The sequence below is a fragment of the Hemibagrus wyckioides genome, linkage group LG16, assembly GCF_019097595.1.
Source record: "Hemibagrus wyckioides isolate EC202008001 linkage group LG16, SWU_Hwy_1.0, whole genome shotgun sequence".
Classification (NCBI taxonomy): Eukaryota; Metazoa; Chordata; class Actinopteri; order Siluriformes; family Bagridae; genus Hemibagrus; species Hemibagrus wyckioides.
This window is the reverse complement of record NC_080725.1, coordinates 1804469-1924173: the sequence shown is the minus strand read 5'-3', so window position 1 is coordinate 1924173 and position 119705 is coordinate 1804469. Positions and strand designations below refer to the sequence as shown.

Below are 119705 nucleotides of genomic sequence, written 5' to 3'. Positions count from 1 at the left end.
TCCAGTGAAAGGAACTCTTAATGCTTCAGCTTCATACCAAGACATTTTGGACAATTTCATGCTCCCAACTTTGTGGGAACAGTTTGGGGATGACCCCTTCCTGTTCCAACATGACTGTACACCAGTGACCAAAGCAAGGTCCATAAAGACATGGATGAGTGAGTTTGGTGTGGAGGAACTTGACTGGCCTGCACAGAGTCCTGACCTCAACCCCATAGAACACCTTTGGGATGAATTAGAGTGGAGACTGTGAGACAGACCTTCTCGTCCAACATCAGTGTCTGACCTCACAAATGCTCTTCTAGAGGAATGGTCAAAAATTCCCATAAACACACTCCTAAACCTTGTGGAAAACCTTCCCAGAAGAGTTGAAGCTGTTATAGCTGCAAAGGGCGGGACAACTCCATATTACATTCATGTGCAGGTAAAGGCAGATGTCCCAAAACTTTTGGCAATACAGTTTATTTTGTTACTAGCTGCCTTACAGCTTGAATCTATATTATTCATCATGTCACATTACTAACATTCAAAGTACAGATTCATGAATATTCACATAAAATGAACTCCAGTATATGTATAAAAAAAAAAAAAAATCTCAATGTTTCTAACGAGCTCCATCACAATTCCTCTGTGGCAAGACGTATTTACCTGTGAGCAAGACATGAAAGGAAATGAGATGTCAGAATAAAATAGATATAGAAAATTCAGGGCTAGTTTTTAGTTTGACCTTCACTGAGCCGAGTGAAAGAGGTTGAAAGTGGCTCGTTCCTTACGAGTCCCAAAGTCTCACCTGGAGCCCGAGCTTCTCTTTCAGTCAGTCGATTCAGACAGCTCACACTTTAGTGATTTCAGTGACAGACGGGTGAATATGAGGCAAACTCCATCTGCCTGCCACAACTCTTTCAATAATGCCCTTGAGGTCTCATTTACTGCAGTATAGAGAAGAGGCGTATTTGAGAAAAGGTGGCTGTGATCTAGCGAGACAAAGCTAGGCTCTGAAATAGACTCATTACAGTTAAAGAAGAATAACTGATCCAATGTATTTTAGCCTTTAGGCAGCATGTTAGTGCATATAACATGTCATTCTAGTGCATTTCTTCTGGTGTCATTTGTAGATGCTGTCCATTTATTACTTATTGTGGAAAGTTTCGGGGACAGGTGGTGTCCTGGGTAGGAGGGATTGACATAGAGAGGACGTTACATTCATTTATTCATTCATCAACACTTAGTGCTTCATCGTGCTCGAGGCCGTGAATACACCTTGGATGGGACACTAGTCTATCATAGAGCACCTCACACATACACTATATTGCCAAAAGTTTTGGGACGTCTGCCTTTACATGCACATGAATGTAATATGGAGTTGTCCCGCCCTTTGCAGCTATAACAGCTTCAATTCTTCTGGGAAGGCTTTCCACAAGGTTTAGGAGTGTGTTTATGGGAATTTTTTGACCATTCCTCTAGAAGCACATTTGTGAGGTCAGGCCCTGATGTTGGATGAGAAGGTCTGGCTCACAGTCTCCACTCTAATTCATCCCAAAGGTGTTCTATGGGGTTGAGGTCAGGACTCTGTGCAGGCCAGTCAAGTTCCTCCACATCAAACTCACTCATCCATGTCTTTATGGACCTTGTTTTGGTCACTGGTGTGCAGTCATGTTGGAACAGGAAGGGGTCATCCCCAAAGTTGGGAGCATGAAATTGTCCAAAATGTCTTGGTATGAAGCTGAAGCATTAAGAGTTCCTTTCACTGGAACTAAGGGGCCGAGTCCAACCCCTGAAAAACAACACCTGAATTCAATGTTTTGGAGGAGTGTCCCAAAACTTGTGGCAATATAGTGTACATGATGTGCTAATGTTAGTAAATAGTTCCTGGTAAACTTTTGGCAATATAGTGTAGGTGAAGTTTAGTGCAGTAAGTATCCATGTAAATAGAAATCAGAAAGCCTGTAAGAAACCCACACAATAAACACAGGGAGAACATGCAAAACTCCACACAGAGAGTGACCTCAACTCACGATCAAACCGGAAGGCAGAACGCTGTGAGGTGGCAATTATACACACTGTGATACCGAGCCAACCGAGGATGTTATATTAATTGATTTTTTTGCCATGCTGCAGTTTGCCCTTGGAATAGACAGTTTTTGTCCTCTCATGTCTGTCAATCCTAACATTCTGTTTAGCATCTCATTTAATAAGTGCTTTACTTACTTTAGATTTTATACCGTTGGAAGCGATGCACATGCAGATTTCGAGCCTCTGGGTGAGTGCTCATTCCATTACTGCAATATTGTTGTTCAGTCATTTGGTGTATCTGTGCTCTATTTCATTATGTTTCAGGAACATCATGTTGAAAAGTCCAAACTTCATTTAACTTATATAAACTCGTTTTTGTGTGGCTTTGAACACTCTGAATTCCAGATGTGGCAGAAGTACAGAGCTTCTTTATAGTCCAAACACTTAAAAAGTACAGCTTTAAATGCTTTACTCAAGTATTTTTTAACTTTTAAAATTAGTTAAAAAAAACAAGCATCAAATGAAAAGTACAAGCAAGAAATATAAACATAAAGAAATGACACTGATTTTGGAGTTTTAAATAGGAATGAGGGCAAACCTGCTAAAACTAGCTAAGAGTCAAGTAGCATTTTTTGTCAGTTCAAACACCTAATTTACTTTTACAGCATTTGGCAGGCATCTTTATCCAGAGTGACTTACATTTTATACAACTGAGGGTTAAGGGCCTTGCGCAGGGGCCCAGCAGTGGTAGCTTGGTGGACTTGGGATTCAAACTCACAACCTTCTGATTAGTAGCCCAAATCCTGAACCACTAGGTTACAACATCTACTAACTTCTTAAATATAAGCAGCAAGACATCTGACAGTACAGTAATGGGCTCATGTTATGTTAATCATACCTACACCAACCTGGCACAAAATTATGACCACCTGTCTAATATTGTGTTGGTCCCCCTTTTGCTGCCAGAACAGCCCTGACCCGTCCTGCACTGTGTATTCTGACACCTTTCTATCAGAACCAGCATTAACTTCTTCAGCAATTTGATCAACAGTAGCTCGTCTGTTGGATCGGATCACACGGGTCAGCCTTCGCTCCCCACGTCCATCAATGAGCCTTGACCACCCATGACCCTGTCACCGGTTCATCACTGTTCCTTCCTTTTTCCACTTTTGATAGATACTGACCACTGCAGACCGGGAACACCCCACAAGAGCTGCAGTTTTGGAGATGCTCTGATCCAGTGGTCTAGCCATCACAATTTGGTCCTTCATCAAACTCGCTCAAATCCTTACACTTGTCCATTTTTCCTGCTTCTAACATCAACTTTGAGGACAAAATGTTGACTTGCTGCCTAATATATCCCACCCACTAACAGGTGCCATGATGAGGAGATCTTCATTCTTACTGACACTGGTCATAATGTTATGCCTGATCATTGTAGCTGATAGATAAATACAGACAGTTATTAGAGCAGTTATCTCAGTGCTTTCCTGTTGTTGTTTTTATTTTTAAATTAATTAATTTTTTTCCCCTGTTTTTTATTTTTAGATTTTAGCAATTTGAGAATTCTTGTTCATGACGAAATGATGATTTTGTTTACTTAAAATAGATGTATAAACACAGTGCATACATTCAGGGATCACCTTGTCAGATGTATTACAGTTTAGATTTGTTATGAATTTTAAACAGCTGCTTGAAGCACTGCTTGCGTCCACCTTATGATTTCCAAAAATATTACAGATGGACTGGAGGAATTTATTTTGAAATGTAATGACGAAAGAGTCGAGATTTCTCTCAGGGAAAGAAAGTGATTCAAAGGCTAAATTCCCCATACTATTTCCAAAAAAAACTACCACCATACATTCTTAACTTCATCTATTTCTTTCTGTTACTTCTGCCTCTTTGTAGCACACTAGTTTATCTCTGTTCTGTGTCTGACCTCCCAGAATGCCCAGTTTCTTCCTTAATGTCCAGAGCTTTTTCCCACAAGTTAAGGTCATCTGTGAAGTTTTTCTGACATTAGTTTTAAAAGGTAATGGTGCTGTAGCTACTACTTTATAATCATATTACCCTACCTCTGTATATTATTCTCATCTACCATATCCTGACTGAATTTAGGCCACTTTGTGAGTTGCCTGAAGGTGTGCACATATTCATGCTTTAATGCTCCGTCCTTCAGCATAACCTTCCGTTTTCTTTGACATTCCTTAAATAAAAAGGTCACAGAGAATGTAAGAAGTGAATAAAGGACAGGACCTCCATTTGCTTTTATGCACTTGGTAGGCTGCTCGGTAGAATATTGGCAGATATTAATAAAATGATATATGGGAGTAAATTGAACTTGTAAAAGACCCTGGCTTAATAAAGACCAGACCAGACCTGCAGAATAGCCCCAAATAAAACTGTTTCATGTTTTAAAAAAATTCAATATTTAAAGGGAAATCAATTAAACGTAAAAGCTGAGTTAGCTAAAGTGAAGACCATTCAGTTCCTCTGGGCAGCTAACTTTCCAAAGTCCTCTGAGACAGATTTACGGAAAGGCGTAAATAATTGGATGGATTTTTACAAAGGTTTTAAGGCATTGGCTATTTCAAATCCCTCATTAAAAAAAGTGTGAGGGATATGCAGCCATCCTCATCCTGGATTAATCATTTGTTCCTCAGTGGATCAAGGTGAATACTGACCAGAAACACTATTATAAAGCCATGAGTAAGTTTAAAGGAAGTGCGGAGCTGACTATAGATTAAATTGCCTGTACAAAGACAGCACTAAAAGTACACTCGTAAAATTCCATGCAGTAAATAAAAACCTATAGGCATTTCTGTTATTTGCCCTTATCCAGAGAGCCTTGCAATTTATACAACTGGGGGTTAAAGACCTTGCTCAAGGGCAGCTTGGTGGACTCAGGATTCAAACACGCAACCTTCTGATCCGTAGGCTAACACCTTCACCACTAAGCTACCACATCCCACACAGAACTTGGCTGATGTGACCTGTGACTTATGAACTTATGTAAAAACAAAAAGAGTGAGATCAGTCATGTGGCTTAGAGTTTATGGCTTTGCGCTACTACATATTCCTGGCCATCTGTGACTGTTATAGAGGTGGAACGCAGTGACGCTATCTCAAACAGTATCTTTGAAATTGAAAAGCAAAATGATCCTAGCCTAAACTGGAAAGATCTTTCTTTCCTTTTTATTGGAATTAAATCTTAACCCATTATGCCCCTGAAAATCCAGTGGGGAAAAATGGCCTTAGAAAGTCCAAACAACCTCAGCTACATCACTCGCGCCTTGGATTGAATGGGTTAAATTCAAACCTCAGTAACTTTAGCCATTAGACAATCAGTCAACATGGACATCATGTAAAGTGCAGGAATAAAAAGCTGGACAATTGTAACAAACAGACAAAAACTACATTATATGTGTTGGCCTACTGAGCACGAGGTTGTGAGTTTGAATCCCAGGTCCACCAAACTGCCACTGCTGGGCCCCTGAGCAAGGCCCTTAACTTAAAAATTGTATGTTGCTCTGGATAAGGATGTCTGCCAAATGCTGTAATATATGCATTTATATAATATGTATATGCAGTAATACATGTCATAATTGAATAAATTGAGATATCCAGAGGACTTTTTTTATTTCCATCTCATGCAGTTATTTCTGCTTGCATTCTTTTCTATTTTACAAAATATAACGCATCTATTAGCTAATTGAAAATTGTGAATGAATGAACACAGGTCTGTTTGTCCTGTGAGCTTCATATCTGATTGCCTGCTCATACTCGCATGAAATTAAAAACCTCCTGCTTGGGAGAGTCCAGAGGGATTCGACTCCCAGAGCACCCTTCTACTTTGAAAAACACCCTGGCAAGCTTTCTGAAAAATCTAACAGTGTGTCTACTAACTGTAGCAGTGTTTGTATACTTGTTCATTCGGAATATTGAAATTGTATTTAGTTTTATTTCCTTACTATTTGTTGTCACTATAAGTCATTTTGAATAGAAACATCGGTCAAATGAACAAGTGTTTCTACTGGCAGGAACCGATGGCGGATTTACAGTAAAGAATTACAGAGCTAAACAAAAAACCTGTAGCTCATCTGCAAGAAAGATGAAGTGACCTTTGCATTTCAGGGTTGGAATAACACCAAACCACATAAAAGCAGCAGAGAATAGGGAACAAAAACCTCTCCTGGAGTGTCCCAGTTAGAACACTGACCTAAATCAAGTGAACGGTTTGAGGAACTAAACATCATTTATTATCTACATTACCCTCGAGGCTTTAAGAGTAGCAAGAACTATGATTAGAAATGTCACTCACGTAATGACTCCGAGTGATTTGGTTTTTCTAAAGCATATCATCAGAGCAATTCTTGGTTTATATAGTGAGACTATTAGATCTCTGCAGTTTATAAAAATGGCTCGCCAATTTAGATTTTTTATTGCACTGCAGACCATTTCACTCAGCCTGTAGCACATCTGAAGGATTCCTTGTGAAGCAAAGCATAACAACATTAAAGTCTCAGAGAGGAAGGCATCAGATAGGAGAAAAACTGTCAGAAATAAGGGTAATGGTGCAGTAGCTGGGCTCTTATAGTCTATCATAATATTATTATTATTATTATTATTATTAATAATAATAATAATAATACTATTATTATTATTAACATGAAGTGCAGAAAGGTCTCTTAGTTCCTGCCAGAAGCAGGCATAACCCTAGGCTCATTGATGCATGTGGGGAGCGAAGGCTGGCCCGTGTGATCCGATCCAACAGACGAGCTACTGTTGCTCAAAAAAGCTGGTTCTGATAGAAAGGTTTCAGAATACACTGATTAATCACATTTTATTTTAAATCCATGTGGATGTTACTTTGACACGTACCACCTACCTAAGCATTGTTGCAGACCATGTACACCCTTTCATGGAAACGGTATTCCCTGATGGCTGTGGTCTCTTTCAGCAGGATAATGTGCCATGCCACAAAGCAGAAATGGTTCAGGAATGGTTTGATGACCACAAGTTCATGACCAGTTCGAGGTGTTGGCTAGGCCTCCAAATTCCACCAGATCACAATCCAGCATCTCTGGGATGTGCTGGACAAACAAGTCTGATCCATGGAGACTCCACCTCACAACTTACAGGACTTCATATCTTGGTGCCAGATACCACAGCACACCTTCAGGGATCTAGTGGAGTCCATGCCTCGGAGGAGTCAGGGTTGTTTTGGCAGCAAAAGATGGACCAACACAATATTAGACCGGTAATAATGTTATGCCTGAACACAAAATTTGACACAATATTGTCCATCACCATGAAAACACCAGAGCCACAGTGAAGCGTGGTGGTGATAGCATCATTGTGGGATGCTGGGAAACTCATCAGATGGAGCCAAATACAGGGCAATCCTAGCTTCAAGTCTGCAAAAGACTTGAGACTGGGGTGAAGGTTCAGCTTCTAACAAGACAATAACCTCTAGGTGTATGCCCAAGCTATAGCGGAGTGGTTTAAAACCATGTGTTAGAATGGCTCAGAAAAAAAATCTGCCATGCATCACAGCTTCCTTCTGGAGTACTTAGCCTAAATCTGTCTCAGAAAAACATATTTGTTCAGACAGCACCAACATTTCCCCTAACACCCAGTGAAAAGTGACTTTAATCCACAGATAAACGCTGCATGTGATACTCACTGAATTGACACAGGTAACCCTTACAGCTAGAACACCCAATAAAGTAAAAAATAACCACATAAAGCATGTTTACTGAAAAAGTTTTTACTCTTCTGCAGACAGAAGGCACCTTTAGGAAGTACAATTAATGGAGGTCCAAAGATATGCATCCATAGGTGTTTTTAAATTATAGAAAAACAAAACGAAACAAAAGCCCCATGACATTATGTTGATCTGTTCTTCCACTTCATGACATGCTCAGATCTCTTCATTTTCTCACATCGCACATACACGACACCTTACAGTGATTTTGGGCTTGACAGTGAACAGTACACAACTACTCATCTTCATCAAAACAACAACAACAAAAAAATAAAGATGAGGACAAAATTCTCAGAGGTCATACACAGAGACTTTTCGATTTCCCCAGGCTTCTGTATCACTCCGAGTGCTTTAAGACAAAAATCTGAATAACGAACAAATGACAATTTTCTTTACAAGCTTCATGTTAAGATCATTTAAAACCTAATTTGGTTCTTTTACTTCAAATAATAGGGACTTATAATGTCGAATATGCCAGAGGTGTAATAACGACCCAGAGCTAAACGATCATCCATTTTCATTTTAGTTTATACGTTTAGATTCACTATAAGATCTACTTTAAAAGGTAAGTATTTAAAGCACACAATTTGCACAGAGTTAGATAATCCAGCCATCAGGCTAGAATAAAGTGTTCTTATTTAGGCTTTGACAAAAGAAAAATGTAATGAACAAATCTTTAAGCAGCAAATCAGGCAAATGTTCTTTGAGAAATGTGAAATGAAAAAGCACTTGTGCTGAAGCATGTCCTTTGGTAGCAGAAAAACAACCACTTACTCTATATAGACTGCACAATCTGTGCTTTAAATACAATCCTGAGTTGAATCGATTCGTTCAAGGTGGACGGACTGTATACAAAAAAAAGACTCGGTACAAACTTCTACAAACGCTAAAGATCATTCATACAGCTTTTTTTTTTTTTAATAAGAGTAGCCAGTACTCTACTCACGGTGTAACAGTTGTTTAAACGATTGGCAAAATGCAACGAATGCATGCATGTAGGACTGAATCTTTAGGAATAAAAGCAAAAGTATTAAAAATATCATCATGCTATGTGACTGAAAAAATTAAAAATATATTAGAAAAAAGACCCAGGGTTTACCATAGTTCAAGCCTGTGTTTATTCTTTATTTATTTATTTGGCTGGGAAATGATATTTTGTTTTCATGATGATTCATGAAGTTTTTATCATTGTTATTTTAAAATGAATAGATGGATAATCTGTACGAACAGTTCACTGATCAGGTCGGGATCGTTCCTTGTTGGATTAGAAATCGATCTTTTCCCGAATATTTCAAAAGCAACATTTAACAATACTGTTGTTAAATTTGTCATGGCAGACGGCGTACTAGCTCAGGGGCCGAGAAACTGGTACCAGTATCTGGTATTTGCTATCTAATTTCATATCAGGGTCTCAATGTTATTTTTACCACACTGTTGATCTCAGCGTAGTTTCCACCACGCTTCATTTCCACAATAATCTCAGTGATAACCTATTCTGCATCTGACACACGTCAATAAATTCTAGCACATATAGAAGTCTTATTTCGCCACTGTAACATAGGTAACCTGCTGGACCAACCCCCAAAAAACGGACCAACCCTGCTCAGAATTCTTGGGCAACTTTGAGTAATTTTTTAAAATCAGAGACGTCCAATGCAGCATTGACTTATTTTTTTACAAAGACGTTTTTTTAAAAAAAGAAAAATCGCCATTTTGACAGGCGGTGTCCGTGTTCTGAGAGCAGAGTGGGTGTTTTTAAAAGATCTTATATCGTCCTGGGGGGCAGCCGCATTTTGTATGTACCAGCCAGAGCTTTGGCAGCGCTATAGATCATCTGCCTGCGGGACATGCCGGTGAAGGCCAGGTGCCAGTCTGTACGGCTAACGTTGGGCACGTTCCTCTCTAGCACCTCGCCTACGGTCACGAGCAGCCCAGACCAGCGCAGACTGTAATCCGGAGGGGTGAGAGACTGAGCCTGTGGGAGAACAGTGAACAGAGTGATAAGAGCACTTTAACACCATAGTCCTACTCACTAGAAATTGAGCACAAAAGGGCTGAACAAGGACAACAAAAGATCAGATATTTAACATCTTTTATACATTTATTTATTCATAGAATGATAGAGAATCTGACTAAACAACCCATAGGTAATAATAACAAGACAGGAGAAAACTCTAACCAAGCACTAAACCCTATTTCTGCGAGTTAAAAGATACACCGATCAGGTATAACATTGTGAGCAGTGAGAGGTGAAGTGAATAAGACTGATGATCTCCTCATCATGGCACCTGTTAGTGGGTGGGATATATTAGGCAGCAAGTCAACATTTTGTCCTCAAAGTTGATGTTAGAAGCAGGAAAAATGGACAAGCGTAAGGATTTGAGGGAGTTTGACCAAAAGGACCAAATTGTGATGGCTAGACCACTGGATCAGAGCATCTCCAAAACTGCAGCTCTTGTGGGGTGTTCCCGGTCTGCAGTGGTCAGTATCTATCAAAAGTGTTCCAAGGAAGGAACAGTGGTGAACCAGTGACAGGGTCATGGGCGGTCAAGGCTCATTGATGCACGTGGGGAGCGAAGGCTGGCCCGTGTGATCCGATCCAACAGACGAGCTACTGTTGCTCAAATTGCTAAAGAAGTTAATGCTGGTTCTGATAGAAAGGTTTCAGAATACACAGTGCAGGACGGGTCAGGGCTGTTTTGGCAGCAAAAATGGGGACCAACACAATATTAGGCAGGTGGTCATAATGTTATGCCTGATTGGTGTACATGTTATTAGGTCATTTCCTATACTTTGTACAGGGTGGAGCGCAAAAACTTCCCTTTTTTGAAGGCGAATGGAAGAAAAATTGTGGATGAGAAACAAAATTTATTTTTTGATAATGAAAGAACAATTTCAAATGATGTTGTTTTAAACAAAATATCTTGAAGGTGGTGGTCACCGTTCTCTATGCACTGATGCAACCGATTTCTGACGTTTCCCCCTACATGTTCCAACATGTCCACCGGAATTCGGGCTATTTCCTGCCGAATAACATTCTTCAGCTGAAGCAGGTTTGTGGGGCGATGTTTAAAAATCTCTGTCTTGAGGTATCCCCATAAAAAAAAAAAAAAAAAAAAAATCACAGGGCGTTAGATCGGGCGAGCGCGCCGCCCTCGGGATGTCCCCTCTAATCGAGACATTGCCCTCAAACATGTTGGAAGGTGCAGAGGGAAACATCAGAAATCGGTTGCATCAGTGCATAGAGAACGGTGACCACCACCTTCAAGATATTTTGTTTAAAACAACATCATTTGAAATTATGTTCTTTCATTATCAAAAAATAAATTTTGTTTATCAGCCACAATTTTTCTTTCGTTCGCCTTCAAAAAAGGGAAGTTTTTGTGCTCCACCCTGTATTTGAATTCTTTTGATCCAGTTAATGTTGAATATTCCTGAAGCTTCAGTCTTTCTGTCAGGCCAGGAGTATTTCTGTAAGAACATCCTTAGGAATAAGACAGCAATGTACAACATAGAGACCTTGTAATGTCACTTCTAAGTAAAATCTCATTTGTATGTATCTCAAGTGCAAGTCTGATTACTCCTAAATGTGAAAAGATGAAATACCGTGAGCACCACGGACATTCTGACGGGCAGTATCTAACAAACTGAATTGATTAGGATTACATCCAGTTTGCTAGGGCCCAACATGATCAAAGCCAAATCGTTGACTGTGTGAGGAAATCACACTTAGCAAGAAAATTTTACACATCTTTAAGTGCCTGAATGTTTTTAATCATCATATTGTTAAAGTGGTAACTTATATATATATATATATATATATATATATATATATATATATATATATATATATATATATATATATATATATATATATATATAAATGTTGTGCACTGTTAGTCTAGTATTAAGATTCACTGGCACTCCTCTGAAAGAGATCTGAAAGCTTGACATGACGGAGCATTTCTTTTATATCGCTGCACCAGTTGACAGTGTGACAGGTGGATTTTCTATCAGGATGCATAACAAAGTTACACAGCACTTCAAATGACTGATACAGTTCCAATTACTAAGGCTTGGCTGAGGCTGTCAAGAACACAGCTGTGGGAACATCACACGCCTGCTATATTTACATCTACATGTTTATAGTGCATCAGAGAGCCGTGAGGCAGAGTGTGTTGTAGTCAAAGAACGCTGGCTGCATAAATAATGCTGTGTACCTGTTGTACATGTTCCAGAGCTACAGGAGTTGTCTGCGTGAAAGTTTCGATGTGGATGCCATTGCCAGGATCATCCAGAATCAGACAGCCAATGTCAAACCACCTAGAGAAGACAAGAACAATTAGATCAAAATGGGCAAAGGCGAGTGTGCGGTAATGCCAAAAGCAGAAAAGCAATGAATCATCTGAGAGAGAAACTATAATCATAACACAAAGGACAAATGTGATCATTTGTTGTTTTCTTTTAATTAACACAACATGGTCTTCACCATGGCACTGCAGCGACACCAGGACCCTGAGAAACGTTAACGGTCTCCCGGGCGTTCTCAGTTTTCAGCAGTCTTGTCGTAATGGGTACATGCTCATTCTGTGTAGCCAGCTTCTGCTGTACGATGATAAAAAAAGAGGCCAGATCAGAGTGGCTCATCCTGGCCTTGCATACTGCGTCTCTCGCTCTCTTTTTTTTTTAATGCCACCCACAGACTTGATCTGGACATTAGTATTCTCCATACACTTCAGAATGACAGCAGCTACTCTGGATACTGGAACTTTCCGCCGCGCTCACCAGCTGAACATGCCATCACATTCTTGGACTCTATACAAAAGGTGTCATTTAAACCGCGGCTTTGAGACAGGCTATTTTTTAAATAATTACAGAACTGACGCCTTTGAATTTATAAATGTCTTTGTAAGCAGCCTCAGTGATAAATACACTTTCGGCAAGGATGACAGCTAATTTGGCTTATAAATTGTCACCTTGAGACCGTTTCACACAGGGTAACTGGACGAAATTACGGTGCATGCTGCAATGGCAGCGGGAGGTCCAAAGTCAATCGAAAGGACAGATGTAGAGAACAAAGACAAAGTCGTCGTCATGCACTGGTGTGAAAAGGATGGGTTCTTTTCTGCTCACTTGTCTGGGAAGAGCTCTGCTATGAAGTTCTCCACAGAGACCACAGGCTGTTTCTCGTGGATTACTGCCGTACGCCGTAGACTGTCAATGCGCTCCTGAGCCCCCTGTAAAGATGGAGTAACACACACAGTTATGAGGCTACAGTAATATTTTATCCTTTTTATCGTTTTTACCAGTTGCAAAGACACATCTATGTAGAACTGGGGTGAACTGGTCCAGTATATTTTAAGCTAGTCCCAAAGGCAAGGAAGCTCCAGTGTGTTTGCCCAGTCCCCTGTTTTAGTGTATTAATTCAGATTAAGACCTCTTCTAGCAAAGTTTCTAATGTAGCCTTTTGACAAAATGTCTCAAATCTGGCTAACATATTTATTCTCTTTTGATATGTTTATTTTTCTCTCAACATGAGTTGACTGTGTTGTTGATCTCTTGTACTTGTTTGTTCTCTTGTACTGGTTTGAGCTCTTGTACATTCCCAACACAGAAAAGATCACCTGTTGTGTGTGCATAGATACTGATCTACCTACTGAAGACCAGGTAGATTGGTCAAGCAGGCTCCAGGTTTCAGAAGTCCAGCGAAGAGATTCATCACATCACTGTCATTTAACTTTAAACTAAACCAATCACACAAAAACTGTTGCTCACAAACGTTAATAAGGAGTACGGCTTTCTCTCCTGATTTCAGGGTCTTGAACCTACTTCTTTTTTTGGCCAATACAATATAAATACCACTACAGGATATAAAAAAAAAAAAAAAAAAAAAAAAAAAAAAAGATCAAAACCTGCATTGTGTTAAAGGTCCCTGACCAAAACGTTGGGAAATATTCCCACATCTAATTCAGGAGAAAGCCAAGCCTGACCTGAAAGGAGGTAAAGCCTCTTAAAACCAGAGTATCTACAAATATGAGAGAGTCTCACCTTGACTCCAGCTGCGTAGCCCACTGGCTGAGGAGCAATGTTGGACTGGCTTGCTTCCCCAGTCACCATGGCCATGCCGAACACTTCTTGGAAGGCATCACGCACTGCTCCTACCTTCACCTCTTTATCAGAGGTCACCACAATGTCCAGATCACCTCCTGATTCTGTAGAACGCAGTAAAGTTCAATGAAGTTTGCTTTACTAAGCATAAAAACGTGGATTCTCTCACCATAAGCTGTGTGTTATTCTACAGGAGTGTGAGAGAAATTTGAGAGCGATTTTAGGAATGAGTTGTACTTACTAATGTATGGAGCCATTCCAGGGTCTAATGTGGTGATCATGGACTCCACAGAGTGCTTGGTTTTGTCCAGGACCGTCTTCACCATAGGGTTACCTGCCACACCCTGACAACAATCAAACAGGTGAGATGGCGAAGGAAAAATTTCCAACTAGAAGCTAAAATGCTAACGGCATCTTAAACATTTTCAAGTGTGGTTCCTTGGTGGTCCAGACGACAGGATCCCGTCACGGCCTGGGATCTAATCCCTGTCAGGGAACCCACCCAGCCACTGCGGGGTTAACTCTCAGTGCCAGTCCCATGGCTGGATAAAATGGGATAAAAGCCACGCTTCTCTTCAAAGGTGGACTGTTTAGCAAAGCTTGTAGTTTTAATAAAAAAGAAAAAAAAACTATCAAGCAGGTAAAGGTCTCTCAAATGCAGATGACTTAAAAAATATTAAAAAATAATATTTAAGAAAATAAAGGATTATAGTGTTGATAGAATTAAAAGAAATGAATTCTCCAATTAATTTTTATACTGTTGCTTGTTGGTGATACAGTACCTTATAAAATATCTTGGCATATACAACTGTTTTGAGTTTTCTTGAGCAGGTTGAGTAAAACAGCAAGGATTGTTTTTTTTATTGTGGCTTTTTACCTTAATGAAGCCCCATATTCCACCTCCAGAGGGGTTGTTCTCCATAGCTCTGGGATCGTCATGACCCTCTGGGAATGTAATGGGAGAAACAACCCCTAAACCGCCAGACATCACTGGCTGTTGCATCATTGGGTTTGTAACCACACCTAGAGACAGATCACAGCATTGGTATATAAAGAAAAGCAAAAGGCTCTTAAATCACTTTTGACCTTGGTAAAAGAAACGTTTCATAAAAATTCTGACAGCTCATCTTACGCCGTCTCCCAATGACTATTTTTATATTTATATTTATCAGGCAGGTCCAAGCTGCCCTTACAAAACATATAAATAAAGAGTGAACGTCAGAAAGCAGTGGCACATTAATGCACGTGATGGCTACACTTAGCTGAAATATGTAGGCTTCATTACACTTAGCCCTTCATATCCCACCAAATCTAATACAGCTCCAGAGCCTCAGCTGTCAACAGCACACACCTCCCCCTGATTTAAATACAAATGACAAATCTCTGTTTTCAGTTCCCTGCACATAGACAGAAATTTCCTACCATATTCTGTTACAGTAGTTTCAAGTTTATAGCATATTCTATTACAGTGTGCAAGGTCACTGGTTTACTCAGCAGTCCACTATTGAAACACACGAACCTGGCATAGGGGGCGCACTGGAGAAACTGGGCATCAGCGGAGTTTGTGGTGTACGGCCGGCATGTCCACGCGTGATGTCGTACGCTGCATGAGGGCTGAAACCGGTGGTGGGAGGCCCCATTGGTGGAGCGGACATCACTTGACATGGAGGAGGAGGAACAGTATGGACATGTGGACTGCTGAAAGCCACACCCCCAGCAACGGGAGAAGCAAAACCTTGAGAGGCTGGGGACAGCGGCTTCATGGGGCTGAGGGAATATGGTGGAGCAGGGGAGGACTGAACAGGTGGCAAGATAGAGGTCACTGCTGTAGGGGGTGCTGGTGTGGAGATGCCCTCTGGGGCAAAGGTAGAGATGCCTGTGGTGCCAGGAAGGCTCATTGGACTTGAAAGTCCTAAAAAAAAAAAAAGAAAAGAAAAAGAAAAATGTTAAATTGCAGTAATACAGAAATCTGCATTAGTGGGAGTACACAACATGTATTTCTCTTACAGTAGATACTAGGGTGATGTAGGACATTCGATAGCAAATACACAGGAATGTGAACGTTATTTAAACCAATGTTTGCTTGGACTTGCGCATATATGCGCATGGGGTTTATCAGCCCCACCCACTCCTAAAACCAATACTAATAAACATTTGCTAAAGTTGTAAGCCATGTTGAGTAGAAAAACAAGGCCATGTTGGGTGAAAATACTGGCATAAGAGCTGCTTCTGGCCAGAGGAACATTTCAGAAGGAAATTGAAATAAAAGCAAGAATTTCCTAATCAGCACTGAGTACGACTGTGCGAGCGCCATCAAACATCATCATTGCTCATCTATACAATTTCTCCTATACAGATGAACTATAGAATAATGTTTCTGTGTGTATAATCTTTATCGCATTTAATCAGTACAGCCTAATAAAACAATCCAGGCCTCCAAATCATTTTTGGAGTTCAGGTGTTGTTTTTCAGGGGTTGGTCTCAGCCCCTTAATTCCAGTGAAAGGAACTCTTAATGCTTCAGCTTCATACCAAGACATTTTGGACAATTTCATGCTCCCAACTTTGTGGGAACAGTTTGGATGTGATTTCATATGTGGTTCATATTCATTTTCCCAGAATTGCCACATGGTTAAATGTAGTCATCATTTTGTCCTTTCAGTCATTAATTTCGTCCTGCTATTATATTGGCCTGAATTCCTATCACCACATCTTAGGTGTATTTGTATTGAACAGGATACACTATATTGCCAAAAGTTTTGGGACACCCCTCCAAATCAGTTCAGGTGTTGTTTTTCAGGGGTTGGGCTCGACCCCTTAGTTCCAGTGAAAGGAACTCTTAATGCTTCAGCTTCATACCAAGACATTTTGGACAATTTCATGCTCCCAACTTTGTGGGAACAGTTTGGGGATGACCCCTTCCTGTTCCAACATGACTGCACACCAGTGACCAAAGCAAGGTCCATAAAGACATGGATGAGTGAGTTTGGTGTGGAGGAACTTGACTGGCCTGCACAGAGTCCTGACCTCAACCCCATAGAACACCTTTGGGATGAATTAGAGTGGAGACTGTGAGCCAGACTTTCTCGTCCAACATCAGTGCCTGACCTCACAAATGTGCTTCTAGAGGAACGGTCAAAAATTCCCATAAACACACTCCTAAACCTTGTGGAAAGCCTTCCCAGAAGAGTTGAATCTGTAATAGCTTTAAAGGGCGGGACAACTCCATATTACATTCATGTGCAGGTAAAGGCAGACGTCCCAAAACTTTTGGCAATATAGTGTACTATATATGGTCAATTTTGGGAGTGTCTATGAATATAAATCAGCAGCAAAAAAAACAACTAGTACTTTTATTTACTTTAAGACTTCCTGTGTGCATAAATCAGAGAGCTGGGGAGCAGGTGGACATTAGACTGAATATGCTGATATGAAAAGATCATAAAAACATAAAACACTCTTCTAGATGAAAGCATTATTATTATTAATAATAATAATAATAATAATAATAATAATAATAATAATAATAATAATAATAATAATAATAATAATATCAACAACAACAATAATAGTGCACCACTGTAAAAAGACATTAGGTGGCCATTTTGTCATAGTTAGACTCTGCTGAAATGATTGGCCTCACTGATGGGCATTACGGACACTGAGACGACTCTGAGGGAGTGCATCACAAAGCTGTGACACCAGCAGAGAATATTTTGCCCAAAGCTACAATTACTTGCGAGAGGTTGTGCAGCTATAAAAGGTCTCCTCAAAGTTAGTTAACTGATTAATTTCCTGGAGGAGCTTCCAGACAAACACTGCAGCTCTTCTGCCTACATTAGTGTGATACGCTGCTCTCCAGGACTCCAGCAGGCAGCTGGACATCCATTAATCACTCACAGATAACAGCACTCCTCAGGAATTCATTACCATTTACTTTTAAAGTAGCTAATGATTATATCCAAAGCCAAGCGAAGTAGTCCAGGCATTTAATATAGTTTAATCAAAAACCTTTTTAATCTATCTAATCTTATGATTCATTATTATGGTATGTTTTGATAGGTTTTATAAATAAATATTGAGAATATGAGAGTGAAGAAGCTCCTGAAATCCTGAAACATGCTTATGTCACGAAGAATATTATTAACAGCTTATTAGTGGTTTGTTAGCTGGTCAGTTGCTAAAGATGGCAAGAGAACATGGAGAAATTGCATGTTAATGTGTGTTCAGAGATCCTGACATTTCTATATCTAGCTGGACACTCCCAAGACGTTTTTAGTCCTGATGCACACGTCTAAATTGTTCTCCAGGAAGCTTTAAATCAAACCCTTGTAAAGAAACTGAGCTACTCTATATGGTCAAAAGTTTGTGGACACTTTAACTTCAGACCTACATGTGATTCTTCCACGTGTATGCTGTAGCACTACAGTTTCCTTTCACAGGAACTAAGGTGCCCCAAACCTGTTCCAGCAGGACAGTGCACCAGTGCACAGTCCACATGGAAGAACTCAGGTGGATTACACAGAGGTCTGACTCCTCGTCCGCATCCTCATCCAGGTCAGCAACACCTTTGGGATGAACTGGAACGTTACTGCATCCTAACTTATGCTCTTTCGGTCAAATAAGCACAAATATTCCCCACAACCAAGTAGAAAGCCTTCCCTTAAAATTAGACATTATTTTAGCAGCAAAGGGGATTAAATCTAGAATTAGGTTTTGGGTGGGTCATGGGCGGCTAAGGCTCATTGGTGCACGTGGGGAGAGAAGGCTGGCCCGTGTGATCCGATCCAACAGACGAGCTACTGTTACTCAAATTGCTTAAGAAGTTAATGCTGGTTCTGATAGAAAGGGGTCAGAATACACAGTGCAGGACGGGTCAGGGCTGTTTTGGCAGCAAAAGGGAGACCAATACAATATTTGGCAGGTGGTCATAATGTTACGCCTGATCAGTGTATATAAAGGAAAGTAGATATATAGAGTTTTGAACGTTCATTTTCCTTCATTGTCTGTATTTTTATAGTATTAGTCCAGTATTAGTCATAATGGACAAATTCTCAGTGAGAAACACTACAAAGCTGAAAACAAGCTCTCAGCTACTTATTTAGCCTCCAAAGCTAGCGTCTGCTGCGGAAATCACTCCATCCCTTCCAGACTGGCTGTATAATTAGGAAATACATCAACAACTCTTAATCCGTTCCACAGGCACTTTAAGTTTCCTGAGGAAACACAAGAAAGTGCGAGAGAAATGATGGAAAGCTCGGGTCTAAAGAGGAAATGCAGGATCAGTAAAGGAGATAAAATGTTAATAAATTAATCTAATTAAATATAGAGTATCGTGTCAAACGCAGTAAACAGTAATCTAGATAATCTGCTGTTTCATTACTAATAGGCTTTAATGAAAAGACTTCTGAATACAGAATATGCTTATTAAGGCAAAATAAAAATAATAATTATTATATTATTATTATTACATATATATATATATAAATAAAGTGCAAATTTAACTCTATTCCGGTTTCCAGCTGGCATTTTGTAAAGACAGGTGCTGAGTCCTGTTTACTCTCTGGATTTATTTATTTATTTATGATTTAGGGGTGTAACGATACACTCTGGTCACGATTTGAATCAATTCAATTCATGATACAGTTCAAATTGAATCTCGGAAAATTTTGAACAAAATGTTCATGAAGAAAAAATAAGTCATTTTTTTAAATTTCATCAACAAGGCAAAACAGTGTGTATTTTTGTTTCTATAAAACTAAATACTTTAAAAAATGCTGCAAACATAAGTTTAATATTATAAACAAAATGTTTCACCATATCTTTAAAATAAATAAATACATTTTAAAAATTCTCCCAAAAATGAGAACGGTCCGCGGAAAATGATCGAGTGAACAGGAAGCATCATTTCAACTGACTTGGGAAACAAACCTCTAAAGTCGGCTAAAACGCCCAGGGTTCGGTGGCCTCCTCCTCTGGATGTTTAAATTGCAGTGTAAGAGGGTGGGTCATTTGAAAGAGCACTGAAGAGCACTTTTAATGTTTAGTTGTGGAACCGTGTAGCCAGTAATACATATCATTCACTGTGGTCACTTCGCAATAACTACACAGACTCTCTACAAAAGGACATGATCATGTAACCAGCGTGTTCTCTATATATTTGGGTTGTGCAGATAGTGACCCCTGGTGTCCAAACAACTGCATTAGATGCATAATTAATAGAACGCTGATTTCCATGATGCAGTCACATTTTTGCATCCTTATACCTCAATGTACCTTATATTACAGTCATATATGAGGAAATGATGCTGTGAGCAGGGTTGCCAGATCTGCACAACTAAAGCAGAACAATTGACAAGCAGTACTACAAACATGCGATTTCTCCTGAATCTTTCAGGTCTTGTGGTGTTATACGTTTTGTGGTAATGTGTTATTAGACATTACAAACTATCTAGATCTAGGAGAATGTCTAAAAGAAAGTACTGGGAAGTTAAAAGTAGCATAAAGAAACACTGCACCTTACACACAACGCCGCTGCAACACGCATAATCATGGGAATTTATTACATTGCACATTACACTATATCGTCAGTAGCTCTGTTCAGTTCTAGACTCTTTGCTGGTGTCTCATCTCCTTAAAGAGAAGTGCACTTTGCATGAAGATTTAAGCTTGTAAGCCACTTTCGCACAGAACATGCTGTGCTAGCTTTCCCTCACATAGAACGTGTGTCGTAATTGTGCTTGAAAAGGAGTGCAAACAGCTTATTAAATCCACCCTAATGGACATCCCCGGCTACGGCAATAACTTCCTGAAGGTCATCTGTCCTCAGCAATCAAGTTACTGCCTCGATATGTGATTAGTATACAACCAGCAGACGTTCCTGCTGCGGCATAAACCACGAAACATCCCTGATTAAATATGAATGCTCCATCTTTATGACTTAAATATAAAAAAGGAATAAAAAAAAAGAACAGAGGCTATTAAAAAGGACAGCTTAAAGTCTGATTTTATTTCATGTGATAAACACTCTGCTCAGGTCTTACCCATCGTGAGAGGAGGTGGACTGATGGCAACAGCAGTGCTAAGGGGAGGAGGAGGAGTGCTGGGCGGAGTGGTCTCTATTCCGCTCTCTTCCATCATCTTTCCTTAATCTTGCCTGAAGGGCGAAAAAAGGAAAATTTGTTCAAAGGCTTCAGTACACTGTCACAATGGATCACACAAGCAGACTAGAGCTCAAGTATTTTGCTTCCATCAACAAGAAGGGATCAGTTCTTCTATACAGTTCTAACAGGCCGTTAGGTAATCCGGGGAAATTTTCAACTTTAGACCCAATGCAGTACATACTAAATGGTCACTTTTTGTTATTTTTTTTTTATTTATTTTGGATCATCGCCGCTATAAAGTTTATTTGATTGTAATGTAATGCCATGCCAGCTACCATGACTTTTTTTTTAGGTCAAAAATCAAAACAAAAAAAGTTTTCTAGGCTTACCATAAAAAATCTAAAACAAAAATGTCATCACTCCATTAAAAAACTTCAACTAGGGGAGAAAAAAAAATTACATGCCTCAAAGCTTTTGGATTTTGGCAAAGGGGGCATAAAAGAATGATGTACACCCGTTAACAAACATTAACGTGAGTGCGTGAAGTATCCAAGTATAAACAACAAGATTGATTTAGTTTATTTGTACTCACTGATCCCAGTCAAGCTTGACATTTTCAGAAGATAAGAAACTCTTGCTGCATTTTTCATTCATTTTTCTGCTGAACTCTCATCAACACTTTTTTTTGGATGTTTTTTTGCTTTTTTGTTCCATTTCATCTCTGAATATTAAAATCCCAGATCAGCCGTTTCTGAAATACTCACAAACCATCATGCCACAGGAACAGTCCCTGAGATCACCTGTTTCCCACTGTTCTGGGTCTGAAATGAAGCTTGGTGACCACGAGTTTGTCCACTGCACTGATGCCATATGATTGCATGAATGTACAGATGAGTGTATGTATTTTTCGTTGCCTAAAAAGGACTTAAAAGTTAAATATATGGAGAAACTAGTTTTGTCCCAGAATGGTGAAGAACAACCCTACAACTGTTTTGCAGATCCTCATCTCCACAAGCCATCTGATGTACACAGATCTACACTGATGACTGTAGTTACTGACCTGAATATTTCGAGATGAGATAAGAGAAGCCCATCCTTTATTAACTACACTATGTCTGTGTAAGAAGCTAACTTGGCTGTAAGCATTTGGGTACTGAAAGTCAATCATTACATTATTTTATATACACACACACACACAATTTATGAATGCCAGATTTTGCTTTTGCAGGCACCTCTCCACAGAGGGGAGAAAGGTGGCGTAAATACAGACCGAGAGGCTGTCCGTCCTGTAAGTGCGCAAAAGACGTACAGCCGAGCAACCTGTTACTCCTACCGCTTTTACTATGAAGCTGTAAAGGAATCTGATCGCCTGTGCTTCATTAGAAGTTTGCTTGTGTACATTCACAACACATCTCCAGCCAGGAAGCAGCTTTAGTGCATGAATAATGAAGAATAAAGCTTGAAAACATTACCATAGATCTTATCTCCAGAAATGATGTGTTAAATAATATTTGCCAACTGTTCTCCATCGCTAATCTGTATTTATTGAGTACCTGTAATATAATGTATCCATTCAACCACTAGGAATAAAACACAGCATGGTGTTCCATGAACAACTTCACCCTCAAAGCCACGAAGACCAAAACGGCTCATTGTGGACTTGTGGAAATTTAACAGCAGCAGACACTCCCCTATCTACATCAACGGGTCTGAATTAGAGCGTGTCTCCCACTAAGTTCCTGGGCGTCCACATCTCTGAGGATCTGTCTTGGCATCTGAACACCTCAACTCTGGTTATGAAGGCGCAACAGCGTGAGAAGATTAAAAAAAAAAGTTCACATGTTGAGCTCACTTGTTGAGTGTAATAAGCAAATAAAATCAAAATAATGCTTCCATGAGCACTTTCATGACAGTTGAAGACAACAGACACTTATATTTAGACTTTTACCTGTATGATTTCGCTCTCAGTGGATAATGTGCTGGATTAACCTCACTAAATCCCAATGAGAGAGACACTTATTTCAGACAAATTTTTGGAGTAAATTAGATTAATCACATGTTTAGGAAACATGTAGGTTTTATGAATTTAATGAACACTACAGTTTAATACAAAAATATAACTGTTTAAAAAAAAAAAGTACTATTAGAATGTAAGTATTTATGTGAAGTTGACGTGGTACACAGAATAATAAACGTTGAAGGGTAGGATGACTGTTCATTTTCTAAATACACCGATTAGGCATAACATTGTGAGCAGTGAGAGGTGAAGTGAATAAGACTGATGATCTCATCATGGCACCTGTTAGTGGGTGGGATATATTAGGCAGCAAGTCAACATTTTGTCCTCAAAGTTGATGTTAGAAGCAGGAAAAATGGACAAGTGTAAGGATTTGAGCGAGTTTGATGAAGGGCCAAATTGTGATGGCTAGACCACTGGTTCAGAGCATCTCCAAAACTGCAGCTCTTGTGGGGTGTTCCCGGTCTGCAGTGGTCAGTATCTATCAAAAGTGGTCCAAGGAAGGAACAGTGGTGAACCGGTGACAGGGTCATGGGTGGCCAAGGCTCAATGATGCATGTGGGGAGTGAAGGCTGGACCGTGTGATCCGATCCAACAGACGAGCTACTGTTGCTCAAATTGCTGAAGAAGTTAATGCTGGTTCTGATAGAAAGGGGTCAGAATACACAGCGCAGGACGGGTCAGGGCTGTTCTGGCAGCAACAGGGAGACTACCACAATAATGTTATGCCTGATTGGTGTAGACGACCCCCCCAGAATAACTGAGCTGATGTACAGCAGGTGAAAAGACGCAAAGTATGAAAGTAAATAAAATTGTGTTCATTTTTGGTATCTATAACACCTCCTGAAATACATCATCGACAAGCACAGTCTCCACTCTCTGTTCTTCTAAATATTACCTACGAGTATTTCGAATCTAAGGACAACACTGTAGGAAGTTTCTTTAAGACCCTAGTTTCAAAAATCTTCCTCATGTGGACTTTAGTGAGTAAACATTTCAGGATCATGACATTCTTCATGTCAAACAATACAGGATGTAATTCCCTAGAAAGGCGCGCGCGCACACACACACACACACACACACCCACACCCACACCCCCTGCTGCCATATGGCCTACACACTCAAGAAAGTGTTTTATCCCTAGTGTTGCCCTCCCATTGACCTGACAGATGAAGCAGCTTCGCATTTTAACCTTGTTTTTTATTTGAGGGGCAGAGTCAGAGGTCAGTGGGTCAGTTTGTTTAAGATGCCATAAGCCTTCGTGTTGCCACGTATTCAAAGATTCACACGGGATAAAAAGCCAAATACGACATAAAGCACAAATAAAGGCAATCGTATCGAGTTTTTTAAACACTTAAAAGATTCTCTGCACTCAAATAGTGCACTATTGATAATTACTGCATAAATATTCTAGATAAACTCTAAAGAAAGTATAACACTCGGGCTGAATGTCAAATACCTCCCTGATCACTATATAGGGAGCTGACGTACAGAGTCAGATAACGCCTTACATATCCTACAAAGTGAACTACATATCTGCTGGACAGCCGTTTGAAACACGGCCGCACAGCTAACCGCTAACTAAGGAGTCTAGCGTGCATATTTCATCTGGAAAGTAGGAAACATGGCAGTGTTTGGTTAGAGATAAATAATACGGTTAAGCACGGTTAATTCTGTTTAATCTAGCTAACGAACTGAAAAGATGACTAGAGCTGCTACTTAGCCTGATGGCTGAGTTTACCTTACTTGTTACTTTGAACAGGCTAGCTAGCTAACAAGAGTACAATCTGGTCAAAGAAAACATGCTGTGGCGATTTTTAAACCTGGACAGTACCTGACACTTGAGTCTTCTTAGGCAATACGTGTGGGAAAATGCGAAATTGCATCCGATCAACTCCAGAACGCGAGCCAAACTCGATTAACCCTGTCGAAAATGGCCGCGTTTGAATGACGTCAGGAATTGCCACGTCTGAAGCAGAAGTGGGCGGGGCCTCTAAGGCAGGCGTGTGATCTGATTGGATGTTGGAATTATCATTTAAAGGGAAAAATAAAAACAATCACTCACTACAGTTCATTCACAAACCGTGAGAACAGGCGAATCGCCTGCTGATTAGTGTAATGAACAATCAGAATGTTTTCTCAAAGGGGTGGCTCTCTATAGTTTCACAGCTGTTTAAAAAGAAAAGAAAAAGCATGATATAAAAAAATATAATCTGGGATGGACCTCGCTGTTTTGGGATATTTATCCAACTAATTATGGAAATTCCAAAGTTTTACAGTGAGTCAGATATTGAGTAAAAATAATCGTGATGATGATCGTTTACTGGCTCAGCTTATCGGTAATTTTACATATTTTTTTTAAAGATAAATATAAATATTTTTTAAGACTATAACTCAACCATTTCAAACAGGCTTTCAGCCAGGCATCGATGTCTTAACAGCTATTATCTGTGCTTCATTATGAAGATTTATTTCTATTTACTCCGAAAACTAATCACTGCCAAGTTGCGTCAAAAGTTGCCTCAAACACACACACACACACACACACAAACACACACACACACACACACAAACACACACACACACACACACACACACACCACAGAAATGAAAGGCTTAAATGTTGAAAAGAGTTTTCTATGCACGCATTCAAGCGGTTGACAATAGATGAATAAAATAACAATAACCATTACCTACATCAAAGAGAGAAAGAAAGAAAGAAAGAAAGAAAGAAAGAAAGAAAGAATGAACCTAAAAAGGAAAGACAAAGTCTCAAAAAATTAGTTTTTATTACAAGATGGTGGTTTATCTATGTAAGTTTAAATTATTTCTATCATAGATGCCACTGAAAAGTAAGAAAAAAGGCTTTCAAATGGCTTACAACTGTGAAAAAACGCATAAAAGAGACACCACACCACTGCTGCAGTCTGTGCCTGAACAATAAGCAGCAGTGCTTTGTGTCTTAACACCATCAGAAAAGGCTGCCCCAGTGGTACCAGGCCAATCACAAGTTTCTAAATGTCAGCAAGACAAAGGAACTGCTTGTGGACTTTTGAAGGGAACAGAGGAGGACATACACAGCTCTAATTATCAGCAGGATCGCACTGGTGAGCATGAGCAGCTTCAGGTACCTCAGTGAAGACCTCTCATGGACTCCTAACATTTCATCATTTATATGGCCTGCTTCATAACAATTACAGCAGCTAAGGAAGTTTCATATTTCTTCAGAAGACCTTTTATACTGCCACATTACAGAGCCTCTCTGCTGGGAAATATCTAGTGCTGGGACTGCAAAGCCCCGTAAAGGGTGGTAAGGTCTGCTTAATAAACCACCAGGTCAGCACTGTAGATGGTGGTGTAGGTCCAGCAGTGCAGGAAAGATCCCACACACACCTACAGCTCACTGGTCCGGTGGCTGTGATCTGGAAAGAGCTTAAACAATTACATGGCCAGCATTAAAAAAGCTACGGAGAAGCTTGTTCCTCCAAGCCATCAGAACCCTGAGCTCCTGATCACTACTGCAACTCCTAACACACACACACACACGGCACCAGTGCATGCATTTCTGTAAGTAATGGTTAATACTATAATCATTTGACCCTGGCATAACATTATGACCACCTACCTAATATGGTGTTGGACCCCTTTTTGCTGCCAAAACAGCCCTGACCCGTCGAGGCATGGAATCCACTAGATCCCTGAAGGTGTGCTGTGGTATCTGGCACCAAGATGTTAGCAGCAGATCTTTTAAGTCCTGTAAGTTGGCCTCCATGGGTCCCACCTGGCAACTTCTAGGACTTAAAGGATACTTTTGATAGATACTGACCACTGCAGACCGGGAACACCCCACAAGAGCTGCAGTTTTGGAGATGCTCTGATCCAGTGGTCTAGCCATCACAATTTGGTCCTTCATCAAACTCGCTCAAATCCTTACGCTTGTCCATTTTTCCTGCTTCTAACATCAACTTTGAGGACAAAATGTTGACTTGCTGCCTAACATATCCCACCCACTAACAGGTGCCATGATTATGGCATTAAGCAAACACCTTCATCCAGAGCGGCTTACATTTTTTCCTATTTTTATACAACTGAGTAATTAAGGGTTAAGGGCCTTGCTCAGGGGCCCAGCATTGACAGCTTGTTGGACTCAAACTCACAAGCTTCCGATCAATAGTCCAGCATCTTAGCCATTAAGCTACCACATCCCCCAATCTCTACAGTGAACTAAGTTTATTAATAAGTTAACTAATATGTTCATAAAAGTAATTTTCTTTTATTTAATGAGTTTAAAATAAACCTCACGATATTCATCTATTTACTTTAAAAAATTCGACCTTTAATCTAAATCTCACTGATCTCTGGTGTGTAACATATCACACGTACATCATGTGTAAATGATGTGACACATTTTGTCATTTTATTGTAAAGCCAAATTTCACAAACAGTACACATACACTACAGAAAAATAAAAATACAAAACAAAGCATGTAAGAAAAGTGGGAATCTGGAGGCAAATACCATTGTCATGGGTGTTCTTTGGGGAAAAGGATGACGGCTGTGCAATTTCATTCCATTCTTATAAAACACACAATATTAAGGAAAAAATATATATATAACCTCCCAGTTCTGTTAAAACAATTCTGCACCGGCTTTTCCAACCATAATCTATCAACATCTAAATTACTGTGAAGAAAACAGTATAAAAAAATAAAAAAGATCAATATAGAAATGCCATTTTGAATAATATTGAATGGGAATAATCTTTTAAACAACATTCGTCCTGTTAGGGAGGTGTTTCACTGAAATGCACCTGTACTGGTCACTAATATGACCAACAGAGACTGAAATATTCTGCATGTTTAAGCAGCAATCGACATGCTGTAATTTGTAAATGGGGCTTAATTTTTTATTTAAAAAAGAAAAAAGAAAGAAAAACTGTAACTTAACCTAAATAAAGACACAGAGCAGAGTTTTCCATGAAATACTAATTAACATTACAAACAGGAGACACGGTATTGAGTGTATTTTTCACACACTTCCCAAACATAATGTCCTATGTCCTATGGCTTTTTTCTATAAGTAAGAGCTATATACAATTATACAAATGCATATTATTATTATTATTATTATTATTATTATTATTATTATTATTATTATTATAATACAAATGTAACATCTGGCTCAGAGGAAATTAAGACTGTCGTCTGTCTGTGTTCGTTCGATTCGATGCAAAATTTTACATGACATATAAAGACTTTAAAAAAAGTTTGGTGTCCAAATAAAACAAACCCCTTGACCCAGAATTGATCTTAATGTCAGTCAACTTCACTTCACTGCAAAAGTCCAGCTTAAGCATTTTGTGTTAAGGTCGTGTTTTGCTCTCAGGTGATAATCAATTGTTTCCATTTAAATTTCCATTTAAAATGTCTAAATATTTCCCCTGGAGGCGGATAAAGTCATTACAGGCAGAGGTGTGTTACTGTATTTGGGATCAAAGTGTTAACTGTAGCTCTGATCACAGTATTAGTGATTTGGTGAGTATACACCCTTGGGCTACACAGAACAGAACTGATGAGCAGTCATCTAATAAATACCAGAAGAGTCAATACACATGAAGAAACAAAGCATTAATTATGGCACTTTGTCCTTTGGTTAAATTTAGTATGGATGATAACAAAGCCTGCTAACAAAGGATGCACCGAATGCCACGTTTTGCATTTTCAGTTTTAATTAATGCCAATATCAGAGTCTGAGAATATACTGATACTTGTTACTGATCTGATACTGATGTCGAGTCATGATCTCAGCCAGCTGTGACACAATCATGGTGTCAGTGGATCAGAAAAAACACCAATTTTCCTAGGAAGACATAAACCTATTCATGCAATCTATCTAATTATAGCTAATTAGAGCAATGCTCTAATTTTTCATTTTTTTCACATACAGGCCAAGAGCTGTAGACAAATGGATAAAACCATTTGACCGTGGTCGGGTCATTGGTGCCAGAAGGAACAGTTTGTGTATTGTGTAAACTAAAGCCATAGTTGATGAGAGAGGTCAGAGGACAGTGGCCAGACTGCTTCGAGCTGACAGGAAAACCACATGAGGTTCCAGTCCTGCCAGCCCAGTACAGGAATATGAGGTGCACAGACTCACCAAACTGGGAATTTACAAACTGGAAAAAACCCTTGCTATTTTCTAATCTTTTCTTAGACAGGTTGTATGTGAAAAGCTTGAAATCAGCCTGTCTAGCACCAACAGCCATCTAACAGTGAAAGTTTCTATGATCACTTTTGTGTCATTCTGATGTTTTATGTGAACATTAACTGAGCTCTTGACTTGTATCTGCATTACACTAGCTGAAAAATCCTATTCCACTCCAGCAATTCAGACCAAAGTCAGCCCTGATAATATACTTGGTATCGGATCGGTGCACCCTGAGCTCCTAAAACGGCCGTGAATAACGCAGAGTTGCTGAGAAAACACAAATTCTCAACACAGATGGTGGTAATATTAACTCTAAATAAAAAAAACACACACAATCCAAACGCCTTTCCGGCATCAAATACTGAACAAGTCTCAAAACAGTTATATATATATTTTTTTTTTACAAAAATAAATTCAAGGTTCACTCTGTATTTCCAAGAGATATGTTTTCATCAATGGAATGATTCGTTTGAGAAAAGTTACTGTGTAAATCTGCTATATAACATCACCTCCTTCATAGAAATCCCTCCATCTTATTTCCAATATGGGTTTTTGCTACTGAAAGAAACAGAAATTCGAAATATGTTTCTTAACGTAAGAAAAGAATTAAGAAGAGATTAAGAATGATTATCATGAGACTACAGAAAACAAAAGAAAGAAACTTAAACAGCTGTAAACAAACAAACAAAAAACTTTCAAAAGTAGTATACTGGTGTGGAGATATGCAGAAAGTGTATAATAAGCCACTATGTGAGGCTGAAGGAACCACAGAAGGTGTGTTGGTCGCAGTGGGAATGGTGTGTTTTGGTCAGGTCTCTGAGAGCTCATTCCTTTTCCAGCTCTTTCTGGGGGGACGGCGTGCTGTCTCGCGTGGGCAGCAGGTCATAATGACAGGGGATGTGGCTGTTCTTTGGTAAGTCGTAAGGGTCCTGGCCAAATGGTCCGTTGCAGTTGTTGTTGGCAGATGTGTAGACTGAACTAACTGTTGGCTCTGAAAAGACAGAGAAGGAGATTCACACATGTGCTAGAACAAGCAGCGCAATGTCTTTTCTCTACACAGGACAAGCATTAACTGAACCAGCTTCCCAACAGCGAGTGGTGTGATGATTCCAAATTGTTTTATTCTTCTTATACTGCAGCAATCTAATGAAAATTAATATATTTTAATTTAGTTCATTTTTTATATGCTGGACCCCGGACACTATAAATCACGTAAGTTAAATAAATGTCTCTTTCTATCACATCAACAGTTACATGTATTTGCTAAATAACAATAATCTGTTAGGCTAAGATTATTTGATCATCTGACATACCAATCACTGTGAATGAGTTGTTGCCATGGAAACAATAATGTGTTGGAAGAAGCACTGTTGCATGAATTATGCTTGGGCAGTTATCTAGCTTTTTGCCAGCGTTTCTGTGTTTGTAGTTCGGTTATTTTAATAAATCCCCATGGTTTGCTATGCTACTCCTGCAACTGGGTCTGGATATTGAACCCCTGTGGGCACCTTTTTGCTGACAGTATCACTAAGATAATAACGTCTCTGTGAGAGACAGCCGCAAGTGCAGTTCAGCTCTTTAATAAAAGCAAAGCAATATTATCCATAACGTAAGGCAAGATCGAGGTCAAAAATGGGTTTAGGTCAGGTGATGAACGAACAGAACAATGCAATCTTGGGAATCAGGTAAACAGGCAAAATGTCAAAATACTGAAACAATGGGGCTTGATAAGGTCAGATGCTGAGCACAAACTGAGCATGACTTCATAAGGATACTGTGAATGAGAATGTGTATGTGTGTGTGTGTGTGTGTGTGTGTGTGTGATTAGAAGTCTGGGGGTTCTGGGGTCATGTTTGTAGGCCATGGTGTGTTCTGGGAATTAGAGCTTAACAAAACCCAAAAACACAATAACAAATCAGAAAACACAATGACAAAACCAAAAACACAAGGACCAATCAGACAAGGGGGAGAGGTAGGTATAGTTTGCGAATGGAATTCTTCCCTCTGATTGGACGAGACATCTGTCACTCAGGATAAACAGGAAGTAGGAAATTGTGTATCTAACTTTATTTCTTGTACATGTGTGGAGTTCTGTCTTCACTTTAAACCATTTTTTTCAACTTTAAATCTTTTAAAGAAAATAACAAACATATATATTTATATTTATAAGAAAATGGACTTCATTCAGCGCTACTCTAAGGAAGGACGTTATCATATGGCCTGATTTTGGATATACTGATAGTGTATCATGGAATAAAGATTAGTTTGCGATCTCTAAAAACACACCTGAAGAACGCAGGAATGTTTGGAAGATCAAACTCCAGATTAAAGGATGTAAGGAGCGCTATAAGAGCAGAGCTGTGTTCATACACACACCAATCCACTTTCTACTGCTGCAGCTACTGCTGGACTTCCTGTAGATCCTGAGTGACCCATGTCTCGTCCAATCAGAGGGAAGAATTCCGTTGCCATACTATACCTACCTTTTCCGCTTCGTCTGAATCGTCCTTGTGTGTCCGGATTTATTATTTTGTTAATTAAATTTCTCTTTCCATTACAATACAGATGACATTTTACTTACCAACTTCATATACGTTTTTGTTTGTAGGACTGGAGTTGTGTATCTCCGCATAGGGAGAGTCTCTCTGTGTAGGTGACTTCATCTCCACGTAGCCGCACTCTGTGTTCTTGGGCAGTAGGAGAGGTGGGTCTTTAATCGTGGCATAGGGGTTCTCTGAGTTTAGGGAGCAGGAGCTGGCGTGGTAGGGCACGGCTTTTACCAGATCTAACAATAAGTATTAGAATTAGACAGTGGCACAGAAGTACGTCTCAGTTACTAAGAAGGTTTGATTAATCAGCCAAAGACTGATTATTGATATATTCTCTACACTGTACACTAAATCCTACCTCGAAGAGATTTTCCAAGGTAACGTCTGTCAACTCCATATGCTCCTAAACAAAGAAGAGTGGAGAGAGGGAGAGAGAGAGAGAGAGAGAGAGAGAGTCAAACACCAAATGGAGGCCATAATGTGAGAACTACTTTATATAATGAAGGAGAAGGACATGATAATGGTATGGAAAACAGTTCCAGTGGCCTAGGAAGAGTTGGATTTTTATATGGAAGTTGCAAAACAAAAGACGACTGTTTACAGCTGCTATAACATAAACAATTACAGGACCTAACTTCTTTGGGAATGTTGAGTATCATTAAATGTAACAAAGAACTATGATGTATTGATCTTGAATAAATTGTTAGCTCTGGCAAATTGCTGTGGTCTAAGAGGACCAGGGAATGATGATGATGATAATAATAATAATAATGATAAACACTTCGGGTCACGATGTTCTTGGAAAAAATCGACTGCTCTTTGTGTTACGCAGCGCAACACTAATGATTTTTCTATTACAGCACACTCTGTGGTGTAATAATATGACATTCATGTCACCGTCAAAGCAACTCATAACACCATACAACAAAATCTTATTGTCTTGAGTTTTATTCAGTCGTACCATGAACCATGACCACAGTAATTCCCTACTGCTAGTGTTTTTTCCTTTTCGGCCTGTTTCTACAGATATGTACACTATAATCTTGGGTCTGGTTCTGTTCTGGCTGCCTCCAGCTCCCGAGGGTTACAGTGATAGTCATTATCTGAGAGCAAGTATCAGAAAAGCATTCAGAATTATGTTCCCTTTCAAAATCTCTTGGCTCACCGAGCTCGTTGAAGCAGCTGCCCTGTTTCCAGTCAGCAGGCAACGTTCCAGTGTGCTCCATCAGAGAAGGTCTTTTTCTCTGCTCCACATTCTTCAGGTTCACAAACAACTGGTTGTTCTTCGCCTGACATATCGGGAAAATCGGGATAAATGGCATCTAATTGAACAATGAGGCCATCATATGTATGTTACTTGTTCTTAAATTTTCATTAGCTAATTCATGAACACATTTTGACCACGCAGAGGGTTGTGCTCCTTTTTCAGAGCAGGAAAACTCACTTTTCCATAAGGCAGGTTGTTGACATGAGGTGGGCTGGTGCACTGAGCCAGAGTGTGATAGCTGGGGTTAGAGAAGTAGTTACTGTTGGGATGAACCTCATTTGTTTGTGGTACTGCATCTAAAAAAAAAAAAAAAAAGATTTCAAACATTCATTATGTCTAATAAATCCTATGATAAATAACATGAAATGGTACAAATCAGAAAATGAAAAAGAACTTACTAGGACAAAATTCAAGCAACTTCATTTATTTCTGTAATGAATTAAAATTCCCTGGATGTTTCTGCGTTTAAAGACTTAATGGAGGAACTAGTTCCTGTCCATGCAAAGAAATGCTGATGGCAAGCTAATTCTCATGCTGAATTTTTATGGACAGTTTCTCATCAGTCTGAAGGATCCCTATGGATACGTAGGTTTAATAGACAGAAAGAAAAAAAACCTCTTCCTTGACTTTAGCAAATCAAAAATTTTGTCCTTTGACATGTAGTGGTGTAAATCCCACCCCCTGCTGTACTAAACACATTGGCCAAAGCACAAGCTAATGACCATAACGATGACCATATGTCCTGTCTAGCTAACTAGCTCACCATACATCATTACAGTACATTAGCTACCACTTTATAGCCTAGTCAGTTTTCCAGCAACCAAAAAAAGGGACCCTGGAGCTTTTGTTTACCCGATGCTCTTCCTAAAGAATTTACTTCAGTCACCAGACACAAAAATGCTGTGATGTCAAGCCTCAGTACTGACCTGCAATGGTGTAGTCTGTGTTAACCCGCATGGCAGGGGTGTAAGTGACAGACGGCATTGCAGGCTCTTTTCCCTTCTGCTTTTTGCGGTAGATGATAAAGAGGAGGAGGAGGAAGAGCACCATGAGCACCAGGACAATAATTCCAGCAATGGCACCAATCTGATAGGAATCAACTGGAACTGCTGCACTGGTCAGACTGTTAGTGTTGCCTACGATGATTACACCAACTAAAACAGGACAAAGAATCACAATGGTTTTTAACACAGTAAATAAGAGACACTGATGTTTAAATACTTTTGCACACTGTTCAGCTTTTTACAGAATTTAAGTTGTTGTTCTTTCAGCTGCTCCGTGTTTGGGGTCGCCACAGTGGATCATTTGGTCAGCAGGTTTCGATTGGTCGCAGGTTTTACGCTTGGGACCGGAAACCAGTGGCTGGGTCAGCTCCCTGCCCAGGAATCGAACCCAAGCTGCGGCAATGAGAACGCGGGATCCTGCTGCCGGTCCTTGGGCTTATCTTTTGCTTGGCTTTTCCTCGGCTCCTGTTCTACTTTTGCCTGAGCCACATCCCAATCAATGACCCACCTTTACAACACACACTGTGTGTGTATCTATCTCATATACACTGACCAGGCATATCATTATGACTGCCTGTCTAATATTGTGTCGGTCCCTCTTTTGCTGCCCTGACCTGTCGAGACATGGACTCCACTAGATCCCTGTGAAGGTGTGCTGGCACTTTCCGGCAGCGTGTGTTTTGTTTTGCGTCATGTGTTTTTGTTTGTTTTGTGTTTCATGTGTGTTTGCCCCGCCCGATTCTTAGTCCCCTCCCATCACAAACATGCACCCTGCCTCTCTCCACTTAGGTAGCAGCATCTCAAATCAAACATGAACAGAACTGACACATCACTGTGCTCTACCCCTGTTGTTGTGGCACTTTTCATTTTAAAACCCAAAAATGTCTTTTTGCTCCTAATTTTCAACTGTGGTACAATTTAGCTATGTATAGAACACTTACCTTGGTCACATCGGGATCCCTTCCAGCCTGGGTTGCAGTAACACGTCCCAGTCATGTGATCACAAGTGGAATTATTTAAGCATTCACAGACCTGCCGACAGCCAAAACCGTATGTACCAGGCGGACATCCTGACAGCACAAACAGACACAGTCTATTAGGTTACCTCATCATCATCTCCTTACTTCACAGTGTGCTACATTATATTGCCAGACATTTTGGGACACTCCTCCAAATCATTGAGTTCAGGTGTTGTTTTTCAGGGGTTGGGTTCGGCCCCTTAGTTCCAGTGAAAGGAACTCTTAATGCTTAATGCTGCACTGGAACTAAGGGGCCGAGTCCAACCCCTGAAAAACAACACCTGAACTCAATGATCTGGAGGGGTGTCCCAAAACTTTTGGCAATATAGTGTATATCTCCCATACTTTAAAAGGCATTAAAAATCATTAAAACCAGGGGCGTCCAAACGATTTTTATGGAGGGCCTGATGGAGAAATAAATATGGAAGGACAGGGCAGAAGCTGATTATTATAGATCTGTAATAATACACAACCAATAACTTAATAATATTATTATTTAATACTTAATAATTAACTAACCAATAAACTACCTTTCAGTTGGACTAGCTTTAAGGAATTCTAAAATCTCAGTGTGAGATCACAACAGATATGACTTTTAATATTTCCTCATAATGAGCAGAGAAAAGAATACTAAAAACTTGTTTATAATAAAAATCTAAGGACAGTTATTATTGATGCAGTTATTAAAGAATTATGTTATACAATTTTGTAAAATATTTTCACTAATTCTTCACTTAAAGGTATTTGTAAATTAAACCTTAAACTTGCGTTATATCTTTTCAGAGACTCAGAGGACTTATTTTCTTCATAGTGAAGAAGAACTGCTGTGTGTGTCTGTGTGTGTGTGTGAGTGTGTGTTAGACAAAAATGGAAATGAAATGGTCAGCAATTATTAGATTTCAATTGTGAATATTTATTTGATGGAATTCAACGACTGCCCTTAGACTTACATAATAAGTATGTTTTCAGATAAATAGATTTTCTGTTCTTGTTCTCAGTCAGTTGCTTACTACATGGTAATAACACATGTATACACTAGATAGATTTTTTTAGTTCTTAGATTTGATTTTATGTAACAGTGACATCCAGTGTTCAAACTAGGGACCTCATTTTCGAAACTTCCTTCCTGTTACCTGCAGGTTGCAGTTTGGACACCCCGATTTTAGGCCATTGGCTGTAGTCACTCTACTAAGCGTGTAATTCCAGGCCCTGCTCACTCACTTTGTTCACAGTGTCGTCCCATGAAGCCTCTGCGGCAGGTACACTGCCCAGAGATGTGGTCACAGTCTGCACCATTCTGACACTGACAGCTCTGGGAACAGTCTTTACCATAGAAACCTAACGGACAGCCTGTAATGCGTACACATCCACTTCAATCATATGCACTGAGATGCAATACAGTTACTGCTGGCATTGCATACATGACTACTATCATTGGCTATATGACATAAAACAACCAAGCAGAAGAAGTGCAGCAATGTTGTGTAATAAGTGCTTATAAGATAGTAAATGTGGCTATATTAATGTGTGCATTAAATGCTAAAAAATACAAATGCTGACATATAAATGTCCATGTAGAATGTTATGTTCGGTATATTATATTAAAATTGTAAATGATAAAATCACAAGGTTTCAGTATGACGTGAGGAAATATATATATATATATATATATATATATATATATATATATATATATACACTGACCAGGCATAACATTATAACCACCTGCCTAATATTGTGTTGGTCCCCCTTTTGCTGCCAAAACAGCCCTGACCCGTCCTGCACTGTGTATTCTGACACCTTTCTATCAGAACCAGCATTAACTTCTTCAGCAATTTGAGCAACAGTAGCTCGTCTGTTGGATCAGTTCATACGGGTCAGCCTTCACTCCCCATGTGCATCAATGAGCCTTGACCGCCCATGACCCTATCGCCGGTTCACCACTGTTCCTTCCTTGGACCACTTTTGATAGATACTGACCACTGCAGACCAGGAACACCCCACAAGAGCTGCAGTTTTGGAGATGCTCTGATCCAGTGGTCAAGCCATCACTATTTGGCCCTTCATCAAACTCGCTCAAATCCTTACACTTGTCCATTTTTCCTGCTTCTAACATCAACTTTGAGGACAAAATGTTGACTTGCTGCCTAATATATCCCACCCACTAACAGGTGCCATGATGAGGAGATACTCAGTCTTATTCACTTCACCTCTCACCGCAGTGTTATGCCTGATCGGTGTACACACATTATATATAAATGGCATCTAAAATTCACAACATAATATTAGTGATGTTATTTAAATAAATGCAGAGGTGTGTTAGTAGAATTAGTGTGAAATTCTTATCATCAGAATATACAGACTGTAACAGATGACACTTTAATAAACCCTTTTTCCCTTAAGACAGGTTCGACCGCTGTGTGCACTTTGCTCGGGATCGGAATTGAAATTTGAGATGGAAATCTTGACCTGAAAATGCCTATCATACACGTTTATACAGGATCGGAAATGCTCGAGGCTCTTTTTAGTTGAGATATGGTTTAATCTGCCGGTTTAATGTGCGGACGAGAGTAAAAGAGCAAGTGAAGGACAGATCAAGACTTTTTTACTTATGCAAGAACAAAGATTAGAACACTGACTCACTCTCGGATATTAGGTCTTCATTATCTTAGAACCTTTGTCACATCAAACAAATGCATTCCTGGTTAATAAATCATAAAAATTCATATCCTCTGCTTGATTATAAAAACAGTCCTAAACAGTAAGTTTTGATAGAGTATAGAGTTACCGGTTACAGGAATAATAATAAAACCTTTCCCTAAGAGAATATACAACAAATGGTTGATGCCTCATTCCCATTTTTCTGGTAGGTTCCATGTTGTAAAGCATTACAAGTGTGATTATCACAAGCAGTGTCACTGCTGTTAACACAACGTACTTAAACAGCATAACAAACAAAATTTGATTTACAATTTATCTCCTTTTATACAATTGAGGGCCATCTTCAGGAGCTCAGCAGTGGCGGCTCGGTCGACCTGGGATTCAAATCTTCTGACCAGTAGCCCAACACTTTAACCACTAAGCTACCACATCCTCACAGTACTGACCCATGAAATTTTAGAAAATGTTCAAGGTGTCCAGAAACGTTTGCCAGCATTATAATGAATGAACAGAGTTGTAGGAAATCTATGATGAGTGACAGCAAGAATAATTACTGATGCATGTGTTAGTTCCAGGAGTTATGCATAAGCGACGGTGTTGTTGTGTGTTCTGCGTTATAGATTGCATGACATTGTTCTTAGCATTGTCAGATTAGACATGAGGCAGTTAATACATTCTGCTAGCATTTGCTATGCTGAGAGAGAGAGAGAGAGAGAGAGAGAGAGAGAGAGACTCACGTTGTGTGCAGTAAAGACCGGTCCATCCTGGTGTACACTTGCATTCTCCGTCATATGCGCTGCAGTACGCTCCATTATGGCAGTTACATGTGTGGATGCAGTTAGGGCCCCAGTAACCAGGAGGACAAGCTACACCACCAAACACACCATATGTACTTACATCACTGACAGTTTATACACTTATAATGAGTTTAGACCATTTTCACCAGTACACTAGCTTTCCATTTTTTGCTCAGATATCTCAGAGATGCCCCCAAGTACTTTGAAGATATAAGCATTTGTGTGGGGAAAACAGTTTTTGGGTTTTTTTGGGGGGGAAATATCTACAAATATATAAGCTACATAAAAAGAGATATAGTATTATAAACACGGCCGTGACATGACAAAGACACTCATGCTGAACATAGGCGCAATAAAACTGGGAGAAAATCCATTTTTCGGCTCATGGTCAGTAAGTTATGTAACAGAAAGTATATAGTATGTCTATAACTTGCTTTAAGGTTAAGGAAGATGCATCACTGAGGCACAATGAGCACCACAAAAGCCCGCTGTTTCTTAAGTAATAACTCTTTGAATGGATTTTCAGTGTACAATCAGCAGGGGGCACTACACACACGCAGCGTGATGATTCTACTCTCAATACAAGGAATAGCATGTGGAAATGATTCAGTTCACATATCAGGATAATTCTTGCTCACTTTATGAATACATCTGTGTCAGTAAATCAAATAACTAATGTTGTGCCCTAGAACCTGCCTAAGAACTCATTGCTCTAGGAGAAGACAGGGTTTGGGCATATTTAGGGACTGGCAGAATCCAGATCCGTCTTCTTGTTCATGAGGAGATCCAGTTTGTAAACCTTCACAATTTCCAGGTCATGTTACATGTACTACATTCTCTCAGCCTATTTTAGGAAATAGGATTTCCCTTTTCAAAAGAAAGTTTCTGAGTAGTACTCACGCTGTGAGCAGTCACTGCCAATCCAGCCCGGGTAACACTGGCACGAGCCGTCGATGGGGTTACACGTGCCGTTGTTGGTGCAGGTGCATGTCCCGGCACAATTCTTCCCAAACTTGCCACTGGGACACACTGCGTAGACACAAAGAGACAAAAAAGGGACCAACAACGGCTCTGGTTATACAATATATTTATATTTGTTATCAATTTGGTGGTTAGATATTCTATTCGAATATGGTTATGCAATATGGTAATAACATGTTAATTACAGTCTACTGAACAATCCTGTTGGTGTTACTTGTCCCAAATCATCTTGCTGGTTTTTATTTGGAAAAACTGGAATTTAATACACATATACAAACATGCTTTTGATACCTTAGAGTTTCCTGGGTGTAATGTTCAGAAATGTTAATAAGCTATTTTAATAAATTGGCTTTTCTCACAGAATTAATGCCATGCAAATCAAGAGCAGAGTATTTTTCTTTACTCTGACATGTCATATGCTGTTTTTGTTTTCAAATATGGACCGTAAATATGGAAACTTGTTTTGAAGTCGTCCTTCTCACCTTCATTGCAAAGAGCTCCTTTAAATCCAGGGAGACAGTCACACTGGCCTGTCACATGATGACACGGGCCGTTACTGTGCACACACTGGGGACACGCCTGACTGCAGCGGTGCCCGAAGTAACCTGGAGAACAGACTGTGGGGATATCTGGATTAACATCAGGAAACATCAGCACAATCTGGTGTGTTAAACTGCAGAACAGAAAGCACGCATGATGTAGCACACACACACACACACACAGAAAACTTACTGCGCTGGCAGGTGGTGCCTCTGAATCCAGGAGCACATTCACACGTGCCTTCATCAGGTGAGCAAGATGCACCATTCTTACAGTTACAGGGCAGAGAGCAGTTTGGCCCCCAGCGACCCTCAGCACACACACTGTCACAGTGGATCCCTGTGAAGAACAGAAACATACACACACACACACACACACACATTGATGTGTTAGAAGCAGGAAAAATGGACAAGCGTAAGGATTTGAGCGAGTTTGATGAAGGGCCAAATTGTGATGGCTAGACCACTGGATCAGAGCATCTCCAAAACTGCAGCTCTTGTGGGGTGTTCCCGGTCTGCAGTGGTCAGTATCTATCAAAAGTGGTTCAAGGAAGGAACAGTGGTGAACTGGTGACAGGGTCATGGGCGGTCAAGGCTCATTGATGCACGTGGGGAGTGAAGGCCGGCCCGTGTGATCCGATCTAACAGATGAGCTACTGTTGCTCAAATTGCTGAAGAAGTTAATGCTGGTTCTGATAGAAAGGGGTCAGAATACACAGTGCATCGCAGTTTGTTGCGTATGGGGCCGCATAGCCACAGAGCAGTCAGGGTGCCTGTGCTGACCCCTGAACTGGAAACATCCCTGATGGCTGTGGTCTCTTTCAGCAGGATAATGCACCATGCCACAAAGCAAAAATGGTTCAGGAATGGTTTGATGAGCACAACAACCAGTTTGAGGTGTTGACTTGGCCTTCAAATTCCCCAGATCTCAATCCAATGTGCTGGACAAAGTCTGATCCAAGGAGGTCCCACCTCACAACTTACAGGACTTAAAGGATCTTGGTGCCAGATACCACAGCACACCTTCAGGGATCTAGTGGAGTCCGTGCCTTGACGGGTCAGGACTGTTTTGGCAGCAAAAGGGGGGCCAACACAATATTAGGTAGGTGGTCATAATGTTATACCTGATTGGTGTATAGTTTTGTTGATAATAAGAAATATTTACTTCCTCAAATATACCTAGCATTTCTGAGCTTGGTTTACAGAACAACTAGAAAAGCACTGATCCAGTACACAGTAACAGTCTGGTACTGGTACAAATACTGGAAAGGTGCACTTTGTAGATAAAGTGACTGAATATAGACGCAGTATTTCTGCTTTTCCACAAGAGCACTGAGTACGGTAAGATTTATGACTATGAGAGTAGTACGGTTTTTGTTGTAATGAAATGGTTATAATGAAATGGAACGGTTTATGCTATAATGAAAGCGATAAGAGGAACTAACATGTTTTGCTGTAGTTTTTACAAGATTAAAATCTAACAATAAATGGATAAAAAATGATATCATTTCATTAATATAATGTTCCATAAAAAGTACCATTTATGACTTGCTGTGGTATAAGAGGAATAAAAACTTCCTTTATGTGATGTTTTTGGAACGTAATCCCATCATGATCATTTTCCTATAACAGCATGTTCTGGTGTTTTATTGCTTACTTAAACACCTCACTGTCACTGATGGATAAGAAGAGCTCAACAACCCAGTGGACATAACCTACAGCATCCTGCTGCCATAAGCTGAGCACAAAGGAAGCACTAACACATAGTGCGCATAGAAAAGTCTCCTACTCGACACTCTAGGTATAAGTGTGTCTAACCCAGGCATCATGTCAAGTTAAAGATCAGCATAATAAAATTGCTGACTGAAGCAACAGGAGAGATGCAGCAGAGAGAGAGAGAGAGAGAGATCACTCTGTAGTTTAATAAAAGATGTTAATAAATCATTTTCTTGACGCTGTGTATCCCTCAAATGTACTTGATTACAGCTTATAGAAGTCGAAGAAAGTGCTCACATCTGTTTAGCTCATGGTTTCCCAGAATCGGCAGCCATGAAAAATGTAACACGTCAGGATATAAGGAATAAAATAAATGATCACATCCTCTGTCTGTTGGTGTGTGTTCCAGGCCCTCAGACTGGGTGTTGATAAGCAGCATTGTAAAGGAGCGCTGGGCCAAGACACAGGACAAAGGCCTCTTTGAGGACCCGAGAGTGTTGCTAGGTGACGAGGAAAAGCTGGCGACAAACTCTGGAGAAGTAGCACTGAAGAAATGCCCGTGTATTTAAAGGGCCAGGACAACACACAATATCATCAGTATGCGGCTCAAATCTTAGAAGAGAAAACGAGAGAGGTGAGGCAAGAACAGTGGAGGAGAAAGCAGAAGAGAGGAAAACATAAGGGGGGAGAACAGAACAAAGCAGGAAAGAACAGGATATGGGAAGAGAGATGAGAGGAGATGGGATGAGAAAAAAAACAGACAACATAAAGAACAGAGATGAGATTAAAAGAGAAGACAGCAAAAGAGAAAAAGAATATTAACAATAATAACATTTTATATGCATGCATAATAAAAAAAACAGCAAGAGTAAGCAAGTCTAGTTTTAAAAATTATGTTTTATATTAAAGAAGAACTAGTGATGTCGTGATTTAGGAAAAATACTGGCTCTTTCTTAAGAATCTGTCATTTAAATTTGAAAAATTGGTGAGACGGTCGGCAAAAATGCCTGGCAAAATACAGAAAAAACCTCTTGGATCAATTTATTATGGCCTAGTTATGGTCAGACTCTGAGTGATGCCACACACAACGTGAGAAGATCCAGAACAGTACAGTTGTGGAAAAGGTGGCAACAAAATAAAGCGATGAGAAACACAGCAAAGCAAACAAGAGCAATGGAGCACACCAGGCCAAAACATGGGAAAAATGGGAAAGCAATAAAGAAAGAAAACAGCCAAAGACAAGAGAGAGAAAAGAGATGGATTGTCATGCCATCATTAGACCATACCAGGATGTACTCTGCTTATTTACCCTGAGACAAGAAGAACACCGCTCACCTGTCCAGCCTGCGAGACAGCGGCAGTGTCCAGTTGCAGGGTGACAGCCATCAGCATGACTGCAGTCACAACGCTCTCGACAATCCATGCCATACGTCCCATCCTAAAGAGATTACATCGTCAACACAAAACTGCTTACAACTGAAGGTTCGGATTCTACTGAGTAAAAATTTAATCTTAAGTTGCACTTATTTTATTATACCCGATTAATCCACTTAAGCTGTGCAATACACTGCTCCTTTAAACAAACTGAACAGATTTTACAACAGCGATGTCCTAATAGTCGTCGAGAATAAAGTGAGTTTGCGCTGAGATTAAGACAGGCTTTCGTTCAAAGCTATGCTGCTTCATTCTGAGCGTATGAGCCGTTGATTTCTAACAAGGGCATTACACTGATCAGGCAAAACATTATGATGATCTCCTCATCATGGCACCTGTTAGTGGGTGGGATATATTAGGCAGCAAGTCAACATTTTGTCCTCAAAGTTGATGTTAGAAGCAGGAAAAATGGACAAGCGTAAGGATTTGAGCGAGTTTGATGAAGGGACTAATTGTGATGGCTAGACCACTGGATCAGAGCATCTCCAAAACTGCAGCTCTTGTGGGGTGTTCCCAGTCTGCACTGGTCAGTATCTATCAAGAGTATTCTTTAAGTCCTGTAAGTCCTTTACGTCCTTTAGGTATCCTTTAGTGGACCCCACCTCACAACTTAGAGGACTTAAAGGACATGCTACTAACATCTTGGTGCCAGATCCCACAGCACACCTTCAGGGATCTAGTGGAGTCCATGCCTCGACGGGTCAGGGCTGTTTTGGCAGCAAAAGAGGGAACAGTACAGTATTAGACAAGTGGTCATAATGAAATGCCTGATCAGTGTATGCCTGAAAAGTATTCAGCTGGTATTTAAAACTACCCAAGGGTTGATTAGATGTTCTGCAAAAAAAAAGAAAAAGTAAACAAGAAAAGTCATTGTGATCACTCCAATACAGAAGTGTGAATTTCTTCAGAAAGAAGCTCACCTGGCAGTGCACATCACATCGTTCACCTCTCCAGCCTGGAGCACAGGTACACTGGCCATCTAGAGCATTACACGCTCCACCATTCCCACACATGCAGGTGAGGTTACAGCCGAGTCCCCACGTGCCGCTGGGGCAGTTTATAGAGCAGTGCACTCCATGCCAGCCTGGGTTAGAGAGTAGAGCATGAGAAAAGTTCTCCTGGATGTGTGGAGAAGCAAATTAACTACGTATGCTTATGTTAAACACTTCAGAGCAGACCTAATTCCCTAATAGACTGTTTGGTCAATGCAGAATTTTACAGCGTAATGAACATCTGGCCAAATAATTTAATATGTAATAGTAATAGATTCCTATAAAGAAAAGGATAAATCTGCTGATTTGTTTATTTTATACAAAACTAGTTTTAATTAGGGTTGGGTTAAAAAACAAACAAATCCCAAACACAGAACATCCCAGAGGGATCTATTAAATTCATTAAAATATGGAAAGAGTGTGGCACAACCACAGCTTTGCTTAAAGGAGGCCATCCATCAGAATAAGGAGAGCTTTGGTCAGAGAAATGTTCGAGATTTTTTATTGTAAATAATTCTGTTATATTGACCCCCCCCCCCCACACACACACAAATAATATTATGGGCTATTTTGTGTAGATTTATCATTTACAAGCCAAATTAAGTCCATTTTAGTTCCATGTTGCAACATGGAAAAATATTACACTGGAAAAAAACACACATTTAAGCTGACTGGAACGTAACAGAAACCACACTGCTGCTTCAGTGACATCATAATTCTGGTAAATTATTATGCTAATAATTTTTAACATCCGGATAAATACATATATTGTAAAGAATGGCACATAGACATGAGGGGATTTAGTAGCTTAGTGGTTAAGGTGTTGGATTTTTGATGAGAAGGTTGTGAATTTGAGTTCCAGGTCCACCAAGCTGCCACTGCCGGGCCCCTGAGCAAGGCCCTTAACCCTCAATTGCTCAGGTGTATGTAGTGAGATAAATTAGAAGTCGCTCTAGATAAGGCCGTCTGCAAAATGCCAGAAATGTAAATGGACAATTCTCTGATAAGAAAACACTCAGTTGTATGTTTGTTTTTTTTACACAAACCAACAGATTCATCCAAACAGACAACCAAAGAAACTCTTAGTATTCAAGATTTGAAACCATTAACTCGCTCGCCCCACAACAGCTACCAACTTGGGAGGATGGAGCAGTGCTACCTCAGAGAAACAAGTCTACGTCTTCTCAAACTGCTGCTCAAGTTGCATCAGAGCGCAGGGTAACATTTACATTTCTGTCATTCAGCAGACATCTTTATCCACAGCGACTTACATTTTATACAACTGAGCAATTGAGGGTTAAGGGCCTTGCTCAGGCACCCAGCAGTGGCAACTTGGTGGACCTGGGATTTAAACTCACAACCTTCCAACACCTTCACCACTAAGCTACCACATTCCCCACTCAGGGGAAAGCATTATCGAACCCCTTCCACATACATGAACTCACAGATGCCCACAATTAACTAGTGTCACGCTGAACAACTGCATTTCTCTGGTTCAGAAATCTTGGCCAGTTTTGCTGTCTTGACTCCAAGCGATGAACCGCAGTGGCCTTGTCAGGAATCAAATTCACAACCTCCTGATTCACTTCTGTTGTGCCACTTTGTGAGCCACTGAACCAATTTTTATAGTGCATCAACATAGTTCTTTCTACAGAAGTCTTTTTGCAATCAGGTCGAATTACCTGCTTTGCATGTGCAGGATCCATCCACAGGTGAGCACTTAGCTCCATTCTTACAGGTGCAAGCGGAGGAGCAATTCACCCCATACATCCCTTCTGGACAGCGTATAGAGCAATCTGCGCCCTGAAAAAGAATTTTTAAACACACAACAAACCAAAACGATTCAGGAATTCAAGAATAAGTGGGAGGGAAATATTAAAGAGAATGACAGAGATATGTGATGTGTGTTCACCTGAAAGCCTGGAGCACAGATACACTCTCCGTTCACGCTGTGGCAGTCTGCACCATTCTGACACTGACACACCTGCTGACACTCCTCGCCGTAGAAGCCTGGTGCACACGTCTCATTGCAGTAGATACCTGACCAACCAGGCTGGCACAAGCACTCACCTGATACAGGGTGGCAGCTGGAGAGAGGCGCAATGTACTTTTCATTTTTTTTGTATTTCTTCACTACAAATCTTACATTATTATGATACTTAGATAAAACAAATCACTTAAAAAAAGTGAATCAGAAGGAAATACTGCACTTAAAATGATCAAATCTGAACTTGTGAAAGTGAACAAACTTCCATCTTTACACAAATTCCAGTTTTATCATGTTTTTTCCATTTAAAGTGCATACACCCGATCAGGCATAACATTGTGAGCAGTGCCAGGTGAAGTGAATAAGACTGATTATCCTCATCATGGCACCTGTTAGTGGGTGGGATATACTGTATTAGGCAGCAAGTGAACTCTTGTGGGGTGTTCCCGGTCTGCAGTGGTCAGTATATATCTAAAGTGGTCCAAGGAAGGAACAGTGGTGAACCGGTGACAGGGTCAAGGGCGGTCAAGGCTCATTGATGCACGTGGGGAGAGAAGGCTGGCCCGTGTGATCCGATCCAACAGACGAGCTACTGTTGCACAAATTGCTGAAGAAGTTAAGGCTGGTTCTGATAGAAAGGGGTCAGAATACACAGTGCATGACGGGTCAGGGCTGTTTTGGGCAGCAAAAGAGGGAACAACACAGTACTAGGCAGGTGGTCATAATGTTATGCCTGGTCAGTGTATGCTGCAGTCAGTGGTGTCAGGAAAGGGCTAAGTTTCTTGCACAAGGACACAACAGCAGTGTGTAGTGTAATGGCAGAAATCACACAATTTCTCTGATAGGCAATAGGAGACATCTACCGGTTGCTCCGGTCATCTACATCAGAGGTTCTCTTTTAACTTTTTTGAGCAAGAGAGCTTTTATTCCTAACATTTCCCTTGATTAAACATCTGGTCCAAGTTGACTATTTGTTTCAAGCATATGTTTTGTTGGTGGTCATTTAATTCACATCTAAACTTCAGGGAGCACTATACATTTCTGTTACTCTACTGAAAACATGAGGATGTCCTAACAACAGTTTTCTAGAGGGTGGAGCAAACCATTTTAAACTTATAGGCGGGAAGGATTCGCTAGACATTTGTCACACTGGTGTCAGAGGTTGTTGTTGTGGTCAGTGGTCAAGGCCTGTACCTGTTGGTTGGGGCAGCTGGTGGCACCTGAAACAGCCGCTCTATTGAGTGAAAGTGAGGCAGCTGTCCACTCACACGACACATGGAGCCACTCAGCTGTGCTAGCCTGTCTCATCCATAGGCCATAAACACAATGGGAAACTGTGTATGTCTCTAAACACATAAACAGACAGACTTTCTCCTGTCTTCACTGTCATTAAAACACTAAACTGACCCCCACATGTCTACATGTGCTGCCAGCTTTCTCTTTCTGTCACTTTCACACAAAAACACTTAGATAGACTCACTCCACGTCCTTACCTTTGGGTGTTTGGGGCATGGCACGGGCACTTCTTGTCACACTTGAGGCCGTAGATGCCCTTTGGGCAGATTCGGGTTTCACACATCTCTCCCGTGAAACCTGGCTCGCACAGACAAGCACCGCTAATGTGGTAACACTTGGCTCCGTTTTCACAACGACAAGTCTGGCGGCAGTTCACACCGTACTTGCCAATCGGACATTCATCCTGGCACCTGCCAAGACACACGCACAAGACACACACCTCTAGGCATCAATCACACAATCACTGAGCACTGATTGATTGTGTGTTAAAATTCCCCAGTTGCTGCTAATGCTCATGCTACATATGCTTGTGAGGGAAAACCACAGCCAAGTCCTTCTAGGTGACCTTTGAGGAGCAGGTTTGTGTTACCCTCACGTGCAAAACTTTGTGTCACCCAGGGTTTTTAAATGAAAAAGGAACTTTATTGAATTAATAAAATAGATGTAACATGTCCTACAAAAAGACAACGATCTAAAATATAACTACATTTTATAATGGCTCTATCAATCTCAAGGCCTGAAGAAGGCAAACAAAGCCATCTGGCAGAATTACACTATACTGACAAAAGTTTTGGGACACCCCTCCAAATCATTGAATTCAGGTGTTGTTTTTCAGGGGTTGGGCTCGAACCCTTAGTTCCCTTAAGGAACTCTTAATGCTTCAGCTTCATACCAAAACACTTTGGACAATTTCATGCTCTTTGTGGGAACAGTTTGGAGATGACCCCTTCCTGATCCAACATGACTGCACACCAGTGACCAAAGCAAGGTCCATAAAGACATGGATGAGAGAGTTTGGTGTGGAGGAACTTGACTGTCCTGCACAGAGTCCTGACCTCAACCCCATAGAACACCTTTGGGAAGAATTAGAGTGGAGACTGTGAGCCAGACCTTCTCGTCCAACATCAGTGTCTGACCTCACAAATGCGCTTCTAGAGGAATGGTCAAAAATTCCCATAAACACACTCCTGAACCTTGTGGAAAGCCTTCCCAGAAGAGTTGAAGCTGTTGAAACTCCATATTACATTCATGTGCATGTAAAGGCATGTCCAAAAACTTTTGCCAATAGTGTATATTAATCAAGACTAATATTATAAGACTTATAATTATAAGACTAGTATAAGACTTGATGTGCCAAGACTAATGTGATTTTTGAAACTAAGAGGATTTAAAACCTATTCTGGGTATCCTTCAAAAGATGGTCTAGAGTTCAAATCCCAGCATCACTAAACTGCTACTCTGAACATTTCCCTGGGAATCCTTTCTAAATTTGTAAGTAGATTTAAATTAAATCTGTCAGCCAAATGACTTTAATGGAAATATAAAGGATATAGAAAAGGTGTAATATTTCTATTATAAATATCTTAACATACACTGTTTGGCTATTTATGCTACTTGCAATATCAAGTGGGCTGTGGTAGCTCTGGCGGTTAAGATTTTTGGGTTATTGATCGAAAGGTAGGGGTTCAAGCACCAGCACCACCAAGCTGCCACTGTTGGGCCCTTGAGCAAGGTCCTTAACCCTCTATGCTCCAAGGGCACTGCATCATGGCTGACCCTGTGCTCTGACCCCAACTTCAAAAACTGGTATAAAATATTTCACTGTGCTGTAATGTATATGTGATAAAAATAAAGGCTCTTCACATAAAAACATTACTTACTTTGGTTTGTGTTTGATATCAGAATTTCTTTCTAATCCCTGGTTTCAGTTTTAACTAGATAATAAACTTATTTGAAATAGAGAGAGAGAGTTGCTCTCTATCCATGGTCATTTGTCATTGCGTCATGGTAAAAGAGTTTTATTTTCTCTTTCTTTACAAATATATTTGGGTTACAACAGCCTTAAGCTTATAGACTAAAGAAACTGTTAGGTTTCTGAATTCTCTACTACTTGGAAAACACAACCTGAAAGCAAAGGAGCCCTAACTTTGATGAAAGAAAGGTTAAAAACAAAGAATTTTGATAAAAACTGTCTCCCAACAGTCGTCTGTGTGAGAACTGTAGCTCATCAGAACCCACTTGTTGATAACTCCCTCCTCCGGATGAACATTCCCTCTGAGCAATAAAGATTCAGATGCACAGGGAGAACCCATCCACCGGCCCACTGATAGAGGACTGGTTTTGATAAATGATTGTGTCAAGCTGGAAAAATTCAGACCATGTCATTTGGATATGGTTATCTTCTCCTTTAGTTGTGCAGATGGGCTCCGGCTAAGCTGTTCTCAAAGCTGGCACTCTGCAGAACGGATGGACTTGTGTGGGAACACATGGAAGCTGTCCAGCCACACAGTGATTCCCACTGATTTGAGTTCCATTTGCAGAATATTGCATATCACACTGCAAGGCGTCTCCTGTGGAACAACATCCATCACGATGCAGACGGAAGGGGAAGTTATATCAACACTCTTTCTGTGTTTTGAGAGGACGCAGGTGCAGATCAAAGCAACATTCTATCTAAAAGTGAATCTCTGCCTTCTTTTGCTTTTTTTTCTCACACACACACACACACACACACACAAACGTGTCCCTCCTAGAAGCTGATTATTTTCCAGCCCATAGGGTGTGGTGGGATGGGGCCTGCTCGAGTCGGTCGGAAGCTTCTCGTGACGTCTGTGCTAGCCAAAGCACTTATTAACTCATAAAAATGCACTTGTAGTGCTATTCCTGTAAGCCATGGTCTGCTAAAGTATATGGTTCATGTGCTGTGATGCTGGTAATTATGGGCACACGGCACTGCTCCCCAGCCCCGGCTTCATTCTTACACCAAGCCCCAATTTCTGTTTCTAGTTGACTGACTGGCCCCAATAATTCAATTCAATTCAATTTTATCTGTATAGCACTTTTAACAATGGACAATGTCTCAAAGCGGCTTTACTTAACATACGAAATATAAAACAAAAAGTTCAAGATTAATATTAGACTTATATTTACATTTATTTGTATTCATCTCTAGTGAGCTAGCCTGATGCGACTGTGGTGAGGAAAAACTCCCAGAGAGGAAGAAACCTTGAGAGGGACCAGACTCAAAAGAGAACCTCATCCTCATTTGGGTGACACCAGAGAGTGTGAATTGCCATAAACACCAGAGAGTATGATTATAAATAATGCCCTTTCTACAGTCATATACAGTCAGATGGAGTTGTGTAACCAGCAGCTCCTGAGCAACTCATTAATTAGCTCAACATCTGAGTTCATTATAGCTTCAACACAAACTCCTCCATGCTGAAGCCTTCAAATGCTCTATGATGGAAATACAGCATATGACGAATGTAATTTTGGGTATTGATTAAGAGGTTGTTGTTCTCAAAGTCCACGTGGGGTTGGCATCTTCTCTTCAAATGTCCGAAATCTTCATGAAGCAGAATCCAACTGGGGATCCTCCACTGAGACCTGAATGATGTTGCCTACATCGTGCTAATATTCAAATCAACTATATACAAATATATATTAATTGCTGTTGGCATATAGAACCTACATAATCAGTACTTTTTTTTTTAATTTTACTTTTGTTCGGGTTTAATCATCAAATCTAACTGCACATAATTGCTTCTAATTAAGTGTCCTGAAAGTCATGTTGCACTGCAAGTACTTACTGCATAAGCTACTTAGGTATAAGATATAAGGTTGCTGAATCTTAAAAATCCTTTCTAATAGACATTAAGTCCACTATGTAAAAGAGATGGGAATTTAAAGGAAAACCTGGTGGCCCTGTTATGCTTTGAGAGCCATGGTTTGGTCCACTTATTTCACTAAAGGGAAGTCAAAGATGATGTTTTCCCCTTGCAGAGCTGAAGCATATTTATTTTGGATGAGTTTTAGGGTTTTACATAATCTGAAAACAATTAGAAAGTAACAATTTTAGAGTAATAAAAGTTATAACTGAAAGTTGTTTGGTTTATGTACTCCAGATTCTGATAGCCAGCTTTGATTTAAAGTCATTCAGATCTATAATCTGAGCCACCACGATCACGCAGTTCATTAAAATGAGCAGTTAAGTCCTCCTGCTTCAGTATAGACACTGCTTTCTCAATGCAGCCTTCAGACCTGTGAACCTAATATACTCTATAGACACACAGGTCACAAAATAAAGAAAGAACCGTTGGATCTGTTGTGGTTTGGCTCCACTTGGAAGGAAGAGCCACTACACTGGACAGTCACAAGTTTTGACTTATCGTTCCTACCGTAATGAAGTATCTCTATCCAGATGGAATATAAAAAATGATCTGAATCATTCGCAGTCATCATTTACTCACTGATCATCCTGAGCTAGCACACAGTGCGAATTAAGAACAGTTGACTTCACAGCTTAATTATCTTGTGACCTTGCTGCAAGTGGTAATAATTGATCCTGCATTCATATGAAACTAATATCACACAGTATCTGACCCAGTAATTCAGTCACCAAGATACAAATTACTATATCGAGCAACCTCGCTGATCAATCAACACCGCCAGCTTACTCACACGACCACATTTAACACTGTTGTACAGAATCCAAATTAAGCTTGAAGGGAGAACTCTTAAGAAAATTAGAAATGAGAAAACTGTACTAATTAAATATTATAATGTTCTAGCTATACACATAAACTAACAAGTTCATTAAGTCATCAAAAATAGATTTTAGATGGTAAGAGGAAGAAACCTTGAGAGGAACCAGACTCAAAAGGGAACCTCGTCCTCACACAGATCAGGCATAACTTTGTGAGCAGTGACAGGTGAAGTGAATAAGACTGATGATCTCCTCATCATGGCACCTGTTAGTGGGTGGGATATATTAGGCAGCAGGTGAACATTTTGTCCTCAAAGTTGATGTGTTAGAAGCAGGAAAAATGGGCAAGCGTAAGGATTTGAGCGAGTTTGATGAAGGTGCTCATAATGTTATGCCTGATCAGTTTATATATAAAGTCTAAAAAATCTTCTAGTTAGATGAACACTATTCTTGGTGTTCATATTTCCTAGTTGTTTATGGTGAGTATTCACCTTCCCAGGTCAAAAGCACATTTGTGTGTGCTTTTTAGCGGACAAAATATCATGATCTTGCCCTTGCCCTATGCTTCAACTCATAACTATCACTAGAACAGTGCAATGTACGTGTCGTAGCTCCAGTTTTGCTGTTAGTCTATGACCCCTGCTCTGTTTTGTTCATCTTTCACTTTTCACCTTTGTCTAGTTCCCTTTCATTTGCTTGATTGTAAATACTCTTCCGTATGATGCCTTAATCTCTGCCCTTTTTCTAGTTCTGTCCATCTTCTTGTTTTGTCTCTTTGTCTAATTTGGTCTCTTAGCTATTGTCCTGTTAATAGAATACAGGTTCCACTGTCTGGCTGTGATCTGATTCATACTATGGACCTTCTTTGTGCTGATAAAAGTTAAGCAGAGTAAACACTGTAAGTTTCAAGAAACAGCTAAGCTTGTGTCTCACCTCTCCCCAGTGTAGCCTGGACTGCAATAACACTCTCCTGTAGAGGAAGAGCAGGTTCCTCCATTGTGACACTGACATTCTTGTGAGCAATTCCTACCAAAGCGCCCTTTGGGACAGGGCTGTCCACACACCATTCCCTGGACAGAGACACCAAAGACACAGTGAAAGCAACTGGAAGGATTAATGGCCTGAACTTTACTGTATATATATCTAATACATCATATCAGACAGAATGTCTTTCAGCTTAACAGCACACCAAAATGCTGCGTGCACCTATATAAAAAAAATAACGATATTACTGTAAACAGAATAACTGATTCTGATTGGTCCAAAAATTGTTGATTAATTTTCTATAACAGAACAGCTTTGTAAATCATTCTGACCGTAATATAAAATCAAAGCTTTATATGAATTTGCTCGCTGTAACGTTGTCATTTCTACATAAAGAAATGTATAATTGTTGATATGGTGATGTTTTCGGTAAGGAGACATTTATGGGAAAAGTACCAGCTGTTTGTAACAGTCAGTACAGTATCCCACAGAGGACAGTCTTCCGAACAAGATTTTTCTCTTTTATTCACTTCAAGAGAGAGAAAAAAAGGCTACAGCTTCTGTAAGATAAGTGATGCAACTATGCAACTAAGATAAGTGATGCAACTACAACATGCAACTATTAATGATCAAAAAGTTTGATGCGTTGTTTCCTTGGCAAATTCCTGGTGTATAAGAGGAATAAAAGCCGCTGGGTATGCTGTTATAGGTAAATAATCAACTATAGGCTGGTAGCAATAACTCTGCTTCGAGTCAGATCGCATCACAACACCCAGTTGTTGACTGTTTTCCTTTAACAGCACAACTCCAGATGTTTATTTATTTATTTGTATGAAAAACATTGTTAGTAAAATATCTGATTAAATGTGCATAATACGTGTCATTACCATCCAGCCGGAAGGACAGGAACATTCTCCAGTTACGTGGTGACACACTCCACCGTTCTGGCAGGGACAGCGCTCCTCACATTGCTGCCCGTGTTTACCTGGAGGACACAGATCTTCACAACTGCACAGAAACAACAAAAGGAGGATAATGAGACTTAACACAGTGTGTGCACCGTCTGTTCATGCAAGTGTGTATCACAATGATTTCTCTGAGCCTATTGGCACGTATATGTGACTTACAATGCTCCAGTATACCCAGGGCTGCATGTGCACTCCCCTGTGACGTGGTGGCAGGTGGCATTGTTTTGGCACTGGCATTTCTGCTGGCAGTTGTTACCATAGGTGCCTGGCTCGCAGCGCTCCTCACACCGCCAACCACGGTAGCCAGTTGTGCAGATACACGCTCCTGTGATGGGGTTACACAGTGCTCCATTTTTACACTGACACCGGTTACTGCAGTGAGGACCCCAGTGACTACTGTCACATGCTGGAGAGGAAACACATCCAGAGATCAGGTTTTCAGTGTCTTCGTGATAAAAGTTAACACTTTAAACACTTTAAATTTGAAAGCCAGTGGTAATAATCTGGCTAAATATCTGTGTATGGAATGAATTGTTCAATATATGTTATTGATGCATAACATTCTGACCAGTGACAGGTGAAGTGAAGGGCCAAATTGTGGCTAGACCACTGGATCAGAGCATCTCCAAAACTGTTGTGGGGTGTTCCTGGTCTGCAGTGGTCAGTATCTATCAAAAGTGGTCCAAGGAAGGAACAGTGGTGAACCGGTGACAGGGTCATGGACGGTCAAGGCACATTGATGGACGTGGGGAGAGAAGGCTGGACCGTGTGATCCGATCCAACACACAAGCTACTATTGCTCAAATTGCTGAAGAAGTTAATGCTGGTTCTGATAGAAAGGGATCAGAATAGACAGTGCACGACGGGTCTTTTTTTTTTTTATTACTGCCATTAGCTATGTTAGCATCTTTTTAGGAGATATCTTAAGAGGCGCATCTGCGATTTTTCCATGAATTATTTAAATGTTGCTGTTCTGTGAAAGAGAATGTGCAAATAGAAATCTCTCAAAAGTCCTGTGTATGATTAATATGTAAGAAAAAAACCGGCATCATTTTTAATCCACTTATATTGACTAGGCTATAGCATGCATACAGAAGTCGTCAAAAAATCTTTGCTTTTTTTACGTACCATAACATTTCCAAAGTGGGCCTATAAACATCTATGATTAACGGTTTAGTTTATATTTTATGATGTTGTGATATGTGTCTGCCAGACTAATAAAGCTCATAATAACAGATTGTCCTGTCCATAATAACCACATCAGATTCAGCACGGAGTCTTAATTAAATCTGCACTTACATCAGTGGACACAAGTGTATACCACAATCTGGGCCTGGAGAGAGAAACCCAGGGATTAACGCTCTCACATGTAGTCAAGGATATACACCAAGCAATGATGTCACTAGCCATCATGAGATTAAATAACCCAGAAACACGGTCTTTTTCTGTCCAGTTCTGACAGTTGCTGCCTTTGCAGCCATGCCCTGATCCTCAGGCTCATTTTGAGTAAAAGTGTTGCTGAGGTAAACTAGGAGCTGTCTGTTCTTGGGATCTTTACAGGGCAGTAAACAAAGGCTTTCTAAATAATTCAATGGAAAATACATAAAAGAAAACATTAGATGAGATGATTATCAAAAATATCTAAAGAACACTATTTGCTTTAGCATTGCATCCAAGAGCAAGATTACTTTTCAAAATAATTTCTGGAAATCTGATTTGTACCAGTACAGTTACTGAGTTAAAAATCTTGGCAATCGGACAAATATAAACTATTTGTAGGATTCCTTTAACAATAGCCATTGCCACAAATCCCAAAAGAAATCTGATTTAGGTGTTGGGCAAGCCAGAGGCGAGTAAAAACTCCCTGAGATGATATGAAGTGCGTTCATCAGAAGATTTGCCTCTTTCGAAGAGGGTTTGCCTCTTCAGGCCCATCTTGTGGTATACACTTGTGTCCACTGATTTAAGGGTCAGATTTAATTAAGACTCCGTGCTGAATCTGATGTGGTTATTATGGACAGAACAATCTGTTATTATGAGCTTTATTAGTCTGGCAGACACATATCACAACATCATAAAATATAAACTAAACCGTTTATAGGCCCAATGTTATGGTAAGTAAAAAAAGCAAAGATGTTTTGTGAAGAATAGCTCTGGACAGTCATTATGATTACAGCAGCAGTCGTTAGGTACGAGTCTACATAATCCAGGTGAGATTATCCACTGAATAAAAGAGCTTTGAGAAATGCAGACCATCCATAGCAGAAGTAAGGGAGTAAGTGTGAGAACATTCAAGTAGAGAATCAACAGCATCATTTAATAATCCCAATGCAAAGCCCAAGCTAATCACCAAACTGGAATCAGGCATAAGACATGTATTTTATTCCTCCATATTTTTGTCTCACCTTTCAAGGCCCATCTGTTGAGCTTGAAACGCCACCCAAGACCACAGCTGATGTGATCAGTCCAGCCTCCACTATACAGAAGAGGCCCGTACAGCCCAGACCACACATTTACTCTAGAACCGATTTATCTGTCTAAAGAGAAGCCAGGAAACTGGTACAAATGGATTATGAGAGTTTAGTGAGATTCCAACTGTCATTAAAATCTTCAGGTTAAAAGCTTCATGTTTTAGCTATTGAGTTCACTGTGAAGTCAATAAACACTTCTGATGAGAGAGCAGAAAGCAAGCTGCCTTTAGAGACAACTTCATTTGATGTCTCTTGACTCGACATAGCAAAAGAAAGCTTCAGAAAGCTATTTTCACTGATCACTTATTAGGTTTCCAACACAGAAAAAAAAAAAGATTTTTAGTGGGTAACGTGTGATACGATGGTGTAATGTACAGTATGTGATGCATGTCTCCTAAATTAATAAAGAAAGAAACTGCCTTATTATTCCAGAAAAGAGACATTTTGTGAGTCAGCTATCTATCACCTAATCCTGTAATTAACTGATCTCTAATCAAATTGATTTATTTACGTCTTAGAGACATGAAATTAGCCATGGCTCAGTGTTCTCACGCATGAGTGAACAGCTACAAAGGGGCACAAGCAGACCAAAACCACATTCATTGTATCGTTTGTCAGACAGTCCAGTTATCCATCCATCCATTTCCTGTACCACTTATCCTACACAGGGTCATGGGGAACCTGGAGGACTTGTGGCACAATGACACCCTGGATGAGATACCAACCCATTGCAGGGCACAATCATAAGATGGACACACACAATCACGTCTACGGACAATTTAGAGATGCCAATCAGCCTACAGCAAACCTACGTACCCAGAGGAAACCCAGAAGCACAGAACAGTGGAGGTATAACTCCCAACCCCAGAGACAAAAATAATAACCATTAAGCCACTGTGCCTAATATAGACAGTTATATCTGCCACTAAAATATTAATAGAAAATCTATAAGCTGCTCTAAGACAGATTAGCTGCACACCCAATGCTTCAATAACACAAAATCTTAGACTTTATTCATTCTTTTTGCATCTAGGCCACAAAAACAGGGCTGTTGTCATGAGTTTTCCAGGCATAGTGTCACAAACTGATCAGTTTAAATGATTTCAAAACACCTCCTGTCCTTCTCACAGTTGTTGCTTTTGCTGCCATGATCCTTGTTTATGGGCACGTTAAATCTGAGAAAAGCTAGCAGCTGTCCAATCCTCAGCTTTTTACAGCACTAAGCTAAACTGAGCAATAAACCTAGTAGATTTTAACAGTTCAATGGAAAATACTTTTGCAGTTAAACCATTTAAATGCTCAAAAATGTTAAATCTAAGTAAAAATGAACAAGATGTTGAGAGGGTCAGTTGTTTCAAAGCTTGAGACAGAACAAAAACATCAACTGCACTTCTTTATACAGCACTTTAAAAGCTTTCAGTTATACAAGTGCCTTCGCTTCGTATGAAATTGTCCTTAAGGCCACTCAAAAATGTTACGACAGTAAACTCTTCTTTCAAAGCTCAGTGCATTATATCCATTTTACTGCTAGGTTTAGGCGAGGGTTTATGCCTTTACCAAGAGGGTTCAATGAGATTCAAACTAAATAAACACCAGGTTTTCCTACATCACATGGTCTCAATTTGCATAAGCCAAGACTTATTAATGGTTTAACAAACTCTATGATATAGAGTCATCTTACACATTCACTTTTATGATATCTGAAGCCATTTTCTTCTAATATGCTGCCCAGAGTTTCATTACATCCCATCTTTGAAAGCTACATTTGACCATTGGACTTAATAAAAAGTCTTTTCCTGTCTTCTAGAAATTCTTTGCAGTGTTCCATGTCCCATTAGGCTGCACTGTGCCTAGCGTGCATCAGTGCTTTCTGGCCCTGGTTAAAAGTCCACCGAACTTCCGCAGGGTAAAAAAAACATTGAAGTCTGTCTGCACAAAACCCTTCTTTTCAGACAGTAATGTGTGTAAGACCTGACCTAGTTTAAACACAGTGGACCTGGAGGCTTTGCCGTGCTTTAGCCCGCACACTAACGGCCTCCTATTGTCCAACTCAATAAGAGACTGGGTGCCCTAGAGAGGAAATGAGCGTGAGGACGACAGATACGAATGAATCGGTGCCCAATGTTGAGTAGTGTGCCTGTATTTGCACTGTTAATTTACACAAATGATTCACTGATACAAATTAATGCAAACAGAACACACAGAACTGGGAATAAAACTATCAGAAGAATTAAAATAGTTTGTTTTCACTGGGTTGTGTAGTTTAAAAAAATCACTACTAGGAAAAGCTGCCACATTTTTCTTGTGTTTTATTATTTTAATACATAAGAAATAAAGTAACTGTGGTGTTCATGAATTTATCATATGCAACATAAGAAATATTCCTGTCTCTTTGTTTGCCCTATCCTCACCTTAGAGTTTGTTTTTGCTATTAAAAGAATTTAGTGGCCACAGACTTTTTAAATGAGCACAAAAAAAATCTATTTTAAATTGGTTTAGACTTGCTTTTTCCACCTGCAAGTTTCTTCCAAATTTATCCTAATATGGTGCCAAAGCCACAGTTCTGGCAACCCTGTGTTCAACTGAATTTCATCATGGTACACTATATTACCAAAAGTTTTGGGACATCTGCCTTTACATGCACATGAATGTAATATGGAGTTGTCCCGCCCTTTGCAGCTATAACAGCTTCAACTCTTCTGGGAAGGCTTTCCACAAGGTTTAGGAGTGTGTTTATGGGAATTTTCGACCATTAGAGTTCCTTTCACTGGAACTAAGGGGCAGAGCCCAACCCCTGAAAAAACAACACCTGAAGTGAATGATTTGGAGGGGTGTCCCAAAACTTTGGCAATATAGTGTACATTATGCAAGTGCACTACATACAGTAGGAGATGAGATATTAGCATCAGTAGTTAATAGTCAAAATATTTTTCTATTAGACATGGAACTAGACACTATTAGTTGCAGAATTTTACTTTCTTGTATGTTTCTCTCGGTCTCCAGAGTTCAAACACTGATTCAAAATCCAGTCTCAGCTGTTTTTATTTGGAAACAGAGGCATCTTTTCAGACCTGTCAACAGGATTACAAATGACCTTGGTGATATACCGCAAATCACACATGGTATTTTGAGATTTGTTTGGGTTGTGTTGCCACAGTTAAAATACACTACATAAGAGGTCAGCAGGGTGCTTCCGACTGGGCCAGTTCTTCTAATTTGCCCTGCAGTGTGTGTGTACGGGGTGCCTAGTCATCTGTTTCTCATAAAGCCCCACACAGGTGCCTTCTGCACTTATGAAGACGTTTCCTTCAGTCAGAACTGAAGACAATTAGACAGTAAATACAAAAAAGACACAGCAGCTGACCGATGACTTATTAGACTTCAGGAGCTGACGCGTATGTAACGGAAAAACAAGCATATGTTTTTAATGTAGTTCTTCAAAAAACATTTGGCTGGTTCAGAGAGGACAATGTCTCAGCTAGAATCTGGCTTCACTTGATTAATGTACTATGTAGCATGAAGCAGAATGACGCTTAAGGAAAAGGGTCAGTTACTGTAGAAAAAAAAACGGGGGATGTAATTGATGCGGCCAGTTGTCGAGGGAGCAGTTGGGCTTTGTCTGTGTTGAAATCTCACACCCCAGCTAAAATCCCCCACAACCCCACCACCCCGCACACACACACAGGCCTTTCTGAACTCTGAAGAACCTAAAAGACCCCCAAATTTAATAAAGACGCAGAAACAGCAACCGAAAAATGGACAGGCAGCAAATGGCTAACCCAGTATGAAGAGATTGGGATTTATACTTAGCCTCTGTTTGACCTACAGCAGTCACTTGTAGAGAGAGCACTCGATGTCTAATTACTGAGAAACTGAAAACGTAACACATTTTCCGCTGTTCTAAGTTAGAAAACTAAAAGATACAGCTTACAGTCTGGGGAGTCCTTTGCTAAATATCAACAATTACAACCATTAATTAATTCATCTGTCTAAGTTGTTACTATAGAAATAATAATATAATAAAACAATTATACATTACATTAATTACATTAATATAAACCTGTGACCAGCTCAGTGACTGTCAGAACTGATGTTATATAAAATTAATAAACACATTCAGGCTAATTAGAATGAAGAATTCAGTAGTGCTCTGGTTTAATGGACTCGGTGTTGTAATGCTTTTAAGCGGTCAGTTCAGTTATTACATTTACAACAATATACATAAACATATCTACAGCATTAGACAAATAAAATGTTTGAAAAGCCACACAGAATAATCACACAAATCCTGCATGATGCACATACACTATTTTGCCAAAAGTTTTGGGACACCTCTCCAAAACATTGAATTCAGGTGTTGTTTTTCAGGGGTTGGGCTCGGCCCCTTAGTTCCAGTGAAAGGAACTCTTAATGCTTCAGCTTCATACCAAGACATTTTGGACAATTTCATGCTCTTTGTGGGAACAGTTTGGGGATGACCCCTTCCTGTTCCAACATGACTGCACACCAGTGACCAAAGCAAGGTCCATAAAGACAGGGATGAGTGAGTTTGGTGTGGAGGAACTTGACTGACCTGCACAGAGTCCTGACCTCAACCCCATAGAACACCTTTGGGATGAATTAGAGTGGAGACTGTGAACCAGGCCTTCTCGTCCAACATCAGTGTCTGACCTCACAAATGCGCTTCTAGAGGAATGGTCAAAAATTCCCATAAACACACTCCTGAACCTTGTGGAAAGCCTTCCCAGAAGAGTTGAAGCTGTTATAGCTGCAAAGGGATTTTTTTTACAGTGTTTTCAGTGACATAGTGGTAGGATTCATATTTCTCAATGGCTCCATCCATGTCAGGTTTAAATATGTATAGAGATACTCGTTCTTATCAGATGTTCTAATGCAGCATAAAGTCATATTTTGACCAGCCTTCACAGAAATGTTCCATATAAAGACTGGACATTTATGGGTAGCTTCATCAGACCCTTCAAGAACTTAGTGGTGCATTTTATTGCTAGTGGTGTGATTTAAGAAGTGTTGTAAGCTGTAACACAAAACCTCCACAACAGCTGCCCTGAGCATTAATGTAAATCCACTTCTTTAACATGAACACTGTGTTTTCAGCCTGAAACTGTAGAAGTGTGTCACGTCTGAGGCACCAATACATCGTTAGAGCAGAAAACAATATGAGAAGGATTTGCTAAACCTGAGAACGGCGCATTAATCAAAAGCATCACTTGGCTTAAAGGTGAAAAACATTAGTGACCATATGGCGTTGTGCCTTGCACTGTTGTCATGAGACGCCACGGTTTGGTTTATCAAAAGCACTGAGCCCTGAGGTGATTTCCTGCATTTCCTTTTACTTCTTCCTTAGCCTTTTGTGCATGTAAAGAAGGAGATTTCTGCCTTGCTTCTTGAACCCTGTAAAATGCAGCGACACATTGTTATGGCCCTGTGACCTGTAAAGTGAGAGGCCCTCACACTGTGAGCATCTGAGCACCTTTGAGGAAATGAATAGCATATTAGTGTCTGCTTTATGAGACCTCCTTCGGAGAAGGGATCAGTTGAGGTTTTGGTGGAGTCTTGCCTTGAGCTACTGCTGAGATCCAAAAAATACAACGGACAATAGTAAGTCACTGGCATGTTGTATTGAAAAGGCTCACCAATTACAAGACAGCAGAAACCGTCCCTACCAATTAGCTTCACAGAGCTCGCTCAATTAGTGTCACTATCATCATGCTATGTTGTCAAGGGCAGAAAGAAGGCAAACAACATAGCAACATGTTCCTCTAATTAGCCATATACTGTTATCTAGTGTGTAAACACCACTGCATTGCCAACCATATCAGACGAGTAGCGTTAGTACTTTACCCAGTAGACTTTCCCAGGACTGAGTGGATTTATGATCAACTGAGTGACAGAGTTAGATCAAATAATCGCACTAATCATTCTTAACTCTGTGACTAACTTTAGATTAAAAGACAAATACTACCTTAATTCTCTAAACATACTGTGTATACACCAAAGTTCAAACTACAGCCGTCTTTGGGGTCCTGGTTTCCATAATCAGATCATTTACTATATCCAGAAATGTATACTGTGTTTGAATTAGTACCTACACAGCTAGAAATTTGCAAATCCAAATATTATCTCTCAGAAATTAGCAGAGGCAGTGTCAGTCTCGGGCTGGAGCATAAAATGGGATGAAGCTATCAGGGCACTTGGTCGATGTTTAGCTGAAGAAAAGGATCTGGGTCATCAAGTCCCTTGGAATTATAAGGTTCTGCCAGACAATTCTGTGATTTTAAGGTACTGAGCCATATTTTAACAACTTTAGATGATTTCCCATAGAGAGAGTAGTGTATCTAAGTAGCCTACTAATTTCATAAAAGCTTCATAAAAGTATTCTGAGGTGTCTTAGTGTAGCCCAAAAAAGCTGTGACCACAACTGAAAAAAAATGAAAACATTCAAAATAGACAAATCGCTCTCAAATCTTCAAATGAAACACTCATTAGAACGTAAAACTAGCATGTGGAATGAGACTAATCGTCTTAAACGAGATCTGAAGAGACGACACTCTGCAATTAAAGGTCAAGCTTATATTCAAGTTAGATCATAACATGTAACAAGGTTCCTGAGAGATCTGGAATTATTCAAACACAGGTATATGTCATGCCATAGAGAGCCCTGCTAATGCTGCCAGCTGCTAGTCTGGTGCTGGATTAGCATGGCCATAATAAATAAGTAGCAGGATTTATGCTACTTTAAGCTTTTTTTCCTGGCAGGGTATGTACAATCTTTTAAAACCTTCTAAAATGAATATTATGTACCACTCCTTTGATTCATAACACCATCATGAGCTACATTATATTGCAATATATCAAACTAACAGATCCTTTCATGCGTACCTGGATCCTCTTACCTCAACCTTTCCCAACATTGAGTCCCAACCCACTGCTAACCAGAAAAGCTTGTTTAATTCCTGAGGGATGCAGAGAGACTGCAGACATAACAATGACCTTTTTATTGAGACCCTGAAACACAAGACAAGCTCAGACTGCAGCTACTGAGGAGCTCATCTAATTCATCTGTGCCGCCATCAACCCACTACGGTCAACACACCTGGCCATAAGGGCAGAGGGATTGACGGGGAGTATATAAACTAATAAAAATCAAGAAAGGAAAGAGGTGGAGATCAAATGGACACTGGCTAATACCTCTAGGCTAGAAATTATTTTAAAGATCCACCATGCTCAGTATGATTATTTTTTCCCTAATCTCCCTTTTTTTCCTGTAGGGTAAAGTGCTAGAAATATCACATTTGCCTTGACTTTAATAGTGCAGATCATGCATCTACAGTACTGGTGCCAAGTGTATGCATCAGATGTAATAAAAGCTTATAGATTTTATATATTTGTGGTAGAAAATGTAGTGAATTAAGCAGTTAATATATTATTAAATTTTATATTTTTGCTGTAACACAAGAATTTCCCTCATAGGAGTAATAAAGTCAAAACAGCACTGTGTATTCTGACCCCTTTCTATCAGAACCAGCATTATCTTCTTCAGCAGTTTGAGCAACAGTAGCTCGTCTGTTGGATCGGATCACACGGGCCAGCCTTCTCTCCCCACGTGCATCAATGAGCCTTGACCACCCATGACCCTGTTGCCGGTTCACCACTGTTCCTTCCTTGGACCACTTTTGATAGATACTGACCACTGCAGACCGGGAACACCCCACAAGAGCTGCAGTTTTGGAGATACTCCGATCCAGTGGTCTAGCCATCACAGTTAGCCTAAAGCCTTAACCACTTGAACCACCACTGCCCTAGGGATTGGGCTGTACATATTTCCTCATAGAAAGCTATATTCTGGCACCAGGATTATCAGGATTTTTATATTGAAGTTGACAACCAGAGACTATTTGAGCTGTAGAGTAATAAAGCATGACCTCAGAGATAGTTTCAGCCATGAATTCACCAACAAACAAAATTAAATCCAAGTAGTTAATAATGAAATGTGGGAAAGATTCATGAAGACAACAATCCAAAACATCAACATGAGAAATAATGTGCCACAATCCTGACTGTCTGAGATCTGAAGATGGCGGTGTAAAGTTAAGAACTAACAGATGCCCCTAGAAAGGATTACTTGGTATAAATTAAATATCATTGTTCATTTTGTCCTAAGGGTATGTAAACTTTTGCACTAAGTTGTATGTTGTGCCAATTTATAAAATACTAACCAAGGATTAATGTGTTTGAGGTTTCTCTTTACCCTGGCACAACAGTCAAACCCTTTGGCGTCGCTCTGGGTGCCTTCCTTTGTGTGCTGATGTTTTGGAACGGTTGACACAGCAGCCCAGTGTGTGTGTGTGTGTGTGTGTGTGTGTGTGTGTGTGTGTGTGTGGGCGTGTTATGAGACAGACAGCTCCAGCTGGAGGACTTACCGCTGGAGCAATCGGCTCCTCCCCAGCCGGGTTCACACTGACAGGTGTTGGGGGCCACGCAGCGGCCGTGCACGCATTTCTCAGCACAGTGTGCTTGGGGAAGAAGGGATCAGCGTGGGAGGAAGAGGGAGAAAGAGAAAACAAGGGAAACTCGGGTCAGATTTCATTCCTTCAAATGGACGTAGCCAAAGTGAAGATGAGCCAATGGGAAAAACAAACACTGGGGGAAAAAAAAGACGCATGCTGACCTGCTACACAGCGTGGCTACTGCTCAGACAAAGCGCACACAGGATAAAGACTCAAAACCACAACGATTCAGCCTTTAGAAAACATTAAAGGGTCGAGTCTGTGTTCCTGGCACTGGGGAAGCTTTTGATGTGTTGTTAGATCTAATAGCGTTGACGGTAACACAGTGATAACAACTGAAACGAGTACTACAGTGTCGTAGAGAGGATAGAGCTACACTGAGAACAAAACTAAATCCATTACGCCATGCAGCTTTACAGCATAATATGACGGCGGAATTTCCATGATCTCGCATGAGCTCTGCGTTTAAAGCTGACACATCCAGGCTGAGTTATGAATCCTGGACTACAGAAAGAATAAAATGTGAAAATAATGAGTTACAGTAATCAGGGCCTAGTGCGAGCGGTGAGTCAGTGTGTGACGTGTTCGGGCCACACCAAATGAAATGTCATTCATATTAAACGTGAAAGGTAACACACACGATACAGCCAGAAGTATGTGGACACCTGAGCTACACACCTATACGTGAGCCTCTCCCCAAACTGCTGCAACAAAAACGCAAGCAGATTTTAGAATTGTACAGAATCTCTTTGTTTGCTGTGGCATAAACATTTCCTTTCACAGTAACTAAAAGGCCTGAACATGTTCCAGCATGACAATGGCTTTTAGAGTAGCAAAGCGGTGACTAAATCCTGAATGGGATCTTCAACAGGCACATGTGGTTGTATTCTTTAGGGGTCTACAGGTTTTGTTTTGTTTTGTTTTTTTTTGCAATATAGTATAAATAAGATATAACAAATACATTTTGAAAAAGAGATATATATGAAAATCATTTAAATAAATGATTTCATAATTGTAACATCATTTGTATTGACTTACTCATGGATCAAATACATTTCTTGGACCGTACTTTATGTCTAAAAAACATTCTAAACACAATCCTCAAGATTTGTTTTCTACTGAAAATCTCCAGTTTATTCCATTGATTGGCCTCTTCATTATTCAATATAATTCATTATGTTGTTAAAAATAGAACTGTTTCCTACTAGACATAAAAGAGCATTTCTGAAATTTGTCAAGGTCATGACAAACCACCACATAATTATGGCCAAGTTTTAAATATAACAGCTTTCTGTTAAAGTCCTTCTGAGCAACAAGATGACTATTTCACATCCACTGTAATCTGTAAGCTGATTCATCACATGAGTTATTGTCCTACCAACACGTGCTCTTTAACAGCCGAAGTTACCCTCGCCTGCCCTGACTGTACTCTCCACATCAAGTCATCTGAGGTAGCGTGAATGTGTTCGTCTGTCAGGCTAAACCAGTAAAATTTTATGGCAATAAAAAGGACAACTTAGACAGGAGCTGGTTAATTAATCAACATTGTGCATGAAATGATTTATTTATAGAAATAAGTTTAAATTAAATGGAGGTTCCTATAACATCCCCTCTCCTAATATAATATCTTTTCCAATTTTGTTCTAAATTATTAAACTTGTTTTGATTTAGCGTTATATTCAAAGGGGAACTTTTACTTTAAAAATGAATGACCACTGATGGCGCTCTAATATGTAGCTTGTAATTATAATCAAATTATAATTTAATTGTAATTTAATTAAATTGTAATTATAATTACATATTAATTATATTAATATTATAATTAATTAAATATTGATTATTAATTGTAATTATAATCTATAGTGTTTGAATTAATCAACAACACAATGGGCCAAAAGTGTTCTGTCTATATTCTTAAAAGATTTACTTACATTTTTTTAAGCAAGGAGTTTCATGGGATTTATTTTAGGGATAATTCCACAGATTGTTTCAAAGCATACGCTCTTTTTAGAAGTGCATGCGGTTAAATACATTTAAAAAATTATTTTATAAACAAATATAAACACGTTCCTCAGTTCCTGTTTTGTGCTATTTTTAATTTTTTTGCTTTTACTCTATTTCTTACATGCCTGTGAGATATGAATCAGAGTTAAGAAAATGGGAAAGGATATGAAATTCCTCTTCCTTTTGTTTAAAGAATTCATTGGGGTGGAGGCTGATGAGGAGTGCTGCATGGAATATGTTCTGAAAAATCTTTCACAGAACATTCCGGCATTTTACTCTATGAGTTATCTGTAAGATGAATTCAAAACAGACACATGGGACTTGAGACTGAGTATTACTTACGAACACACATCTCCTTGCTCTCATAGAAACCTGGGCAGCACTGAGACTTGCGGCGATACATGGTCTTGTTTCCCCTTCGGTATGCCGTCTTGTAGCTCACCCTGAATCCACAGATTTAGATTGTTAGATTAGATCATGATAATAAAAGAACATTGAAAAATCTTTTTCATAAAAAAATATTTTTGAATATATATTTTTTAAGAAGTACCTGGTGCTAAACATTGTAGTTAAGTTGAAGTGCTATTTTTAACATTGCTGCATTCAGTGAAATGGAATAATGTGCCCTAACCCTGATACAAAGACTATATTATACTAATATACACCAACCAGGCATAACATTATGACCACCTGCCAAATATTGTGTTGGTCCCCCTTTTGCTGCCAGAACAGCCCTGACCCGTCCTGCACTGTGTATTCTGACCCCTTTCTATCAGAACCAGCATTAACTTCTTCAGCAATTTGAGCAACAGTAGCTCGTCTGTTGGATCGGATCACACGGTCCAGCCTTCGTTCCCCACGTGCATCAATGAGCCTTGACCACCCATGACCCTGTCGCCGGTTCACCACTGTTCCTTCCTTGGACCACTTTTGATAGATACTGACCACTGCAGACCGGGAACACCCCACAAGAGCTGCAGTTTTGGAGATGCTCTGATCCAGTGGTCTAGCCATCACAATTTGGTCCTTCATCAAACTCGCTCAAATCCTTACACTTGTCCATTTTTCCTGCTTCTAACATCAACTTTGAGGACAAAATGTTGACTTGCTGCCTAATATATCCCACCCACTAACAGGTGCCATGATGAGGAGATCATCAGTCTTATTCACTTCACCTCTCACTGCTCATAATGTTATGCCTGATCGGTGTATTTGTGTTAAACTAGAGTGCTAATAAATTCTACAATCTGATTGTTCTTTAGCACCTCATTGCTGATTAATTTCTTATAACAGGTTCAGTTTTATTCTTTACATATTCTCCATTTCTTATTCCTAACATAAACAAGACTCATTTTTAAACTGTGTCTGGTTCACCTAGTTATAAAATGAACAATACATTTTTGATGAAATGTTTAATGGAGATACAAAATGCTTAACACTGCGCTTTCTTACCTGTGGCGTGTGCACTTGAACCATGTGAGGATGTCAGTGCAGCTGGTGTAATACACCTGGTCATACGGATGTGCGTAGGACTCCTGCACGGTGACCGAGTAACTGTAAAGAGCAACACAATACACAAAGCGCACGTTACTACGAACACTTCTGTGAACGGTTTATGAAGGTTGTGTGTGGTCCTCTCCTGCACAAGTGGTGAGGATGTTAATGAAGGTATCAGTGTAACGTCTCAGCTTTCACACACTGTACATGGGTGGTCCCCCAATTAAAATCAGTGCAGCTATTAATACGATTCGATAGCGACAAAACTCTCACAAGGTTAAAGCAAAATACTGAGAAGTAATGTAAAAAAAAAACAAAAATGTAATTTACTGTATAGTGTGAATTAGTGAATCGTTCCTAATTGTTCACATCATCAGAATTCCAAAATAATGCAATATGTAAACAGTTACATATACCTAAAGCCTTACAGACAAATTCAATCATTATTTTTTTTATCATTTTTAGTGAAGGATTTGGTTTAAAAACGAGTGCATTTAAACTAATTACTTATGATTTTCCTCTGATTTACATTCATCCTTCCTCGTCATTCTCATCACCCGTCCTTATTTTCTTTACTAGTCTTTGAAATGTCTTGCACATTCTCAAGTCTGATCCTGTCTGCTTAACATATAACCACCAGACTCCTTCTCCTGTCTCCTGCTTTTTGATTCTGACTCATTTTTGCCTCCTGACACTGTTTATGTTATTTGGATGTTTGTTTCTCAATAGAACACATTGCAGATGTAGTCCATGGCTCGTTATTTTGCACAAGAACCAACCCTCGCATTTTGTTTCCCTAGCGTCTGTACTGTGCACATGTAGACTTATGCATTTTCTCATTAGATACGGACCAAATGATGGCCAATGTGCGAACAAATAAAGAATCCTTGGGTGAAACTTGAGTTGTTTGTTTCCCATATCTGTGTGTAGAGTTTCTGGGGGTTTCTTCTGGGTATTCTGGTTTCCTCCCCCAGTCCAAAGACATGTGTTGTAGATTAAGGGGCATAAAATTGTCTGTAGTGTGTGAACGGGTGTGTGATATTCTGGCATCCTTGTCCTTTCTACCAGGCCTTGTGGCTCCTAGGAGAGGCTTTAAATTCCCTGGGACCCAGTAGGATCAGCAGCTCCTGGCATTTTTTACAGTGTGCAGGGATTTCTTCTGAACAGATATGACGAATGTAAGCCTGTAATGGAATGGATGGTTTGTTCGGGCATATTTAGAGGACTATCATTGAGTCAGACAATTTTATCGACACTTCAGTGAAATGTAAGGCAGACTGCTTTAAACACTACAAAGTTATGCCTAATATAATAATAATAAGTTGCTTACTTTTCACGATTGCATAGTGCATTACTGTTTTAATAATTTGTGCCATTTGAAACATCATCAGCAGGCATGAACTGTGGTGACTAATTAGCGGTAAGTACCATCCATTATTAAATGAAGCCGGGCCACACTCACGCTCACACTTCGACAGCCTCCCTCTTCCCGGCCGCTCAGAGCACTGCAGCTGTTACCACGCATTACTCAGTGAAAGTAAATCTATCTGGGAAAGCAGCCTCCACCTTTGTTCTTTTTCAATCTGCTTTAATGGATTCTTGAGTCATTCCTTAATCTGGCTGCGGGAATCTTCTGCCTATTAAAACCTTGTGCGTGTGTGTCCATAGGAGTGGATGCTTGTGAGCTCCTGTGTGTTTTCCTCTGCAGTAGATGTGGAGATAAAGCGAAAGCTAATTCCTTATATCTTAAGCCTAAATATTTATTTGGTATAAACATTTAATTAGGGTTTGTACTTGTGAAATGTGAGCACTTAGTTAGATCATGTTAGCTTATTTCTCTCTTATATTCCCAGTTGTATGCAAACAATCATTTCTTTCTCTTCACTTGTTTTAAATACTGTACCTTGCTCATATGAGAACATTTTCCAAACGTTCTCCGTCAGATGGTTCCATTTAAGAGCAGCATAGTAGCTAAAAACTGCTGCTCCTTTCTTAGTCTTATGCAGGACTAACCGAATAATCTGTGAGATCCACTTGGCGTGAATCACTGCACATCATCATAAATACACTGGTCCTGTATCATTAAGCGATGTAGAGTAATAAAATCTTGCAGTCAGTTCCATAACACTGGCAGCCAGAGTACTGATCTCAGTACTCTCACTCCTAGCGAGATCTCTAGCAGCTGTATTCTGGATCAAGTGATTTTTTTATTGTCATTCCAGAGAGTCCAGTTAGAAGATCATTACAGTAATCAATCCTGATGGAAATAAAAGCATGGGTGAGTTTCTCCAGGTCTGGTGTTTATCACCTTAAGAACATTGTGTTGATGTTCTTTAGGTGATAAAATGCTGATTCTGTAACTGCTTTAATACGACTGATAATACTGATACCAGAGTCCATTAGAACACAGATTTATGAGCCGATTATTTAGGTTTGAAGGCTCTCGAGTCCAGATAGACAGTCTCAGCCTGTCACTGTTAGAGAGAATGTATTCAGCAATGCAGCCTCATTAGGTGCTAAACACACATATATATCTGTGAAATGCTTTAGTGTAGTTTCTTAATGAATAATATAAAGCTTTTATATAATAAAATGTTTTATTTACATTTTCTTTCTATCTTTAAAATAGTTTTTAGCACAACACCTGTAAATAAACTGCAGCTATTACCTGTTAATTTCAGCAAATCATTCAGAAATGCCTATTCTGAGCTTTCACATTAATAAGAAAACATGTCTCTAACCATGAGATTTCACTCACGGAAGTGATCCCGAGAAACGAGGCTTCCTTGTGACTAGTGGGAACACCACTGGGTGAAAGTCACATACTGTTTTTTCCGGGAATGTTATGCCTTGTTTCGGTCTAAGATCACACTTTAGTTACAGTTCACACCGCTAAGGTTAAATTTTACCTGGTAAGGAAATTTATTTGTCATATTACATTTAATAATAAGACAACACAGCAGGTAGGTTGTGCAGGAATTTAACTGTGTGTTATACTAAAGTTTAGGTTTTTGCTTGTGTGTGTGTGTGTGTGTGTGTGTGGGCAGTGGAATTGTGGATGCTGTACCTTTCCCAGTGGCTGCAGACATTAGGGTCCTCCAGGTTCAGAGATGATGTCACTCCCATAAGGCAGCAAGACAAGCCCAGGAGGACAAAGACACAGTGCCACAGGAGGGAGAGCATCATTGTGGGAAATACCTTCAGGCAATAAGAAACATGAAAACACATTAGACAAGTCAAAAGTGTTCTTTCCACCCAGAAACTTCAAAATACCAACCAACATGTATGCCTGTATCTGAATTCAGACATTAGTTTAAATGTCAACAGCCAGATTTCTAGATGATTACGTCGTCACAGCCTCTCATATGCCACACTGTGAAATCTTTTCACTCTTTTCTGGTAACAAGCTTCAGGATCACTAGTTGCAGTCCGAGTGGCTTGCCGCACCTTTATGTTTACAGAAGGAAAACGAAGTGATCTTCCAGAAACACATAGTCAGAGGGTTGAAAATGTTAATGAATTTCTGTCTTTAGTATAGTAAAGTGGTGTTGATGGTGAGGAAATTTGAGCATGTTTACTAATAGGCTCTGGGGTAAGGTCTGTGGATACTTACAAGAGAAAGAAAATCTCATATATTTGAGTAATCCATATTATTTTAGTCACTTTACTGAGACCACTTCAGTCTATACATGAACCAATACTGAAGACAGTGCCAAAAACTGCACCACTGCTCCTTGTATTGTGAAGCATGGAGCTATTTAACATTGCTATGAAATACTGGTAAAGGAGATAAAATAAAATAAAAACATTTCCTAATGAACAAAAATTTTTCATCCTGATACACTGATCAGCCATAACATTATGACCACCTGCCTAATATGGTGTTGGTCCCCCCTTTTGCTGCCAAAACAGCCCTGACCCGTCCTGCACTGTGTGTTCTGACCTCTTTCTATCAGAACCAGCATCCCGATGTTGGATCGGATCACACGGTCCAGCCTTCGCCCCCCATGTGCATCAATGAGCCTTGACCGCCCATGACCCTGTCTCCGGTTCACCACTGTTCCTTCCTTGGACCACTTTTGATAGATACTGACCACTGCAGACCGGGAACACCCCACAAGAGCTGCAGTTTTGGAGATGCTCTGATCCAGTGGTCTAGCCATCACAATTTGGCCCTTCATCAAACTCGAGCTTCATCAAACGGGCCAGCTTTTGCTCCCCAAAGGTGTTTTAGTGGAGTTGAGGTCAGGACTGGGACCGCTCGTGTTCTTCCACATCACCATGTTTATGGATCTCCCTTTGTGCACTGGAGCATTGTCATGCTGTAACATGTTTGGGCCTCTTAGCTCCATACAGTATGGGTGTAAAGCTAATAATTTTTTTCCATATAGTGATAAAAATAAAAATCTATTACACTCTGAAAAAGGGTCCTGGAAAAACAGACATAAAAGAAAGTCTAACCAAATCTGATTTGTATTATTATGCACAAAGTAATATTTATACAGACCTTTACTATATCCAAAAAGTGCCTTTAGGTTTCCTTTTTACAGTTTAAAAGCAACTGGATTTCTTTACTCTGTACTGGGAAGTGATTTTTCTATCATTTTAAACCTTCTAATCATTCCAAACATATGTTTTTTTGTGTTTTGGGGGATTTTTTTAGCTAATGCTCTATTGAAGAGTATTCGTCTCTTCTGTGCATTAGTCATACTTTCTCAACCTCCGTGTTTTGACTCTTTACCAGCTCCTTGTTTCTCCTTCAGCAGCGTCACTCAGTCCGATCATCATTTAAGAATCTAAATCCCACTACGAAATATGGATTTCAATTCTGTACGAAAGGGCATTAAACATCTGCCTTTCATTAACTCAAACTGAGCCAGATTGTCATATTATGTTTCTGTGAATAATCTGTCTAGGACCAGAAAGACAACACTGGAGGAACTTGTGTATGAAGATTTAAGGTACAATCCCTATAGAATCATGGTGAGGGAAAGAAACGAGTGACGTTTTGATCGTCAAAATACGGACACTCTATAGGTTAAAATATTGAACAAAATTTTTCTTGAGTAGTTTTCTCGTGTAGTATTTCTTCTGCAAAATACTGGTTTTAAAATGATCAGCATCCCATGGTTATTATTTGCAAGTACTTCCCCAGTGGAGAATAAGACCTCTGAGCCAATATTTACGTTCAAGTGTTAAGAAGGCACAACGTTTCAAGGTCATTTATACACTTAAACTGGTCAATGTGAATTACTCTCTATAATTCAGATCTCAGGTTCAAATCCATCGTGTTGAAAGCATGTTTGCTGTCATTCACTTGTTAAAATATCCAGTCTTCGTCCTAATTTACTCTTGGCCAGTTCCCACTTACTGGCCAGCTCTGTACTATCACATGACACCTACCAAAAAGGGAAGGTTTAAGGCCAACACGTTTCCTCTAAGAAAGGTCAATCGCATCTTTTTAAAATGATGTACATGCTGCATAACATACACAAACACACACACACACACACACACAGAGAGAGAGAGAGAGAGAGAGAGAGAGAGGAAAGTGTTATTTACCTTCTAAACACAAATAAGGCCATAACAAGAAGTCAGGAACAGTTAGAAAGGAATTGAAGCTTGAGTGTAGTTTCTAGAAAGCACATTGGAGTAATTCTTATGATTCTTTTTCTTATGACGTTCACTCAAAGCTTTTTTGCTGTGAACAAAACCCAAAGCCACTGTATCAAGATCTTTCAGCCCAAACCCTGGTGCCTCTGCCAGAAGGCGAAGATTTCACCCTTGAAAGGCAGGAAGCCTTGTGTTCAGTAAACCGACAAGAGACAGACCTAGTTGCTTCCAACTTCCCATAGCTTTCCCAAATTTCCTCGCTGTGGGATCCCCCAAAAATGTCTCAACATACACCATCTTATTATGGGTTTCCTAAATTGTGATAGGCAAAACATTGCTACATTTACAGTATGCTGAAGTCAATAGCAAGCCCAGGAAGAATAACCAAGCTACTATTTATATGTGTGCTTGTATTCAGTCATCTTTAAATAAAAAGAGCAACCATTCACAAATATAGTGAAGGCACATTTAGGATTTTGCAATCAAATTGTTTTCTGTAACAGATGTGTTCAAAGTATATAGTTGCATGCAATCGATCCCCTTCATCCTGCGCTTTTTACTCGTGTGATTGACAGGACAGTGTGGCGGTCGAGGCTGTGCTGACAATGGCTGCTTTGCTGCCAGCCGAGCCACATGTCATTAACACACTGGCACTGCTTTGTCTCAGATCTCTCTCTTTCTCTCTCTCCCTCTTTCTCTCTTTCTCTCTCTCTCTCTCTCTCTCTCTCTCTCTCTCAGCTAACAGCAATCCTGAAACCAGGCCGCTTTCTCTCACCGAACAAATTCCTCCTGTTGGACTGATAGAGCTGAAACAAAGCTCTTCTGCCATCAACAGTCGCGTCACACTCAGCCGGCTATGCTAGGTTCAGAAAAACAGCTTGAATGAGATAAACTAGGGGAAAAAAGGGAAAAAAAACAAAACACAAAAACAAATTATAGCTGAAAAAGTTTACCATTCGTTTTGTTTTTTTGTTTGTTTTTTTCCAGAATCTGCAGTTATCTAGATTTTATTATACAAGGTATTCGGTAAGCACAAAGTTCCTGTTGACTCCAGGCCCAGGTTAAGTTAGAACATGTATTACCAGCAGTTAGAATTAGCTAGATGCTAAATCGTCTGCAACACACACCCGTTGATACGTTTTGCACGTTTGTAGGCAACACGATTAGCCATTTCAACAGTAAGTCCTGGTCATTCTGTGGTAGAGATCATGTATCATTTAATAAAAACTTTTATGGTCAACACTGACAGGAACACAACGCTAGCATCCCAAGCTAACATAAACAAGTGTTTGAGTGAAAATGTATATTCAAACAGATGTAATCCACATGCAAAAATCACCCAGGAGTCTTCCGGTGTACTTAGAACAACAAGGAACAAGATCTCTTTTTTTTAAATCATTCCCAGTGTTCTAGACACATTTCCAACACTTTCACTGCATCTCATTTACTCAGCAACTGTTCTCCAGGCACTTTATCTGCTTAGCATGCAAAACTTTACCAGACCAGTTTCCTCTGATCTTTGGTTTCATGTTACTACAATAGCAGCAACCCAGTGACACCACAAGCAGTAAGGTTTTTACAGCGCGAGTCTCTGAGTGGGTCTAACAGACAAGAAAGAGTGAAGAGTATGCGACCGGTCTCCTCTCCACATTTTGAATGGAAGCAGCAGCGCTTGCCCTGCTCTGGTTTCACCTAACTGGCTGGACACAGCTGCAGACGCAAAGCCCTCCAACAACTGGGAGGTCACACAAACAAGGGTGCTGCTGTGGTGTCTGAAAAGGCCCATACACACCACACTAGGGCGCCTGAAGGAGGGGATTTTGGGACTACACAGAACTGAAGCCCTAAATCTAACCAAGGTCCATTTATGAGCAGAGATTGTGCGCTCTGAAGTGTTTCCAAGCTCAGCCAAAGGGGGCGAATGGAACATCCCCAAATATTTGCTCTCTAACACGACCGCTGCACTCTGATGAGTATCAGTGTTGGCCTATTCAAACACATGTAGATGATATCTCATTCAATGTGAAGGAAATAGCCCCATTAATAGACTTAATCACCTTATTAAAGTTGCAAACAAACAATGTTCTGTTTTATTTAAGTTTTATCTCAAGCATGAGAAGAATGTTTGTTTGTAAAAACAAAACACTTTATAAGACATGTTATAAAAACCTAGACTTCCTCTCATATTCATTTATCTTTCTGTACTTTCTCTACACTTTAGTACTCATATCTGTTATATAAACATGTATTTTTTTTTAATTATTCTTTCTTACACTATATTGCCAAAAGTTTTGGGACACCCCTCCAAATCATTGAGTTCAGGTGTTGTTTTTCAGGGGTTGGGCTCGGCCCCTTAGTTCCAGTGAAAGGAACTCTTAATGCTTCAGCTTCATACCAAGACATTTTGGACAATTTCATGCTCTTCGTGTGAACAGTTTGGGGATGACCCCTTCCTGTTCCAACATGACTGTACACCAGTGACCAAAGCAAGGTCCATAAAGACATGGATGAGTGAGTTTGGTGTGGAGGAACTTGACTGGCCTGCACAGAGTCCTGACCTCAACCCCATAGAACACCTTTGGGATGAATTAGAGCGGAGACTGTGAGCCAGACCTTCTCGTCCAACATCACTGTCTGACCTCACAAATGCGCTTTTACAGGAATGGTCAAAAATTCCCATAAACACACTCCTGAACCTTGTGGAAAGCCTTCCCAGAAGAGTTGAAGCTGTTATAACTGCAAAGGGTGGGACAACTCCATATTACATTCATGTGCAGGTAAAGGCAGATGTCCCAAAACTTTTGCCAACATAGTGTATCTGTACACTGTTCTTGAGTATAAAATCTCTTAAATATACACTATAATGAACAATGTTATTTCTTGAAAAAAGTTCACAAACTCTAAGAGGTTCTTCAGCTTGGTCTTCTTGAAGAACCCATGTTAGATGTAGAACACTACACAAAAGGGTGTTTCAAGTAGAACCCCTTTCCAAACTTGAAGCATTAGTAACCTTTAGAAGAACCTAAAGATCCCTTGAGAAACCCTTTAACTGATTCTTTCCCTTTAACAGGTTCCTTGGCTGTTAACAGTTCCATTTTGGAAAGTGTTTCTACTTTGCAACAAGAAAACCTTCTCTGAATCTATTAAATATGCTCTGTAGCTGTTAATGCACCAACACTACAATGCCCTCTCACATCTGTTGGAAAGATCTACACACATTACAAGATTCATCCAGGAATGCTAATTTGAAGCCCAGTGGGAAGTTTAGTCCAGTCAAAACATTTTCATATTCAGACTTTCTATATTAGCACAGAACTCTAAAATGAGCAAAAACAGAAACCAGATCTATATTTCTATTCAAAAAATATAAACCGTAGCATTAGAAGCTCAGGGTTAGATGAGATGTTGATATATGGGATCTGATCAGTAAGAATGTGTTGATTTTAACAATCATGTGGTTATATTTCAAATTTGTTTTTTTTTTATTCTAAAACATTATCATTTCTATAGAAACTGCTCTGCTCATTCGCAAAGATTACTACAATCTAACGCTAATAATAAACAGATTTTTAGAGTTGTTTAACCAAAGACAAAGCTATAATTGTTGATAGGACACTTTGTAACAGGCAGCTTTGTAACTGAAGGAGTTTCTTTCTGATACTTTGTGCCTCTCAATAAAAAGATAAGCTGCTTTTCTTCTCGTATGAACTTCAGGAGAGACAAAAAAAAGAGATGCTTGTGAGGAAATGAGTGTTTATATATGTTAGAACATGAGGGATAACAGGAAACATAGCTATTGAAAATTATCATATATTCAAATCTATATGTGACATATTTATTTGCCAAGTGGATGTGGTATAAGAGCACTAACAGACTTGATGTGGAAAATATCATGGTAACCATAACACTGCATTGCACTGCGTCACCCCATAACTGATTATTTTGCTATAAGAGCAACACAGCTCTCAGACAGAGCAGGTTCACCTTTCACCTGCTGTATTTAGCGGATCGTCAGCACACCTTTTATAAAACACTACCATATGTTGAGTCGAGATTCTATCACATACATACTTGTGTATCCTTGGTGCAATGGGTGTGTGATCGAAGGCAAGTGAGACAGTTGATTAGAAAGTTTACTCGTCATGCCAGTGGGAATCTGTCCAATCTGCTATGGATAAAACTACAGTGTAAAAGGTCCTGCTAAACATTTGTTCGACATGTTGGTAACAGAAGCAGGTGTAACCCCGAGCCACATTTCTGCTCCAAAAAATTCACCCAGTATAATTAGTTTTCAAGTCACAGGCTGCGCTCTGCCTGAGCTTTTCAGAGCATGCAAGCAGGGAAGGAGGGGTTGTCCATGGGTAAAGCCACTCAGGGGGCTAATTAAAAACTCAACAGAATGCTGCATTAAACTGCACTCTCTCCAAACTGTCCTCAGCTCTCTCTTTTTATGGGGACAGGTGGTGCCTTGGGCATGTGTCATGATGAAATGAGATTCTTTCCCTCCAAAGCCATCAAATGTCCCTTTTTTTGGAACTGCTTGAATCATTTGAAACGTTCGGGTGCTGATGTCGGGTTTACAACCGTCCAGCGATGGGCCCACCTCAACAGTGCCCCAAAAGATTATTTCAAATAAAGTCTGAGCTATGCTCTATGCTTCCGCTCTGAAGTGAAATCTCAAATTTCATGAGCATGTGCTTTATCGATGCCAGCGTGAGGATATGGTTTTACCAAATGTTATGTCTCAATCCGGGGCCTCCAGACAAGTGTAAGCTGGAGACTGTGAGTGGATCTGGAATTGAGTGTTGTGTCTACCAGACCCATAAACATCATGTCTTCGACCCTTAAGAACCCTAGAAGAGCCTGGGGAGGAAATACAGGATTACCCACTCTACATGTAAGTGGCTTCTGACAGAATCTTGAGAACAGAAGCAAGAGCTTGTTTCTTCTCAGCACTAGTAATACAGGTCTATTATTTACCAGGGTGACGTCTGTAATACAATATTTGCAAGGCTTCTCCAAAATGATTACGTTCAGACGGCAATTGATTCATTTAAGACAAGCAAGTTTCTAAACAGTTTATATCACAATGAACTAAGATGTACAATGTTGGATTATTAATCAATTTACAGAACACTAAACTGCATGGTATTGTGTTAATGTCATCATTTTTGCTATTTTATCCATTTTCGTTGCTTAACTTTATCTATAAGGCAAAGATGAATTCAATAATAATTTAATATTGAATAACATACAATGACATACTCTGGGAGCATTAACCATTTTCACCACTAAATCAATAACCAGTGAAATGGTTCTTAGTGGTTCTGTCTAGAAACCCTTTTCAAGGGCTTGACTGAGAGACAAAATGGAAAGGAAAAGATTTCTAGATTAAAACTATGGTATACAAAATATTTTACAATAGATAAGTCATCTTTCTGGACAAGAAAATGATCAGATCCCAATATTTTGGTGGTTGTGTTTTTTTTTGGGCCGGAGTGTCGCAATGGTACTTTTTTTATATTGTTCTTCACAAATTTCCTATAATATACATCCATCCATTTTCTGTACCACTTTTGACCTACACAGGGTCACACAGAGCCTGGAGCCAATCCCAGGGGACTCGGGGCATAAGGCGGGGGACACGGGGTGCTGATCCATTATAAGGCTCAATCGCGCACACACACAACTGTTCCCACACTATGGACAATATTCTGATTCCAATCAGCCTACAACTCAAGTCTTTGGAATAAAACCGGAGTACCTGGAGGAAACCCCTGAAAAACATGAAAGTACATGCAAACTCCACATACACAGGGTGGAGGCAGTAATCAAACCCCCAGTGGTGCAAAGCAAACATGCCACCGTGACCCTGATTTTCTAGTGAGGCCAATAAAGTAAAAATATATCTGCCATTTTAAAACTTGGAATGTTATTTAAAGCAGGCTCTTGTTTGTTAAGGACATGTGCACTGTTAAATCTTGCATTTTCGCATCATAAATATCTTGCATCAGATAGTAGATACACTATATTGACAAAAGTTTTGGGACACCCCTCCATATCATTGAGTTCAGGTGTTGTTTTTCAGGGGTTGGGCTCGGCCCCTTAGTTCCAGTGAAAGGAACTCTTAATGCTTCAGCTTCATACCAAGACATTTTGGGCAATTTCATGCTCTCAACTTTGTGAGTTTGGGGATGACCCCTTCCTGTTCCAACATGACTGTACACCAGTGACCAAAGCAAGGTCCATAAAGACATGGATGAGTGAGTTTGGTGTGGAGGAACTTGACTGGCCTGCACAGAGTCCTGACCTCAACCCCATAGAACACCTTTGGGATGAATTAGAGCGGAGACTGCTTCCTCTAGAAGCGCATTTGTGAGGTCAGGCACTGATGTTGGACAAGAAGGTCTGGCTCACAGTCTCCACTCTAATTCATCCCAAAGGTGTTCTATGGGGTTGAGGTCAGGACTCTGTGCAGGCCAGTCAAGGGGTCATCCCCAAACTGTTCACACGAAGAGCATGAAATTGTCCAAAATGTCTTGGTATGAAGCTGAAGCATTAAGAGTTCCTTTCACTGGAACTAAGGAGCCGAGCCCAACCCCTGAAAAACAACACCTGAATTCAGTGACTTGGAGGGGTGTCCCAAAACTTTTGGCAATATAGTGTATCTGTATCTGCAGTATGAACTAGTTATAAACTTGAAGACTGAGATTTGAAGAAGACATTATCATTCACCTCTGAATGGTTTTAGGGTTTGGTCTGAAGAATGGTTCGAGTAGATTCGGTTTATTTTTAAGCCGTTGTGTCCGTACAGTCAAGGACAACACCAAGGAAATACTTCAGACTTTCCTTCAGACTGTGTGAGTACTGGAGCATGGTTTAACAACTTAAATACACACTAAAATTCTTCTCCATAACATCAGTGAAGCATCAAACCACCAAAGCCCATACATGGTAACCAGCGTTTTGGGGTTTTTGTTTTTATCTAGTGAGAGAATCAGGGCAGAGCTCTGCATTACTATGGCACTGGAGGTTGCTGGTTTCCCACACCGTTGACTAAAGCAGCCAGTAAACACAGCAATGTGTGCCTGTCAGTCAGACATCTCACTGAGCACTCCCAAAACACATCTGTCTTTGTGAAGTTAAAGAGACAACAAAATTCTGCTGATTTTTCAGATCCAGAACTCTGTGTGTGTGAATAAAGTGAAACCACTGGAGTTGGCATGCACTACATTCCACGCTATTCGGAGTTCACAGCTGTCCATAGTCACTCAATATAACTGCACACATCTCCCACTCTGACAATTCGGTATTCTTTTTATTTATTTAGCCTTAAAGCTTGCTCTAAACATATTTCTGCTAGCCATAACTCCAGATTTTCACTCATTTTTCGATGTGTAAGCAGTAAGAGTGCTTCAGAATGTGTGTGTGTGTGTGTGTGTGTAGAATTCCACAGATTTAAAACAAGAAGCAAAATAAAGTGAAACAGTCTGGCATATTTTTATCTACCAGAAGATGGTAAACTGACGCTCCGTGATGGCAAGCCCTTTAATTATACCATGGCATAATCCTGTTTTTATTGCAACCATCTGGAGCAAAGTACCACTCCCAAAAACAAACATCATGCTACAATAATAAAACTCTATTGGTCAAGATATTATAACAAAAACACAGCATCCTTTCACAACAAACACTCTTAATGAAGCTGAAAAATAGAAAGTTTGTAGAAATTGGAGCTACATTCAACATACACTGATCAGCCATAACATTATGACCGCCTGTCTAATATTGTGTTGGTCCCCCTTTTGCTGCCCAAACAGCCCTGACCCGTCCTGCACTGTGTATTCTGACACCTTTCTATCAGAACCAGCATTAACTTCTTCAGCAATTTGAGCAACAGTAGCTCGTCTGTTGGATCGGATCACACGGGCCAGCCTTCTCTCCCCATGTGCAGCAATGAGCCTTGACCGCCCATGACCCTGTCACCGGTTCACCACTGTTCCTTCCTTGGACCACTTTTGATAGATACTGACCACTGCAGACCGGGAACACCCCACAAGAGCTGCAGTTCTGGAGATGCTCTGATCCAGTGGTCTAGCCATCACAATTTGGTCCTTCATCAAACTCGCTCAAATCCTTACACTTGTCCATTTTTCCTGCTTCTAACATCAACTTTGAGGACAAAATGTTGACTTGCTGCCTAATATATCCCACCCACTAACAGGTGCCATGATGAGGAGATACTCAGTCTTATTCACTTCACCTCTCACTGATCATAATGTTATGCCCGATCAGTGTATATTTGCAGTTGCACACATCATTCTATCCACCCACTTAACAATATGTCTACCTTTGGCAGATCCAGAACAATTTACAATCTATTGCATGTAATATATCTAAGCAATTAAGAGTTAAGGGTCTTGCACAAGAGCCCAAGACCTGGGATTTGACCTCACAATGTACCGATCAGTAGTCCAACACATTAAACACTAAGCTACCACATCCTATGTCTAGAGAAGTGTATAAAAATGCACTCTACACAAACCAGCGGAGCATTTTCAAAGCAGATATAAAACCTTCTGATCCAAGCCGAGAGTAAGCAGAGCGAGCCGATTAAAGAACGCAGTGACTGTTGATGAAAGATCATGCAGCCACACTTGTTTAAATGTGCTTGGTTAGAAAATTGCACCACTTTTGTTTCCAAAAATGTGCACGCTTAAAATGACAGTCTGATGACTTACTTATGTACAGATGTATGAATGCACTGCTCACTTCACATCATTTTAAAACGCAGTTTGAGCATTTATTTCAGGTTTTCTAAATTCCATCTCACACTCAAGAGCGCATGATGTATAATCGAACAGCATGAGCTTTAGCCCGTGGACAGACAGTCGGCTTCTCCATTCAAACCAGTCACATGACCGTGGATCCCACAGAGGGACAAAGCGCACCACAGCAGGAACTCTTCACTTCTAGTGCCAAGCTCTAAGGACACTGGCAACACTTCCTGCATGTAAACAGTTCTGCCCTACAGGACTGACTGGCATTGCTTAACTCACTGATGTCTAACACATCTTAGCTGTTAATTCTACAGTCTACATCCAAACTGTGACGAGGTGCAGAGCCGGACATTTCCGAATGTAAACTAGGAGAAAGCTTCACTAGAACAAACAAGTAGTGTGGAAATTTATTTAGTGCAGAAGTGAAAATCTCTCATGTCCATTATGTTTTTCTACACAAATCTCTATACACAGAAATGAAAATTTTCAGTTACAGCATCTTATGGACTAATAATATTTGTAAAAACAAATGTCTTGTGCCTTCAAGAACCTTTCTAAAACTTTCTAAAATAATAATAATAATAATAATAATAATAATAACAATAATTATTATTATTAATAATAATAATAATATTTCTTTTTTTATATATAGAAAACTTTGTGTTTTACCTCAATTGCTTCAAGTATGTTAGATTAGGCCTACTTCATGTTCAAAAAATACATAATAATTTGATTATAATAATTATTATTTCTAACCTTTAATTGTATGCACAAAAGGGTCATAACGTGATTTTAAATGCAATTTAAATAATTCCCCAAAGTGACTGAAGAAATGAAGAGCTTTTTTCAAACGTCTAACAAACAGAAATTCCCCTTTAGTGCAAAAATAAACAAACAAACAAACAAATAAATAAAATGGCATATTTAAACACATGCAAATTTACCGCCTCTTCAAATCACGTAACCCAATAAACATACACCATATTGAAACATTAATAAACATAATCAGCAAAAAAAAAATAAAACACATGAAGATTACAAGCCAGTGAGAAAAAACTCACCAGTTCTATGCGAAAGTACCAACTCGGTCCAAACTCATGGATCCGCTTTGAGGCGCGCGCGCACTGCGGTCAAAGTTTCTAAGATGAGAGTTTCCTCAAAATATGCGTTCACACTTCCACTTCCAGGGATTGTTAACTAAAGTTAAAGGCTATGGGTCTGGTAAAGCGATGAGACATGGAGGTGTTTTCAGAAGAAGAAACACAGAAATCCTGTAAGCATCTCCTGACCTGCAGCAGGACAGAGCGCGTGAGGTGCAGTGTGGAGCTCGAGACTCAGAGCAGCACGGTTAATTAGCATAGCAATGGAGAGGAGGAGGAGAACCACTTAAACTTGGAGTCCTGAGTGGAGAAAAGCCATTTTAAGGGCTCATGTTCTCCAACTTTTCATACAGAACAAGCTATATGTTCCATTTATCACTATTAACCACTTTATCACTGTGTTAGATTATCTCATCTACATTGTCTAACCGCACGGCACGCGCCAAGGAAATATGTTTAATCACATGTATCGAATATTTTTTAACACATGTATCGATCGAATAATATATGTATATATATATATATATATATATATATATATATATATATATATATATAACAACTGTTTGACGTGATTTTGCAAATGCTTTGTATTTTACAGGCTTAAAAAAAATCTGAAACTGTCTTTTCAAGTAGTTTGTTTGAAAATGAGGAGATAGCCACCTAGTGTCCAAATAGTGTAAATTACTAAAATAATAATAATAATAATAATAATAATAATAATAATAATAATGGCTACAAAACAGTGTGAGACCGGCCATGCTGTATGGTTTAGAGGCAGTGTCACTGAGGAAGAGACAGGAGTCAGAGCTGGAGGTAGCAGAGCTGAAGATGTTGAGGTTCTCTTTGGGAGTGACACGGTTGGACAGGATTAGGAACGAATCCATCAGAGGGACAGCTCATGTTGGACGTTTGGGGGACAAAGTTAGGGAGGACAGATTAAGATGGTTTGGACATGTTCAGAGGAGGGAGAGTGAGTATATCGGTAGGAGAATGTTGGACATGGAGCTGCCAGGCAGGAGGCAAAGAGGAAGGCCAAAGAGGAGGAATATGGATGGAATAAATGGATATGAAGCTAGTGGGTGTAAGTGTTGAGGATGCAGAAGATAGAGATAGGTGGAGAGAGATGATTCGCTGTGGAGACCCCTGAACGGAAAAACCCACAGAAGAAGATGAAGAATAAAATAATAATGGCGCCACCTAGTGTCCAAATAGTGTAAAGTACTAAAATAATAATGGCAATTATTTTGTTGGAAATCATTAGAATAATTAGAATTAAGATACAATAAACACTATATCAACTGTAGCTTAGCAATTATCAAGCCATTAAAAAAACAATATTTAATTTCCAGACTATGTGACGTATTTTGGTATAACAAAAGGATTAGGCTTTAAGTCTAGGTATGGAAGTGGAGGAAATCTGACATTGTGAGTAAAATTAAATATTAGAGACAGTAGCTTTTGTGTCAGTTGAATGAATACAACACATATTTTATACTATCATAGCCGGAAGTCCGTTTTGTTGATCTTTTTTTAAAACACAAAATAAAATATTCAGAATTTCCACACGTATGTCTCTTGTGTATAACAAAATAAATCATGCACAGGATAGTTTTTGCGTTAACGTTCTTAATAAAAACAGATTGAAGATGATTGCCAGCTCTGTTGACCAATAAGCTTCCAGACTTTAACAGGAAGTGAAGTAAGCCACGCCCCTTATTTCCTACACTGCTTCATGTGCTCTTAAGGTGAGAGAAAGGGCTGTCAGTAAAGTCACTGACATGTTTTGTTCTTGCTGTTGAATTTTTTTTAAATGCAGGAATAATGTACATCATATTGTCTTTAAAAAAACTGTTAAATGTTGGTTTGTTTTTATGTTGTTCATGCTAAAATTATTTCTCTTAAACGCAGTATTGCAAGCTGGATGTCATTCGTAAATGTGATCCGATTTCTGCTGGGAAAGATAGAAGTACTGTGTCATTTAAAGTTTAATCTTAATTTCCATATTACACACTACTCCTACTGAATTCACTAACGACCCGGAAGTGATCGTGAATCCACGTGGGGGAGCAGCGCGTGATGATTATTTTGAATACATTCCCAGCCAACAGTTGTTGGTTCCAGAATGTTTTGTGAATGTTCTGGTTCTAATCCTCGAAACAAATCTTATTTAGCTCCCATTCGGTTTTGAGGAGAGTTTTCTTATAGATATTTAGTGAATTTTGTTGCGCTTTGCAGTTCAGAGAACGTTCCTCTAACGTTCACATAACCTTTAACTATCATTGCAGTAGCCAGTGCAGGTTAGGAGAACGTTCCTCTAATGTTCTGGTAGCTTTTGAATAATTTGAATCTCTCGTGCATGAATTCCTTGATGGACATAAACAAGCAATAATTCTATTCAGTTCTATTATCTGATGAAGTAACACTGAACATTAAAATGGAGCCCGATTATTCTTCGTGGGCCTTGTAGAATATCACTATGAAAAAACATATTTTATGAGCCACATTCCTAGTATTGAAAATACAAAAAATAAAAAAATAAAAAATAAAGCCAAAAGCAATTACCAGAACATTAGTTTGTAATTCCAGATAAGAGTAGCGAGAAGCAAACTTTAGCAAATGTTTCTTGTCAGTTGCTGAATAATCATAACCGTGTTGTTTTAACATTCACAAAAACCGTGCTGAATTTGTTAACCAAAATAAATCTTTAGCAAAATATTATGAATGTTTCCCTAAGAAGAAATGACACAAGGAGAACCGCAGTATAGGGACATGTTCTGTGCTGATTAGATTCGCCTGGGTAATACAAAGCAGGGTTCATGTAAAGAATCTGATTTATTTTCCAGACATGTTCACACTACTACCAAAACTTCTCCACCAGATAAAGACCCCCTCTCGATTCCTCAGGACCACCTGTTCACAGAGGTCTTTACCTATTTTAACTCTCTTCACAAAGGTAAATGTGCCTACTTTTAAATGAATTATGATTCTTCTAGTGCTACAAAAATCAATTGCAATATTATTACCAATTTCTTTGACAGGATCCATGTCCCTTGTGTGAAGAAGCAAAAGAAATGCTTGAACTATATAAACATAGGGTAAGATATTAACACTGTCCCATTAAGCCAGTATGATATTTGATCACCTGACCAGTTTCACACCGCTTGTTGCTCTGGTTAAGTTTGTATTGCAGGAGGTTGACATTACTCTTCCTGAGAACAGCGTGTGGTACGACAGATACAAGTATGACATCCCAGTTTTTCATCTGAATGGACAGTTTTTGATGATGCATCGTGTGAACATTGCGGTACTGGAAAAGCGGCTGGCCAAAGCAGAAAAAGAACCAGTTTAATTATTCTCAAATTTGTAATATTCTGTGTAATAAATGTGTAGGGAAAATAAAACAAGTTACACAAGTTTCTCCAGAGTCCTCAGAGTGCACTCGAGCTGGCATGAACTCCACATGTTCAACCTAATACACCTATCAGGTGTAACATTATGACCACCTACTACTAATCTAGTAGTGTGTTGTACTGTGTTGGTCCCCCTGTGTATTCTGACCCCTTTCCACCAGAACCAGCATTAACTTCTTCAGCAATTTGAGCAACAGTAGCTCGTCTGTTGGATCGGATCACGTGGGCCAGCCTTCTCTCCCCACGTGCATCAGTGAGACTTCCCATGACCCTGTCGCCGGTTCACCACTGTTCCTTCCTTGGACCACTTTTGATAGATACTGACCACTCATCACACTCGCTCGATTTTAACATTTGAGATTTTGCATTTATTTGTTCCATTCTCTGAAGCTCATATAGTTTTCTGAGGAACCCAATACCTTATACAATGTTTGAGGAATCTCTTAACTGTGAAGATTTGTATGAACTGGTCATGCTTTGTCTTCTTGCTGAAGAAATGCTGGTTTAAAAAAAGCCAGTAGGAGGCGCACTGTGGTAACTGTGGTCAAAAGGGCATTGTGGTTATAATACGGCAAAACACACTATAACATTAACCTCCTAATCTGTGTATAACATATACTTCAATTCATAACATAATGTATAATGTGCTTTTACACATCAATTCTCACATTAATCACCCAAATTTGTAGTTTATCCTAACAGTTTGGCATGTTTTTCTGTGTGTAGTTACTGAATAATAAGCGTTTATGTTTGGAAATGAAGAACGAGAGGTTCAGAGAATTCTGATTACCTGGTAAACACTGACCTGTTTACATGTCAAAGTTGTCTCACATTTAAAAGATCTAAACAAAGCTTCTGTTTATTTTGCTTCTGCAGCAAAGTTTTGGGTCTCATGCAGGTAGGCATCTTGTTGCAACCACTTAATCATAAAGTACGGGCTTACAAGATTTCAAGAAACAATGGACATTAAAACTGTGTCCTGAGGAATATTTGACTCTTCTGTTTGAATTTATTTTCTAACTTCTATGCTTGAGAGGTTGAGGTTGTTCAAAATCATGGTAAAATTGTGGACAAGTGGGAAGAGTTTATTCTGAATAAAATACTACTAGTGTTTGAAACTTGTCTATAACATGAATAAAGACGAAGAGGACGACACCAAATACCAAATCATTCAAAAGCTTTAAACTTTCAGAAAGTAAAAAAAAAGGTTACTGTATTCCCAATTTTTGGTTTGTGGTGTCATCACTGCAGCCCACCACACAACACTTTCATGTGGTTTGTCAGTGTATGTTTGAGTATTTGACACACTTTCATTCTGAGATTAAATGAAGTCATCCTGATGGTTTATACTAAATAGTCAGACCCACCGCTAAAGGTAGGAGTTTAATAGCAGAGAGGGGGCGTGGAGCTTGTGGGTGCAGAAACTTGTCACAAGCAGAGAAAGAGATGAGAATTTATTAAGAATTGACATCAAAGATAGTGGCAGACAATCAGATTTGGTGGCCTGTGACCTGGATAGTGAAGGTGAAATTCTATTTAAATAGAGATGCCAACGTCATCAATAGCCCATCCATGTAGCCCACGTAATAACCTTTACTGTGGAGTTTGGCTGTGGGGATTTGTGCTTCTTCAGCCATGTCAGGTGCTGCTGTTGGGTAAGGAGGCCTGCAGTCGGCGTTCAAGTTCATCCCTTTGGGGTTGAGGTCAGTGCTCTTTACAGGATGGTTAATTTCTTCCACTCCAACCTGAGCAAAGCATAATTTTTGCTTTGTGAAAAGGGGCATTGTATTGCTGGAGCATCCTCTTAGCTTCAGTGAAGGGAAATTGTAATGTTTCAGCATACAAAGACATTCTATATGATTGTGTGCTTCCAAATTTGTGGCAACAAAGAATTGGGATGGATGTGATGGTCAGGTTTCCAAACACCTTGGCTACATATCATATTTTCAGAAAGCATTCATATAGCATACACAGGAACATGCAGACTTTAAACACACCACAACAACTTCAGAATCAGAATTAAGGGCCAAGTACTCTGACATAAATGAGAAATTTGTCTTACACAGTAGCTAACAGTACACATACACCGTTCAGGCATAACATTATGACTACCTGCCTAATATTGTGTTGGTCCCTCTTTTTGCTGTCAAAACAGCCCTGACCCGTCCTGCACTGTGTATTCTGACCCCTTTCTATCAGAACCAGCATTAACTTCTTCAGCAATGTGAGCAACAGTAGCTCGTCTGTTGGATCGGATCACACGGTCCAGCCTTCACTCCCCACGTGCATCAATGAGCCTTGACCGCCCATGACCCTGTCACTGGTTCACCACTGTTCCTTCCTTGAACCACTTTTGATAGATACTGACCACTGCAGACCGGGAACACCCCACAAGAGCTGCAGTTTTGGAGATGCTCTGATCCAGTGGTCTAGCCATCACAATTTGGCCCTTTTGGTCAAACTCACTCAAATCCTTACACTTGTCCATTTTTCCTGCTTCTAACATCAACTTTGAGGACAAAATGCTGACTTGCTGCCTAATATATCCCACCCACTAACAGGGGCCATGATGAGGAGATCATCAGTCTTATTCACTTCACCTCTCACTGCTCACACTGTTATACCTGATCGGTGTAAGTGACAATAAGTATTACACACTAGTACACATTCCTACATTACTGACTGCACACACACACACACACACACACACATACCTGTGAATAGTTTAAGGTGCTGAATGCAGCAGGTGGGTTAGAAGAAGTTGGGAAATAGCAATAAACATGAGAGGGAGATGATAGAGAAGATGATACAGATGATCAGAAAAGAAACAAACATCCTGATTACCCAAAAACAGATCTACAACAACAAGCCAGCAAGGAAACCCAAATGTATTAATTGTGAAACCTGAAAGCTGCCTTGCCTTAACTCGAACACAATAGAAAGATCCCGCAGGCTTTCCACACGCTCGCGCTGTCTCTTTCCGAAGCGCTCTCATTGGTCGCTGCGTTTGCTCCAGGAGGAATCTGATTGGCTCCGAAGCTGTCACATGAAATGCCGTAGAGTCAGCACAGGCGTGTAGTGAACAGCTGAGCGCGAGCCGGAGCGGAGTCCCGAGCGACTTGCACGTTGGACGCACTGAAGTCCGCTTAATCTGACCGTTTCAGGACAAAAACAACACTGTCATCACGTGGGACTTAAACGTGCATTGGACAGTTATTGCGGTAAGCCATGACACTCATTTGTTGTTGTAATGTTTTACTTGCCAGGACGATAAATATTCACGGGAGTGCGTCGATTATCACTTGTGTTGTGAAACCGGAATTGCGGAACTTACTACCGCGGAAAATAAGTTTTATTTATTAAACGTGGATTATAAAAGCAACTAACTTAGCAAACGTTATGCCATCTTTACCATAGAGTTTTAATAGGCTAATGATCATATTCTATTAAAAAAATGTTTTCCATGCTGAATCTCAAATAATAATAATAATAATAATAATAATAATAATAATAAGCTGTATGCTCTATAATTACAACGTTTGCTCAATATTGCGTTTTAAATGCCGTTGGTATGCCCCATTTGTTCAGGAAGCTGCTCCTGTCAGCTGCTGGGCATTTCCTCATTTCCTCACCGACCACCAAGGAGCTCGTGCCCTAAATGCCCAGCCTCAGTCACTAGCCTCAAACCCATAGTTGGTAAACCACAGGTGAAACTGACAGACTAATGAAAAAAAGAAAAGAAAAAACCCCTCATGTTAAGGCATGCCTACTATGCGTGAGCTCTCCTGCATCATGGTAATGTATGGTAATGTTTGGTAGTGTTCATTTTCACATGTTTCTCCTCTTGACTCATGCCATGCAATTTTTTAATTTTTTTTGAAACACTTGTGAAAGAAGTTGCTGCAACATCATTTCCAGGAAACTGTTAGAGATGATGGTAAAATTCTGCTACTCTGCTGCTTTGTTGCCTAACTTAAAGGAAACATGTACAGTGTTGCACCTAGATTACCACACTACACATTATAGTGTATTATTAAACTGCTGGGAAAATAACGTTTTAGGATTCAGTGCTTTATTCATGACACTTTGGTCACATTAACCAAAGATTCTTTGCATAGGTTGCATCTTGTAAGCTTTATCGATAAAACTGTTTAGAAGTGCTCAGACACAAGGCGCTGGTGGATTGTCCCTCTTTTCTCACTTTCAGATTGTCTTGATTTTCTCCCATAGACAGCTCTATGGTCTTCATGTTGGTTTATCCTGTTTAACAACAAATGCAGTCTTCACATGCAGAACTCAGGGTACAATGCAAGAACAGACAATCAGAGCTATTAATTGTTTAAGTAGTCAGTCTAACGGGGCACACATAGGCAACAAAAAACAGTATATCAATATTTTTTGGATCATTTGAAAAATGGGTGGGTTCAAACACAAGTAGTTTACATGAAAATTTCAGATAATGGAACCTGAAATCCTGATGTGTAATCTCAAATGTCTTTATTGCACAGCAAAAACAACAAAAATGGCTTTACTGTTACAATACTTTTAAAGGCTTTTTTATTTATGTATATGTGACTTATACAATAAATTGCCAAAAGTTTTGGGACGTCTGCCTTTACATTCACATGGATGTAATATGGAGTTGTCCCGCCCTTTACAGCTATAACAGCTTCAACTCTTCTGGGAAGGCTTTCCACAAGGTTTAGGAGTGTGTTTATGGGAATTTTTGACCATTCCTCTAGATGAGCATTTGTGAAGTCAGGTACAGATGTTGGACGAGAAGGTCTGGCTCACAGTCTCCACTCTAATTCATCCCAAAGGTGTTCTATGGGGTTGAGGCAGGCCAGTCAAGTTCCTCCACACCAAACTCACTCATCCATGTCTTTATGGACCTTGCTTTGGTCACTGGTGTGCAGTCATGTTGGAACAGGAAGGGGTCATCCCCAAACTGTTCCCACAAAGAGCATGAAATTGTCCAAAATGTCTTGGTATGAAGCTGAAGCATTAAGAGTTCCTTTCACTGGAACTAAGGGGCCGAACCCAACCCCTGAAAAACAACACCTGAATTCAATGATTTGGAGGGGTGTCCCAAAACTATTGGCAATATAGTGTATATTATTATCTCCCTCACACACACACACACACACACACACACACGTCATTATGAACCTTGCTACTAACTAGAGTGGGACCATGCAGCAGTAAAAAAAAAAAAAATTTCTATATTCAGAAACAAAAATCTATTTCCAGATATAGTGCATTCATGACTATTTTTCACTCTTATTCCTAAGTAGAAGGATTTCCCAGGGAAATTTTCCCAAAATGTAAAAAAAATTCAATATCATTTTGCTTTCCTGTGCTGAGAAACATAATAAAAGTCAGTGTAAATGGAAACCTTCTGAACGCACGTCTGAGCGACTGAGAACCATCTAATAGCACTGGTATCAGTTTCATTGTTATTGTTTCCGTAAGACGGCCTTGCTGTTATAAAGTAAATATGCGTAATACCAATACTGTAGAGTTATGTTTCCTGAATTTTATGATTGTGTGTAATGGAATATTACAATATTATCATAGCAATAACACTGACAGGAATGATGAACTAGACCTCTGTACAATAAGTTCAATGGAAAATCTTAGCTTGACAGTTACTGGAGCTTTCGTGTTGTTGTTCTCACAGATTTTGATTTAAAATGAAAATCATGTTCTGTCTAGATGTATAGTATAGTGAAATGCTGAATACTTATTCATTAGAATCACAGATTCTTATCTTTTAGAAACATGTCCTTTGAACAGCACATTTTGCTGTGGGCTGCACGTTTGATGTATAATGTGACCTTTGCAAATTCCACATTTAGTCTCTGTGAAGAACTAAACATTTGATCACTTTTCCATTTACATCTGCAATCCTGGCTATAGCTGCATTTTGGGTTAGCTCCACCCCTTCACCTATTTAGAGCCACCCACCACCAACTTGCTAAAAGTAATGAAGTGTTTGTAGTAAAATAGTAGTAATCTGTAATCTGAGAATTTTACTCAAGAAACTTAGTTTTGATCTGGAAATTAATTTCTAAAATTTGGACCTCGTTAGTGCATTTACATCTGGATATATTTAACAGTAGAATAGCTCCACAGATTTCAGTGTAACTTACAAATCACTAAAGCTAGACCAAAGCTTTTCTACTTATCTGCTATATACTATTACTACACTAACAGACAATTTTGAGACAAATGCCCACTTGAAACGATCTAATTCTCCTTTGCACATAGTCAGAGCATCCAGCTTTATACACAGCCATGCCTCATGACTGGCAAGTTTCACCATTCTTTAAAAAATGTTTCTTGTATTATAACACAAAAAATAGCAAAGTAGAACATTATACAGACACAGTAGTCGGCAGGTTACTACCTTGAACCTGTGAACTGAATCATATTTCACAATTTTCCTGGGTTATATTGTGTAATCTGTGTGCAACTATGTGTAAGTCTTGCTTTCTAAAAAATATTCCTTTCAGTAGTTAATAGTTATTCTGGACGTATAAAGTGATGGAGAGAGACTTGAACTATTTGCTGTTGAACAATACTGTTTTTCAAGTGTGTACTCATCCTGTAGGGTGTATCTTCCGTTTTTTCTTTTTGATTGAACACATTTCCTTTGAAAAGAGAGAGAGAGAGAGAGAGAGAGAGAAATAAAATAAAGAAGCACATCCCACAGCCATACTCTGACTGCTTGAATAGGAAAGTCTGCATTTTCTTTCCAGGCTGTTTTTCTTTCTATGGGTTAGACCACAGCCTCTTTGCAAACAGCTAGTCATACATAATCATAGACTTGCTGTGAAAATGATGTGTTGGTACGCACTGATGTGTCACGGACTGATTGATCACAGTGGCTGAAAAGAGCCGTGCACAAAAGCAATAGGAGCGGCATGTACCACAGTACCATTCAGAGGCTGAGGCAAGAAGAATGGTCTTGTTCTGTCAGAGACATGGCTCAGTGGTGCAAACAAAACTCACAAAGTGTAAATATTCCTTTTTGGGGTTTTTTTTAAGACCATGCGGTGCTAGAAATTACTGAGACGAAGCAGGGTACTTAATGAGCAGCAGGGTCAAACGTTTATGGGCAATTTCTGAAATTGGTGTTAGTGATTATCATAATGGTTCATTTACAAAAAGGAAACAGATTAATATTGCAACAGCTTCAAACATGAGGGTGCAAAGAGTTGAACGGGTTTAGCAATAAATTATCCCAGATTTGATGTATATAGGGACTAGACAAGGATATTGCAAGATTGTTAGATATTCTAGTCTTCCTAGTGTTATATTACCATATGTATATCTCATTGTAAGGGATATCAAGGTAAGAGCTCCTGCTCTCAGCAGACTACAGAAAGATCACTTATGCCACTGGCCTTGCCATAAATATATAAAAAAATATATATTCAATTAGCTGTGAAAGGATGGAAGGGCGTTATACAAATCTTTGTGAATTTGTTTCGGCTTTATAGGTGTTTGAATTGAGTCTGACCTTGTCCTTCAAGATGTACCTTTCGTTCCGGAAATTGAATCCGTAATGAAGTGTGTTTGTGTGTGTGTGAGTTCCTACTGCTGGCAGAGCAGTTAGACTGATCAGATTCAACTAAACTGATATGATGTGTACGCTTCAATCATTTAAATATTGTCACACTTATTTTTAACCCCTTATAATCCCATGATCCTTGGAATCCTTCCTTGGACCACTTATGATAGATACTGACCACTGCAGACCGGGAACACCCCACAAGAGCTGCAGTTTTGGAGATCCAGTGGTCTAGCCATCACAATTTGTCCCTTCGTCACAATCACTCAAATCCTTACACTTGTCCATTTTTCCTGCTTCTAACATCAACTTTGAGGACAAAATGTTCACTTGCTGCCTAATATATCCCACCCACTAACAGGTGCCATGATGATGAGATCATCAGTCTGATTCACTTCATCTGTCTGTGGTCATAATGTTATGCCTGGTCAGTGTATGGCCAAAAGTTTAAAAAAAGTCTATATTTATAATGCCCTTTTGCTCTTTTAATAACCTCCACCCTTGTGGGAAGGCTCTTCTTTTTTAGCTAGATCATAGATGTGGGGATTTTTGTTCATTTAACCACAAGAGCATTAGTGAGGTCAAGGGGCTGTAGGGTTGAGTTCAATGCTCTGTGTAGGCTACTCAAGATCTTCAAAGCTATCTGTAGCACACCGTACCTTCCTGGGCCTTTTTTTTTGTTATGTGACATTGTCATGTGTACATGTTAGGGCTAGCCCCTCTTAGTTCCAGTGAAATTGTAAAGCTGCAGTATGCAAAGCTATTCTCGTACAACTCTTTATCAGTTTGGTGAAGAACCACAAGGTGTGATGGTCAGTTGTCCACAAGGTGTTTAGCCATAAAGTGCACTTATGAAAATATTAGCTTTCTGCTCTGAAATATTCCTGAAAATATGGACTAGTTCTCATTATTATATTATTATATTACTTTGGTATTTTTATGTCTCACCCAAAATGTTTTTTGTTTTTTTTATCATGCTCTAAATGACTCATCATAGACAACTAGTTAGGTGGGTGTTAGGCAGCCTACAAATATGCAGACTTTTCCTATGATTACTGTCCAAAATAACACGATATACATCCAATTGCTCTGTTTTTAAAACTGAGTGCACAGACATGTAAAAAAAAATTCTGTGGTTTGGTGTTTGTTTGTATTCACATAGCCACATACCCAAGAACTCTACATGTCATCGTGCCTCTGAGAAAGATTCTGATTCACATTTGCAAAAATTCGATGACGTTTAAGGTTGACGCAAAACCTTAAATCTACAATTGTCCTACATGTAAGACTATGATTATTAAGAGTATTATTACTTATTGTTAAACTAGTTTACTTAATATACACTAATCAGGGGTAACTTTATGACCACAGACAGGTGAAGTGAATAAGACTGATGATCTCCTCATCATGGCACCTGTTATTGGGTGGGATATATTAGTGAACATTTTGTCCTCAAAGTTGATGTGTTAAAAGTAGGAAAAATGGACATGTGTAAGGATTTGAGCGAGTTTGATGAAGGGCCAAATTGTGATGGCTAGACCACTGGATCAGAGCATCTCCAAAACTGCAGCTCTTGTGGGGTGTTCCCGGTCTGCAGTGGTCAGTATCTATCAAAAGTGGTCCAAGGAAGGAACAGTGGTGAACCGGCGACAGGGTCATGGGCGGTCAAGGCTCATTGATGCACGTGGGGAGAGAAGGCTGGACCGTGTGATCCGATCCAACAGACGAGCTACTGTTGCTCAAATTGCTGAAGTTAATGCTGGTTCTGATAGAAAGAGGTCAGAATACACAGTGCAGGACGGGTCAGGGCTGTTTTGGCAGCAAAAGGGGGACCAACACCATATTAGACAGGTGGTTAAAATGTTATGCCTGACTGGTGTATATTTGCTATAATTATTGAGGTAGGCATCATAGATGTTGTATACATTTACATTTCTGGCATTTGGCCTTGCTCAGGGGACCAGCAGTGGTAGCTTGGTGGACCTGGGGTTCAAACTCACAACCTTCTGATCAGTAGTCCATCACCTTAACCACATCCCCCAGTATATGCACTGACAAGCCATTGGACTGACATTCACAGCTTCTGTGAGGTTAAGAGCAGCTCTTTGCTCACTGCCTCTATATTTATAAAGTGTCTGCGTAATCGGTAGAGGAGAACCGTACCAGAACAGCTGGCACACCTCAGCTCATACCAACAAATCCTAGCTGCAAGTTTGTGACCATAAACGGACAATGTTTACCTGATTACAGGTATTATTATGAGAATTGTTATATTGTCACTGCGATATCCGGGCTCGGGCTTGAAACGCTGTAATTGCAAGTGGGCATAAATATTGGAACCCATTTTCAAATATGCAAAGTTTGCAATAAGGTTTGGCTTCCAACTCATACATGAGTATCAGTGGATCAGAAAGTGCACTGCATATCTACAGTATATATCCATAGATAATCACTCCGCAAAATGACTGTGCAATTAGACGTGTTATACTTGAGATGGGAACGTGAGATCAACATAAAGTATTTTCAAGTACTTGAAAATACTCTGCTAGGTTTGGACACACTAGGCTGAGAGTGTGTGTGTGTGTGTGTGTGTGTGTGTGGGGGTGGGTTTGGGTGGGTGCATGGGTGTGAGAGAGAGAGAGAGAGAGAGAAAGCAAAGTGCTTCATATATTTGACATTTTGATAAAGGCTTGTGGTTAAAATAGTGAAAGGTCTAACGCACTATTTTCTGAGTAAAACCCTCATCATGAAGCAGACTGAGAAGATGTAGACCGATTAGTCTTTATAATCTTAAGCTTTTTAACACTTTTCTGGTCGTCTATTTTATTGTGTTAATGTTTTCATCCTTATGAACATGTATTATAGAAATTTACTACCAGACATTGGACTGGCAGTGTAGAAAGATGCTCCTGGTGTTCACCAGTGTGCTGACTTTGAAACAAGCGCTGCATTGGGTAGCCATTATGGCTAATTTGCTGAAGAGGTGGGTCCTGAGAGCAGCACTGAGAGCTGGGCTGAAGTTATTAGATGTGGTCAGAGGGGTTGTGGTAAAGGGTTGTCTCAGGGAGGGGGTGCTGCTATTTTTAAGCCTGTCTGCTCGCTTTCCCACACTGGTGAGGAGCCAGGAATGTAATATGGAGATCTTGTGCTAAATCAAACAGGATTTGGTGTAATAGATTAATATTTATCAATACATATATTGATTCTCCAAACATTATTCATTTTTACTGTTTATTCTCATGAACGTTGATAAGGTTGAATGCGTGTCTACCCTTAGATTTTAATCTAGAGACAAATATGATCAGATAATCATCTAGCTCAAGTCATTGCTTTTTTATGAAAGTCGCCTCCAGTGCACTGCTGCTTTATATTGAGCGGCTTGCGTATAAAGGAAATTAAGGAGTGATTTCAGCCTCGAATGCTCAGTTCGACTAATTGGCCACTTAGGAATAACCACAAAGAGGAACATTTTCCTATCTAGCTGAACATCAAAATAATGACACGAAAATTATACGCTTTGTGCATTGCTAGCCGTCTTATACTTGCTGTTTGGTCACAGGAAGTGATTTGAGATGACCGTGAAAGGAATGTACTTCCTCTTGCTAGCAAGTTCCTTAATACCAGTTGTGACCTTGAAATAATATAGGTCTAACTATTAAACAATGAGTTAAATTATATTTATGTTGTTTATATGGTGGTTGTCTGAGACAGTCGACGATCCCTTTATTGTTATTTGGGATAGAGCAGAAATTTGGATGGTTTCAGGGTCATCTCATATCTGTCCTTAGATACTTTTAAACGTTGACTGTTGTAGGTCTGAATTCTGGACATCAAATCTTTGATACTTAATATTTTCAAGCCATACAGTAGTCTGCTAGATTCAAATGTCTGATGTTGATCCTTGGGCCTTGTCTGATGTCTTTTTGAGCAACTCACCCACATATGTGTTTTCTGTGGATATAAAATAGCACATTCCTTTGCGTGTCAGCCTTTTACAAGAGCTGCCAGGCTGCTAGAGGCTGACACACAGCATATAGATGAAAGAGAGAAGCTCGGTGTCAGTGTGGATCAGCTCTGTGTGACCAGCTGGCCTTCAGGAGTTTCACAGCTGTGACAGGCATGCAGCTCTGGCATTGCAACAACACTTCAGGCCATGACAGTGGATGCAATTCACACTGACAGCACTTCTAACACCCACTCACACACACTCTCACGCGATCATACACACACTGTTGTAGTCCTAGTTGTTGTTCACTATTATGTGACAAATCTGTTTTGTGCGTAAACATGTATATCTTTCAGTTCAAACTGATTTGCAGTTTCTTATTGCTGTGTACATTTCTATTGATCATCCTAATTAGTAAGTGTAAGTATAGTCTAGGGCACATTGATATTTTAAGAGACGTTTGGCTCCTTGCTGGAACAGGAATAGCTACTAATTCTGGTCAGTTTATAACTGAATATGTATACCGATCAGCCATAACACTGTGAGCAGTGAGAGGTGAAGTGAATAAGACTGATGATCTCCTCATCATGGCACCTGTTAGTGGGTGGGATATATCAGGCAGCAAGTCAACATTTTGTCCTCAAAGTTGATGTTAGAAGCAGGAAAAATGGACAAGTGTAAGGATTTGAGCGAGTTTGATGAAGGACCAAATTGTGATGGCTAGACCACTGGATCAGAGCATCTCCAAAACTGCAGCTCTTGTGGGGTGTTCCCGGTCTGCAGTGGTCAGTATCTATCAAAATTGCTCCAAGGAAGGTAACAGTGCTGAACTGGTGACAGGGTCAGGGGCGGTCAAGGCTCATTGATGCACGTGGGGAGAGAAGGCTGACCCGTGTGATCCGATCCAACAGACGAGCTACTGTTGCTCAATACACAGTGCAGGACGGGTCAGGGCTGTTTTGGCATCAAAAAGGGGACCAACGCAATATTAGTTATTATGTTTTGCCTGATCGTTGTTTGTGTATATATATATATATATATATATATATATATATATATATATATATATATATATATATATATATATATATATATATTCTATTACTATGTTAATAACAATAATTCAAATCATAATTGAGATGATTTTTTTGAAAAGTTACTCGAATTTCACACATAATTTATCAGTTCCTAACCCTCTAGCTATTTCTCTCTTATCAGACAGCAGCTACCACCCAGGGAGGATGAAGTCTAACATGCGCTTCCTCCCAGATATGTGAAGCCACTACATATTTTCAAACTGCTGCACCTGTTACGTCACAGTCCAGCGAAGGAAAATGATAACTCCCCTTCCTTATGGGTATCCCAGATACCCATAATTGGTTAGTATCACTCTGATTGACAGGACAGAGAGAGAGAAACATCATCCCTCCATGAGACAGCCATTTTTGCTTTCTTGGACTCCCAGCTCCAGACAGCTATGGCACTGTTAGGATTCGCATTAGCATTCTCCTGACTAAAGGCATATTTTATCTGCATCATTAGTCTCCTTTCTCTTTTTTGCTTCTTGATTTTATGAGCCTTACCATGCTGAATTAACAACGCGTCAAAAAGTACGTAAAGGAAATTAATTAGTGGTTTGTAAAAATAAATAAATAAAATCTATGGCCGCCTAAGTACACCAGCGTCATCAATGAACAATTATACCATAAATAGATTAGAGGAGAGAAGGTCAAAATGCTCTGCAGTGCTAAAGTGGCCTGTTTCGCACTGTCAGCTCTTACGTGCGTGGGTGTGAAAGTACTTAGTGGGTGTGTGAGTGTGTGTATATATGCATGACAGAATAGTTGAAGGCCATGGAGCTTCTCCCTGTTTATCATAGCTGGCTAAGTATCTTATCTTAAACACACAGTCTTCTCACATCGGCTCTCCCTTCAGTTCAAAAACTAAATTTTCCATGTGATTGTGCACTGTGTAGACAAAAACGTAGACTTGGTGCTATGGAATTGACATTAAATCTCTTGCAAAGGAGCTTCTTTTCTGGTTATGTTTCAGTTTTTAATGTGATACACTAAATTACTCCTCAACTCTTTATTTTATTTACTGAAAGCATGTTAGTGACAAGAACGTGATGACACAAATTGCAAATATACTAATAAATTGTGTATTTTTTCTCCAGTCATATATTATAGTATTAAAGTCTGGTTCATGAAGCATGTTCAATCTACAACACTATTTGTGAGTGTATTTCCGCGTGTTTTAATTTTTTTAAATCTACAACATAAGCTTGCATACAAACTCTACAATTAGAATTCATTTAACAACCTCCTCAGTTTTACCTTGTAGTGATCTGAAGCTTCATGCACTGCTCTTGTGGTTTCTGTAAGTTTCTGTCTGTTTGCCTTGTTAGAGGGTAAAGAGCAGCTGCAGCTAGAGTATTTCATGTGCACTCTTCTCACTTCTTTGTTCTTGACTTTTGACATATATCTCTCTTCTTGTTTTCTTTTCTTGATCTGTTTAGACTGAAATGCAATTAAAATATGAAAAAGACGCTTTAACTCGGTATGTTGAAAATACATGTTGCATGTGTGCTAAAAATAACTTATCATTATACGTTGTGTGATCTGTATCTCAGTGTATAGGTTTAGCAACAAACTGCCAGCAAAACAGTGGAAAAATCGCCTTTTACATCTGTTGAACATTTTAAGACTTTTTGAGCAGTGTTAATGTCATCTGATCAGTTTGAAACGCACAATAGTTTAAAAAAAGATACCACCCAATACATAATACCTGCAAAATCACAGAAATATTTATTAATATTTCAGACAACAGTTTCAGATTGGACAGTTCTATTTGGATTCAGCCTATTTTGATTGTGGCTTCCTTAGAAACTTCCATTGATCAAAGAAAAACAAATGTACACTCACCAGGCACTTTATTAGGAACACTATACTAATACTGTTTAGAGCCTGCCTTTGCTTTCAAAAAACTCTTGATTCTATGTGGCATGGATTCCACAAGAAACATTCCTTTGAGATTCTGGTTCATGTTGACATAATTGCATCATGCATTTCCTGCAGATATTTTTTTCAGTAAACTTTCATGCTGCAAATCTTCCATATCCCAAAGGTGTTCTATTGAATTCAGATCCTGTGCCTGGGCAGGCCATTGAAAAAAAAAACAATGAACACTGGTGCATTATCATGCTGCCAGTAGCCATTAGAAGAAGGGAAATTTGTGGTCATGAAAGAATGCACATGGTCAACAATAATACTGAAATAGTCTGAGGCATGCAAGGAATGAATGATTGTGCCAACAGAACCTGCCCCACACCATTACACAACCTCCACCAGCCTGGACTTTTGACACGAGGCAGGTTGTGTCCATGGAGTTCATGTTCTTGGTGCCAAATTCTGATCTTGCCATCTGTGTCTCAGCAGATATTATGATTCATCAGAACAGACTATGTTTTTCCAGTCTTCAGCTGTCCAGTTTTTATTGACTGTATGCTCATTGCAGCCTCAGTTTTCTGACAGAAGTGGAACCCAATTGCTGTTGTAGCCCAACCACCTCAAGGGTCAATGGGTTGTGCATTCTGAGATACTTGTGTGGTCACCACAATTGTAATTGTAGAGTGTTTATCTGAGTTACTGTAGCCTCTCTGTCAGCTCGAAACAGCCTGGTCATTCTCCGTTGGCCTCTCTCATCAGCAAGGCGATTCCAAGTACTGACCAGTGGATTTTTTCTTTATTGTACCATTCTTAGTAAACTTTAGAGACTGCTGTGCTTGAAAATTCCAGGAGATCAGCAATTATAGAAATACTCAAGCCTGCCCATCTGGCGCCAACAGTCATGTCACGGTCAAAACCACTGAGATCACTTTTTTCTCTCCTCATGGTGGTTGATGGGATGTGAACATTGCCCGAGGCTGATGGCTTGTATCTGCATGATTTGATGCATTATATTGCTGCCACCTGATTGGCTGATTGGATAACTGCATGAATGAATAATTAGTGAGTGTATTTTATCTGAAATGGCAGATACTCAGCAGTCTTTTTTTTTTTTTATTAATAGTCATATAAAAGCAATTTTGCATTCGCAGTCAAGCTGTCCTGCACAGCTGTGAACATCTGCAGCTAAATTTCTGACCCAGAAAAATTTGAACAGTCTGAAATGAAGAAACCAACCAGGTCCATTGCACATTAAAGTTTTTCTAAGGTATCTTTAACATATATATATATATATATATATATATATATATATATATATATATATATATATATATATATATATATATATAGGTGTTTTTCTTAAACAGTGTACATTTATTGTCAGTTCATGATACTGGGGATTGAATTTTTAACACACTACCTAATATCAGCCTATTTTGATTGTGAACTAAATGAACCCTATCATGCAGAGGAAGCACATTTGCCTATATATGCCACCTGCAGCACACTAAAATACACTGTGTTTGTATTGCACTGAGATCTACATTTGAAACTAGATCTTTGGCATGTACACCTACACTGTGTACAAGCTGCTGGAAAACACCTTTCCTTGTCCAGGGATTTGTCGGGAAGGCCCCACCTAGTATTTGTACTCTCATGCACTAGTCAAAAAACAGCTCTTTCCTGTCCTTGCAATGCTTTCACTTCCAGTTGCTCCAGCGCTGTTATTTTTACCAACGCCCAGCCCGTCTGGAGCCTTGCGAAAGCCTTTAGTTACTGTAAATTATTGAAAGGCACCTTGTCTTGGCACGCTGTCGTGTCATCATTAGAAATGAACTGGGACTTCTTCACTGGCTTGAAAGATAGCACTGTGTGGTGCACTTCACATCTGTTTGCATGGTGTGGGGAGAATCGGAGCAAAGCACAGGGTTTGTGTTGACCCTCTGTAGTGTGATGTGAGCTTGCAACAATGCAGCACACTGACTAGCTGGTGAGTTCATTCGGTCTCACTGCCTTGGGAAATTAAAAGAGATGTCTTTTGCCCTCTGTGAATGAATAGTGGCACAATCTATCCACTGTTAATGCACTGGCTAGAACTGGAAAGCTGTGTTTCCAGATTCACTCATGTATTGTTCGGAGACATGTTGTTGAGCTGAATGATGGGTTTATCAGTCTTTTATTCTTATTTGTGAATGAGTGTATTTGTGTATCAGTATTCTCACAGTAAATTGAAGATTACCTACTGGACTGGTGATTTTAATTCTTTGGTCTAGCCTAGTTTTAAGACGTCTTTTACTCTTCTGTTGTGTGCAAGGGTAACAGTAGTAAACAGTGTTGCAGCCTCATAGCTCTGCAGTCATGGGTTCATGCTTGAGGTCCCGTTACTGCCAGGGTCTTGTATGTTCTCTTCATGTCCATGTAGGTTTCCTCCAGGTTCTCCAGTTTCTTCTTACTGTCCAAAAATGTCAGGTGGTGGATTAACAACTCTAAATTGCTCCTGAGTGTGAATGAGTGTACAAGTGTACAAGTGTGTGTGTGTGTGTGTGTGTACACGTGTGTGGTGCCCTGCGATGAACTGGTGTCCCACCCAGGGTGTATTCCTGCCTTGTGCACTGTGTTTCCAGGATAAATTCTAGATCTAGATTTTAGATAAAGTGGTAATAATGGATGAATGAATTAATCTAAATTTGTTTTCTTTTTTTATCATCTGACCTAACATCCAACATCCTGAGCTGCTTAGTTATGTGTTTGGATTTTAATCAAACCTTAGTATTTCATAAGAGTATTTTGTTGTTCCTGCTGTTATCTAGCAGAGGAAATAAACTGTAGATAGATAAACTGTAGTGTGTGTTTCGAAACCTCTCATGATCTACAAGTTATTAAACATATGTAAGCCTCAGTTTCAGTTTACAAAGCACTTGTTCTCAAGGTTTCCTCTTAATATTGCCTCTGGGAGTTTTTCATTCCCACTGTTGCCTCTGATTTGCTCATTAGAGCTTTTACTCATACTGAATTTGCTGTCTTTTCATCTTGGTGGAATCCTGTGTTCATTTATTGTTAGAGACAAGCCTCAAAAATGATGAATGATGGATTAATTTTCCTTTTACCAAATGTATGAAATCTCTGTTTAAACCTTAAATGTATTCATGCAAATAAAAGACATTAACTAAATATGATTTGATGGCCTTTGTCTCCTCTTTCAGCCAGATGGGAAATGCGCTATAGGCACACCGGCATCATCTGTCTGCTGCCATGACGACGGGCTGCTGCAGCCACTTTCCTGAGGTGTTAATGGACCATTCAGATACTATGCCTCTCAGAAGCTCTACCGGACACGAGTCTGCGCCAATGGAGAGCTCAGACTGCTGTGAACCCGCCCTTCCAGGAAAAGCTATGGACTCTGACACTAATTCAGCGCATGAGGAGGCACAGTATTGGAGGCAGATGGCAGTAAAGGATGGACAACTTATGAACAGTGCAGTGGTAGCCAAACAGAGGTATGGAGGCAGTGTAAAATGCAGTGGAACTAAGTATTTATTGTTTTTAGGAATAAAGGTACTAATCTGTCTGTTTCCTTAGCACTGGATTGATCCCATCAAGAGTGAATGTTTCATCCCTTTATTATGTATCTTAATTGGGAAGATATACACTATATTGCCAAAAGTTTTGGGACACTCCTCCAAATCATTGAATTCAGGTGTTGTTTTTCAGGGGTTGGGTTCGGCCCCTTAGTTCCAGTGAAAGGAACTCTTAATGCTTCAGCTTCATACCAAGACATTTTGGAAAATTTCATGCTCCCAACTTTGTGGGAACAGTTTGGGGATGACCCCTTCCTGTTCCAACATGACTGCACACCATTGACCAAATCAAGCTCCATAAAGACATGGATGAGTGAGTTTGCTGTGGAGGAACTTGACTGGCCTGCACAGAGTCCTGACCTCAACCCCATAGAACACCTTTGGGATGAATTAGAGCGGAGACTGTGAGCCAGACCTTCTCGTCCAACATCAGTGCCTGACCTCAGAAATGCTCTTCTAGAGGAATGGTCAAAAATTCCCATAAACAAGCCTTCCCAGAAGAGTTGAAGCTGTTATAGCTGCAAAGGGCGGGACAACTCCATATTGCATTCATGTGCATGTAAGAGCAGATGTCCCAAAACTTTTGGCAATATAGTGTATTTGATGTACATCTTTGCCTAGTTGCACTTATTACAGTCTTGATTTTTGAGCTCTTGCACTCTCAGAAATAACGGTACCAACCTGTAATAAAGCTTTAAGTACAGTTTAAGTGGACAGAAGTGCCTCAGTGCTTAAGACATGAGTAACTGATTGAAAGGTCATGAGTTCAGCTCTTTCCTGTCTCAACTGTAAGTCACTTTGGGTAAAACGACAGTCAAATGAACTTGTATAATGCATCCAGTTATGCGCCTGTGTGCTGTAACATGATGAATCGGTTTAGTGCTCAAAATATATCTATATTCAGATTTAAATCAGTTTAATTTAAGCCACCCTGACCCTGGACCAGGCAGTAAATGAGGAAGTATGCATCCTGAATACAAAGTGGTTGCTTTGTGAGCTTCATATCTGACTGCTTGTAAAAATGTAAATGTACTTACAGGTTGTTTTATTGCGTCCCTTGAAGCTTTCTGGTGTCCTTAAAAACCTTTAAGCTTAAAAAAAGAGGTAACCTCCTGTAGTGTATAATACATAATCAGACAGCAGCTACCAACCAGGGAGGAGGAGGTCTAACATGTGCTTCCTCCCAGATATGTGAAGCCACTGCAGTCCCTATTGTACCTTAAAATATTTTACAAAGTCATATAATATATTCATGCTTCCAGGGGAAATATACTTACTTTTACAAAACCTGTTTCCTGGGTGGTGCCAGTGATAAGAAAACTTTATTTCTGAGGATGCAAGGGATCCGTAATCAATTAATGCATATGATGACAAAAGATAAACTTGATAAAAGAGACATAAAACACATATTTGTTCTCTTTAATGTGAAATCCAAGCAAAGTGTTACCATTACAGTGTGTAAACTCCAAACTCACAGAAAACAATTCTCTAGAAAGATTCCAGTTAAAATAAAAACAGTCATATTCTGTGAAGAATGAGATGTTTGAACAGCGTATTGTGTGAAAAGAAAAAAAAAAACATCTTTCTTCACTTCAGATTTTGAATAGAGCGAACATTTTGGGAGCTCATGCTGTCAGAGTCCAGAGTTGTCTTACCACAGGAGCTCAATAATTGAGCCCTGGTCCTCTAAATTTAGATCTTTGATTAACACGTCTGACAGTCGCTTTGTGATGCACGAGCGTAGCACATGCTTCAAAGTCCAGGCCTAGATATCCCTCCATTGCTCCTCCCCAAACACACCAGTGCCTTCAGCCAGCCTCAGCTGCCACAGCTGAGAAGGGCCATAATGCCCCAAGACTTGGCTTGCACACTGCTGTCTGGTCGCAGTCACATCCGTGTGTCTGTCTGCAGCTGAGTGAGGAGCTGAAATGTTTGCCATTCTGTATGTTCATAATAAAAGTCTACACAGCAGTAGCAGAAATATATGTAGAAGATTTTTTATGTATATTTTATTGGTCAAAATGATCAAGGATCAAACAGTAAACACAGAGAAGTGAGACAAAGAAAATGTATCGCATATCCGAGCAATCCTGGCTTTCAAAGACAGGATGTAGAGAGCAAAGGGAATTTTCTATTTTATTCAAATATCAAAGTTTTAATACATTTTTGAAATACACATGACATTTCAGCTGCTGATATTTACATAAAGTCAGGGAAAAAATCCATGGGTCTTTCATGGGTTCCTAAATCACATTGTTGTTTATCTTAAGGGCATATATTCTGTGCATTCTGAGGCTTTCAAATGACATTACATTTTAATTACATTTTAATTACATTTAATCAGGCTGACTGCCTTTTTTAATTGAAGCAATGTCTAATCACATTATTGCTCTAAATATACACTATATTGCCAAAAGTTTTAGGACGCCTGCTTCAACTCTTCTGGGAAGGCTTTCCACAAGGTTTAGGAGTGTGGTTATGGGAATTTTTGACCATTCCTCTTTAGAAGCGCATTTGTGAGGTCAGGCACTGATGTTGGACGAGAAGGTCTGTCTCACAGTCTCCACTCTAATTCACCCCAAAGGTGTTCTATCAGGTTGAGGTCAGGACTCTGTGCAGGCCAGTCAAGTTCCTCCACACCAAACTCACTCATCCATGTCTTTATGGACCTTGCTTTGGTCACTGGTGTACAGTCATGTTGGAACAGGAAGGGGTCATCCCCAAACTGTTCCCACAAAGTTTGGAGCATGAAATTGTCCAAAATGTCTTGGTATGAAGCTGAAGCATTAAGAGTTCCTTTCACTGGAACTAAGGGGTGGAGTCCAACCCCTGACTTCAATGATTTAGAGGGGTGTCCCAAAACCTTTGGCAATATAGTGTACATGTGACCAAAGACAATTCAGCCAGCTTCATCTAAATTCTGCAGTTCACAGTTCATTATGTTAAAATAAAAGAAGAATCCTAAAATTTGTGAATTTGAAAGAATTAAAAATGCTATTCAATGTAGAAATTTTAACAGTTACCAGAATGCTAGAGCAATAAAGTATAAGGCAACATTTCTTGTTAGGGTAAATGTTTTTTCATAGGTGAAAACAGGAAGGTTGATGGTGGCTTCAGTGGTTAGCACATTTGCCATAATTAGGGGCTGGATTCTCACCTCTGTTCAAGGTGCACAGGGTTCTCCACATGCTTCAAGGGTTTCCTTTGTTCACTTTGGTTTCCTCACCCAGTCCAAAGACATGTGTGGTAGCCTGATTAGCATCTCTAAATCGTCTCTGGTATATGAACGGGTGTATGTCTGACATACTCTGCTGTAGAAATAATAATAATAATACAATGTAGTGTATTAGAACCAGCTCATTAATGTAAACCTGTGATTGAATTACAGCCAGCAGTACTGTCAAAGCTGCTAGTTTAGAAGATTAATCAATCAGACTCAACAGTATCGTGGAATAAAGCAACTTACACAGTGCAACACTTATCTATTGCATTAATGTTATCACACCTTCGTATTTGTATTAATATTCTGAAGAGAAAGCCGATGTTTTAATCTCTTTCTCCCTTCAGTGTTCTAGTGGAGAGACCCATGTGTAGGATCTGCCATGATGGAGGGGGACAGGAGGAGTTGTTGTCCCCGTGTGAGTGTGCAGGGACGTTGGGAACTATCCATCGCAGCTGCTTGGAGCACTGGCTCTCCGCCTCCAGCACCAGCTTCTGCGAGCTCTGCCATTTCCAGTTCAGCGTACAGCGCAAGGCACGACCTCTCCTCGAGGTACGCTCACTTCTACAGAGGCTGTGTGGCCTTGTGGTTACACATCCTCTCATCTGAAAAAAAAAACTGTAGCTGGGGGTGTGAATGGAGAGAAATACTAGCTATATTTTTTTACAAGAATTTGTTTGTGTTTGTATCTTCATGTGTTTGTGTGAGAATTAGGCATGAAAGAAGAGAAAGAATGTATGTCTTTGTTGCGTCTGTGTGTGTGTGTGTGTGTGAGAGACTAGAGGCTCTGTAATGCACAGATGGAATGTGATGGCTGTGTGCGCACATACACACACACACAGAGAGAGAGAGAGAGAGAGAGAGAGAGAGAGAATAGATGCTGAAGTTAAAAACACCAAAACTATTTCCTCATAGCAGATTCATGGATAATCCGTATCATATTAAACATTTATTTCATTAAATAGTTTATTCAAATGGGATAGCACTTCTTAAGCAGCCAAGCTAAGCAGCTCACACGTCCAGAAATCTGTAAACGATGAAGCCTCCCACAAACAAATTTCCAGAATAATGAGAAGCCTAATATGCTGATTAACATCCTGGTGTTAAAGATCCCAAAGCCAAGATAAAAGCTTTTCCGATTTTAACGCATAATGTGCTCATTAAGTCTCCATTTCCATTTATGCGGGATAAGAAGAATTGTCTAGTGGGCAGAGCTTAAACGAGAGGCTCAGGGCTAATAGCCTGAGCTCACTAGCGTCTCCCTGCTGCGTGTCTGTGTCAGGTTACCAGAATGCATAATTGCAATGCAGCAGGGCTCAGCTCGGCCTATTTGTTAAGCATCTGCTTCCTAGTCCCTGCATATTCGCATGGCACTAATTACACTCACAGTGACAGAAGGCGGCCCACAGCAGCATTTTGCATAAACGTCTAATTTTACATTTTTATGAAAGCACAGGAATCGTTTTCCAGCCAGAAAAAAATTGTCGCCTTGTATCTCTGAGTTATGAAATATTAAAAGGCTGTCTTTCTCGGTGCGGTGTGGCGCTCGCTTCAGCTTCAGCAAAGAAGTATTTTCCTAATTTGAGATAATAATGTGACCACATCAAGCAGCACAAACATCTCTTTTAAATGGGTGTGTAGCCCATTTATAATGCTTCACAACACTTCCTTTTTTTTAAAGAGGAAGCTGACCATGCTAATAATATTCCTCTTATTTCATTTTCTTGTGGATAAAAATTTCTAGTTACAGAACTGATTAATGGGAAATTTGACAGCTCGCAGTTGCAGAAATTGTTGCTGTTGTATATTTCTTAAAAAGCTGTCTTAATGAAAACATTTCTGCCTCTGTGCAGTGGCTCCGTAACCCTGGGCTGCGTCAGGAGAAGCGCACGCTGTTCGGGGACATGGTGTGTTTCCTGCTGATCACACCATTAGCCACCATCTCGGGCTGGCTGTGTCTTCGGGGAGCTGTGGACCACCTTCACTTCTCCAGCAGACTGGAGGCTGTGGGTCTGATCGCTCTCACTGTAGCTCTCTTCACTATTTACCTCTTCTGGACCCTGGTTAGTATTACAAACACTGGCACATCTTGTGAAATAAAATGTTTCCTGTTAATTAATAGTGAGTGGTCAGTTTACTACGTAAGAGTTTCCTGTTCCAGGAAATTCAGGATGTTTTTTTCACAGTGACCAAAGAAAATACTTAAATACATACTTAGCCCTACATGATCCAAAGTTTTCTTAATAGGAGTAGCGCATAGTTGTGTAACACAATTTCCTAAGCCTCATACGTGTCTAGATTAAAGAAAAAGACATGGGAAAGATCATATTAACAAGTTGAACCTGAAGTTACGAGTAGGAAACTCGTAATTTTCTTCGAGCTCAGAGTTTCCAGGTTGGGGGCGTGTCAAGTCAGAAAGCATGGTGGAATCTTTTGTTTCAGTGTCTGTAATTGACGGTAAATTTGTTAAAAATTAACATTTACTCATCTCAGAAGGTGATTTCAGTTATTTTCAGTTACTATTTGTTTGGTGTATGAGGCAAGTTATCGAAATCCAAGTAGAGAGAAGTGGTTTAATTACGATATAAAAAGATTTCAGTGCTTCATAAGTTGATTCAGTAACATCTTTGTTCTGTATTTTATAAAAGTAGAGTTAAACCTTGCTTGATTTTTTTTGTGTAGTAAATTAACAGATGGTTCACCTCCATCTTCCTCTAACCAAAGTGACTTGAACGCACCTGACATCTCAGTGGACTTATATCCAGTCCAGGGTGTATTCCTGTCTCACATCCAGTGTTCCAAGGACAGGCATCAGATCCCCCACGGCCCTGACTAGAATAAATGTGTACCAATTACTGAAGATGAATCAATGAATTTAAGGAAGAAAAACATTATTTCTAATGGAAATTGTTGCTATGTGTCCTTGAGCTAACAATGAAATGTATGCTGAGAAAAGATTTTATCTAGTCTATGGTATAAGTATATGGACCTCTCCAGGTTGAAGGGATCTTGGGAACCAACAAAGGCAGCACTGTTGAGCATGTGCGGTGGATGAGAGAGAATCTGTAACGGATATGGGCTGGCCGCTGTTTGTTTGCATGACTGTCAGCACCGACAAAAATATGGCATAGCAATAAGGCCCAGAAGCATTCTTTTGATCTAGGACAGTAAGACAGAAAGTTGTGGTTCTGACTGAAGAGAATATGCTCTTGGCTAAGGGCCATTCGAAACCGCTAAGCAGCTAGGGTCTACCACTCATTAAATAGCCATCTCAGGCCAAGCACACTTTTACAGGGTACTGCACATTAGTGTCTGGAAGAAATGATTTCCATACAGGAAGCCTGCAGCAAATGTCTACACATCAGGGTAGTTAAGGACAAGGAGAAAGTGGAAAAGCCAGACACACCTGTCCCCCAGAGCCCACCTGCTCTTAACCTTGGCTGTCTGCCACCTGAGCTGCAAAAACAGATCCAAGATCTTTTTAGTTCTTTGGGATTTTAAGCTGCAACCGCTGACAATTGGGGTGGTACCTTCAGGGTATGTCTGTGTACCTGTATTTATTTTTAGAGGAAGGGTCAAGATCTTATTTTCCACATAGACAATTATATAGCGTGTACAACATGAAGACGAATGAAAACAAAGCCTACTGATGCTTAGACTGCGCATTTAAATAAAGAAAATATAGGACACTAATATTTATCAGGATGTAGAGAGAATAATGTGATAATATATACAGTAGAATAAGACAGAATGGAAAGTGATGTGTTAAATGTGCAGGTATGATACATGTACTAACAGTAAAATTGTAGTGTGCAGAATGTACACATCCTAAGGGATCTGTATGAGGGTGGATGGAGTCCTTAATGATTTCAGCAGCTCTGGACCTGCATGGTTTGGTGTGGATGATGTGCAGAGAGAGGGAGCAGACCCGGAGACACGCTCAGCTAGACGCAACACTCTCTGCAGGGCTTCGGTCCTGGGTTGAGCAGTAATTTGATGAGCATAAATAGATGACTGTTCTGGTCACACTGGGACTACTGACTATTTTAGTTTTCAGTTTTTAAGTGAAGTGACCTCTCCCAGTTGAAGACATTTTTGGATGAGTATTCAGTCAAACCCAAACAAAGGCACGATATACTGATGAACAAAAAAAAACCCATGCCTGTACAGGACCTGTTTTCTGATGTTCCTGTTGCCAGAAGCCAGCAGCCAGGTTGCACTTGTACAACATGAGATTGTGCTGATAGAAAATACTCAGTCATAATTGGGGAAAGTGAAACTGATGAGAAAAATTCCAAATCACTAGAACACGAATAGTGCAGTCATAAATATACACCGATCAGCCATAAGTGAATAAGACTCATGATCTGCTCATCATGGCACCTGTTAGTGGGTGGGATATATTAGGCAGCAAGTGAACATTTTTTGTCCTCAAATTTGAGCGAGTTTGATGAAGGAATTGTGATGGCTAGACCACTGGATCAGAGCATCTCCAAAACTGCAGCTCTTGTGGGGTGTTCCCGGTCTGCAGTGGTCAGTATCTATCAAAAGTGGTCCAAGGAAGAATTTAGTGGAATGAGCAATTCAGCTTTTCAGGATCATTTTCATGGAGCCTTGAGCACTATGTGCATTTTCCATAGCTCTGCTTTTACTTCCTACAGATGCCTCTGAACTTGTGATTGGGAGCAGCTCCAATATAAGAACATAAGGGCAAACTGCATCTACCCCTGTGAGACCCATTATTCTGCTCATAAAATGAGTGTTTAGTACTCAAGAGAGCGCTTAACTTTCTTAAATTTGATCTTTTTAATTCCCACCTGACTTGTCAGTACTTGCCCTCACAGCCCTGCCAATTTGTAGTCAGGCTTCAGCAAGGAAAAGGCAACATTCCAGCTGACTTGCTTTCTTCCCTTCCCTTCAAGAGTTCAGGGGAACAGGAAATTGAGGTTTCCTAAAGCCCATGGAGTGAATGCTCTGGCTAGAACATGTAAGTGGTGGAGACATGGACCAATTTCATGGCGTGTCATTATTATTGGGTCGCATTTGCTGTTGCTTTATGTTTTGATGGTGAAAACTAGTGGTGTCTAGTTATTTAGTGGTGTTACTAATAAACGTATTTCTATGGGTTTGTTTGCTAAATAGTGGTTTCTAACTTTCTAATAAAGCCTTTTCTCAAGTCAACTCAAGAAGCTTTTATTGGCATTTCAACCATATATAGCTGATGCAATACATAGTGAAATAAAACAACGGGACCTGGTGCTATAATTAAAAAAAAAACAAAAAAAACACAGAGCTAAGGACTAATAAGTAAGTTGACTTAGCCCCATAAAGTAGTGTGCAAGAGGAAGACGTGACAAGAAGACGAGACGTGAGAAGAAGTGCAGACAGACAATACAAAACACTACAGGACGGATACATAAAACACTGCCGACCAGTGTACAGTCCATATTGACCAATGAAAGAGGATTTGTAAACATACACCAACCAGGCATAACATTATGATCACCTGTCTAATGTCGTGTTGATCCCCTTTCGCTGCCAAAACAGCCCTGACCCGTCCTGCACTGTGTATTCTGACACCTTTCAATCAGAACCAGCATTAACTTCTTCAGCAATTTGAGCAACAGTCTGTTGGATCGGATCACACGGGCCAGCCTTCACTTCCCACGTGCATCAATGAGCCTTGACCAACCATGACCCTGTCACCGGATCACCACTGTTCCTTCCTTGGACCACTTTTGATAGATACTGACCACTGCAGACCGGGAACACCCCACAAGAGCTGCAGTTTTGGAGATGCTCTGATCCAGTGGTCTAGCCATCACAATTTGGTCCTTCATCAAACTCACTCAAATCCTTACACTTGTCCATTTTTCCTGCTTCTAACATCAACTTTGAAGACAAAATGTTGACTTGCTGCCTAATATATCCCACCCACTAACAGGTGCCATGATGAGATCATCAGTCTTATTCACTTCACCTCTCACTGCTCACAGTGTTATACCTGATTGATGTATGTACACATGCAGCAGTTGGTGGCGGCATTAAAGTGAATGTGCAAAAACACAGCATATAAACAGTGTTTATACAGTGAATGGTGCGGTAAACATTGGTGTATATTGAATGTGTGTGTGTGTGTCTTTCTGTTAAAGTAGGGTTCTACATAGAACCTTTAAGGGTTAACTCAGAGTCATGGTTTCCTCACTAAAGGTCACAGAGTTTTCCTTTCAAGCATTTGTAACATTTATATATATTTATGTGGGTGGACATAAGATGTGGACATCTGTAAGAATCACCTTAGTTTTATTTGTCATGTTCTTCATGTAACTATGTTATCTACAATCTAAATATAATTTCAAAGCATTTGTTTCTCTCACAGGAGACAGATTTATTCCAGGGAACCTCAATTCCCTCAAATGTCTTCCCTGCCATGATTTTCTCACTAAGCCTAGTGATGAACTAATGAATTATACCTGGTTTGTCTACACATGAAAATGAATAATCTGTGCTCAGGCCTCCGGGACTGTAGGGGATTTCTCGGTTTTATAATGCACAAATATGTTGAGGTATGGGCTTCCTCGTTCTCTGTTTACTTAACATTTTCTCGAAGTAGGTGGTTGTCTGTATTTTCTTCAGCAGTTTCACATGCTTGTTGTAATGCCCTTTAAGTTTTTTCAGTTATGATTCTGTAGTTTCTACTCTCCCACACAAGGCAAAAAAAGTATTTTCCCACACCAAGGTTCTGCCCATGTCCTTCCTCACACCCCAGTCAATCTTGTCACACCATATTTTTAGATTGCAATCAGATGTTGGAGCATAGTTGAAGAGCCCTTGAGAGAAAGCTCCTGCATGTGTAGCTGCCAGCAAGTCCAAATGTCTCTGAAATTAGATCTTGCTTACTAGTGCTTACGGATGTGCAAATAAACAAAGGTTGCTGCAGCTGTTTACTGACTGACTGATGGTTGTAGTGGCTGATTGCTGGTTGCATTAAAGGTTATGCATACAATATGAACGCATGTCATCTATGTAGAGAACAAATTAGACCTCTTTTGGCCTTCATGCCTAAGCAGCGTAATAGATCTAACCTCATTCCGTGCTCTTCTGTTACAGGTGTCTCTCAGGTACCACTGCCGTCTGTATAACGAATGGCGTCAGACTAATCAAAGGGTGGTTCTTCTGCTTCCCAAGTCCCACAGTGATTCAGTGGGGAATCCGTCAGTGACTGGCCTGCTGAGCGTAAAACGACCGTCCAAAGAATCTATAGTCTGACTGGTTTTTTTCTGTCTATATAAACTCTGAGGATTGTCCCGAGAAGAAGGGCCATGGACTGTGAGAAGAAACAGTGATGCTGACAACACTGATTCTCTTGCTGGATTCTGAAAAGGCTACTGAGGAACTATGGACGTGTTTCAGAGCTTTTGAAGGAAACCAGCTGCCTGTGGATTTCGTGTTGGAAAGTTGCTAACAATTAGTTGTGGATGGACGTTAAAGACTATTTAATACATTTCTTCTTGTTGATTATGTAACAGTATGGAGATCATGCCTTTTTATTTTGTTTTGTTTTTTTGACTTTATACCGATCAGGCATAACATTACGTGAAGTGAACAAGTCTGGGTATCTCCTCATCATGGCACCTGTTAGTGGGTGGGATATATTAGGCAGCAAGTCAACATTTTGTCCTCAAAGTTGATGTTAGAAGCAGGAAAAATGGACAAGTGTAAGGATTTGAGTGAGTTTCACGAAGGGCCAAATTGTGATGGCTAGACCACTGGATCAGAGCATCTCCAAAACTGCAGCTCTTGTGGGGTGTTCCCGGTCTGCAGTGGTCAGTATCTATCAAAAGTACCCTTTAAGTCCTGTATGTTGCGGGGTGGGGCCTCTATCTAGGATGTGCTGCTAACATCTTGGTGCCAGATACCACAGCACACCTTCAGGGATCTAGTGTCTAGAGTCCATGCCTCGACAGGTCAGGGCTGTTTTGGCAGCAAAAAAAAGGGACTGACACAAAATTAGGCACATGGTCATAAAGTTATGTCTGATCATTGTATATATATATATATATATATATATCCTGTCTGATGAATCTGTTAAGAAAATTTATGTGAGCCCACTTTCTGTTATTTTTTTAGACCTTTATTTGTTTCTCTCTCAAAAGACGTTTTTGAAATTTGTAAATGTCATATTTTTAGGTAAGGTTAACCTAGTAATGGAATCTGCAATATAAATGCTTTTTCTGCTTTTTCCGTTGTAAAATCACGGGTTATTATTTGTGTTAAAGTACCTCAAGCTCAGTAAAAGAGAAATATTCTGTCAGGCAACACTTTTAATTAACCTTAAAGAATGTTTTAAAAGAAAAATATTTGTCACTTAATAACATCATAGTTTAGATTCAAGAAATAAAAATCCTTAATTAACTTTAATTAAACGTGACAAAAAACTATTTTTTCCCCAGATGTGTATGGATGGGTCACATAATGATTAGCAACATTAACAGCTCATGGACCATGCTAGTGCATAAAAGACCACATGTCTGTACATAAAATGCTAAAATTATATCTAGATGCAGTTTTTCTTCTCACAGTCACTAACAGAGAAAGGAAACTGAGGAAGAACTGAGTAATAAAAATCACTTCAGTTTCTTTGAGAGAGTGAATTCGGAGGCTAAGCATGTTGCTAATTCGGAGGCTAACTGACATCACTGACTGTTATAAGACTGTCTGAGTCAAACTGGCCTAAAAAATAGCAGATGAATCATTTTTTTTCTGACATTAGATGACCAACACAGTACTTTCCTGAGCAGTTTACCACAGAAGATTAAAAGCTAACACTTTTGGATGCTGTTTGTAACAATCTATCAATAAATAAGGGTCATGTGCCTTTTCTGTGCTTGGACTGCATTCACTCATCCAAAAAAACAAACCTATCCTGAATGACTTTACATTTTTATAATGATCACTGATATCTGAGAATTGAAACACTTATTAAACACCATTATGCACCAACTGTGCTAACAATGTCACTCTGTGACACCAGCTCAACAAAACAACCGCGAACTTCTCACAGAAATACACTACATTGCCAAAGGTTTTGGGATGTTTGCCTTTACCTGCACATGAATGTAATATGGACTTGTCCCGTCCTTTACAGCTATAACAGCTTCAACTCTTCTGGTAAGACTTTCCACAAGGTTTAGGAGTGTGTTTATGGGAATTTTTGACCATTCCTCTAGTAGAGCATTTGTGAGGTCAGGCACTGATGTTGGACTGATGATGTTGGCTGACACACTGTACTTTTCTTCCAGTTTGGACATGTATTAGAGCACCATGAGGATAAAAGAAAGTTTTTCTCCCATGTTTAGATCATACAACCTCAACCTATGATGTTGAAAAAATAATAATTTTAACAATTTTGTGCATGGTGTATTTTTGTTACACTATATTGCCAAAAGTTTTGGGACTCCCCTCCAAATCGTTGAATTCAGGTGTTGTTTTTCAGGGGTTGGTCTCGGCCCCTGAAACCTGACCTCACAAATGCTCTTCTAGAGGAATGATCAACAATTCCCATAAACACACTCCTAAACCTTGTGGAAAGCCTTCCCAGAAGAGTTATAGCTGTAAAGGGCAGGGCAACGCCATATTACATTCATGTGCATGTAAAGGCAGATGTCCCAAAACTTTTAACAATATATAGTGTACATTGTCACAAAGCAGCCAGAAGTAACAGTGGTGAAGAAAAACTCAAGATGACATGAAGAAAAACTGGGAGGATGAAAACTCATCCTCTTGTGTGGGACACCGGATAGTGACGACATAAATAATTCCTCTTCTGCGGCTGTACACTATAAATTCAAAACAGCACCAAGTGTGTTAGAAGGATGCTAAACAGTGCGAGTCTTTATAACAGCTGGGTACAAGTGCTTAATGTGTTAATTTTTCACCATGAAAGTAAGTTGAAGACTCATGACTGCATTCTACATGACACCGTTCCATAACTTTACCTCCACCGGTAGCAATTACATGAATTGAGTTCATATATCATCTCAATATCATGCATCAGGAATTATTGATCTTCTCCATGCGGGTCCATAATCAAAACTCAACCCCAACTCGAAAATCAGCCCGGTTCCCAAATCCAAACAAGTGCTTACTGCATTGCAATCACTAACGAGACCCTCATGGAGTAAACCAGACGTCCTTCATTAAACTGGGGAATGTGCCACCTGCTCATATCAGCTGTAATGCAATGTGTCCAGTCCATTAAAAGAAGTGTGGAGGGAATTCAGCTCCATCCACACTGTAATATTTTGAATATTTTTGCTTGTAAATATTTGGCCTTGAAAAGAAGTCAGGCATAATGATTAAAACTTCACTGCAAAACATCACACTGACAAAAACTCTGCATTTGCTTTTGAAAAGAATTTGTACCTCAAGTTCTTTACACATTTTTTTGCTATAATATGAACTAAACAAGTATTAGCTCCTCAGTTACCAAGTTCCTAAGTTTTTGGGTGCATTTCATTGAATATTTAAGAAGCAATGAACAGAGCTCAAGTTCAGTTTATCAAGGCCAACTGATCACTGATTTGGAGAACCAACAACAGAAAAAGAGTGGTCAGTAAGTTCAGCTCTGGAACACAAAACATCCCAGGATTGTGTTCAAAAACATTTTAACCACATTACACCAGCCATAACAGATGCAGATCTTCGTTTTATATCATGGTCAAAATCTCCCAGATCCAAGTAGAACTTGAAACCGACTGAACAGAGACACCTCTGCCACTAAGTCTAGTCCTCTTCAGTAATATGACCTTGTGTGACCTTTACACCATTTGGTTCAATTCCAAAATCTAAAATCAGTCAACCTGCCAGTTAGAATGATAGTCCTTCATGTAAATCTTGCTTATATTTGACAGAT

At 39.8% G+C, this 119705-nt stretch overlaps 4 protein-coding genes across 7 annotated transcripts; 2 read left to right on the top strand and 2 right to left on the bottom strand.

Annotated features, from left to right (window-relative positions):
- Positions 1-7767: 7767 nt before the first annotated feature.
- On the bottom strand, positions 7768-24977 carry prrc1 (proline-rich coiled-coil 1). Of its 2 annotated transcripts, XM_058412172.1 has the most exons (9): positions 24842-24977; positions 20931-21043; positions 15408-15800; positions 14766-14911; positions 14130-14232; positions 13829-13992; positions 12914-13017; positions 12001-12103; positions 7768-9755 (listed from the first exon to the last, which is right to left on the bottom strand). In XM_058412172.1, exons 2-9 carry the CDS (start codon positions 21025-21027, stop codon positions 9546-9548), a joined length of 1320 nt encoding a protein of 439 aa, XP_058268155.1. In that variant the 5' UTR covers positions 21028-21043; positions 24842-24977; the 3' UTR covers positions 7768-9545. The 2 variants fall into 2 exon arrangements, with proteins under 2 accessions (XP_058268155.1, XP_058268156.1); XM_058412173.1 differs by lacking the exon at positions 20931-21043 and having other exon boundaries at positions 24842-24943.
- Positions 24978-27402: 2425 nt separating this feature from the next.
- On the bottom strand, positions 27403-84353 carry megf10 (multiple EGF-like-domains 10). Its single transcript, XM_058412711.1, has 25 exons — positions 84071-84353; positions 71684-71814; positions 68572-68673; positions 67462-67562; positions 65029-65121; positions 54276-54522; positions 54036-54156; positions 53098-53234; positions 47654-47866; positions 46086-46260; positions 45856-45976; positions 44102-44265; positions 43083-43185; positions 40225-40371; positions 39975-40109; positions 39412-39540; positions 38452-38580; positions 36275-36403; positions 34976-35104; positions 33957-34184; positions 33208-33326; positions 32929-33052; positions 32122-32166; positions 31796-31999; positions 27403-30205 (listed from the first exon to the last, which is right to left on the bottom strand). Exons 2-25 carry the CDS (start codon positions 71800-71802, stop codon positions 30039-30041), a joined length of 3381 nt encoding a protein of 1126 aa, XP_058268694.1. The 5' UTR covers positions 71803-71814; positions 84071-84353; the 3' UTR covers positions 27403-30038.
- A 1408-nt stretch (positions 84354-85761) lies between these two features.
- Positions 85762-88607, top strand: lg16h5orf63 (linkage group 16 C5orf63 homolog). Its single transcript, XM_058411312.1, has 4 exons — positions 85762-85857; positions 86956-87065; positions 87151-87207; positions 87291-88607. Exons 2-4 carry the CDS (start codon positions 86958-86960, stop codon positions 87459-87461), a joined length of 336 nt encoding a protein of 111 aa, XP_058267295.1. The 5' UTR covers positions 85762-85857; positions 86956-86957; the 3' UTR covers positions 87462-88607.
- Positions 88608-90591: 1984 nt separating this feature from the next.
- LOC131367258 (E3 ubiquitin-protein ligase MARCHF3-like) lies at positions 90592-117679 on the top strand. Of its 3 annotated transcripts, XM_058412576.1 has the most exons (6): positions 90609-90743; positions 91111-91317; positions 105196-105489; positions 109138-109342; positions 110644-110853; positions 115901-117679. In XM_058412576.1, the coding sequence occupies exons 3-6, from the start codon at positions 105245-105247 to the stop codon at positions 116057-116059; spliced, it is 819 nt and encodes a 272-aa protein (XP_058268559.1). In that variant the 5' UTR covers positions 90609-90743; positions 91111-91317; positions 105196-105244; the 3' UTR covers positions 116060-117679. The 3 variants fall into 3 exon arrangements, with proteins under 3 accessions (XP_058268557.1, XP_058268558.1, XP_058268559.1); XM_058412574.1 differs by lacking the exon at positions 91111-91317 and having other exon boundaries at positions 90592-90743; XM_058412575.1 differs by lacking the exon at positions 91111-91317 and having other exon boundaries at positions 90600-90743; positions 105200-105489.
- The last annotated feature ends 2026 nt before the right edge of the window (positions 117680-119705 follow it).

What these genes read in the sequence shown, in the direction of transcription:
- LOC131367258 (XM_058412574.1), top strand. Translation starts at nt 105,245, where the DNA reads ATGACGACGGGCTGCTGCAGCCACTTTCCTGAGGTGTTAATGGACCAT. An exon ending in GCAGTGGTAGCCAAACAGAG is followed by an intron (nt 105,490 to 109,137) that starts GTATGGAGGCAG and finishes TTCTCCCTTCAG; the next exon opens with TGTTCTAGTGGAGAGACCCA. An exon ending in TTTACCTCTTCTGGACCCTG is followed by an intron (nt 110,854 to 115,900) that starts GTTAGTATTACA and finishes CTTCTGTTACAG; the next exon opens with GTGTCTCTCAGGTACCACTG.
- megf10 (XM_058412711.1), bottom strand. Translation starts at nt 71,802, where the DNA reads ATGATGCTCTCCCTCCTGTGGCACTGTGTCTTTGTCCTCCTGGGCTTG. An exon ending in AGGAGCTCTTTGCAATGAAG is followed by an intron (nt 39,541 to 39,974) that starts GTGAGAAGGACG and finishes GTGTCTACGCAG; the next exon opens with TGTGTCCCAGTGGCAAGTTT. An exon ending in CCTTGGAAAATCTCTTCGAG is followed by an intron (nt 32,000 to 32,121) that starts GTAGGATTTAGT and finishes ACTTATTGTTAG; the next exon opens with ATCTGGTAAAAGCCGTGCCC.
- lg16h5orf63 (XM_058411312.1), top strand. Translation starts at nt 86,958, where the DNA reads ATGTTCACACTACTACCAAAACTTCTCCACCAGATAAAGACCCCCTCT. An exon ending in TTTTAACTCTCTTCACAAAG is followed by an intron (nt 87,066 to 87,150) that starts GTAAATGTGCCT and finishes TTTCTTTGACAG; the next exon opens with GATCCATGTCCCTTGTGTGA. An exon ending in TTGAACTATATAAACATAGG is followed by an intron (nt 87,208 to 87,290) that starts GTAAGATATTAA and finishes GCTCTGGTTAAG; the next exon opens with TTTGTATTGCAGGAGGTTGA.
- prrc1 (XM_058412172.1), bottom strand. Translation starts at nt 21,027, where the DNA reads ATGATGGAAGAGAGCGGAATAGAGACCACTCCGCCCAGCACTCCTCCT. An exon ending in GAATATGGGGCTTCATTAAG is followed by an intron (nt 14,233 to 14,765) that starts GTAAAAAGCCAC and finishes GATTGTTGTCAG; the next exon opens with GGTGTGGCAGGTAACCCTAT. An exon ending in CTCTGGAACATGTACAACAG is followed by an intron (nt 9,756 to 12,000) that starts GTACACAGCATT and finishes GTTCTCCCACAG; the next exon opens with GCTCAGTCTCTCACCCCTCC.